Source organism: Nematolebias whitei, chromosome 7 (genome assembly GCF_014905685.2).
Source record: "Nematolebias whitei isolate Nwh7 chromosome 7, NemWhi1, whole genome shotgun sequence".
NCBI lineage: Eukaryota > Metazoa > Chordata > Actinopteri > Cyprinodontiformes > Rivulidae > Nematolebias > Nematolebias whitei.
Genome location: NC_056504.1, coordinates 27,806,422 through 27,908,206, shown reverse-complemented (window position 1 = coordinate 27,908,206; position 101,785 = coordinate 27,806,422). Strand labels below are relative to the sequence as shown.

The following is a 101,785-nucleotide window of genomic DNA, read 5'->3' as shown; positions in this document are numbered from 1 at the left end:
CCTAACTTGCATGTTGAACCAAAATGGCTACTTCACCTAACTTGCATATTGAATCAAAAGGGCTACTTCACCTAACTTGCATGTTGAATCAAAATTGGTACTTCACCTAACTTGCATGTTGAATCAAAATGGCTACTTCACCTAACTTGCATGTTGAACCAAAATGGCTCTGCTGGGACTCACTTGCATTGAAAATTTTTCTCCCATTCAGAATCAGAATAAACTTTATGTCATTGCACCGAGATACAACGAGAATATGTACGTACAGTCGTCCGAAAGATGGGCAGCGTGCACGAAGCTGTAACTATAAAAAGCGCTGCATTCATTATTCTTATTTAGAATAATATTTTGCTTAGATGAGAAAAGGGAAGAAAACATGAGGAGAGACGGTATAAAAAAAGATCTCTCATGCCGTGTCCTAGACAGGGCACGATTTGAAGCATCAAAAAACCTACCACAGCAAAGCAACATAAACAGACGTTATGCATGTACATATAGGCCGGTGAAGACATTGATTTTTTTAAGGGAAATTTGGCATCTTTGTTAACAAAATATGTCACCATGGTAACTCCAATTGCCAGTAAAAGTAATAGCACACATCTTGGAGCCGGGCCATTCATTTTGATATAACTTTTGTGGGGGTTCATGTTGCGGTTCGGGTTGCATTAACGGAGACGGAACAATTATAAGCCTGCATTGCCTTGTGAGGCAAGGCAATGCAGGCTTATTAGCTACCTTAGGACTATCAGGATAATTAGCTACATTATCTGCATTTCGCAAGGCAATGCACTGCCTTTCATGTTGAAACAAAATGGCTACTTTACCTACCTTGCATGTTGTAGAATGAACATATGCTGATATATATTCATAAATTAAACGGATTCTTTCATTTTTCTGGACTGTATAATATACGTGCATTGAATTTAATAAAATGTGGACGGAAACGTTAATTATCTTTGACTCACCAACGACAGTGGGTCATTTATTAACAGAATCAAGTTTAACACATCACACATTTACATTAACTGGCAAAAATTGAAAATAACGGCAGCTTATTTAGCAAGTTTTACAAGGAAGACCATACGGCGATGGTTGAAAACCTTGCTTCCAGCTTCACACAGACATTAACCACACGGCGGTGGTTGAAAAACTTTGCTTCAGACATTTCTAAAAATATCTGGATTAATTTCTTAGCAGATAGAAGAGTTTAAAGATTGAAGTTTAGAGGGAGGGAGATGGTGTGTGTGTGATTGAAAAGTGTTGAACAGAACGGCACCCTCCATTCGACCCAGCTTTCCTCGGTACGCTCGGTAGTGAACTCGACTCATTACCTCTCTGACGATGAATCAGTGGAAGCGGAGCTCCAGTTACGCTACCGGTCCAGCGTCTCCGTAGGATGGCAGAGAACCGTCCGGAGTGGTGGCGGGACTTCGTCAACAACAGTTCACCTCACGAGTGGACTTCACATGAGTGGAGTCCGTCAGAGTGCCACTCAGAGGTGGAAGATGTCATAATCCCCAATACTCGGAAGAGCTCTGGATCATATCGGGATTTTCCTGTTTCCCAAACGACTGGAGCTGCAAACTCTCCACCCGACTCCAACTGGGTTGAACTAGGAAGTACCAACATTTAAAGAGCTCTATTTCCGGTTCATTTGGGAGTTTCTGATTGGTCGATGGACCAAAACAGAGGTGTGTTTTGTGATGTAAGGTGTTATTAAAAAGTCAAGGAAAAAGATTAAGATTGTTTAAGAACAGACAAAAGATATGATGAAGAACTCAGACTTCGTGGAGTCACTTCTCTAGTATCTTGCTGTAAAAGTTAAACATGACATTTCTTTTTCAGTAAACTTGCAGTTGACCGAAACTTGAACTTTGACCAACTTACACAACTTGCTCATTTCAAACAGACGATCAAGAAATTGAATCATTACTCTGTAACATATTCCAACTTGATTTCACTTTGAATGAAGATTAAAAATCGTTATTACTGTTTCACAGTTGATTTAAAATGAGTAGTTCACTTCAACATTTAAACATTGTTTGAACTAACACAATTTGATTATCAAACATTTGTAAAATAGTAATGATAATCGAAAGTAGTCTCTTTCACTTGATTAATTCAAGAAAGAAAGTCTCAGGATGGGTCAACCTGTATTTCTGGATTCAAATCAATGAAATGACAGTTTCTGTCCCATAAGGTCCTTAAGGTCAAGATTAGACCTCAGGCCTAGTTCACTACAATGTTGAAACAAAATGGCTACATTACCTGCCTTGCATGTTGAAACAAAATGGCTGCATTACCTGTGTAGTGAACTAAGCCTCTGGTCAAAACCTGACCCTGAAGACCTTCATGGGACAGAAACTGTTATTTCATTGATTTGAATCCAGAAATACAAATTAGCTCATCCAGAGACTTTCTAATTTGTATCCTGAACTAATCAGTTGAAAGAACACTCTCTTTTTATATTGTCATTACTATTTTTACAAATGTCTTGATAATCAAAAGTGTGCTTAGTTCAAACCATTTTAAATGTTGAAGTGAACTACTCATTTTAAATCAACTGTGAAACAGTATTAATGATTTTTTAATCCTCATTCAAAGTAGAAATCATTTTAAATGTCTATGTTACAAAGTAATTATGCATTTTGATCTTCTCTCTGAAATGAGAAAGGAGTGATGTCGGTCAAAAGTCAGAAAGAAGTTATTAGAACGAACTGTCATGTTTTTAAACCTCTCAGACAGAAATAAGAAGCTAATGGCACCTGCGTTCCCCCACTTCGCCAAAACATTTCTCTGTCTGCTCCTAAACATTTCTCTGTCTGTTCCTAAACATCTCACTGTTTTTCTGACTTGTAGTAACCTCTTACGTCACTAAAACCACACCCCTGTTGGTTCTTTCAACCAATCAGGACTTCCCAAATGGGACCGGAAACAGAACTCTTTAAAAGACGACACTTCCTAGTTCCAAGAAGTTCTGGGAGCACACACGAACAGGAGTTCTGGGAGCACAGGAGAACAGAAGTTCCGAACAGCAGAACAAAAGTTCTGAAGTGCTGGAGTTAGTTGGGAGTTCTTCCGAGTCTAGTTGGGATTATGGAATCTTCCACGTCTGAGTGGAACCTCTGACGGACTTACAGCTCATGTGAGTCCACCCGTGAGGTGAGCGTGTTGTTGAACGGAGTACCGTCACTACTTCGGACGATTCTCAGCCATCCTAAGGAGACGCTGAAAGGTAGCGTTGAAATGGAACTCCGTACCGGAGCTGACCAATCTTCTGCAAAGGTAACGAGTCACTTCACTACCGAGTGCACCGAGGCTGAGCTGGGTTCGGATGGAGGGTGCCGTTCTTCGTCAACACATTTTCCCTCATCCATCTTTTTCCTCTATTTAAACTCCTTCATTTCCCATCTTTAAAACTCTTCTATCTTGCCAGTAAAAGATAAGCTAAGCCTGCAGACATTAATTTGAGACCTAAGGATATGTCTGTTGTTTTTAGTTGCAAGTGAGAAATCATGGCCGTATGATTTCTCATTGTAAAGCTCATTAATTAAGCTGTGTTATTGCGTTCAATCAGAATAATCAAGTGTACAATGTTTGATGTTAAATTTTGATTCTGTTAATAAATGACCACATTCATTTTGATGGGTCAAAGAAAATTAACGTCTCACGTCACTGATTAGACCATCTCCGACGCAGTACTTCTAAGCACAATATCACTTAGTCCAGAAAAATGAAAGAATCCGTTTAAATTAAGTATAATACCATGTACTTGAACTAGTCCAGATATTATAAAATTTAAGAGAGCACCCCTGAGCTAAATCCATCTAACGGCTCTCTCACTACACCTGCATTGCTTTGCTTCGAAGGCAATGCACTGCCTTGCATGTTGAACCAAAATGGTGCCATGTGTTACTCAATTTCTGTGAAAAGTTAACTCCCATTCATTTCTTATGGGAAATTTGGCATTTTGTTAGCAAAATATGCCACTCCAAATGCCAATAAATGTAAAAGCACACTTCCCCGAGCCGGGCCGGTCGTTTTGTTATAACTTTTGTGGGGGTCCCTGTTGCGATTTGGGCAGCATTAACGGAGACAGAAGAATAATAAATAAAGAAACCCATATTGGGTGTAGAATAATAGGTGGCTTCCATGCATTTGCATGGGAGGAAGTGCGCTCTCCCATGCATTGCAATGGCAGCCCCCAATAAACAGAACCTAAAGGAAACAAGACACTGTACTGTCAAAATGAATTATAGTAGGTAGGCAATAATGTCCAGACTGTTAAAATACAAAGTACAGAAATGGCACTGTTTGGTGCAGTGAACTGCTTGAATCTTATCACTTAAAGATGTCTATATGACAGCATAATGACAGCAAAAATCGGGGTTTATTGAAGAGGTGCAGAAAATGGAAATCAGCCGAACAGCATTGTCCAAAAAAAGAACTGCCCTTCACAGATTTTCACAAAACTTTTATATTATTCTTATCCCTTGTGCCATGACGGCATTTACTTATCACTCGTACACTCAATCAGAATGGATTACTGGGTCAGGGCCTCAACCCAGACTTCATGGCATCTTTGTTTCTATCTATGTAGGTTCACTGATAACATGCCATGTCTGCATGATAAACAAAATGCCTTTTAGCTTTTACCTGGCAAGCTAACACATATATGCACTCATTGTTGTATTTATTGCTCTTGCTGCTGCCCAGACTGTTACTGCTACAAGTTCAGCCTTTTATAACTAATTTCCACTATCTCACTAATGTGCTCCGCCCACGTGAGCTTACTCCATCTTTTACTCGATTCATGCTCTCTCTCTCTGTCTTTACACATTCTTAGAATAGCCACACCACTCTTGTATCAGTAGACATACTCTTCATTGCACTGTACCAATTCAATTCAATTCAGTTTATTTATATAGTGTGAAGTCACAACAGAAGTAATCTCAGGGCACTGAACAGATACATTCAAATATATACATAACACTATTTATCTGAGGAGCAGACTGTGTTGAATTTAACTCCATTGCAGACCTCTCATCTTCAATAGAAATCAATTCAAAAGAATTCAATAGAACATGTGAGCTGGGTCCAGACTGAATTGCTGTTTCTTTCTTAATCTTTCTTTTCTTTTTCCAGCCGGAGTGACTGGCGTTCTTCCTACAGAGATCTTCAATCAGACTGCTCGACCAGCTGCTTACATGATCGCTGGCTCCATGATGTGGCTCAACCTGTTTGTTGTTGGGATGCTCTTCCCATTTCTGGTGGTCAGTGCACCGCTGAATCCATTGCAGTGATTAATTCAAACAAGCTTGACCAGTTTTAAAACAGTTTAAAATAAGGTGTATGTTAAGAGACAAAAGACAACATTTAACTAAATGGTTTATAATTGTAGACCATGTTGTGAAAATAAATTAATGGATAGATGAAGGTTAATTGTTTGCCTTGTCCTTGCAGAGTGGATTGAGAGAGTACTGTTTTGTGCCGTTTGGAGCTGTCTGCCTGTCATCAGCGCTGTACATCGGCCTGTTTCTGCCTGAAACGAAGGGAAAGTCTCTGGCAGCCATCACAAGGGAATTCCACAAACTGAACTTTAAAGGCCTGGAAAAATATTCAGAATCACAGGCTCAAACTCAGTATCAGCTGGGTGAAGTGTGTCTTTCAACAGCTTTTTGACAACCTTTTTATGCAAAAATAATCTTTTCACTGTCTGTTTCACACCGTTCTATTTCATCCCTACTGACCGCCAGAGGGCGGTGCTGAAAGCACTGAATGATCCCTTTGCACGTGCCGTAATACCAACAGAGTCACAACTGTGTCATATTAATAATAATAATAATAATAATAATAATAATAATACTTTATTTATAAAGCCCTTTAAAACAACCACAGCTGCCACAAAGTGCTGTACATATAAAATCAAGAACATTTAAACACATAAAAACAGTTGTTAAAACATTAAGATCAATAAAAAATAATAAAAAATATATTGGATGATCAATCAGAGGCTATATAGCCTGACGTCATCCAAGACTCTGTTCTTTTCTTCTCCCGTGCGATTCATTTTGCATGACATCAGCCTTTTTGGATCTTGGATCATTTCACCGTCGTCGGACGCCCAATTGTCTGTTAGCTGGAGTAGCGATGTATCGCCCTCCTAGGGGCTGCGACGGTTTAATCTTCATTCAAGGTATTTCTGCTAGTTGTTGGGGATGACAGCGTTTGCTTCTCCTCTCCCAACTCACAGCGACTGACTGCTGTGTTCTGATACACACTGGTTACTATTGGAGCTTAGCTAACGGGTTAGCCTCTCTAAGTTTGTTGTTTTGCTGTAATTGGTGATTGTAGCGTCTCCCCCCCCCCCTCCCAATTTTAGCCAACCTCTTAATCGATTTAGAATTGAGCTAATGGTGTTAGCCTCTTCTTTTTTGTGTAATGCCTTAATTGGTGACAGTGGCATCTCGCCCCCTCTTCCAGTTTTAGCCAACCTCATGATCGGTTTAGGATTGAGCTAACAGTGTTAGCCAAGTTTGTTGTTTTGTTATAATTGGTGATGGCAGTGTTCGCACCCCCTCTCCCAATCATAGCCCGTTTTCGTCCTGTAATCTGGATGTAGCTGATGGTGTCAGCTCCTTTCTAGCTCTGCTATTTTTTACCTTGATTGGTGATAGTAGTGTTCTCTCCCCCTCTCCCAATCTTAGCCTTTTTTCGTCCTGTAATCTGGATGTAGCTGACCGCGTCAGCCTCTTGTTGTTTCGCAATTTTTTTTCTTTAATTTGTGATGTTAGTGTCTCGCCTCCTCTCCCCATTTAAGCCAAACTTTCTGATCAGAGTTTGGGTTGAGCTAATCGTGCTCTCTTCATTTGTTGTTCTGCTTTAGTTGGTGACGGTAGCATTTTCTCCCCCTCCCAATTTTAGCCAACTTTCTGATCAGAGTTCTGGATTGAGCTAACTGCGTTAGCCTCTCTTTCTTTGTATTGTGCCTTAATTGGTGACGGTAGCATCCTACCCCCTCTCCCAATTTTAGCCAACTTTGAAATTAGAGTTTTGGATTGAACTAACGGTGTTAGCCTCCCACCATTTGGTGCTTCACTTTAATTGGTGGCGGCAGCATTTTCGCCCTCTCTCCTAATTTTACTTGTTTGTCATCCTGTATTCTGGATGTAGCTGATGGTGTGTCAGCCCCTTTTTTGATCCGCTATTTTTTACCTTGATTGGTGACGGTAGCATTCGTGCCCCCTCTCCCAATCTTAGTCTGTCCTTGGCTGCCTCTGCCTCTCACTTTAGAAGTGAGGAGGAGGCGCAGTCACCTCGAGCTTCAGAGACTAGCTCATTCTCTTCATCTCAGAGTGCAGTTAGTGGGTCAGGTGACAGCTCTATGTAGGACATCATGCGTATGGCCTTGAGGCAGCTGCAACTGGGTGTTCCGCAATTTGAGGAGTCCATTCCTGAAAGTGCCTTTTTCAGGCACGGACGGGCCCCTTCTCCCTTTTCTGTCCCTCCATCAGAGGAATACCTGAGGGAGTTGCATGCTTGTTGGTGGAACCCTAGAGCTTTTTTGCACCTCTCCACAGATGGTCGGGTGTTTGCAGCTATGCATGAGCTGGTCAAGGCAGGCTTAGATTGTATGGTGATGGTTGAATCTGCTGTTGCCTTGCTCATTGTGTCATCAGATGAAGCTCTGCGCCATGATGTTCAGTGCCCACGGACTCAATGTCGTGTTACAGATGACTTCCTCTGTATAGCTAATGTCGGAGTGTGTGCTGGCCACCTTGACAACCTTGGCACACCTCATGTTTGCCCTCTCTGCGTCCCTTCAGTACACTAGCAGTGGAATGACAACAGTTGGCTTTAGTGTTGCAGCGCTTCAGGCCTTTTTTCTGGAGCTTGGACATGTAATGTCCTTTTAATTCAATTCAATTCAGTTTATTTATATAGCGCCAAATCACAACAAAGTTGTCTCAGGGCACTTTACAGAAACATTCACATACATAAAAGCCAATTAGTAAAGTTCTCTATCTAAGGAATCCAGCAGACAAGTCAAATCTTGGCTTCATTGCAGTCTCCCATCCTGAGCAAGCACAGTGGCAACAGTGGAAAGGAAAAACTCCCTTTTAAAAGGAAGAAACCTCCAACAGAACCAGGCTCAGGACAAGCGGCCATCTGCTTTGACCGGCTGGTTGAGAGGACAGGAAGGAGAGACAGACGAACATAGAATTTCTAGTTCAGGCTCGTTGACAGGTCTGGCTGGTGCAGTCTACACTGACCGAAACATGCCGTAGGATTCTCCATAGTGTTCCTGTGGTGCCAGGGGATTTGTTCGGTTCGGCTGCCTTAGAAGTGCTGGAACAGACCGTTCAGGCATGGCAAACTAGACTGCAGCTTTCAGGCCTCAGCAGGGGAATGTCCCCTCCACCTCCTCAGCATCCAAGGCGCTTGTCATATGTATGTATGTATATGTATGTATGTATATGTATGTATGTATATCACTTTGATTTATAAGTTTCAAATTTATGCAAAGGGGGCATTTTAACTTTTTGTATTAAGAAAAAGAAAGCATGTTACTCATGTTTGCAGCAGCAGGTTTGTGAAGTAATCAAAATTTTCATGTATATTAGCCTGATAATGTAAAAAGGCAACGCATCAGGCTTGGCACCAACCTTTTACACTTATCAGTCAGAATGTAAAAGTAAAAACACATGCTTGGATTTATTTGTGCTTCTTCATTAGAGGAAAACATTACAACCAATAAAAGCTCATTTTGATAAGAAAAGCATTGCATTACTGTAATTCCATCCACCCATCCATTATCTTTACCAGCTTCTTCCTTTTCTGGTTGCTGGGATCACTGGTGCCCATATCCAGCAGTCACTGTGTGTGAGGTGAGGTACACACTGGACAGGTCTCCAGTCCATCACAGAGACAAACGAGACAAACAACCATTCACTCTCTTTCACACCTAGCTAGGGACAATTTAGTTATCAATAAGCCTAACATGCATGTTTTTGGTCTGTGGGAGGAAATCGGAGTACCGGGGGGAAACCCACGCATGCATGGAGAGAACATGCAAACTCCACCCAGAAAGGTCCCCAGCTGAGATTTGAACTGTGGTGATCTGCTCGCTGAGAGGCGATTAATACATTTTATGCATGTGTACATACAGTAGTCCCTCGCTTATCGTGGGGGATCAGTACCCTGAAGCCCTGCAATCAGTGAAAAACCACAAAGTACATAGGAATAGTAGTACAAGTAGTAAGTAGTAGTTTATTTTAGTATTTATACATATTTATATATTAAGGCATTTTAAACCCTTCCCACACGTGCAATATTCTAAACAATGTTTCTAAACTCTAAACACTCTAAAAGAGCACAGAATGTCATGAGTGGCTGCTCTCAGCCACCTGCAAGCGCTCTTGGCCTTGGCACTTCTCTGCTCTACTGCTCGGAGAACAGCTCAAAGGTGCAGCAGGTGCTAAATAATTTAAAAATATATATATATATTTTTTAAACCCATGACGATCGTGTGGCTCATCTATCAATCAGCCAATTGTATGTTATGTCCAATCTTATTTTGAAAAACTGAGCTAGAGCGAGTCCGCCATAAACAAACTGCGAAGTAGCGAGGGACTACTGTATATACATTTATTCGTAATATTGTAAGGTAATTGTATTTATATGCATATTTCATACTGATACTCTGAATTGGCCAATTTCGACCAGGACGCTTAAAAAAAAATTTAATTGTTGAGTTATTCTTGATGGTGACATAAAGATGTAAAATAATAATTTGCCATGAAACTGTGTCTGTATGTGTTTGTCGTGATTGCAAAACATCTCATGAACCACTGGATACATTTTAATATAAACCCAAATACTTGGCCAATATTGGCCACAATTATGCATATACTTCACCAGCAGCTGTGATAACTTGCTTACTGTAGGCCACATTTAAAATTTTAAAGCCAGAATGCTGTCCTATGTCATTTATAAGTGTAGAAGTTTTTCTAAGGGCTGTTAAATGCATGTTCGAAGTTAACCAATTATTATAATTTGATAAATGAATACATTTTGACCAAAATTAAAATAAACTGTATATAAGTCATCGGCTGTCCTGATTTTTAAAGATTAACATGACATAGAGAAATTCTTAATGGTCGACACCTTAATTTTAATAAAACTTACACAAAGTCAGCAGATACATACATACAAATGATTAACCTTTAGTCAAATTTAAGATGGCTGCCACAGCTAAGTGACTTATCAAACACAAACATGGATAGATCTCAACAAATTTTACAGATATTGACCTAAAATCTGGTGTGGTTGTAGTTAAGTGTTATCCCCAACACATACTCCAAAATTACTACTTAAAACCAAATCTTTGATAGATGTGTGTACTCTTCCCAGAAAATAAAGGTAAATGCACAGGACACTGCATATTCACTAATGGACATGTATCACAGAGAGCTGCTCAAGTGTCACACGGCCATAAGGCTACTACAACACACTGATGCTGCCCAGGGCCAGAATCATGTCATGAATAGCCTTGGCTCTGCATCAGTGGTAGTCCACACATCAGGAATAACCAAGTCTCAAAGAGTGGCTGGATCCTTGGGTAGACATTCATGACATTGACGTGCAAGATATCGCTTACAGGTTTAGATCTTTCCCATGGTGGTGCAGACTTCTTCAATGGTTTCAAGGAGAACCTGCTTAAGGATCTGGTTGGGTCAACTTCTGGACTGCATTGTGTCATGGTTGTGTGCAGCTTTGAGATTCAATTCCTGTCCTGTCTGCTGGATGGTTGTGGTTGGCAAACAACCAAAGGTGCTCATATGTGTTGTGACTGTACCCTTACACCAAGGTAATCTCTGATGATGATTGCACTCCCACCAGATCTTCTTGTAGCTCCTTTTCTTAAAATAAAGGTTTTCGTTCAGGCAAAGTTTAGCACTGCCCTTGTTGCTTTTGATTATCTCCATGCCAAGTGACTGAGTGATTCTTAGATTGGCAACCTTATATACTGACAGCATTATCACTCATCAATGGTAACAACTGTGCAACTTACCTCATTCAGTAACATAGACTAATTATATACAGTGCCTTGCAAAAGTATTCACCCCATTGGCTTTTTATCCATCCATTTTTGTTACATGTATCAAAATGATTTGTAATCTCAATTTTATGTGATGCACAAAATAGTCTAAGTTGGTGAAGTGAAATGAGAACAATATATATATGTTTAAAAAAATTGGGAAAAAAAACTACTAAAAATTGTATTGGTATGTGCGCATGTATTCACCCCTTTCGCTATGAAGCTCCTAAAAAGTTCTGGTGCAACCAAATGCCTTGAAAAGTCACATGCTTTGTGAAATTAAGACACACAATGTGCAAAGTGTCACATGATCTGTCAGTATACACATTTTCTGAAAGGCCCCAGAGTTAGTCTGCCACACCATTAAGCAAGAGGTGCCACTAACCAAACAACACCATGAAGACCAAGGTGGGCCCCAAGCAAGTCAGGAACAAAGTTGTTGAGAGGAACAAGTCAGGGTTGGGTTATAAAAAAAAATCATAATCTCTGATGATCCCCTGGAGCACCATCAAATCAGTATCATCAAATAGAAAGAACATGGTACCACAACAAATCTGCCAAGAGAGGGTCACCAACCAGAACTCTCAGACCGGGCAAGGAGAGCATTAATCAAAGAGGCACCACAGAGACCAAAGGTAACCCTGAAGGAGCTGCAGAGTTTCCAAGCAGAGACTGGAGTATCTGTCCATACGGCTACAAGAAGCTGTACACGCCATAGAGCTGGGCTTTATGGAAGAGTGGTCAGAAAAAAGCCTTTACTTACAGACAAAAATGGGAAGGCTTGTTTGCCAAAAGGCATGTGGCAGGTTCCCCAAATATATGGTGGAATGTGCTCTGCTCAGATGAGACCAAAATTTTGCTTTTTGCCCATCAAGGAAAACGCTATATCAGTTGCAAAACCAACACATCACCCCCAAAACACCATCCCCACATTGAAACATGGTGGTGGCATCATGCTGTGGGGACATTTTGCAAAGGCAGAAACTGGGACACTGGTTGAGTCGAGGGGAAGATGGATGATGATAAAACAGGGATATTCTTGAGCAAAACCTGTTTCTGTCTGTCAGTGATGTGAGACTGTGATGGAGCGTCACCTTCCAAAAGGACAATGACCCAAAGCAGACTGTTAAAGCAACACCTGACTGATTTAAGCCCAAACATGTGAATGTATTGGAATGGCCTAGTCAAAGCCCAGGCCCTAATCCAATTGAGAATCTATTGTCAAATATTTAGATTGCTGTTCACCATCAGGAACCATCTAACATGAGGGAGCTGGAGCAGTTTTGCCTTGAAGAATGGGCAAAAAAAGGTGTGGCGAGCTCAAAGAGACTTATCCAAAGTGACTTGCAGCTGTAATTGTCAGAAAAGGTGGCTCTACAACAGGGCTGTTCAACAAAACTGCTCAGGGGGGCACAGTTTCTGAAAGCCAGCAGCTCAGGGGTCAGATATCTAGCAATTAAAGTCATTATGTAAATAAACCAAGTATTACAATGATCTGTTACCTTTAAAAAAAAATGTTATTGCATTGAATCACAAATGCAATAAACAAAACCCAAACCCCAAATTTGTATTTATTTATTTTGATTTTTTAATGAGTGGGCCGAATAGCAGTCACCCGCGGGCCGCCAGTTGAATAGCTCTGTTCTACAAAGTACTGACTTTAGTGGGGGTGAGTAGTTATGCATCCTAAGTTTCTGTTATTTTGTACTATTTGTTGTTTGCTTCACTAAATATAAAATCAAATGTTCAAAGTTGTAGACATGTTCAGTAAATGAAATGATGCAAACCCTCAAATAATCCATTTTATTTCCAGGTGTGCGGTAACAAAACGGAAAAAAATGCTAAGGGCGTGAATACTTTTACAAGGCACTGTAGGTGGGAAAAGAGGTATGGTAGTTATAAGTGAGACAACTGAAAATGTGTGTGCGGGGTGTCACAAATATTAGACCTTTGGTGTTTTAAGATACTAAAAAGTATACACATTTTTTCATTAAGCTTTTCTTGTGAACTTTGGCCTGCACAGAGAGGGTGGAACACTCAAATGATGGCACATTACGTGCTTTTTGTTCGTTAAAGATTATCCTAATAAAAAGGTGCAGACTACTTTTGTCCTTGTGTTGGTAGACATTCATTTATTTATTTATTTATTTTAAAAACAATCAATGTTATGAAATCCTGCAGTGAATAAAAAGCTACCTTTGCACGTCAGACAAGCTGACTCACTTCCTGCTTTTAAATCTTCTCTGAAAACACTTTTTTTCTCATTGGCTTTTAACTCAGCTTGAAATGTTGGTTTACTTTTTTAATTTAAAAAATCTAACTCACTTTTTTCCAGTTTGTTAATAAATAAAATAAGAAAACTCATAGTTTTATAATTGTTTACGGTTCCAGTAAGTTCTGAGCATTTACATAAGATTGGCTGTGTGTTTGAGTTATGTTTATCGCTTTAGAACAAAATGTTCTCAAACTAGAAACAATGTCTCTTATCAGCTGAAACTAATTTTAATCACTGTCACCCTCAAACTGTTTGTTCAGACGCTTCTCATTTTGCAGAAACACTTTGTTAAATAATAATAATAAATAAATTAAGATGCAGCATTGTAATTTATTATGTCATAAATATAACGAGCTGCAAAAGGCAAATATCTCTGATTTTTGCTAATAACTGACTTGTCGGTGAACATATTGGGGGCTTTTTTAAATGAAAACATTTACAGCATGCATCACCAACAATGGTATTAAATTAATTGAAAAAATTGCCTTGTCTCCAGTCAAGAAAAGAAGAAGCAAAACAAATGTTTCCTTTCTTTATGACTAATCAGAACCAAAGTGGGCATAAGAAATGGAAGATGAGGCTCATCAGACACGCATGTCTCATTTTTTTCTGTTCCACTTTAATGTTTAACATTTGCCATACCATACCATACCATACCATACCATACCATACCATTTTATTTATAGAGCACTTAAAACAGCGACAAGGCCAACCAAAGTGCTGTACAGACAAGTACAGACTGTTTACAAACACATATATTCTTTTGTTCATCTTCTGTCATAGTAATGTCCAACTTGGTATCAGAATAAACTTACTGTTGCAGTTCTAATTTCCACAGAAATTAGCCAAACAGACCAGGTTCTGTCAAGAGCAGTGTTTGGCCATCCCTGTTGTTCACATCAAAATGTGACGAAGTTGTTCTAAAATCATGAATAGTCAACCAAAATTTGTCAATTTGTAACTTCCTGTGACATCCTTCAAATATGCTGGACCTCTGCTCGCATCCACCAAACCCACAGGAAACATGGAGATCACAGCCAAGATGGTAGGAGGGTTTTTCTACATTGCATGTCTTTCTGTCGGTTCAGACGATTTGTTTAAATTATTTCAAATATTTGCAGATTACGGCTTAAAAGAATGTGTCAAAAAATTATTTGAATGTTCAAAAACAGATGCAAGAGAGGAAAATATATACATTTGTCAATACTAAAAGATAATTTATCTTTTTTTCCACTTCTAGCTTCACGTTATTGTAATATTAGAAATGCAGAGATTATTCACGCAGTATGCTTATCTTTTCAAGCTGCTTATTTAAAAACGAGTAAATAGAAGATATGCATTTAACACAAAATCTGGTTTTGTGTTTTATTGTAACAGATATTGTTGTTTTAAGATGTTTTCATTCTTTTCCCTCATTTGACACAATCTGAAAGTGACACAAGGTTCTGCAGAGGGGAAGGCTACTATGTATAAATGCAAATGAATGCACTGTTTGTTTAAAATTTATTTTTTTATTTACTTTGTATTTATTTATGTCCAACTTGACTCCAAATCTCACATTTATCTGATAAAAAATAAAACTATTTAATAATTTCATATTATTTATTCATATTTTTTATATGGACCTACTTGTGTCTTTAATAAAAGTGATGATGATGATGATGAATAAACTATTAGGAGCCAACCAAAAAAATCCATGCTCAATAATCCAGGTATACAATCCAACAATTTTCAGTCTGGTCATCTGGACAGTTTCTTTTCTTTTTTTTTTTTTGGGGTGGGGGTTTGAACCAGTTGACTTGACTGTCGACGAGGAGGCAGGCCGGCAGCAGAGGAGGGGGCGTGCCAGGGACACCATCTTAGCACTAACATAACTGGTTTGTTCCACTTTGGAGTAAACTGTTTGGGGGGAAAATCAGTTTCGTTGTGTGTTTCCTTGACTGATGAAGCCTTCCGAATGGAAGGTGAAACGTTTCAGCAAAAAAAAAAGAAACTGTCCAGATGACCTGACTGAAAATTGTTGTATTAGGAGCCAAAACTATTAACTTAAACTAAAAAAAGTTACAGTAAATCAGGTCATTTGGACAAATTCTTCAGATGACCTGACAACTTTTTTGTGATTTATTTACCTGGATGATTGAGCTTACATCAGGATTAATTTAAACTCTACTGCACTTTTGTTGCTTTAATGCAAATTTCATAGCAAATTAAACATGAAGTTTAACAAACACAAAAAGCCAATCAAACTAAATCCACAAACTATATGAGACGTACACTTCTAAAATTTTAAAATCTTTCACAGCACAATAGAACAACTAGTTCAACACATAAAAACTATTAAAAATAATCTTGTTTAAACTTTGATATAGAACATTTTTTTACAACCTATTGTTTAATGATTCAAAACTTTAAAATGTTTTCCCTACAAGAAAGATCATTATTATGATTATAAAATACTTTTGTGTTACTGCTGAAGTTCATAACTCACAAAAAAAAACTACAAAAAGTACTCATTGTGAATACTGACACTCATTTCTGCAAACAATTTACTCTCTTATATAAAACATTTAGTATAGTGTTAGCGTGACTAAACAGATCAATAGCTCCTGCAGAGCTCTGTACAGTCCAACCTGTTGAAGTCAGAAAACCTTTAGAGTCCATTTTTATCTGACAGCTGCAGTACTGGAGGCTTTACCTGCTGATGCTGGTTCTGGGAATTGGGGGATCATTTCAGTATGGGATCCAACTTTCACTGATTGTTTCACCAGCAGAGGTGAGATCTGATGAAATGTACAGTATCACTTTACACGCTGGCTTCATGTACTCATGTTTATTTACTGGATTTATGTTTTATACTTTCAACAAAACAATGGTCTGTTAATAATGTGTTTAAATGTCTTAGTGGAATAAACAATCTTGATTCTGTCATTAGTCCTAACAAATAGCTTAAAAAAGCTTGAAAATGTCCAAAAAGAAAAATCTCAATTCTTAATATTTCTGACAACGTGGGTCAGGCTCCTACAATCCAAACGATTTAGATTTGACATTCATCAGTGCTGCTTCAGATTATCCTTTGACCTCTGAAACCCTTCCTCAGCACATTCAGAGCTTTGTGAACTTCACATGGATACTGAGGTACGGCACACCGGTGGCCGAGTCCACCAACCAGCTGATCTGGTCCTTCATTGTAGCCTTGATGAGTCTGGGGGCCTGGGCAGGAGCCATTCACAGTGGTAGCCTGCCCGTCACCTATGGACGGTGAGACAACAAAACACACCCCCACACACATAAATTTGTATTTTGATACTTATTTGGATGTTGTATGGACATCCAATCATTTTCTGTAGCCTAACCCTAACACTAAACCTGACAATGACCAGTATACACCATATTAACACCAGAAGTAATTGCATTATTGGGTATTGCTTTTATTTTATTTTATTTTACTAGAATGTTTCCATTGCAATACAGTACAACAACTGTTTCATTCAATGAATTCTGGTCTGAATGATAGTAAAACTACAAATAAAATAAATAAATAAATAAATCCACTATTTCAAATGGTAATACAGTATAAAACAAGGAGCCTTGAATCTCCTACAATTAAACCTTTCCTTGGTGTTGCAGAAAAAAGGCTCTTCTGATCAACAACGTTGTGGCGGTTGTTGCTGCCTTGCTAATGATCTTCAGTCGCATGCTGAAGTCTTGTGAGATGATTCTGCTGGGAAGATTTCTTTATGGGTACAACGTTGGTATGTTAGAAGTATTACGAGTCCCTGTGTGTGGTTCTCTTTGGTCATTTCCTTTATTTCTCCTCTGCTCATCTTGTTTGTCTCCACAGGTCTTGGCCTCAGTGTTCAACTCATGTATCTCACTGAGAGCTCGCCAAAGGAGCTCAGAGGTTTCTTGACTCTCACCAGTGCCATCTTCATTGGCTTGGGGAAAGTGGTGAGCCAGATAATTGGCATCAAGTAAGAAATAACGACTCAAACTTTGAAGCACAGATTGCAAACTAAGGAAGCAGGTGCTAGCCACAAACTCTCTTTATTGGTTCCAGTTTAAAGAACACAGGAAGTTGCCTTGCTTATAACAGTAAATCCTCATGAAAATGTCATTTTATGTTTGACTTTTGTATTTGTTGGCTGTTTCCCATCATACAAATTTAACTGAACTGCCTATTCTTTATGCTGCGTACAGAGAGATGATGGGGACAGAAGAAATGTGGCCGTATCTCTTAGCTATTGGTGGTATTCCAGCCATCCTGCAGTTTGTGATGCTTCTGTTCTTCCCTGAGTCACCTCGACATCTTTACATTGACAGAGGAGACACTGAAGGAAGCAAAACAGGTGAGAGAACAGAATTTGGTTCGTGGTTAACAAGTATGATTATACTGAACTGAGCTCTCACCGGCCACATTTTGATAAGTCAGGATCAGTTTGTTTGGATCATATATTCAAATGCATGCATGTACTGTAATTGGGAACTTCTGATGAAAGGTCTATTGCTGTTAATTGATTTGAACAAAGCAACTATTTAATTTCATTTTTTTAAATTGAATCAAATAACACTGAACCCAAATTAAATTACTTTTTTCCCCTTCAGCCATTGATATTTTATCTTTTCCACACTTTAGAATGAGCCCAAACCATGATTAATCCCTTTAACAGCTGACAAGATTGTTCATAAATCACTGTTTTCCTGCACCTGTTTTTCTGTAATATCTTTAATATTCATTCATTCCTTCAATCTTTATTTAGACAGGTTAATCCCATTGAGCCTCGTGGACTCATTTACAAGAGAGACCTGATTTTTTTTTAACAAAGAGTGATGAAACTGTGGACGACAAATACAATAATAGACAATCATAAAGGATGTGTACAAATTGAGTTTTTTTAACAAGTGAAAATAAAATGGTAATTAAAAGAAAATGTAACAAAAAAACAACTAGAATGTAGGGCGGTGTAGAAATCTAAAAACAAGAACACATCTGCATTGGTTTTCCAGGAACTTATCAGATGTTTGAAGCTACTTATATTACAAGATATTCCATGAAACAGGAGCGGAGTAGGAGAAGGCTCTTTTGCCAAGTTCAGTCCTCACTGAGGGAACACTGCAGGTAATAATGTCCTGAGAGTGCACGCTGTAGCTGCACTCATGCAGAGACATGTAGGAGGAGATGTATGAAGGCAACAGACCAAGAAGTGATTTAAAGATGAAAATGTACCAGTGAGAGAGTCTGCGTGAAGTTAATGATGTCCAGTTAACCAGTGAATACAGGGTGCTTGTAGGAGTGTTCATGTAAATAATGTCACCGTAATCAATGGAGGGAAGGAAAGTCACAGTTACTGTCATAGCTCTGCTCTCTGTCAGCTCCTCTGTCATGCTGCACACTCAGTAATCACTCAACTCATGTCACCTGTCACCGCTCATTATCCCACAGCTCCACCACCTGGTCCAGTCAGTACTTAAGCTCACTCATTCCTCTCAGTCTGGGCCAGATTCTCTATCCTGTCTCATCAGCAGTAGACTTTCCAGCATTCCATTGATTGACTCATCACGTTCATGACCCTTGCCTTGACCACGACCACGCTTTTGCCTCAGCCCTCGTCTGCTTTTGCTCATCTGATCAGGTACCGACTCATGCTCTTGTTTTTTGACTCTCTTTTTGGATCACGTACTGGATACTTCTGCTGAACAACTGACTTCACGGTATGAATTCTGCCTTTCCCTTCTGACTGTTTTTTGGATCACGGATTAAAGGTCAAGCTCATTCTGTATCACGGACTTATCCTTACCCCTGAATCTGATTCCCACAGATTCATTTCCCCAATTAGTCTCTTTCCCCCTGCATCTACTAACCTTTATCTTTTAGTTGCAAGCCTGTTGGACTCCGTTCCAGTGGACCTTAACATCAGTTCTACTTCTACTGGCAGCCCGCCACTACAACACTACCCTATCACGAACTACCAATCAGAAGATCGCAACCAGCCCAGAACCGGACCTACTCCAGAGTTTTACTTTACTTCACAATAAATCTTTTAACCCTCTCAGTGGTTGTTGTTGTTGTTTGCGATCCGGCCTCTGGTTCATGACAGTTACAAGGTGTTTCCTAGCATTCAGAGTTAAACAGGATCTGTTTCTGAAAAATAAACCCAGTTTAACTTTTAGTTTCCTTACTAGGTTTTCCATGTGAAGCTTAAAAGAGAGATGCGAATTGACCAAGATACCCAAATATTTGTAGGAATTGACAAACTCAGTAGGGGCACCATTCAAGGATAAAATCAAAGGAAGAACTGCTGGGACTGACTTCCTGTTTGAAAAAAAGCCTCCCTAATATATCTTTAATATATGGTTCAGCTGGGAGCACATGTTGTGTTTATCATATTGTTTTAGGAGTTATTAGTATTTTAACACCTTACTATTCCAGTTTTGCATTCAGGAAGTCTTCTGTCATTTACAACGAAAATACTGGAAAAAAATGAAGTATAGCTTCTAAAGGTTTTATTAAAACTATTAAAAAGATTATATTGAATTAAATGTACACATTACTGATGAAATCACTGTAGATAATCCTGACAAAATCTGTTCTTAAAGTGTTTCAGGATATTGTAAAAATGATGGACTGTGGTTGTGAGTATTCCTTTGTCTCTTGCTGCAGTTTGCAGAAAGCATCCTAAACAGTCATGATTTGTTTGTTTTAGTCGTTTTAAAGGAACCTTGATCTATTGTCAAACCAGGTCTTGAAGACAAAATTTTTTTCTCAAAAAGATCATCTGTGTTCATATAATAGACGTCAACCCTTTGTACGATCTTCGTTGTTTTGTATTTAATGTTTGGATGCATGTGGCAGCCTTGCTGTGGCTGTGGCAGGATGACAACTTAAAGCTGGAGCTGGACGACATGCAGAGAGAACTGGAGAGCACACATGGAGAGAAGGCCAGGACGGTGAAGGATTTGCTCACCTCTCGCTGCGTGAGGTGGCAGCTGCTGACTCTCACCATCCCATGTGCCGGTTCTCAGTTCTGTGGCATCAATGCTGTATGTTCCTTTCACTCTTGTCATTCTTTAGACAATAACTAAATAAAGACTTGCTTTATTTCTATTTTTACCTGTTTGACGATCTCTCATCTGTCAATATTTTAGCTGTGCTTCTATGCCTTTGACATCTTTCGTGAGTCTGGAGTGCCAGACAGCCAGCTGCAATACTGGGCAATTGGTATTGGAGCAACAGAGCTAATCACCACAACACTGTGTGTAAGTTTATTGTAAAAAGCATGAACAAGATTAACGCTAACTACATGGTTACATTTTACATTTCAAAATGTTAGACTTTTTCAAATTCTGATGTCTTAGATGTTTTAGTAATAAGTTCCCATTAATATAAACCAAAATATTAACAACTAAAATGTTAAACTCAGACTTTAATGTTTAGGTGAGTCAAATGGTGCCATCATTTTAACTTTGTCTTTTTATAACTATTGTAACCAATTTAAAAAAACAAACACTTTGGCTTATGTGAGCAACTTAATGTTACAATTTAGGACTTTTATTTAAAAAAAATATTTTGAGATGTAAAAATAAAGTTTTCTTTATAAAGCACTCTATTTTCTTTTTAATTCATTAATTCAGATTTGTTAATATGTAAAAGGAAATTCTGCTCATTTCCATCGAAAAACACGAGACGTAGATTTTTTTCTTGTCTTTTTTTTGGCACATATTGCATTCCAAATAAATTCTAGAAAGATTAATTAATTCATTCATTCATCCAACCTTTATTTAAACAGATAAGTCACATTGAGCCTCGAAGACTCATTTACAAGTGAGACCTGTTTGGACAGACAATGAAAAGTGGTGAAAAATGACATAGGGTTTGGAGACAAAAAAAATTCCTAACACGCTTTTAATCTTTGGTTGAAGATCAACAGTGTGATAATGAAAAAAAATCTCACACACTAGCACATAATGATGCTGGGGGGAGGAGGATGCAACACACAGAGGCACTGCAGAGTTCGGATAAAATCACTCAGTTCATATAGTTCCCTCTGGAGAGATCCGTACACACTTGGGGAGTGCCGAGGACAACCAAGGACGAATCCAAAGATTCCTGAAATGATGACAGAATGTTTATTCAGTTGGGCTCCTCTGAAAAGTCCATGGAAATTCCTCAGCAGGAGGGGAGGGAGGGGCAGAGCTTCAGTTTTACAAAACTTCCAGGCGGGTTGAGATAAGATGACCTGTCAAGGCCAGTCAGGGAGCCGAACTCAAATAAACACAATTGTTTTGGGGACAGGCAGAACTTTAATGACATCTACCTTGAGTCTGTGGGGGTCCACTCGGTTCCGAAACGTCCACATTACATGGCCACACCAATGGACCATGCCTGAGAATAATCCCCGAGATCTGATCCATCCTGCCAAAAGCATGCAGCCTGAACTGGTCCAAATTTGCTGCCAACGACTTCCTTGATTGTAGATAAGCCAGGAACCAGCTGAATCCAAAAAGCAGGAACCAATTATCATAAATCTGATTATATATGTGTCCTTAAAATCCACAAATGACAGCAGAAATAGACAAATCACCAAGTCTTCCAAGTCGATGAGATATCCAGCTGCTTGCATGTCAACAGGGCAAATAGGCTCATCTAAAGTCTGTCTTCTCTTCAAAGAAATGTTATCAATTGCGTTGAAGACCCAACTGACCAAATCCAAGTCCATAAATTATGATTCAGAAGATTTGTAGAAGAGAGGCTCTAAAGCAGTTTCACAGACAGGACAGAACAAAAGCAAAGCAGAGAGGGAGAGGAGGAGAATACATCCACCCCTGACAAGAGCAAATGTTGACATGGAAACATTTTTAATATTATGCACAGAAAGTATGACTTTTTAAAACATATGTTTAATATTAGATTCCTTTACAGATTCCTGTTGAGAAAATAACTAAACATCATTCTCTCTGTTGTGCCCCAGTCCTTCCTGATAGATCGAGCAGGCAGAAAGAAGCTGATGGGCTATGGCTATCTACTGATGGGTGTAACCATGTGTGTTCTTACTGTCACACTGTCCATGAAGGTAAAACCAGTGACACACTGTGCTTCTTCACCTCACTGCCTCATAGAAAATATGTTTTAAAATTTCTTTCCACAGGATAGGAATCCACAAATTCCATATGTGAACATTGCCCTGATCTTTTTTGTCATCTGCATTTTTGGACTTGGGCCTTGTAAGTCGTTGCTGTTCATATCCTACTGTAGATATTTAAGTCCACTTATTTGTAGATTGATTAAATGTTTAAAACTTTAATGTTTACTTGTAGCTGGAGTATCTTTTGCTCTCCCTGCTGACATTTTACTTCAAGCCTGGCGTCCTTCTGCATATGTTCTCATTGGGACCATCAACTGGCTGAGCGTGTTTGTGATTGGGATGCTGTTTGGATATATTGTGGTGAGACGTCAACTGTGCATTTATCTTCGACCAAAATTTCAGTACTTGTTTATGAAACTCAATGTTTTTTTCTTTTTTTCTTGTACAAACACAGAAGGGACTCGGACAGTTCTGCTTCCTGTTTTTTGTGGCTTACACCTTTTTCAGTGGTGCCTTTGTGATATTTTTTGTCCCAGAGACCAAAGGAAAGACTCCGACAGAGATCACAGAGGAGTTTAATAAACTGAACTACAAGAGTATAGAAAGTGACAGTGAAAACATTGAAATTGCAACAAAATTGTAACATAACTTATATATCACTCACTTGTAATGAAAATGGTGACTTGTCTTTGTCAATGTAAAAAGTGCACGGTATAATTAAAAAAATTAATTACTTAAAAGCAAAACAGAGGGAACAAACTGATTTTTGTACCCATTCTATTTTGTTTCATGAACCATCAGTTTGTTGCCAGAGGGCAGTACAAGGAGTGGTTACCAAAGATGGGTTGGATTGTTGTCTACCTGATTTTTTTTCCATTACCTGGTCGTATAAATCTAAGAGTTGCATTTGCTGATGTCTGGTTATTTTACTGGCCTGTTTGACTACTTGGGTCATTTTGTCAACTAAGACGTTCCCAAGCCAGGAGACCAAGTCAAAGCAAATATCGTGTTCAACACGTGACCTGTACACCCATTGCAGGGTGTGCTTAATGACTCTGAAACTCAGCTTCTTTAGGAGATTGAGATGCTGTCTAGTCTTTTTGTGAACAGTCAGCATTAGGTCAGCTTGCCATCCTTCCTAAATATTTAAAGTCAGGGACACTGCTTCACTTTCTGCCCTTATGATAACTGCACACCTAAAAGCAGGCCAGGTGACAACTGCTCTCAACCTTTCTCCCAGGCATACCTCCCTGGTTTTACTGACTCTGAGGTCCAGGAAGCTGTTATAAAACCAGGTGAAACAGACCACACTACCTGAGAAAAGGCCACATTGTCAAAGAATATAGAGATGGTGGTCTGAAAGTAATTGACTTTGAGTGCCTTAATGGAACCCTTAAGATTAATTGGTTGAAATCTTGGATCAAAAATTCTGAATCACTTTGGTATTGTGTCCCCAATTATATATGTAACAAAATAGATAGTCTAAAACTAATACTTCTACCTGATTTCAATATACATAAATTGCCCATCAAACTATCAGAGTTCCATAAACAAGTGTTATTATACTGGAAAATGCTCTGTGTACATAATTACTCACCGCACTCCACTATCATATGGAATAACAGATTCGTACTATATCACAACAAGTCATTATTTTACAAAGATTGGATGAGTGGAACATTTGGTCTGTTGTACACTTAATGGACGCTAATGGTTACATGTTAACTATGAACAATTCTGTGCAAAGTATAAATTCTATCCCCCCAAAGTTGAATTTACCAGATTACTTAAAGCATTACCAAAACAATTTATTACTCAGATCCAAAATATAATAGCATATCATCCTATAACTTCACAATTACTCACTCTATCTATTAATGGAATATCATTTACTAACAACAAATTCAATAACTACATGATTAGAAGCTGTCTGAATGAAACCTTATTCCCTGGGAAAATAAATAAAAATAACATACTTTACAAATTTGACAAAAAAAAATCAATAGAAATGTTAAGAACTCTATATTTAAAACTCCCCATACAATCAAAGGCTAAAGAAACACACTTTAAAATTTTAAATACAATTTACCCCTCCAAAGAGCTACTAAGAAATTGTTTTCATACTGATGACAATAAATGCTCATTTTGTGAAAAGGATATAGAAACAATAGACCATATCTTCTATGAATGCAACAAAACCAAATTATTTTGGAATCACTTGGAAAGGTGGCTCACACTGAAAATTACACTTCCTTAATCTGTTTCCAGTGATATGGTAACATTTGGAGTATTATTGAAAAAAAAAAAATGGAACTCGGTTTTAATATGATATTTTGTCTGGCAAAATTCTTTATTCATATATATATATATATATATATATATATATATATATATATATATATATATACATAATATAAATATATAAACAGAGAGTGCCAAGATAATCCCGTTTTTATTTTTATTTTTAAATCTGAATTCCAATTATATTTGAAATCTCTGAAATATATTGAAACACATAAAGACCTGTATGAAATGTTAATGGAATTGCCCACTAATGCATGTTAATCCTAATCCTAAATACCGCCTTGTTGTAGTTTATTTTATTTCTTCTTTTTTTTCTTTCTTTTCTTCTATTTTTCCTAATGAAGTCTGCCTCATATGCCCTTTTTAAAGTTACACTATTGTGAATTGCCATATTTGTTTGTACTTGTTTTTGCTAAATAAAGTTTTCTTAAAAAATTAATAAATAAAAAATAAATAAAACCAGGTGAAAAGTTGCACCAAGAGCAGGAGGGCTATCAGTATTGTTCAGGCTAGCTGCTGAGTGGTCCAAAGTTACACTACATAGCCAAAAGTATTTGCTCACCCATCCAGATTATCAGAATCAGGTGTTCCAATCACTTCCATGGCCACAGGTGTATAAAATGAAGCATGTAGGCATGCAGACTGCTTTTACAAACATTTGTGAAAGAATGGGTCGCTCTCGGGAATTCAGTGAATTCCAGCGTGGAACTGATAGGATGCCACCTAAGCAAGAAATCCAGTCGTGAAATTTCCTCACTCTTAAATACTCCACAGTCAACTGTCAGCTGTATTATAAGAAAATGTAAGTGTTTCGGAATGGCAGCAACTCATCCATGAAGTGGTAGGCCATGTAAACTGATGGAGCGGGGTCAGCGGATGATGAAGCACATAGTGCAAAGAGGTCGCCAACTTTCTGCAGAGACCATCACTACAGACCTCCAAACTTCATGTGGCCTTCAGATTAGCTCAAGAACAGTGCACAGAGAGTTTCCATGGTCGAGCAGCTGCATCCAAGCCATACATCACCAAGTGCAATGCAAAGCACAGGACGCAGTGGTGTAAAGCACGCCACCACTGGACTCTAGAGCAGTGGAGGCGCATTCTCTGGAGTGACAAATCGTGCTTCTCCATCTGGCAATCTGATGGATGAGTCTGGGTTTGGCGGTTGCCAGGAGAACGGTACTTGTCTGACTGCATTGTGCCAAATGTAAAGTTTGGTGGAGGGGGATTAAGGATTGGGGTTGTTTTTCAGGAGCTGTGCTTGGCCCCCTAGTTCATTTCAAAGGTGTTCTATTGGGTTGAGGTCAGGACTCTGTGTAGGCCAGTCAAGTTCATCCACACCAGACTCTGCCATCCATGTTTTTATGGACCTTGCTTTGTGCACTGGTGCACAGTCATGTTGGAAGAGGAAGGGGCCAGCTCCAAACAGTTTCCACAAAGTTGGGAGCATGGAATTGTCCAAAATGTCTTGGTATGCTGAAGCAGTCAGAGTTCCTTTCACTGGAATTAGAGCGGAGACTGAGAGCCAGGCCTTCTTGTCCAGTATGTGACCACACAAATGCGCTTCTGGAAGAATGGTCAAAAATCCCCATAAACACACCCCTAAACCTTGTGGACAGCCTTCCCAGAAGAGTTGAAGCTGTTCTAGCTGCAAAGGGTGGACCGACGTCTTCTTGAACCCTATGGATTAGGAATGGGATGTCACTTAAGCTCATATGTGAGTGAAGGCAGATGAGCGAATACTTTTGGCAAGGTAGTGTATGTTCTCTGATTTAAGTAAATTTTGCATTTCCTTTGGAAATCAAAGTCCCAGTCTGGAGGAAGAGAGGAGAGGCACAGAATCCACATCACTTGAGGTCAAGTGTCAAGTTTCCAGTCAATGATGGTTTGGGGTGCCATGTCATATGCTGATGTTGGTCCACTGTTTTCTGAGGTCCAAAGTCAACACAGCCATCTACAGTACCAGGAAGTTTTAAAGCACTTTATGCTTCCTGCTGTTGACCAACTTTATGGAGATGCAGATTTTGTTTTCCAAAAGGACTTGGCACCTGCACACAGTGCCAAAGCTACCAGTACCTGGTTTAAGGACCATGGTATCCTTGTTCTTAATTGGTCAGCAAACTTGCCTGAACTTAACTCCATAGAAAATCCATGTGGTATTGTGAAGACGAAGATGCGATATGTCAGTCCCAACAATTCAGAAGAGCTGAAGACCACTATGAGAGCAACCTGGGCTCTTATAACACCTGAGCAGTGCCACAGACTGATCGACTCCATGCCACGCTGCATTGCTGCAGTAATCCAGGCAAAAAGAGCCCCAACTAAGTATTGAGTGCAGTACATGCTCATACTTTTCATGTTCATACTTTTCAGTTGGCCACCATTTCTTATTGGTCTTAAGTAATATTAAAATTTTCTGAGATACTGAATTTGGAGTTTTCATTAGTTGTCAGTTATAATCATCAACATTAAAAGAAATAAACATTTGAAATATATCAGTCTGTGCGTAATGAATGAATATAATATACAAGTTTCACTTTTTGAATAGAATTACTGAAATAAATCAACATTTTCATGATATTCTATTTTATGACCAGCACCTGTCCATTTGGCAGCCGATTTGAAACAGCTTGGTGTAGCCATGGAGGTGGCAAAGACGTAAAAAAAATCTCTAATCAAACTGTTGCTCACGCTAACCTGCTATCCGAGAACCAGTGGAGTGTTTGGATTGGACTAATCAAACTAATTTGGTAGCTTGTGCTTCCACCTGTTCAGGATGGGTCGACTACACATCCATTCATCACCAAGAACTACAAGACAAACTTTGGCGATTTTTCAGCTGCGATTTATTTGATTCTCATCTCTAAACCAAGAAGAGAAATGAGACTCAACAAGAGTACAAAAACAAATATTTATAGAAAAGTAAGCTTGTAATGAAACGTGTCCAAAGACATCGTAACAAAAACGCGTAGTTCAAGTGTTTAAAGAGCATTCTTGTTGAATACAGTGATAAAATACCAAGTTAGCATTTTGTACATTTTGGGCTTTTTATACAAAAGTGTCAATGCAAGTCCCTCTGTACAGTTCTTACCCTTTAGAAAAAAATGACTTTTTAATCCACTGCTGTGCACAATCAGTACTAGGAAGGCACTTTGCAACAGACCAAAAAGAGAAAGCTAAACAATTAGGCCCAAATAATAATAAAAACAAAAGGTTTTTATCATTTTCTTACAGAGAATTCCACGCGTCCTCAAATTGTAATTTGAACAAAACTCTTGTAGCCTTTAAATGAGCAAATCCAAGTGCAGAGAGGATTGAAAAGAAAACTTGGTCAAAGAGTCGAGCAGCTGGCAGTGTGAGCGACACCACAGCAGTGATAGTTCGGTGAGCAGTGAAACGTTTCCTGCCACCAACGAGGGATCGACATTCAGTCCCGAGCTCAGCCTGCATGCCAGAACATGCACTTTACACTTCAGATGGCCGTAACTTAGCATCCCCCAACAAAAGACTAGACAAACAAAAACAACTCATTATGTACAAGACTCGCCACTGACAAACACTTAGCAAATAGGTTGGTTCATATTTATTTTTATATTTAGATAAAGTGTGTGTATATATAGAAAGTATATACACTTGTTACAATCACAATATAGCCATAAATAATATAGGAATGTAGTAAATTACAAAAACCAATACACTCAAAGCCATTGTCATCACACACACACACACATCTCTTCACTGTGACACTGAGCCTGACTTGCATCATGATACGATTTACAGAAAAAAAAAAAAAAAAATCAACCTAAGAGTAACGTCTATGTGTAAAGTTGGTTCATGAGACACTAAATAATTAGGGGAATTTTTGCGTTTGCAAACCTTAGCGGTACTTTACGTTCCCTTTTAAATATTTACATGCAATTGTGTGTTTTTATTGATTATCAGTCAGGGAAAAAGAAAAAATAGAATAAATAAAAAATTAAAGCCTTTTCAAACACCCTTAAATGATAGAGAATTAGGGAACCGTTTGCTTTAAATGTAATTATATATACCTAAAATTCTATTTCTTGCATAATTTCATCAACTAGTTCAACATCTTATTGAACTATTTAAGACCAAGTTTTTTTTTTTCTTTTTTTTAAGTAGAACAAAATGTCAGGTTAACTTGAAGAAGAGAATGAATCACAGAGAAAATGTAGATGTGATGTTACTGTGTAATGAGTGAAATCAATTATGTTCACAGGAATGTCTAGGAATAAACAGATCACCTAAATGCGTAACGTCCACCATAACAAAGTGACTACTACATAAAAAAAAAGAAAAAGTGAAAAGCAAAAGTTTGCAAAAAATGTATCTTTTAGTTGACTAAAAGCTGTTCTTTTAAGCCACGAATCCCTCTGGATGTCTCATCTGTTGCACAACACACAAAATCACATTTAAGAAAATTTTGACAAAAAAAAAAAAAAAAGTCTACTAAAGCAAGCAAATCACAAGATTTTTGTTTGACAAAAAAATAAAAATAAACCAACACTACACAAAGCTTAGGGCATGAATAAGTTATTAAAATTAATAAAATATTTTTTTCTAAACATATATAAAGAAATTATACCTGATATTGGTCCCCATATTATTCACACGACTGATTTAAACATTAACAAAAAAATTAAAAATTACAGAAAATAAATTCATTTTTCAGTTTTTCACGTCCTCGGCTTCACCTCCGCAGGTAAACGAGCCAAAAACATGAGGATAAATGTAACTTGAGACAAAGATGCGTTACCAGTTCACTGTTACGATTGAGACTACAGTAAAAGAAGAAAGAAAAAAAGAGCCCATTTTTAAATCATTTGACCACATGTCCCAAGTGCTGGGCTTTCAAAAGGAAACTTAACACATCCTCCATAAAACCATGTCCCCTCTCTACTGGATGCATTAAAGTAAGTAATACCTCTTTAAAACTGCTTCCTTTGCTCAAGATATACGGTTTGGAGGTCAAAAGAACCAAGTAAAGAGAAGAACTGGCACAAAATTGACAAATTAGAAGAGCCTTTTCTGCAGGAATATGACCAGTAATTTCAAGTCCAACAAGCTCTATGCACATGTCTGGGAAAAAGAAAACTTACGGTAAGTGCCAGTGATAAATGACTGGACTTTCCTTGCATAATTTTTTTTATCTTATGAACAATTTATTTTTCAAATGATCAAAAAGACCATCGGAGGAATAATAATAATAAAAAAAGGCCAAATCTGCAAACGTGTGTCATGTGACATGGGCCTGTTTTGGATACTGACTTAACCATTTAAAGTAGTCCTGTACAAAACTGTCACTTTCAATCCTTTCCCAAAAGAAAAATAAAATATAAATTTAACTGCCCTGTGTGGCCTTGAGGTAAAGAATAAAATAACCATAATGATAAAAATAGGTTTACTAACTTCACCAGAGCACGTTAAGTAGGCAAACTGACAAAGTGTCTTCTATATAAAGTTAATGGGTTATTTCATGAAAAGAAATCTTTGCGCAGCAGTGAAAGCTCAAACTTGTCAGGAAAAACGCGAGACAAATTCAACACAGACGTCAGTTTAACCAAATGAAACTAGATTTCTTTATAATGAACCAAACACTGAACTTTGTTTACTCTGAAAATGTAAGAAAAATAGGAATTAAATGGCAGTTTTCTTCTTCCTTTTTGACAAAAGTCATCTGATGCACATTTGGCAACAAGACAAACAGGAGATTAAATGAGTCCAAAGTTGAGGCAAACATCTTCCCGAACACAGAGCATCTTCTGTGGGTAACCTGGCTTTGTCCTAAGAGTTAGAGGCTAAACTTAACTGAGGCCTGAAAAAACAAAATGTCACTTCCCTCCGAAGTCGAGTCCACTTTGACCTGCCTCAGGGTCCACAAGTGAAGAGGCGAAAGCAGACTGGACTATCTGAAAGCCAAATGACTCGAGGAGAGACATGTTCTGTTGTGGGGAAAAGGGAGAAGTCAAGGAGGGCACCATCTCATTTAAACTGGACCCCGACGTTCCATGGGCCCTCTGGACTTTGTGAACTCTGTGCTGGTGTTTGTTGAGGTAGGACTTGGTGCGAAAGGCCTGACCACAGATCCCACAGATAAACTTCTTCTCTGGGTCTGTTTTGGCTTTAGAGCTCTCTGGAGACCCAAGGACCCCAGCAGAAGCTCCATTGCAGTCCAAAGAGGGCATCTCGAGCTCCGGTGCGTCAGTTTTGCGCGGAGACTTAAGCTCATCAACGTTGGACAATTCCCTTAAAGAAGTATCTGATTCCTCGGACTCCAGATGAGGACAAGTCCCAGCATTTTCTTGCCCATCTGAGACAAAAGAAAGAAGAAGATGGATTAGAAACAGTGAAACGATACACAAATAATAATAAAAAACAAATAAAAAGAAAAATTTGTTTTGACAAATACAACAGTATTTATACAGTATAAACGGCTCAATAGTGTTTGCAAAAATATCAAGTATAACTGCAGGAGTTATGTCAGACAACACCAAGCGCATGTCATGTTAATAAATTTAAGTCAGAAACCACACGCAGTCGCCTTGATTTTATTACTACTATCATGGATGCTCCTGTGAACAAAGGACAGAGGATGAGTGTACAGTAGTCCCTCGCTACTTCGCGGTTAGACTTTAACGGACTTGCTCTTTCGCGGTTTTTCAAAGTAAGATTGGACATGACACACAATTGGCTGATTGATGGATGACCCACACGATTGACATGGACTGTTTATTTTAAATAAATTATTTTGAATTATTTAGCACCTGTGTGCAGTCCACAGGTGCAGGGAGAACCTCCCTCCTGCAGCGTGTCATGCTCCCCTCAGAATACTGCAAGAGTGTGGGAAGGGTTTGCAATGCCTGAACATACAAACTACTACCAGTACTTACAACTATTACTTGTACTACTATTCCTACTTCGCAGTTTTTCCATTTATCGCGGTGGGGCTGGGAACGGAACCCCCGCAATAAACGAGGGACTACTGTATGGATGACTCCAAGTTGAGAAAGTACCGTACAATAAATCAAGCTGTCAGTGATTTAATTTACTTTTGTAAAATGATTTATATTAAAAAGAAAATTTAAACCCTGATCCAGTCCCGGGATCTTTCTGGGTGGAGTTTGCGTGTTCTCTCCGTGCATGTGTGGGTTTTCTCCGGGTGCTCTGGTTTCCTCCCACAGATCAAAAACATGCATGTTAGGTTGATTGATAACTCTAAATTGTCCCTAGGTGTGAGTGCGGCTGAGTGATTTCGATATTTTAAAAATATCAAGATAACTTCATTTGCGATATGAGACTATATCGATATAGTGTTATACTTGAAAATCTGCCTGCTGTCTTCTTTCTTTCACCATGCGGCCACTCCTCTCCCTCTCAGCCCAGTCTCTCACCCACTCCCCCCGCTTCCTGCTCCAGGTGGAGCGGCAACGCTGGCACATATATTGCAGAGCAGAGCAGGAAAAAATAATGGCTCTGTTATTTGGAGATGGTTCAGATTTAATTTGTCAGATGAGCAGCAGAAAAAAACGTTTTCTGTAGACAATGCCTAAAACAAGTCCTGACGAAAGGTTCGAGCACAACGAACCCAATTCACCATTTAAAACAGCGCCATAAAGTGGCATATGAAGAGTGTTAAACTTTGTGCTGCAGCTCCGGCTGTGAAGTTTTCCCAGCTTCCTTCCCTGAAATAAACTAAGGTATGAAACTCTTACCTGTGCTGTGCATTGTGAGAGGAACAGAGGTAGTGCCACACTAATAAAGCTGCAGCTTATCAAATCGCTAAAGACACAGTTCTTAGCGGCTAAAAAGAGGGCTAAGTTAGCAGTCTTGTTAGCTGCTATTGTTAGCCGCTAAGGACTGTGTCTTTAGCGATTTGATAAGCTGCTGCTTTATTAATGTGGCGCTACCTTTCACTGTAAGACTTGAAATCTGTGTACAGTAGTTCTTTTTCTGCTTGTCTGCCCAGCCAACTTCACGCCTCCTTCTCCCTCGTTGAAAACAGACAAACAGCCCCTCACTGCTGCTTCACACACGCTTACTAACGTAGAGAAAGCGGCGCAGCTGGGGAGGATTATCATTTAATATATGTAAATGGTTTATTTTTTTAGACATTGATTTTGTAAAGGAAGAGGCGGGTAAAGATAATGGATGGATTTTGTACAGTTACAGATGTTTAATAAATGTGCCTGTGTGACAATTGGGACAAAGCTTTCACTCGTATATTTTTTGTTATTACTTTATGGAAAGAAAAAATATCAAGATATATATCGTATATCGTGATTTATCTTAAAAAATATCGAGATATTAATTTTGGTCCATATCGCCCAGCCCTAGGTGTGAGAGAGAGAGAGAGAGTGAGAGTGAATGGTTGTCTCTATGTGGCCCTGTGATGGACTTGCGACCTGTCCAGGGTGTACCCCACTCCTCGCACAGTGACTGCTGGACATGGGCACCAGTGACCCCAGCGACGCAAAAAGGAAGAAGCGAATAAAGATAATGGATGGATAGATTAAACCCTGAGCTACATGCCTAAAATGTAACCACTGGTATAATATAAACAGTGAATATCATTGTGAAAAAAACACCAGATGTTAATTATCTATTGGTTAAAAAACTGATCAATCTCTTTTGGATATACGGTAGTCCCTCAGTTATCGTGGGGATTTCCGTTCTCAGCCCCCCCTTGATCAGTGAAAAACCGCAAAGTAGGACTAGTAGTACACGTAGAAAGTAGTTTATTGTAGTATATATATATATATATATATATATATATATATATATATATATATAATTAGGGCTTTAACAGACTACTCGAGTAATCTACACATCGATTCCTAGGACACCTATCGAGGTTTTTAATTTCACATCAAATATTCGTGGTGACGTCATTACGCCGCCGTTACGTCATTGTGTCACGTGATCCGCACTGGGCGCGGGTTACAAAATGGATTCCTCCAAGCAGACAGATGGAGCAGAGCAGGCTCAGTCTTGACAAACAGGTAGAAATGCATCAATAGTCTGGAAATATTTCACTAAAGGTGAATCTTCTGGTTCAACTACCATAAGGAAAATGAAAATGAAACAACTTCCTGACTGTTTGGAGCTCGTTGCTAACCAGTGTTACACCATATTTTGTGACCACCATATATTGTGACCGTAGGGGCGGTGTTGCATGCACTGTTGCAGGTCACAGCATATGGTGTAACACCTGGTCAAATCGACCGAACCAGAACCAGCTTCCTCTGACCTTGTTTCACAAACAAAAAGCAAAAAATATTAATCTCTAAACCTATAAAAAAAAATATATATATAAACATATTAATCTCTGAAACTAAACTTAATGCACACCACAGGAGGTGGTCAACCCCCTCACTGTTTTTAGTTTCGTTTTTGACGTGCTGCACGTTTTTCACGTTTGCAGCTTAATAGTAATACCTAATAGTTTAGTTTTTCCTGTGACTTATTTGCTGTATGATAAATGGTGGGAGCATAATATATGCTCCCAGTGTTTTATTGGTCTTTTTTTGTAAATAATGACCTTTTTTGCGGTTTTATTTATTTATTTATTTTTCTATCTTTAGAGCCTATGATGTTATCAAGTACTCGAGTTCTACTCGAGTCTTATTATGTTAATGTCGAGTTTAAAAATTATGTAGTCGTTCAACCCCTGATTTTATTTATATATAGATTAGATAGATTAGATAGAGATAGATAGAGAGAGATAAAGAGAGATAGACAGATAGATAGATAGATAGATAGATAGATAGATAGATAGATCATTTTAAATCCTTCCCACTCTTGTAATATTCTAAACAATGTTTCTAAACTCTAAACGCTGTAAAAGAGCACAGCATGTCATGATCTCTGCTCATGCCACGTGCCAGCACTCTCAGCTACACCCACTTCTCTGCTGCAGAGCGGAAATTCTGACATGCTGAAGGAGGAAGCTTCTCTTGCAGCTGTGGGCTGCACACAAAATGATTTAAAATAATTTATTTTAAATTAAAAAAAATCCATGCCAATCGTGCGGCTCATCCATCAATCAGCCAGTTGTGTGTCATGTCCAATCCATCCATCCATTTTCTTCCATTTATCTGGGGTCGGGTCGCGGGGGTAGCAGCTTAAGTAGGGAGGCCCAGACTTCCCTCTCCTCAGCCACTTGGGCCAGCTCCTCTGGGGGAATCCCAAGGCGCTCCCAGGCCAGCTGAGAAACATAGTCCCTCCAGCGTGTCCTGGGTCTTCCTCTGGGTCTCCTCCCAGTGGGACGTGCCCAGAACACCTCACCAGGGAGGCGTCCAGGAGGCATCCAAACCAGATGCCCGAGCCACCTCAACTGGCTCCTCTCGATGTGACAAGCAGCGGCTCTACTCTGAGTCCCTCCTGGATGATCGAGCTTCTCACCTTATCTCTAAGGGAGAGTCCAGACGCCCTGCGGAGAAAACTCATTTCGGCAGCCTGTATCTGTGATGTTGTTCTTTTGGTCACAACCCAAAGCTCATGACCATAGATGAGGGTAGGAACGAAGATCGATCGGTAAATTGAGAGCTTCGCCTTTTTACTCAGCTCTCTCTTCACCATGACCGACTGGTACAGCGCCCGCTTCACAGCAGACGCTGCACCTATCCGCCTATTGATCTCATGCTCCATTTTTCCCTCATTTGTGAACAAGATCCCAAGATACTTAAACACTCCTTCACTTGGGGCAGGACCTCCTCCCCGACCCAGAGAGGGCACTCTACCCTTTTCCGGCTCAAGACCATGGCCTTGGATTAGGAGGAACTGATCCTCATCCTGGCTACATCACACTCGGCTGTGAACCGCTCTAGCGAAAGCTGTAGATCACGACTTGATGAAGCCAACAGGTCCACATTATTTGCAAAAAACAGAGAAGCGATCCTAAGGCCACTAAAACGGATCCCCTCAACACCTTGACTCCGCCTAGAAATTCTGTTCATAAAAGTTATGAACAGAATCGGTGAGAAAGGGCAACCTTGGCGGAGTCCAACTCTCACTGGGATGTCATGTCCAATCTTACCTAGAAAAACCGTGAAAGAGTGAGTCTGTGAAAGTCGAACCGCAAAGTAATGAGGGACTATTGTACGAGTATATTGTTTTTTTGTTGTGTTGATTAGAATCAGGACTGATACTGAATCTATGTGAGAAAAAGCTATTTTCCTAAATTTGTTCTAATTGCTGTCATTTATTAGTGTTAATGTTGTCAGTGTTTCCAAAATGTATTTGACATAATGGTCAATCCAAACTGTAACCTGTTTTTAATTGTTTTTTTTTTTTTTAATAAAAGGGAGTGTTGAAAATAAGAAAAAGGGAGAAAAACAAATGCTAATTTATTACAAACTATGCTAAAAACTCTTTGTAGTGAAAAATGCGTCTTTAGTGGATATTTTAATCATAAATTATACACACAAACAAAAAATCAGGTCAAACCACTGACAAATTGCATTATTTGCCAACTATTATGGCTCTGAAGGAAAAAGAATACCGTAAATATTTTTATGGAAATTAAATGTCTACCATTTGTATTAAGAATTTGTTAAAATTTTATGGGAAACACTGTCAAAGACATGGTGTTTTATTGCACTCCTTATTATCAGATGAACTACTGAGTTATTTATAGGGATGATTTGTTTCTGAACCTCTTTTGCACATCACTTTGAACCACGTGTATGTTTCTGTAGGTCTTACAGGACTAACACCTCTGCAAAGGTTTCGATAAACCAAGGGAAAATGGAGCACGCACTCGAGTGATCATGCATCAGTGTGCACAGCTGAACAACGGCTGATGAACCAGCCAAGCAGAAACAGACACTTTACTCAACAGCCGTAGCCATGCTGGATGGGCACACGTAAAGGCAGAAGTGACACAGCACTCTAAATTAGACATCCTCACAAAAAAGGACGTTACAAAGTGCATCTAAAACAACCTTCACATTCTCAAACTCAGCACTGAACAACCAATGTTAGAGCAAAACAACAACACAGAGATTAATGAAATTCTGCTTCCTCTTGTCAAGTCATAAATACTTCAATTGTCATTATGTACAAATGTATGTCTGCTTGTCAGTTTTTTTTAAGTCTTTAAAATGGATATGTTGCCTTAATACATGGCAGTTTGCAGAAGAGGTTTCTACCATCAGTATGCTAGTGTGTTCAAAGTTGTTTTGTTTTAATTCTGACAATTTACTGCATTAAACTTTATTTTCTCCTCATGGTGCTTAGGCCCATTATTACTGGATATACATGCAATCAGTATTTTATATTAATTCCGCATTCTTCTAAATTAACTTAAAATTAACATTGGATAGCCTTCTTATAAACATGTCCAATTCTTTGCAATTTAAGTTGCAGCAACAAATGTTTTAAGCACAAGCATGAAAGCTGAAACCCACGTCTACATGTATATTAAGTACAGAGATGTGGCAGCAGGTTTCTCTCTAAAAAAAACAAACAAACAAAACCAAAAAAAAAAGCAGCAGAGCAAAATGACAGCCAGAAACATGAATTTTTGGGATGGACCAGACGGCTGCTTGCCTTCCACTGAGCACTGGCGTCCCATATGGTAAGGGGCGCCGTTGTGCATCTGCAGTTCCCCCCTTCGTTCAGGGAAGGTGTGCATTGTGGCAGAGGGGGGTACCGCTGAGCCATGATGTGTCTTTATATGCACCTTAAGGTAGGATGCGGTGGAGAAACCTGGGACCAGAAGAACAAAGAACAGTGCAGTTGCTTGACACACTCAAAGCCTTTGCTGAGAGCGGTGCTCTGAAACCAGCACAGGCTAATTTATGTTTATCTTATTCGTATGTCTTGGAGACGTAACGTAGATCTAACTAGCCCCCTTATGGAACCCAAACAGAAGAGGAAATCTTTAATTGTATTTTCTTGTGTAAATCAAAAAAGTTTACTGACGGAACAAAACAAGATATTACTCCCGGAGAGAAATGCTTGTCTGTGAGGCTGCAAGCACTTTGAGTTTTATGGGCTTTCTAAGAGCTAAAGAGGACAGAAGAGCTCCCTAATGGAGGGAAGATTAATTAACAGTTAGTTGATGAGGAGCCGACTCACGTTATAACCCCTCTCTGTATTTTGGCTCAAATGTCAGACCATTCCACTGGGTTTTGTTTTGGTATTTTGGCATTGTTTATATAGTATTTTTGTGTATATTTGTTTATAATGCTTGCCACCAAAAGGCAAACAACATTGTTGTTTTTGTGTGTGAGCGCAATCCCGCATGTGCATAAACAACATTTTTTATGAACCACTGGACAAATTTTACTGAAATTTGACAAAAGTAATCATAGGATGTACGTCTACAACTGATTAACTTTCAATATCAACCTAAATCAAGGTGGCCACCACAGACAACTATGGCTATAACTAAGTCCATGTTAAAGATATTTACTGTATATTTGTGATTGTAGTAGCTGAAACTGATCTCCAATACCTATTCTGAGTGCTAACAGATTGCACAAGACCTGTTTAAATTTGTGACATTATCTGTATGTAGTCAGCCTGTATGTTTGCAAAATATTTGATGAACCGCAGGAAAATTTTTAAAGACACATTCAGGAAATATTAATTTAATTTACACTTAAATTAACTTTTGGAGCCAACGCAATTCAACATGGCCGTAAGAGCCATCTGACGTTTAAAAACACAAAAATAGCTAAAATATGACCAGTTTTGTAGATTATGAGCTAAAATTTGACACAGACCTGTAGCTGCAAGTCGTTCACCACACATGCTCTGAGCATTTCAGATCTCTCTTGTAAATGAGTCCCCGAGGCTCAATAGGACTAGCCTGTATAGATAATAGTTGAATGAATAATATGTTGCAATATTGCATGAGATTGTGCACGTCAATTTCAAGGTTTGACCAAAACAGCTACAACTGTCATAACGCATAGCAATTTTAGTCTAAAACTCTGGCATGTAACTCAGCAAGCAACATGCATTTGGCCTTCCATTTGTTGTAGTGTTTAAATATGTTTGACAGTGTTTTAATTTTCTTGGTACTGGAGGTTACTGAAGCTGCCTTTTTGTGCTCCAGTGGCTCACTGTTCACCTGCATCACCCGGACCTCTCATTATACAGTTACAATAAAAATTTGTTGGTTTAAACACTGTTTTACACTCAAAGGTAAAAATAATAAAACAATTGCATCCATTTGCAAAATATCTACATAAAAGGATAGACCACCTCCATTAATTGTAATAACTATAAAACAGTTAAAACATACAATTTAAAGTAGTCACCAACTGTATTTGTAAAACAACTGACCTACAGTGCCCAACACAAACACCCAAAAACAGTTTTAAAGAAAAATGATCAACTCTCTTTCTCAGGGGTCTCCAACAAACATTATTACAGATTCAACCAAAGAATAAACTTGGTTTCTTCCACCTACAACAAAGTGTTTCAGTACAAGATGAAATACAGTTTTCATCAGAAAACTTGACAGAACAAAACTGAATCAAGTTCAGCCTTTCATGCAAAGAAAAAACAAACAAACTGTAATTTGGCAGTAGATTTTGAGGACATGCTTATCAGTTTATATCTGGTTAACTTTAGGAATGCTGAAGTGGAGACGCAGCAAAGATAATTTTGGAACAAGTCTCTAAGCATATTTGAACTTTTAACACAGAAGGCTCTGTTCAATAGCAGCCTCAAATGTCAACACAAATTATAGAAACCATTACATTATATCAAAGTATTGGGTAAAGTTTAAATCAGGTCAAATTAAATGCAAGTAGTATGAAACTAAAGGACACAAATGCTAGCAACAATATAATCCCAACTAAAATGCTACACATGCTATTCAATAAGGCCACAGATCAGAAATAACCAAATACCAAAACAAAATAATGCCATATTGGTGCTCACAGGTTCTGAAGCTGCAGGAACATACCACACAAAAGTAATTGGATTAGGAAACACCTGGGTTAAATCACTTGGATAAGAATTACCTTTATTGCAAATGCCACAGTAGTTGTGCGTTCCTTCGCTGTGTTTCTTTAGGTGGTCTGTCATGTAGGCGGCCCGCAGGAACTTGCCACAAACTTTGCAGGGAATTTTGTCCTCATGACATGCGAGATGCGACCGGAGGCGGTCTCTTGTAGCGAAGGAGGCATTACAAATCTGAAACATAGAAAAGCACGCAAGAATACTTTTCTACCATATCACGGTTTAAAACTCTCATCAGAGAAGTTTTTTTCACACCAAGACAAAGTGCTGGATCCTGAGGGTTACCTGGCACTTGTGGGGTCTTTCTGTTGTGTGAACTTGTTTAATGTGTCCATTTAGGTGGTCTGGTCTGCAAAGGACAAAAAAGATTTTCATTATTTGTATTTGGCATCCTCGACAACAGCAGCATAACCATATAAATACTATTTGTTTATTCCTGAGCAATTTTGTGTTGTGTATTTTGTGGCACATCTGAAAGTCATTCACCACAGATGTCTACACTGAATGTTGTTTTATTTGTATGGTGTAGAACAAAAGTCTCTATATAAGAACGTATCATTTGCAAGTCAATCAAATGAAGAAAGGCTGTGCTGCATCTATGCGAGTGTTTTAAAGTTTTACCCTTATTATGGGTTAAAGTCAACAAAGATGTAAAAAGCTTAATGTAGCCCAAAAACTATGACAATGACCTAATTTAGACGTTCTAGGTCAACGTTCAGAGGAGATGGATCTACCCTTTTAGGTCCAAACTGTGAGAAGCAAACACTACAACCTAACCCAATATTTTTCAGTCAGGTCATCTGGACAGTTTCTTTTTTTGTGCTGAAACGTTTCGCCTTCGATCTGGAAGGCTTCATCAGTCAAGGAAGCACACAACAAAACTGATTCTTCCCCCTGTCCAGATGACCTGACTGAAAAATGTTGGATTGTATACCTGGATTATTGAGCATGGACTTTGTTGTTTTCAATTAGTTTGACATGAGTGTCAACAAGGAAGAGGGCCAGCAATGGAGGAGGGGGGGTACCAAAGAGACCATCTTATCACAAGCAAAACTGGTTTGTTCCACTTTGGAGTAAGCTGTTGGACATGTTATGTTGCACATACTAAATTACTACTTAACTTTTAATAAATTCTATGACCGTTGTGTGACTTAACATGAATCTGAGCCAAATGTGTAAACTCACCTGCCCAATCATCGGGACTGTCACATACATTTCTCAGATTTTCACTTGTTTTATCCATTATACACTTGTCCATTTCCACAAATACGGTACCGTTTACCTAAATGGAATATGGTCTATATAAATGTTGGTCAATCTCCAAACTGGAGCATGTAGTTTCCAGCCTAGAACTTTGTTTACATTGAGTGCATACCTGCATTTCAGAATTACACATCAAGATATCCAGAAAACCACTGAAGTAAACTATTTCAAACTGCAGCACCTGGCACAGTTGAGAATTTTTTTATGTTTTGCTTTAGAATTTGCAATATGCATCCCAACAGGCACCTGCTTTAAACCCAAGACACACCAGCTGTTCAGGTGCAACTCACCTTGAAAAGCCTTTACCACAGCTTTGGCACACGTAGGGTTTGCCCACTGACCCATCGTGGGACCGCACATGGTACGACATCCTGTCCTTCCGTTTGAACCGCAGCCCGCACACGGGGCACGCGTACGGCTTCTCCCCGGAGTGGGAGAGCTTGTGCCGGTTCAGGTGGTACACGTCACGAAAAACCTTCCCGCAAATGTCACAACCCACGTGCCGCCTGGTCCGCTCTCGTTTGCGGCTGTTGTCGACGAGCGTCAGCCCTCCGGGCAGCTGTATGCCGTTGTCCAGGAGACCGGACTGTGTCAGTAAAGACAAGCCGCCCGTGGACAGGCTGACACCGAGGCTGTTCACGCCCACGGTGCTGGCTCCGTGCTGCGCTTCGTGATTCTTCAGGCGCGAAGCCTCCGTGAAGGCTTTACCGCAGGACCCGCAAGGAAACAGCCCATTGTCTTTCTGGGTGCCGTGATTGAAGTGGACAGCGTCCACGATGCCCCCAGCTTTCTTTGGTCTCCCCCTTCCCCTTTTCGATCCAGGGGATCCGGCGTCATGATGATGAAAAGTGCTCCCAGTGCTCTCTGTTGGTGGGGAGACAGAAAGTCCTTCCACCGGCTCCAGTATTGGCACCGAAGACTCGTCGCCGTCCTCCAACAACACGGCGGCTGCGTCCTCCCCGCCGTCCATATGCATCTGCGTGCTGTTAGCAAAGCTTTGGCCGTTCAATAGTAAACCCGTTCCGTTTAATAGATCCTGCTGAGCCACGGGGAAGCCCAGCTCCGTGGCCGCTGCGGCCTGGAAGAGGCTGGCGTCCCCTCCTCGGGCGGTCGGGACCAGGATTTGTACATTTGACTGCTTGATAACCTCCTGACAAATCTCAATGACCGACCGCATCAGCAGAAACTTGGCAGCTGTCATCAACTCAGGAAAGCACTCCAGTCGAACCACGATCCTGGAGGTGTAGGCGAAGTCCAAGATGTCTTTGAAAACTTTGGGGCTGATGGTGTGCATCTCCAGCTCCTTGGCGTCGCCCTCCGTCGGGCGGCTGAACACCGACTCGAAGTACTCGCTGCATGCGGCTAGCACCGCTTTGTGAGCGGGGAAGCTCTCCTCGCCGACGCGCAGGATCACGTCGCAGAACCTGCCTCCATCTTTCCTCTGAACGTTGAGGTTGTGTAGCATCTCCGCACTGTGCTTGCTCACCTGGTAGGTGTACGAAGAAGTCCAAGACGGCTCAGCTACCTTCTCCATACCGAATTCATCAAATAATGGTTGTTAGCGACGACGTCGGAGAAATGACAGATTGTGCGCAGCTAAAAAAAAAAAGCCCCCGAACCAGCCGCCCCTCCCGTCGTTTTTAGCTTCTACCGTTAAACGCTAGCAGCAGCAGGGGAAAAAATGGCAGCCCCCCAGCTTCCTGTGAACTTTAACCCTGCTTTCTTGATGGGTGGGGGTCGTCGTTGTTTCGTTGAAACCGGTTTCTCTGTAATTTGACAATAAAAGTACCATTTGTTTTAATATTATACGGCCGTAAATGCTGTCACTTGGGAGAGTAGCGCGACCACGGCGGAGGGATTTCATGTTATTGTGGTTTAACGTGAACACGCAGGTCTCTCTTCCTGCTTGTGTGCTGAAAGCCCCTCCCCCAACACAACAGAAACCCCCTTTTTCCTCTTCAGGCGCTGTCTCTAATCTAACCCAATCCAAATTACATGTGAAACACGCCACTCTACAAATCCGTTCAGGTGAGGTCTGGCATCTCAACGAGGACAAGCATATTAGAATTTATTATGAAATCATTAAAAATAAAATTTGTAGAAATATAAACAGCCCATTTGGATAGAATATTTTAATTAATCTTGCAAATAAATGCATTCATGGCAATGAAATCAGATTAAAGGTTATCATGTACTACATCAAATGGTGGTTTGAAAGAGTTTGTGGCTTTATAATGAATGTGATTCTGAAATGAGGGTCCACAAAGCCGAATCGGCTGAAAACCACTGGTTTGTTACGTGGTAGATCTATTTTAGCTTGGCCATAGTTGTGACTTATTGTCATTTTGTCCCTTTCCATGGGTAAAAATCAAGGTAGTTGGCATCAGAGCACAAATGTAGCTTTTTCTGGGTTTATCCTGAAATTATAGGATCTCCAGTTATACTGCGCCAAGGCCTGAAATTGTACAAATATATTCATCCTGTACTTATACATCATGTGGCCAAATTCTTCGGATTCACTGCAGGAGATCCTTCCTGCCCACAACTATCAGCATCTAGAACAACTCTAGAATGAAACCAGGAGGATGAGCTATAACAACAATTAATTTCCCTTTGGGATTAATAAAGTATTTTTGAATTGAATCATAAAACAGCACAGTAAGTTTATTTCAGCTGCTCCCTTCTTCAGGGGTCATCACAGCAAGCAAACTCGCATGAAAAGATTTGGCAATTTATTTCACGCCAGAAGCACGTCCTAATGCAATTGGGCTCAAACCCACAACCTCAGGATTACAAGACTGCAGCACTGTCTGGCTCCCACAGACTCGGGCGTACTTCAGTCTGCGCATACCAGATTAGAATCAAAGCGGACGGCCGCAAGGCATGTCTGCGCAAAGATCAATTTTTACGACTATGTACGCGTTTTCTGTGCCACACAAACTGCCCGGTGACAGATTGTTTTGTATGCGACACCAATGGTCTGGTTCAACGGCCTTTTTTTTTTTTTTTTTTTTTTTGCCACAAGGCAAACAATCTCTTTCTCCTTGTCCATTGACGCCATGACTTAAATTGTGAGAAATTAAGGAATTCGTCATGAAATATTTAAAATCAGGCCCGACGTGGCTGCGGGAGAGTCTGGAGATTTTGGAGATTTCCCGGTGGGCCAGTCTGATGTGTGGGCTGCAGGGCCAGCGCTCCCAGTTTATTGTTTAGAACTTTTTATTAACATATAAACACAGAACACAGCTTCCACTGGGCTGCCAGCTTTTTTTTTTGCGACCAATTAATCCAGTAGTCGTGTCAGCAAATGACCACTCTGCGACATCAATTTTTCCCGAAGGTAAACGCCCCTTGCCTGTGGAGCTGAGCAGCAGCCCATCAGGGTGTACGCTGGAGTATGAAGCCTGAACAATCTGCGGACAGTGCACACAAGTGTCCGCGCGGCTCGCAGTACGCCCGAGTCTGTGGGAGCCTCAAGTTACTAAAGCCCCTACATCAAAAAACAGTATGTTGACCCAAATACGCTGTAAGCAATGCTCTCAAAACTGAAAATGATCTTAGTATTTAAAAACTATTCTGGTTACAATTGACTGACAATGGGCACTTGTTTAAAGGAACCATACTTGATTTATGAAACTACAAAGTTATGATTTACACTTTAAATAAACCCACATTTTGTACTCCAATTCTACATAAACCAATTGTACCTTTAAGAAATGCTGATTCAATAACTTCATTGGGTTGTTGCAAGTCAAATATGCAAGACACCTTTTAATCTGAAACCAGTGTATATGAAACAATATTGTTGCCAGCCAGTAAGAAGTCACTTAAAAACAGTCTTATATTCATTGTTTTATTTATTAATTTCATTTGTGCTTCTTTTAATTTAACAGCACATCAACTTAATCCCAAGCACCCTCAAATAACAGTGTGAACAGTGCAATCCCTCTGATGATACAGAACTGGAGGAGATACAGTTGGGGAAAGCAAAACAAAAAAGGCACAACCAGCTTGCTGCATCCTTCAGTGGTGTCTTGCTACGCTTAACCTCAAAGAAAAGCCACTAGCCAAAGATGGAGTGTGCACTGAACTAACTCAACCTACCCTACCATTGCTCATTTACAGTGGCTCTTCTTGTCAGGGAGAGAAGCAATTAAGGAATGCTACCAGCTCTTAATGACTTTTACATATTTTCCTCCTGTTTCATCTTCCCACAATAAGATGAAGGTAAAGGGAAGAAGAAAAAAAAAAAACTAAAAAACAAGAAAAACATTGCTATATACAGAGAATAAGATTCTTTCCCATGGTCTGTACAATTAATCCTTTACATTATTTACTGTCTAATACAAAAAAAACTCACTTAGCTGGCAAAATAAATCTCCACTTGCTTCATGAAAACAGAGCACGGCATGGTTAGAATGTCCCATGATGCACCATCTTTCAAATTAAAGTTCACATTTTATGGTAACCAAGAGGAGGAAATGGGCAAACGGGGAAAAAAAAAAAAATTCCAGCAAAGCATTTTAACTTATGGCCTAAACTCCAATTCATCTACACTGATGACTTTGGCTGGCATAGAGGGCAGTGGCTGTTCAAGTACATCTGATCCAAACCACTTGGCGAGGCCTGGAGGTGGGCTTCCCCCATGACGCTGGTTGCCATTTGTTCGATGGGGGCCTTGGATGTGTGACTGAATGCCTGGTGCGTTGGGATGTACTGCAAGAAAAACACATTTTTAATTCAAAGCCAGACTTTGTATAATTTGTGCAAGGTAAAACCTACACTGTAGTCAAGTTTATATTGCACAAACCATCAATGAAGACCACCACATGGTCACACTTGAGCTGCAGCATCCGACTTACTTGGTCTTTGCTGTTGAAGCTGCTGCTGCATAACTGCTATCTGCATTGGAGTATTGGCTCTGGGAGGTAGAAGTGGATGTCCTGTTGCACTCAGTGGGTACAGAGGCTGTCCTAGTAGGGCAGGAGGCAAGCCTTGAAGTTGTGCAAGGTCAACATGTGGTGGAAAGATACCTTGTGAGTACAATTAACAATTCGTCAAGAAATATCCAGGTCAGACGTTTACACAAGGACAAAAAGAACTTTGACAATAATATAGAAAGATCATCAGAAGATCAAAATGTCCGGAAAAAAAAAAAAAAAAAAAAAAAAAAAACAAAATTTCCCGAAAAAAAAAAAAAAAAAAAAAAATCTACAAACCTGCTTGCACAAGAGCTGGTCCGAGCTGCTGGGGCTGGATCCCCTGTGCCAGCATTCGTTGAATAACATTGGGGTGGAGCTGTGGGGGTGGGCGTACCATGGGAACATGAGATAGAAGTGGTACTGGATAGATGGGACGAGGAAAAGATGAAGACGGTCCTGGAGGTACCATATTGGGAATTTGGTTTGCAGTAGAGCTGAGCCTCAGACGCTCTAGATCTTTGCTTTGCGATGTTTGAGAGCTGGGCTTTACTCCTGATTGTGCAATATTTCCATCCATTAATTCCATTAATAGATTTGGAGAGCTGCTACCTGTAAGCACAAAAAACACATTTGTGTGTTAAAGGGCCTTGTATACACAATTTGTGGTTAATATCAAAGTGATGTGCATAAATAAACATTTACCATCTTGTGAGTTAACTGCTGCCCCCTCTTTGGTCTCTGAACGACCCAATGGTTCATCTTTGCCTTTTTCTTTTGTTGCGTACATTTTGCGGATCACAGATGTGGGAGTGAATGATGGGGACAACTATAATTAGAAAAATATAAACCAGTATAAACCGGTATGTTGAGTTGAAACTAAAGTTTCTTCCCTGCAGCATGACTACTCCAGGTGGGGGTTAAAAGTCTGGATAAGAGGAATTTTGCTCACCATGCTGGTGACCGCATTTCCTGGAGAGCTTGTTCCAGCAGACTGAGGTCCAGGTGACCGATTAATATGCTGCGGTCTATTGATCACAGACAGTGAGCTAAACTATACTAAATCATCATCATCAGGCAGCATACACTGACGTTTGCAAATATGCAACACAAATTTATGTAAAACAATTGTTCTTTATCACTTTCACAATTTTCACCACAAACCCAGTTTTAAAAATGTGCACCAACATAAATACATGCAACTAAACCCCCCAAAAATAAAGACTCACCTGTTTCGGAAAGACCTATCCTGCGGGTGTTTGTTGTAGCCTGGCTGAAATGAGGGGTGGGCATGTAGAGAGAGATCCTGCTGAAGTGCCAGGGCTTCTAGATCAGAATGATTTATTGGTAGTGAGAGCACCCTCATCTGGATGAAGAAAATAGGAAAGCTACAGTTAAAAACAAGCCACAAGTTTTGGTAGCACATCTTGGCCACTGTCAGTTTGACCATCTTCTGAAAACCTTAAGGCAGAATCTCACAAGCTATGTTCATATGGACATAAATAAATCGGATTAAACAGCCATTCGGAATAAAAATGTTTCATATAAACATCCCATTCGTATTATTCTGAGCTGATTCAGCTTGATTCAAATGAATATGTAATCTGAATGAGAGGGGTGGTTTATGCAGATTCATAATCCTAACGGTGGGCATGTATCTGATCATTTTATTCCGATCGTGGAAAACTGACTTGACTGCGCATGTGCGACCTACATCAACCTCACGCATTTCCACCTGGCTAGATGCTAATATGTCAGGGAAGCAAAACTCAGTGAGCGACATTTCTACTAGAAACTTTGAAAGAGCTGCATTACCTGTAGCTCAGTCAGAGAGTGCAGTAACGTCTCCAGTCATTAAAACCTGTTGCAGGTCCATTTTGGACGCTCAGTTTTGTTTATGTTCATCACCGAAGTAGAACAGAAGTAGAACCTCTTCTGTGTGTTTTTTTAAGGAAAGTTTACCACTCTGTAGGGCTGAGTACCAAACCGAGGTTCTTTTATGGCACCGACCGAACTGCACCGGTCGGTGTATGTATTGAAACGTCACTCTTCTTTCGGTGTCAAGTTTCGGTATTGGCTGTAACGTGTCACGTGGTTTCAGCATGCAGGCAGGCAAAACACCAGACATATGACAAACAGACTACACCCAGAGCTGTATAGAGCTGCCGTACCTAATCTATGTATAATTATGTCTATGGTGCTGGTGACGCCACAGACAGGTTCACGTGTTTAGCATGTGTTGTCGAACGGCTTCGACAACACGCGCTGCAGAAAGTTGCTCCGTGTTTTTCTGCGAGGAGAGAGGACAGTAGCCGCCCCCCTCCTCCTCCTCCTCTCAGCATTAAAGTCAGCCTGTGAGTAGAGCCTGAACGTCCCGATTCATTATCTCCACGACCTGACTCTTCATCAAAGAACTCCGAAGACATCTCGTGTCTATGCTTCAGCTGGTAAGTTTACGTTTGTAAGCGTAACTGCAGCTTAACGCGTACATCGTGGTGAAATAAATCATCCATGTAACGCTAACTTTAAGATATTAGTGTGTAAATTTATATTATCTACGTAGCTAGCTAAACTCAGAAGCTAACTAAAGATTGACAGCAACATAAATCTTAGATTGTAAAACTGCTAATCCATCCAGTCAGCTGCTTAAACAGTTCACCTAATGTTCACTGTTTATGTTAATGTTCTCCTCACAGGAGGTTCTGACCCTGATGCGAGGACAAAAGAAAAGCGAGGTGGAGGCCACAGGACAGTCAGACTTTGTTAAAAGTTTGCTGCCTTTTTCTACAGTGGAGCTGCATGGTGGAGGCAAGTTAAACTTTAAAGGATTTTTTTGACCAGTTAAGCTTTTATCTCTCAGCCTAGATAATGTTTTTTGAGCAATAATAACACAACCATGATATTGTTGATGTTTTGTTCTCATGCCAATTAGGGAGATGATCAGAGTCCTAAACCCCAGAGAACCACAGAGAAGATTCAGGCACAGAGGTGCAGATGTCTGCATCATCCCTACCTCATTGAATCCAGTGACCTGCTGGTGGAATGTGAGGGACAATATGTCAGTGTTATCGAACTGACAACCAGATATCCGTGTGTGCAACAAGCATCATCTACAGCCTCAGGGTGCATTCACACTAGCCCCGTTTAGTCCACTTTAATCGAACTCTAGCTCGTTTTCCTAGAAAGTCCAGTTCGTTTAGGGAGGTGTGAACGCACCATCGAACTCTGTCACGGAACAAAAAGGCGAACTCTGGCCCGGGCTAAAACCTAGGTCTCGGTCCGGTAGAAGCGAACTCCAGCGTGGTTCGAGTACAGTGTGAATGTAAACAGACCGAGCCCCGCGCCGCAGGACAAACAAACACGCATTTCTCTGACCTTATATGGAGCCGTCAGCTGCCTTGTGTGGAAAAACAATATTCTCCATGGTCTTCTGTCTCATCTTCTGCTCATGCCAAGTCCATTTTTGAAAAATGACAAAATATAACTCCTAAAACTTGATGCCACTTCGTTTTTATTTTTATTTACAGAAGAAGAAGAAGACGCGTCTTCAGAGGTTTTTGTGTCGTTTCTTTCAGTAGTTCTTGGTGCAGCGCCCCCACAGGCGAGCGGGGGAATAGGTTGGTTCAACAGGTTGACTTGACTGCACAGTGCAGTGTGAATGCAAACTCACCAGCTCAAATGTAAACAAAAGCTCATGAATATTGGTCCAGAACAGAACCGAGTCTACCGGACTATCTAGTGTGAAAACGACCTCAGAGTAAACATTTCCTACTGCTGGAGACACCATCAGCCAGGAGTGGGCTTGTTTGTGTCCACAGAAAGCAGACATGTTGATTTTTCTGAAGACAAACTGTTCAGTGAAAAGGTCCTCAATGTGTAGCAGTGAACATTAAACACCGACGTGTCACTGGTTTGAAACTGGTCTTTTGAACTGGAAATTAATTATTTGTTTGTTTTTATGTAAGAAAACTGCTTGGAATAGAAAAATACCCAAGTTAAAAAATAAAACTCACAATTTGTACTGTAATGTGTAACGTAATTTTATTCGTTAGAATCAATAGTAATTACAAAATTGGTACCGAAAAAAGAACTGTCCAGGAACCGATTTTTTTAGAAAGGTACCCAGCCCTACCACTCTGCGCATGTCAGTACTTCTATTTTGAATAAAAGCCTGCTGCATGTAAACGCTCATGAACGGACTGTGCCCATGTAAATGACAAATTTAGATTATTTAATCCAAATACATTTCAGTCCGACCAAAGAATTTTGCGTATGTAAACATCGCTACTGTATTGTGACGAATGGCAATCAACATTCATGAGGGAGTTTCCAAAAAGACCTTGAAACATTCACAGGGGTTTTCAAAATCCTTATGTTATGGCTACATTTACACTGAAGGCAATTGCAGCCAAATTCAAGCTTTTTTTTACCGCTATATGACCCATATTTGAATTTTTATGGCAGTTTGAATGTGACAATTGGGGGGGGGGGGGGGGGATTCTTATCTGACCCAGGTCTTGATATCAAATTCACGTCCATTGTTTTTCAAAGCGACCCCAGTCTGAACCGTCATGTCGCACTTCATTCAACCTTTACATCAGTGAGGTATGAAGATCGATCCCAGTATCGATTACGTCAATAATAATGTCATTCAGAGCCAATTTTGGAACTCTGCACAGCCTCAGCCACAGAACAAAAGTCCAATTTCTTCATCTTTAGTCCTTGAATTTCCCCTGTTCTGGATAACAGATTTGATACCAACATAAGATACATTAGTATCTTATAGGACCATATCAATACCAACGTGATGGGATTGATTTGAGTTTTGCTTCTACCTTCAGTACGCCACCCCCATTCCAAAAATACAATGCTGTGCTGGAGCATATATAAACTGAAATAATTAAGCATGTCAAATAATTGAATCTTTTCTGATTGCACATCAACTTGAGGACTGATTCATACGTTAACATGTTTAGCATTCATATCTACGTCCTTGAACGCCACATGTTGGGTGTGCCGTTAACATTTTCATCTGTGCATGCAGGTCATATCAGTGTAAACAATTCACACTGGAGTAGGCTGGAGTCGAATTTTAATGATAAACAACCATGCAAAAAATAAATATTGGATTTGAGCCTTAAGAGCTGCAACGTGAATGCAGAAGCTCACAAATTAGTTGCCTATTGAACATATTTGTGCGATCAATTCTCTCAAAAATAGAATTGTTGCAGAAGTCTTGAACCCATTTCAGTTTAGTTTCCATAAATTTGACGAGTGCCAGAGTTGAATTTAGACACCTGAATGAGAGCTCTCTTTATGACAATCTGAGCTTCTTTACTGTGCGATAGTCCAGCATGTTTAACGGTGTTACCTGTTGTGCAGGACTGATCGACCGGTGTACATCAGCAAACTGTTCCGACAGGATGGGCTGAGGACCAACAGGAAATCCTTGAAGAAAACAGAAGAACCAACAATTCAGCTTTTAATCTACGCAAACTAAAATGTACAATTCACAAATAGCTGTTATATGAAAACACATTAAGCCCACTTTCAAATTTGTTTAACTTAAAATCTGTCTCTGTGTACCAAAAGGTATTTAATTCTGTTGAAACTTTTTACTGTCATTACCTGCAGAAGGTGGCAACCTGCTTTTAAAGTAGTCAGGTGATGGGGCCCTCGGTGGGAAGAGAGGGGGCGAGGGGCCCTTGTGTAGTAAACCATGTAGAGGAGCAGCAACCACTGGAGGCTCAGAGTTGCCCAACAAACCACCTAAAGGTGTTGGGGAGACGCTACGACCTCCCAATAGCTCCTACAAAACAAAACAGATTTTTGAAAAATTCACTCTTTGCTTTACAATATGAAAGTTAAACTCAAGTGACAAATTGTCCTGTGTAAGGGCTTTTCTTCATAAGACTGAACAAAATTAGTTTGGGCCAGAAGAATTTAAACTGCTGCTTCAAGTGACATAAAAACATCACAGGGTTAGAATGTTCTTAGATTTAGTCATTTTTACTTTGGTCTCATTTGAATTATTTATTTTTAGAAAGGATGTATGAATTTCTGACTGATAAAGCATTGCGTCTACTGTACAATACAATTGTTGTGCCACATTTGTTCTATTTTGTATAAGCTTCGCCCTTTAAGGCTGTCGCTTGGTGGGTTTATCCCGTTATGCGGAGCATTACACTGAAAAATTTAGTCCACGCCCACCTGCTGTGTGGGCCCCACCCGGTCCGTATAAGTTACGTTAAGAGCGGGAAATCCCATTTTTTCTTCAGCGAGCTATAGCACTGTCAGAAGAACGAAGAAGGAAAGTTGTGTAGATGACCAACCTTTGTTAAGGATGCTTGGCCCGGCAGTCGACCTCCGGTCGTCCGGTGAGTTCTCCTCCCCGAGGAAAAGCTGCCGAGCAGTCTTATTTCAAGGTAAGCGCCGAAGAATATTTCTCAGCGACAGGTCACTACACGCTGGACAACGCCATCTTGTAATTTTCCTCTTATCGCAGACCCTCGGAGTGAATCGGATGGTTCCTCCGGGACAGGCGGCGCTCAGCTGCAGCCCCCCGCTGCTCATTCCCTCCTGGAGAGCCTAGTGTCGGAGGGGGGCTGAGTGAATGCTCACCCCATCCCACCTCGTTTCGCATCGGCGATCACACCGCTCACGGCCGACGGCGCCCTCAGGGGTTGCCCGGCGTAACCCAGGAGGCGGCTGACATGAAGGGACCTTTTTTACGTCCCACGCCTTTTCCCGCCAGTTCGGATGATCCGGCGGGAAGGTTGTTTACTGGGTTCCATTCCGGCTCACCGTCTTGATCCATATGGCCTCGTGTTCCAACAGGACGTCCTACGGGCGAGGCCACAGACGGTTCTTTCCTGGTAGATTGGGGAGCCGGTCTCCACAGTCCGCACCCATCTCAAGAGCAGGGGTTCACCAAGCGGAAAGTCCCTCCGTGCCCCCTGGAGCCGAGCCTGATGGAGGCTTCATTGGAGCAAGATGTCGAGGTGGACCAGCGTCCCGTGCCTCCGGTTAGCATAACCGTGACGGTGACACCACTCTCCAACTGAGCTCACCAGCATGCGTTCCACATGGCCGCAGCGAACAACACGTTACGCTGTTGGCGTACACGCTCAGAGGCGGGAAGAGACGTGCCCCTCTGTCCTTCGGCTCGCTCCGCTCTCGTAGCGGCTGCTTGCTAACAACGCTGCCGGCCCCTGCAGTACGCTCCGTCTACAGGGCAGCTGACGTCATCCTCAACCGGTGCGCCTCTTTTGCGGTCTGCCGCCCCGCATCGCAGCTGGAGAACGAGGTCCCAGAGGTTCTCCTGGCTCGTCACTCCACCTTCCTCTCAGGAGAGCTGCAGGAGTTTTTGTTGGAGGTCCTCTTTTCATCAGCGAGAGATCATTTCAAGATGCTCCACGGCTGCACGCCTCCCCAGCTCTGTTACGCCAGCTCCTCCCGTCAAGACGTCCCCGGCATCCGGAAGTTCATTTTTTTTCCCGGACTTCGCCAACAGGGGGCCCTCCACGACAACAACAGAGCTCAACGGAAGGTAACCAGGTGTCGGGTTACTGGAGGTGTGTTGATGACAATGTGAAATAACATCATTTTATGATGAAGTGTCTTTTAGCCAGGCTGTCAGCATGGTTTATCTGACAAGCGGCTCCATCACACACACTCATCACGAATGAGCCTTTTAAGGTTGTTTTTCATTCACTGCCAGCGGCGCCGATACGCGCTCCCGCGGCATGAAAGCGCCCGCCGTTCACGTCAACGTTAACGTGAGACCGCGGTACGAGCTCAGCAACGTACCTCGCTCTCGGCAGGAGCGACACACGTTTTTTCATCGCAGTGGTGTCAAACGCGCGCTCCCGCGGCGTCAGCAGCTTTCACAAGCCTCTTAGCGCTTTGCTCAGGCATCCTCGAAGAAGGTTTTCTGAACTAATACTGCAGCTCGTGGAATCACTCAAAAGTTCACGTGACTTGCAGCCAAGAATGAACGTGTTTCTGCAGACTGAGCAGTGGTAGCCTAGCTCCACCAATGCCGCGCGCTGCTTCCTGACCGCACCAGTGCCAACGCGAGCTCCCGCGGCGTCAGCAGCCGCACAAGACTTCACAACGGCTCGTCTCCGGCATCCGCGAAGAAGACCGGGCCAGTGGTAACTTGCTCCACCGATGCTGTGCGCTGCTTCCTGACCGCACCAGTGCCAACGCACGCCACCGTGGCAATCCTGGCTTAAGGCGTCGCATGAATGAGGACGCGCACACACGACCCTTCAGGGCACGTCGGCTCATACGCGCACCCGCTTCCCAAGCGTTTACATGGAGCAGCTGCACACAACGTGAGCACAACACAGATGAGCTGCTTCCACACAACGTCTTGCATGCTCAGGGAAGCGTGTGTTTTTTCTTTCTCACTCAGCGTGCTCCAGCTCACATCAGCATGCACGAGAGTTTTTCACAGCATAAATGCGTGCCCGCCTTATAACTTATAACGGGTACTTATGAGCGCGCACTCCAGACGGATGGGCGAACTGTTTTCATCCGGGGATTCACGCTGCAGTCCAGCTCAAAACCCGGTGTGGAAGAACTCTGCCGTTTTTTCGGTCATTTATGAACAGACCTCATCCCCTCTTGCAGAAGCTCAGGAAATTCTGTTTTAAATGTTATTTCTGGAGTCGCAAAGGAGAGGAAAACGCAAGGTCCCTCTCTCATCACTTCCTGGTCCCAACAAACTGGAAGATGAGATTTATTCTAGATTGTCAATCTCTGAACTGTGAGAAACAACACCATTATGCGTCCGAGCCGCCTTAACTCTGCTTTATCTGGACACCTGCTGCTGTTGAGCAGTTGTATAGACAGGTGGCAGCAGTGCAACTCACGTGAATCGGTTGAGTGACAGCTGTTTTCCGTCAGCAGACCTACGTCACACATGTCAGTTTTTCACAGAGGCACACACATTTAACAAGCTGTGGGGCCGCTGTAGTTCTCCACACAGCAGCTCATTTAAATGTTTTTGGAGCGTCGCAGGGGCTCCTTGAATGTGACTAAACACTGACCTTAAGCTGCAGAATCATCAGGGTTTTCTGATTTACACAGACAGCAAGTGACTGTTGCATACATACTGGCAGGAGATGCATGCGTTTCAACCATGTGCCACATTGTGAGACAGATGCTGTGTGGGGCACACCCAATCTGCTCTCCATTGGAGTGGGTACATCTCATGTATTCTGAACAGGGGGCGGATGGGATGTCCAAGACAGTCCTTTGTGGCACGGGGACCTGGGACCTTCCTCCCAAAGCTATGGCTCAGACACGGCAGGAATCCTGCCAGCGCCTGTGGACGTGTAGCAACACGAGAGAACGCTCAATGTCAATTATAATTATCGTGGAGCCACGGGACGATCCACCGCTGGGTGGACGTGCCTGCTCACAGCCTGTGGTCGTAATGCTTTTTCACCTTCCTCTTTCCCTCTGATATCACGGTTTTCTGAACAGAGCTCAGGAGGAGGGACTGACAGCTCCTCTGTCCCAAGTGCGTGAACGCATCATGGTTCCCAGGCCTACGACATTTGTTATCAGGACACTCGTGGAACCTGCCGTGGAGGGAAGACGCTCTCCTCCAGGCGGGAGGAACGATCAGGAATTAATCAGAATAGGCCAGCACCTGTGGTTTGGCCGCTGTGCGGATCTTTTTGAGAGGATGGATCTCTCTCAAGATGTAGTGCGTACGATTCAGGATTCACGTGCTGCAACCACCACAGCGCTGTTCACATCAAGTGATCAGTTTTTCAACGCTGCTGTACAGAGAAGGCGTAGAGGCCACTTCATGTCCACTGGACGACATGCTGTCCTTTTTCTGCAGCAGTCGATGGGACAGAAATCTGGTGTCCAGCACAATTATCGTATGCTGCAGCCATGTTTTCTTCTTGTCTCAAAGTTGTCAGAGACAGAACAACCTCTAATCATCCTCTTACGGAACATTTTGACTCAGATTGAAATAGCAGCTGTGGGCCTGTTTGTGACACGAGAAAACGCTCAGTGTCAATTATGGTTTTCTCTGAGCCCACGAGACGAACCACCGCTGGGGGTGGATGCGTTTGCCCACAGCCCATGGCCCAAAATGCTTCTGTACGCGTTTTTTCTCCACCTCCTCTGATTTTACGGTTCTTGAACCAAGTTCAGGAGGAGGGATTGGCAGCTCTTCTGGTGACCCCGAACGCGTGAGCGCACCATGGTTCCCAACCCTGCAATGCCTGCTGTCGGGGTGCCTGTGGAAACTGCCGTGGAAGGAGGACGCTCTCCTCCAGGCAGGAGCGACCAGGAGTTACCCAGAAATAGGCCAGCATCTGTGGGTCTGGCCGTTGGAACAGATCCACTTAGAGAGGATGGGTCGCCCACAGGAGGTAGTGCGCACAATTCAGGTTTCACGTGCTGCATCTACCACAGCGATGTACGCATCAAAGCAGACAACTTTTCAGCGCTGGTGTACAGAGAAGGGTGTAGAGGCCACCTCATGTCCATTAGGCGGCGTGCTATCCTTTCTGCAGCAGCTGATGGACAGAAATTTGTATCCAGCACGTTTAAAACGTATGCTGCAGTCATCTCTTCCTGCCACGAAGGTTTCTGAGACAGAACAGGTTTTAATCATCCGCTGATGAAGCGTTTTCAAAAAGGCCAGGTTCAGAGACGCAGGCCTGTTTCACACCCACTTGTTCCACAGTGGGATTTAATACTGGTCCTGCAGGTCCTGATCAAAGCTCCATTTGAGTCTTTGGATCAGGTTCCACTTAAATTCTTGTCTCTTTAAACAGCCCTGCTGCTGGTTTTAACATCCGCTAAGAGAGTGAGTGTTTTATCTGCCCTCTCTGTCGCTCCATCATGTCTCAGAATTCAGGCTGACGGCAGCTCAGCTGATTTTAGACCAACCCAGCTTTTATGCCTAAAACATCACAAGCTCTTTTTAATCAAGAGCGATATCGTTGGAGGGGTCGTCGCCTCGCCCCCCCCCCCCCTCACACAGACCAGAAGAAGTAGCATCTTTTTATCTCCTCTGTCCTGTGCGGGCGTTGACGGGTTACATAGCGCGCACAGCTGCAATGCGTCAACATTTGTTTGTGCATTATAGAGATGCATCTGCAGGTCGCCCGTTATCCACCCAGCGCTTGTCACACTGGCTGTGTGAGGCCTTTTCTGAATCCTACAGAGCATCAGATTTAGAGCCTCCTGTCAACCTCAGAGCACACTCGACCAGGGGTATCGCATCTTCGACTGCTTTGCATAATGTATGTCAATGCAGGACATTTTGCACTGTGGCCGCGTGGTCAACACCCTGCTCATTTATTCGCTTTTATTTACGTAATGTGACGGCTCGTTCCATGACACATTCTGTCTTTAGTGTTTTACAGAATGAATATTGTTGTTCATGGAACTCCGCTTTACTCATATCTGTCTGCATGCATTACAGTGTGAGATGTTATCAGTCACAAGTTGTGACTGTTATTTTGGTTCTATTGTTACTAATCAGTTTCACAACTATTGTTACCAATCATTTCATTTGATTAATAATCAGCTCTCCTGTTATTAATCTGTTCATACGGTTCAGCCATAAACCGGTTGGTTCATGGTTCTTTCAGCTTTTTCCCTCCCCGTTGAAGTTTTCAAGGGCGTTCATGTATTCAGAATGCAGTTACACAACATGCGACTGTGCATGGCACACATAATTACGCAATGCGCAATTACGCACATGGGGAGCTGAGTGACGAGACGTTTTTGGGCAAGCTTCTGCTTCATACGGTGTTCGAATGGACCCAGTGAGGCGAGGACCACATCTGCTTCGCCCTTAACCCACCAAACGACAGCCTTAAAGGGCGAAGCTTATACGAAATAGAATGTCGGTTACGTACTATAACCCCAGATTCTATGAGTATAAGCGTAGCCCTTTAAGCGTCTGGCCTCACTGGCTCCTAAATGGCTGAAGAAAAAGCTTTTTTGGGAGCCGATTTCTCGCTCTTAACGTAACTTATACGGACCGGGTGGGGCCCACACAGCAGGTGGGCGTGGACTAACTTTTTCAGTGTAATGCTCCGCATAACGGGATAAACCCACCAAGCGACAGCCTTAAAGGGCTACGCTTATACTCACGGAATCTGGGGTTACAGTACGTAACCAACGATTTATTGTGTTGCTATCTGGGGTACAGCTTGTAAAACTGCAACAGTCTATTTTTATTTTACAAAAAAAGAGTTGAGTTATCGCAAAGCATTATCGCAATCCTTCAAGTATTTTGTTTTATCAACTGAAAATGCTTAAGTTTTATGATTTGGTGGATTACAATATTCTATTATTTTTGTACAAGGCTCAGAACCAAAATTTACCATCAAACATACAAGTGTATTTCGTTAAAAGGAATAGTTGTTATAATTTAAAGGGAACAGATATTTTTGTAAAGATGAAATACAGAACAAATTTTAAGGGTAGGTCTACTTCAATCAAGGGAATTAGTTTATGGAATGGTTTGGATAATGATATCAAAAAGGAGAATTCATTAGTTGTATTAAAAAAAAAAGATTAAGAATGTATTGATGATGAAAAATAAGTTGGATAATGATATGGAATTATAATGAATTGTGATAAGTTTTATGGTTGGTTGTATTATGTATTGTTTGATTAGATTGTTTTGAATTGGTATGGTTTAGAAGGGGCAGAAATGATAAGAATTCGTTCTTCTGCTGCCTTTTATTTTATATGTATCTTATTTTATTTGTATGGAATAAGTCTCGTTTTAACTGAAATGAATGAATGAATGAATAAATAAAATAAATAAATAAATGTACACAAGTTCAAACACAAACAGTGCACAGTTTTACATTTTGACAAATATTGAATAACATTTTTAATAAGGGACAGCATGGTGGCGCAACTGGTAGAGCTGCTGCCTCTCAGCGAGCAGGTCCCCGGTTCAAATCCCGATCCGGGGGCCTTTCTGGGTGGAGTTTGCATGTTCCCTCTGTGCATGCGTGGGTTTTCTCCAGGTACTCCGGTTTCCTCCCACAGACCAAAAACATGCATGTTAGGCTGATTGGTTACTCTAAATTGTCCCTAGGTGCGAGTGAGAGTGTGAATGATTGTTTGTCTGAACAAAGTCCATGCTCAATAATCCAGGTATAAAATCCAACATTTTTCAGTCAGGTCATCTGGACAGTAGGGGTTGAACGAGTATATAATTTTTAAACTCGACATTAACATAATAAAACCCATAGTAGAACTAGAGTATTTGATGACATCGTAGATCTCAAGATACAAAAAATAAATAAATCCGCAAAAAAGGTAATTATTTACAAAAAAAAAAAGACCAACAAAACATTGGGAGCGTATATTATGCTCCTACCAGTACCATACTGCAAATAAGTCCTATGAAAAACTAAACTATTAGTTATTATTATTAAACTGCAAACGTTAAGAAACATGCAGCACTCAAAAATGCAACTTAAACCGAAACTGGTTCTGGTTCGGTGGATTGGACCCAGTGTTACACCATACTCTGACCTGCAACAGTGCAACACCGCCCCCTACGGTCATACGGTGGTCACATAATATGACATCACTACGGATACTCGACGTAACATTTTTAACCTCGATAGATGTCCTAGCAATCGATGTGTTACTCGAGTACTCTGTTAATGCCCTACTGGACAGGTTCTTTTTTTGTGCTTAAGTGTTTCTCCTTCGATCCGGAAGGGTTCATCAGTCAAGGGAACACACAACAAAACTGATTCTTCCCCCAACAGCTTACTCTAAAGTGGAACAAACCAGTTCTGCTTGTGATAAGATGGTCTCTTCGGTACGCCCCTCCTCCATTGCCGGCCCTCTGAAGAAACTGTCCAGATGACCTGACTGAAAAATGTTGGATTTTATACCTGGATTATTGAGCATGGACTTTGATGTTTTCAACCAGTTTGACAAGACTGTCAAAAAGGATGAGGGCCAGCAATGGAGGAGGGGCATACCAAAGGGACCATCTTATCACAAGCAGAACTGGTTTGTTCCACTTTGGAATAAGCTGTTGGGGGAAGAATCAGTTTTGTTGTGCGTTTCCTTGACTGATGAAGCCTTCTGGATCGAAGGCGCAACGTTTCAGCACAATAAAAGAAACCGTTCAGATGACCTGACTGAAAAATGTTCGTTTGTCTCGTTTGTCTCTGTGTCCCTGTGATGGGCTTGCGACCTGTCCAGGGTGTACCCCACCCCTCGCACAGTGATTGCTGGACATGGGCACCGGGACCCATGTGACCCAAAATGGAAGAAGCGGGTAAAAGATAATGGATAGATAGATGGATTTTTAATAAGACATTCCTAACCTATACTGGAAACAACAAACTGAGCTTCAAATTGATGAGCATCTGTTGTTGAAACCTAACAGCACACAATTTTCCTGTCATGTTCCGTTTACACTCCATTTGTTACTTAAGAACGTTTGTTCTACATTTTGTCCAAAAGCAGTTTGACCACAATTTGTATTCAGCCCTGATTAACACAAGACATATGAACAAAGATCTCAAGCCTGCCCTGAACATTTGTGATAATTTACCTTAGAACGTCAACATACACACCTGGAATATATTTTTCTGCTGCTGAGCAGGTGCGTCAGGCAGTGTCACACTTTGATCTGAAGGTTGCTGCATTTTACAGAGGGTGGGGGGAAATATAGGTGCAGTTCATAATTAAATTATGAATTAAAATACACATCTCCAAATTTCATCTCAGTAAGCCTTTTTGCTGTCCAAGTATGGGAGACGCAAATAATTGTCAAAAGATATGCGGGTAAAAGATAATGGGATGGATAGATATGCAATTTTGGCATGTTAGAAATAAAATAAGCTAAACCTCCCAAACCATAAACAAGTCAGGCATACTGAGATAAGTGCATACACCTGAACCCAAGTGAACCGTCCCTCATGCAAGCTAGTAATCTTTATCATTATGCTTTCATGATCCTTCATCCAATGACCATTCACATGGTTCTCATTTCCATTTTTGAATTTAACAATTTTGAGCTCACTTGCAAAAAGGACCGTTTTTAAATAGTGAACATGTAAGCGAAAACATATCCATCATGACTGAAATTTATGCCCACCATCATTTAGTTCAGTTTTTCCAATGAGTCGTCTGATTTTAGTATAAAAGCTTGGATGTAGCATCACAGGGCCAGATTGTACCAATTTCTTTGCAGCATGCAGAGTTAGTTATCCAGTGGACAACAGAAACGATAATGGGAGAAATACTTACATTGTTTGTGTTGAGTTTGGGGTGAGTTGGCAGAGTTCCACTTGCCTTCATGGTGCTGACCAGTTTATTAAAGGCTGACATGTCTGTATCACGCGAACGTGGTCGGCTGCTGGGGCCACCAGTTAAAGCCTCCTCTAAATGCTCAGCCATAAAGGGTGTGCCATCTCTTCTCTGTGGAGGGGACACCTTCTTCACACGTGGCTCTGCGTACAACTTCATTCCCTTCATCTCTCCCTCCACTTCCTCCAGTGAGAGCACCACCCCTGAATTAGCTGAGACATTAAAAAAAGGGACTTTGTGAATTATTAAAGTACAAGTTTTATTAATATAATGGGAATTATGGCATTATATAAATAAACAGAATTGAATTTTAACATTATGAAAGATCTGACAAATACTTAAATTTTCAATTTGGTAATCAAAATGTGGAAAATCAACAGTGGAATCCACCACTGCCACCCACCCAGCTGTTTATAGCCTTATTTTATTTAATTCATCACCGTGGATTGGGTGGAATGGAACTGAGGGCAGCGGGGCGGGCGGTGGTGGAGCACCTTATCATAACATCTTTAATAGTCGTCGGCTGAGCAAGTTTGCCGACGCAGCAGTTGGGTCCAGTTAAGCCACAGGTGAGTCGCTGGCAGCCATCCATCTGGACTTTTCAGTAGCCGAGTGAAAAGCTCTTCTGTCCCTCTAAAGCGGCCGGGCTTGGCCGTGCAAGTCTGCTGACGCAGTGGCTGGAAAGCTTCAGGTGGGTCACCGATAGTCATCCATCTGGACTTTATTTGTAGATATTTTAACCGCCTGGTCAGCGCGGTTGGTGGTGATCCAAACAGGATTGTCAGCCGTGTGCATCTGCTGATGCAATCAAAAGCCAGACACCAACCCGCCCGCCCATCCAGCCCATTATTTTGGCTTGGGCTGGACGTGGCCATGTTGGAAATGACAGCTCTACCACCCCACTGTTTTTAGTTTTATTTTATTTAATCCACCAAGTAGATTGGGTGGAATAGGGCTGGGAACAGCAGGGCAGTGGGTGCTGACTGTCAACGTGAAATGTAAAAACTCACGCGATGTAGAATCGACTAGTCGACAAGTCTACTCAACCTCTACCGTCTGCTACTCTCAGGCAGACGATACAGGAGTCTGCCATCGCGTACAAAAAGGACAGGTATTATCTACAAGCTGTCAGATTACTAAACTCCCAATAAATAACTGGAAATAACATTGCACCAAGCCACATCTGTGACAATATGATTGACTAATATTAGCTTGTGACAGCTATTATGTTTATTGTTTATTGCTGCAGCAATATGTGGCTGTATTATGTATGATCATTAACATACCTATTAGCTTCACGTAGACTCTCTCACTGGTATATATTAATCATTAAATCACTTCTTGGTCTGTTGCCTTCATACAGGTTCTAGTCATAAAATTAGAATATCATGAAAAAAAAGTTTATTTCAGTAATTCCATTCAAAAAGTGAAACTTTATATTATATTCATTACACAGACTGATGTATTTCAAATGTTTATTTCTTTTAATGTTGATGATTATAACTGACAAATGAAAACCCCAAATTCAGTATCTCAGAAAATATATAAAAAGGTTCAACATTGAAGACACCTGATGCCATGCTCTAATCAGCTAATTAACTAAAAACACCTGCAAAGGCCTTTAAATGGTCTCTCAGTCTAGTTCTGTAGGCTACACAATCATGGGGAAGACTGCCGACTTGACAGTTGTCCAAAAGAAACATTTGAAATGTATCAGTGTGTGTAATGAATGAACATAATATACAGGCTTCACTTTTTGAATGGAATAACTGAAACAAATCAACTTCTTCATGATATTCCAATTTTATGACCAGCACCTGTATATCATGTGCATTTTAGCTTATATTACTATCTTGAAATACTTTATTCATACAAATTCATCCCGCTTGCACTGTTAAAAATTCTACCATGTTATTGACTACCATTCTCTCTTTAGGACCTTGTAAATATAAATATTACATCTTCACTTTTTGGTACTTTTTTCACCCCCTTCCATTCTCCGGTGAAACCAGACGAGTTTCCCCGTCTTCCCCCCCACCCGCTTCCCTGCTGCGCTCTTTTGTCCTGTGAACCCTTAAAAAGTCCCTTTTTTTCCCTGCATACCTCTTAATTGGAAGGATCAGCTGGTCTCAACAAAATTGATCAACTTCTCCCGACAGGAGTCAGGGTAAGGAGGACCCTCTTACCTCGACGGAAAAAAATTGGATTAATGATGACAACTGGTTATTTTGCTGTTTGGGATGGTGAAATCTTGGATTGTCTACAAATTTGTGTGGATGTGTTGAAGCTCGACAGTGCTCACACTGAATGTGGGAATCTGCAACGGAGTTGGAGCAGCTGTTATCAGGACTGTGATCTTCCTGGCAGCACCCATGAACGGTGGGAATAATCTTGGAGAAGTTGTGAGCTCGACTTTTGGAGTAAAGGAACAATTCGGCTGTTTTGGAGTTTCATCAGAGAATATGTACCAGCGAGACTTTAATAAGGCAGAAACAACAATTCACGAGTTCTGCCTTACCCAAATTGTGGCCTTGACGCCGGACTTCTCAACTCCTCCTGGAATGTTTTGAAAACAACAAAGATACTTTGTTTCTTCATCCCTCCCTTCCCCAAGGCCGTGGACATGTAACAGAACCTCAACTGAGCTGAAGATGAATGTCACCCCTTATCTGGACTATGCTACAACTTTCCCTTAAAAATTCAATGTTTTCACCGGCCTATATGTACAGGTATAATGTCTGTTTATGTTGCTTTGCTGTGGTAGGTTTTTTTGATGCCTCAAATCATGCCCCGTTTAGAACACGGAGTGAGAGATTTTTTATATATCTATATCTATCTATCTATATCTATATATCTATATATATATATATAGTCTCTCATGTTTTCTTTCCTTTTCTCATCCAAGCAAAATATTATTCTGAATAAGAATAAGAGGGCCGCGCTAATTATTTATAGCCGCAGCTTCGTGCACTCCGCCCATCTTTCGGACGACTGTATGTACATATTCTCGTATCTCGGTGCAATGCCAATAAAGTTTATTCTGATTGCGTGCTTTAGTATTTTTTTTTTTTATTTAATTTTTTTAAGCAAGTCAAATCAGTTCTCTTCATCCTGAGCATTTCATTGTGCTGTGGACCTTGTGTTAACCTTGCATATGACAAATAAACGCAACTTGAAAACTGGTCTTTTTAAAATTATGCAAGTTGCTACATGATGGAAGACATCAAATAACTGCACAAGGAAATGATTGACAAAAGCAATAAATGATCGGTGAGGTAAGCATCTTATGCAGATGGTGTATGATTTTAAGCTGTAGTAAGAAATGAGGCCCCACATGCTGGGTGCAGAAACATTTTCCTGAACTAGCACTCACTGCTTTCCTGTAGTCGGGCTTTGTTGGCTGAGAGTGTTGACAGAAGGGGCTTCAGGTCTACTTTGGCTTTGTGCAGCAGGTCCAGGATGTCCACTTTCTCCTTGCACTCTGATGAGAAATTAAGAGAAATGGGTAAGTAGGTATGAAATATGAGGCAGGACCTTGGTTGAAAGAAGTGCAACTTTGCTCAAGACCTTTAGCATAGCAGTTCAACATTTATGACAGTTTAAGCCAAATAGTTCACATGTTGAATAGGGGGCAATTTAATCAAGTGACCAATTGGTACAGAAAATATTAATTCAGTCCAACATGATAGTCAGCAAATTTTATGCTGGATTTGGACATTAGATGTAAGAATATGCGTTTTGAAAAAAATGGTTAGTTATCGATACATTTATGGCTCTGAACACAATAACCACGACTGTATTGTTAAAAATAAATGACAGGGAGGAAAAAAAATAAAAAAAATAAAATCAAAACTACTGTAATTACCGGTGTAAAAGCCACTATTTGTCTCACATTTGTACCCCATGGTTTATATGCAGGAGCGTCTTATTTATGCTTTTTTTTTGGTCCATAATTTAAAAAAAAATTATGTTTTCATATTTTATTTTGAAGGACTTCCTGCTGTCTCTCGGTAGCTTCCTGCCACTGACTAACATTTTCCTTCGACACAGCTGGTTGCTCATGGCTCCCAGCACCCCGCCCCTCATTGGGGCAGGCATTTGTGACACAGAGAGCGCCCTCAGGTAATCAGATGTACAAGGCCTTGCTCACAGTTTCAAATACCCAACCATAACTCCACCCAATGTTCCCTTTAAGCTGCGCACCTGTGCAATTGCGCACTGCTTGCACATTCTCCGCGCACAAGAAAATCTATGATGTGCACAAAATAAAATTCAAACTGTAAATTTTTTAAATAAATAAAATTTTTTCTGTATCATTTTGCAATGTAACTCAGTGAGTGACAGGTGTCCAGCCCAAGAGACTAACCTCTACAGGTTGAATGAAAAATATGACGCAGTCAGTCATAGCATTTACAGTGTTTTTGTTACGCAAATTATGGCCATGTGTGTTGTGATGCCATGCAAGCAAGTAAACAAGGTAGCAACAGCGAGTTGGAGTTCAGAGACAAATTCTAAACCCTCATGGTGAAACGAACGGGGCAGTAATACATCAACTCACCAAGCTAAAATAAAGAAATGCGGTTCTTTTAAGATGGAATGGCTGTTGGGAGTATCTGCAAATGGAAGAACAAAATCGGTGAAACTGGGTGAGATTTTTTCTTTTTCCAGTGAGAAAGGTCTGCTTTGCAAAACATGCAGCAAAGCCAAAGATGCGAGTTTTCAGAGGGAAAATTTTGGACGGCATGGGCGTCAGAAGCATCTGTAATGTGTGTGTGTGCGCGCGCGTGCATGTGCAAAAATTGTACTCTAGTTTACAAAAAAAAAAAAAATAAAACATTTCATCTAGATTTCTTTAATTCCACTTAAAGTACGTTTCTCACCCAAGTTTGTGTAAATTCAGCTGTTTTAAGAACATTTCAACTTTAATACACTTCAGATCTGCACTATTTGAGTTTATAGAAAAATAAAAACTTCACTAGACTTTACTTGTGTTCAACACTACTCAACTAAATTATGTTTCTCACGAAGCTTGACGACAATAAGGTGTGGGGTTTCAAAGACATTTTAATTTTAATGCATTTTAACAGTGTCTTACACCTGTAGCGTCTTACAGCGTCACAGTTACTGCGAAGCCAAGATGCTACAGACGTAGCGCTCCTCTCAAGCATCCTCCTAACATGAATATATGTTTATGATCAACCCCTGGTCAACAACTGCCAGCACTAAGCTCGCTAAACTGGCAAGCGATCAACACAGAGGTGTCTCCACCTCCTCCACCTGTGTGCATTTTCTGCCAAGGTAGGATGAGATGCAGAAGCACTGCAGGTAAGAGGAGGTAACCAGGAAAACCTGGAGTGGATTTTTAGTGGTTTGAGTATTCTCCTATTAATCAAGTGGAATGGATTTGTTCACGAAGAAAGAAACAGCGCCGACTGAACTAATGTTTTATAGTAAAAGTGTGTGTGTGTGTGTGTGGGGGGGGGGGGTCCACATGAACTTTTTTTTATGTGAGGAGGACACGTCCCCTTCACATATAATGGTTGCAACGCCTATGGTGGACGGTACGAATGCGCGATATAAACGGTATACGGTAGAAATTTAGCCTACGATAGAGACCGTCTTCGACCGGCTAACAGCAGTAATGCTGTGTCTGAAGTAAAATCAGAGTTTTCAGTTTAATAGTTACTTTTTTTTTAGTTGAAAACTGTGCATAAGTGGTGTTCAAGTGTAAAATCAGAGCTGTCAGATTTAATCATTGCTTTTTTTTAATTGAAAACTGTGCGCAAGTGGCGTTAAAGTCTTTTCTTCGAGAGCTAATTAGTGAAGCTACAAGCTAACTACAGCCGGCTTGCCGTAGCGTTGCCGTATTCCGACGCATGCGCAAAATGCCGTGTTCCGTCAAAAGGTTTTTTTTTCCCCCATTGAAAGTTAAAGTAAGCATTGGTCAGCTTTAGAGAAACCTGCTCTGATCTGTGAAAAGAACACTGTTGTATGAAGGTCTCTGTTGCAATTTACTGAAAGACCCTCTGGTCAAAGCCACAGACTCATTTTGTGTCAGCTCTCCATTAAAGCAGAAGGAGTCGCCCACTAGAGGGTTAGAGGGTGAAGTGTTTCAGTGTAAAATGCTGCTCTGTTGCTGTTCATTTATTCAGTGACAAGACTGGAAACTGTTAAGAGTTAACATATTTTTTCGTTTACAACATATGGCTAAAACTACATTTGATATATTTTGCACTGTTTTGCACTACAAGAGGGAAGCCTAATACTTTGTTTATTATTTAAAAACTCTGGACCTAGTAGTGGAATTTTAATTCAAAATATATGATGGCAAAAGGACACCCTATGCTTTTAAAACAATTTTTTTTAGCAAGTTTTATACCAAAAACATATTGCAATATATATCGTTATCGCCACCCTTCACAATACATATTGTGATATGAATTTTATGCCATTTTGCACATTCCTAGTGGATGGAATGGAAATTGGACTACCTCAAGTGTCACATTCAGCAGAAAAGTAATTTGAAAGCTGTTGGAATTGTACGAAGACTCAAGATGGGACAGGGGACTGGTACATTATTACAAGAGGTTGCAAAAGACAGAAAAGGAACGAGCTGTCGCACAAAACTAAATCTGACCTTGAGCAAGTTAAAAGTTCTCAATGTTAACATTTTAGGCCTGTCACGATAAATTTTGCTGGGCGATTAATAGTCTCAGAAATTATTGCGATAAACAATATCGTTTGAAATTTAACAAGAATTGTCAAATTTTAGAAGAAAAAGTTAATTTGCTTGGTGTGTAATACCTTTTGACCACCTGATGGCAGTATTAGATGGTTTGAACCAAAGGATGGATAGCCGAGTAGAGTGTCTCTAAGAAAAAGGGAGGGGACCTTGACGTGACATGGGCTGACATGGTGATATGGCGGACGCTCGGTGATTTGAGCTCTTTTGTATAGCATTTTTCACACAAAGCTTTTAATTAAAATAAATGAATAATTCCGTAAACAAGTTCTCAACTTATTTTTGAGGAGAAAATTAACTTTACACACCAAGGCACGGGTTTCAACTGAATTTTGGAGCTTGACAAGACTAAGGTTATACATATAACAGTACACAAAAAATTAGTCTTGCATATTAAATACAAGGAGGAAATGATGTTGACTATTAAACTGTGCCAGGGTATGCCAGGGTGCATTTTTAACACAGCACATACTGCATTTTCCGGCCTACAAGTCGCCGTTTTTTTTGCATAATTTGTATGCCCTGCGACTTGTACATCAAAGCGATTTATTTATATTTTCCCTTATTTATAAACCAATTTTTTTTTATACCCTCACCCAGACCAGAGGAGGACTCTTCCCATCTCAAGAACAAGATTTTTGACACTTCTAGATGCAGAGAGGACCACCTGCATCATGAAGGACCCCACTTACTCAGCACACACACTTTTTGCCTCGCTCTCCTCAGGGAGAAGGTTGCGGAGCATTAAGTGTAGAACCACTAGATTGAAGAACAGCTTCTATTCTGAAGATGTTGAGACTCAAATCCTTAATCAGAATAATCACTGTAAGAAAAAATAAATAAAAATCACTGTAATGCCACTTTAATTGGTGATATGAGACATCTGTGCTGCCGATTATCCATGCTGCTGTATTAATTCATACCCATCTACTCACCACAGACTCATGTTCGTGCTGTTTAATATACTATTATTTTACATCAGTATTTAGTGTACATCTTAGATCTTTTAATGAATTTTTAGCATTCGTTTAGCGTATATTTTAAGTGTATATCTTAAGATTCTTATATACAGTTTTTTTTTATACTTTGTCCAAACAAGATTAAAAGCAAAAACAACTGGGCTTCTGTTCTGTAGCCATTTCGTTTCTCATACGAGTAGCTTTAGAAAACAAACAAACAAAACAAGGAGTGCGGGATTCAAGTTATAAAACTTGATGTGGTCTGTAAATGCGTTCATAATTCAGACTGATATGCTGATTAGTTCCACCCACATAAGAGTCGCTCTGCTCACATTGTTGAAATTCCTGATAGGTGTGAAAATGGCTGTGTTTCAGTCCTAAAGCGGCATTATAAAGTTTTTTAAAAGTTGAAATCCGAGACCACCTCCTCTGTTTAAAAGATGGTTTCTCTTTATACATAAATTGCTTCCTTGAATCACGAAGGAACCCACTCACCCAGCACATACACTTTTTGCCCCGCTCCTCTCAGGCAGGTTGAGGAGCATTGTGCAGAACCACTAGATTGAGCTTCTTCCCTGAAGCTGTTAAGACTCAAATTCCTAACCAGGAGGGGGAAAAACAAACAAACCAAAAAAAAAAAAAAAAAAACATCGTAATGCTACTTGATTGCCAATATGTGCTGCTGACTATCCATGCTGCGGATTTATTTCACGCTGCCGTGTTCATTTGTACTCACCTGCTCAGATTCATGTTGGCGTTGCTGTTGTCCGGCGTATTGTTTTTGCACTATTAGTGTTTAGCGTATTCTTAGTTCATATTTTAGATTTTTATTACAGTCTTTCTTTTAAATGTATATTTTCGTTGGAACAACTGGGACCCTATGTACACAGTTTCGTTCCACCTCATACACCACATGTGATGTTTAGGACCGTAAAGAAACTTGAATTTTGTCTTTCATTTGAAGTGGGCCATATCACTTATATTAAAAGTAAACTAATGGAAATTGCTGCTGTAATTTGATTATTTTAATAAGCCACGTAACTTGATATGATCCCAGGTTTTGAACAAGTGTGATACTGGTGTGTGGCTGCAGCGTGCACTCTTGATGTTGCTCACAGTGGTCATCAGTGCGCTCAAGGAGCTTTGTGTGTTCGCACAGACAGATGCAAATTAGAGGGAACGTTGATTCACCCACTCTGTCATGTGACCAGATCCACTCTGTCATCATGTGATCAGAAGTCTAACCTCAATGACCAACAAGGTACTCTTGAGGACAATCCCCCAAGATAGTTGAGAATTTCTTAAAATCATTCCCGTTGTAACCAGACTTTGCGCTTCATGCACAAACCTGTTAATTTGTTCAGCGATAATGGAAAACACATGGAGAATTTCTTATGATGTAGCTTTCATGGTAAAAGCAATGGATCAGCTGTCTAGGAGGAAACAGCTGCAGCCTGTAAGCTGCATCACGTTGAGGGTCAGGGATTGGAGAAGAACAAGCAGTCAAGTCTGGTACGTTTTAATAAAAGTTTTTTTAATTCTTTCCATGTGACATCTTTCTGTGTCTGTAAATATGCATCTAAATACCGGGATTTCATTTTAAAGTCGCATCCAAACACGAAGCAGAGAACAAGAAGAGGGGTCTTCCCTGGGTTACATTAGTACATGTACTGAAACAGTCTCCACTATCAGAAATGTTAAAAGCTACCCAAACAGAAAACCTTGGCTGAATGTAGAGGTGCGCACCCTGCTGGAAGCCGGGAACACTGCCTTCAGGTCTGGAAACTCAGAGGAGCTGAGTAGGACAAGAAAAGAGCTGGTTGTTGGTATTAAGGAGGCCAAGGCCACATATGCAGAGGATCGAGGGTCAATTCATCTCACAAGACCCTCGGAGCATGTGGAGGGGCATTAAGTGCATAACAGATTATAAAGGAAGAAGCGAACAATGCCCCAAAGACCCATCTCTACCTGATGCCCTCAAGTTCTATGCACGCTTTGAAGACCCGAACAGACCACCCAGCACCAGACTCACCTCACCACCGGATGAAGAGCATCTCAGCGTGACCTCAGCCGAAGTAAGGAGTACTTTCAAGAGGATTAATCTGCACAAAGCAACTGGCCCAGACAACATCCCCGGAAAAGTGCTGAAGGAATATGCCGATCAGCTCTGCGAGGTGCTGGCAGACATCTTTAACACCCCACTTACCCTGGAGACAGTTCCCACCTGCCTGAAGACTGCCACCATCATCCCAGTCCCAAAAAGCTCTACAGTGACTGGTCTGAATGACTATCGGCCAGTGGCCCTCACCCCGATAGTTGCTAAATGCTTTGAAAAACTGGTCAGGACTCGCATCAAAACAACCATCAACATCAACGAGGACCCTAATCAGTACGCATACCGTGAGAAACGATCAACAGAGGATGCCATCTCCTCTGTGGTCCACACTGCGCTCGACCACCTGGAGCAGAAAAACTCTTACGTCCATATGGTCTTTGTGGACTTCACATCCGCCTTCAACACCATGATCCCCCAAACCCTGATGGACAAACTATTCACACTAGGACTAAGCCCCTCCATTTGCAACTGGGTACTAGACTTCTTAAACAGACCACAATTAGTGAGGATCCACAACTTCTCCTCCACCATAACCCTGAGCACTGGCTCTCCTCAGGGATGTGTGTTGAGCCCCCTCCTGTTTACTCTGCTCACATTGATTGTGCAGCTACCCATCCAGGCTGTCACATTGTAAAGTTTGCAGATGATACAGCGGTGGTGGGATGCATCAAACAATGATGAGTCCAGCTACAAGCAAGAGGTGGAACACCTGGAGAGCTGGTGCAAAGAGAATACCTTTCACATGAATGTGAAGAAGACAGAAGGAAATTATTGTGGACTTCAGAAGGAACAAAAACATCTACACCCCCCTGGACATTAGAGGATCTGCGGTGGAAGTCGTCTCCAGCTACAAGTACTTGGGTGTACACATGAATGACAACAACACCACCAGCCTGATCAAGAAAGCTCAGAGACTCTACTTCCTCAGGCGGCTGAGACGAGCTGGTCTGGGAAGCTCAGTCCTCACCTCCTTCTACAGGTGTGCAGTGGAGAGCATCCTGTGCTCCAGCATCAACGTGTGGCATGGAGGCTGCACAGCTGCAGAAAGAAAAGCTTTGCAGAGAGTGGTGAAGGCTGTACAGAAGACTGAGTCAGCCTCCCCACCATCACAGACATCTACACCTCCAGATGCAGGAAAAGGGCCACCTGCATCATGAAGGACCTCACTCACCCAGCACACACACTTTTTGCACCACTCCCCTCAGGAAGGAGGTTGAGAAGCATTAAGTGTAGAACCACTAGACTGAGGAACAGCTTCTACCCTGAGGCTGTTAAGACTCATGAATCTCTTAACTAGAATAATCACTGTGAAAACTCACATCATGTTGCTGCTGATCCGTTTCATGTTGCTGCTGATCTGTTTCAATGTTCATGTGTTCATGCGTGCACATCCGCTCACACAGACTCATGTTCATGTTTGTGCTGATGTTCAATGTTATGTTATGAGTGCTTAGTGTATATTTATCACTCCCAGATTAGTGACTCTTTGTTTTTCTGACAGGGTTAGAGCAGAGAGGTCGATGCAGTGGTTTGTGATCGTGTCATTGGGAGGGAACAACATGACTTCAGACTTCTTTTCATTGAAACTTAAGTTTAAAGCCATCCAGTCCCTGATGTTAGCCAGGCAGTCGAGCAGAGGTTGAATAGAGCATGTGCCATTGTGTCTTAGGGGGAAGTAAATTTGACAGTCATCGGCGTAGAAGTGGAAAGGCATGTTGCGTTTCCAGAAAATAGCACCAAGCGGCAGCAGGTATAAAGAGAATAGGAGTGGACCCAGGAGGGGACCCAGGATGGACCCCTGCGGAATGCCCCATTTAAGCTCTGCCGCTGCAGAACTAAAATCCTTGATGGAGACACAAAAGGATCCGTCAGTGAGGTAAGATCTGAACCAATTGAGGGCTGACCCTGTGATGCCCACCCACTGCTCCAACCTAGCAATGAGGATCTCATGGTCGATGGTGTCAAAAGGCGGCTGTGAGGTCCAACAGGACAAGCAGCACAGAATCACCGGTATCTGTGGTTAAGAAGATGTCATTAAAGACATTCAGCAGGGCAGTTTCAGTGCTGTGGAGAGGTTTAAAGCGAGACTGGAATAGCTCTAAGATGGCGTGACCCTCCAGGAAGCACTTCAACTGGGACTTGACTATTTTCTCCAGTAGTTTAGAAACAAAATGGGAGTTTGGAGACAGGCCGGAAGTTGGACACGAAAGGTCAAGGTTCGATTTTTTTCAGGAGAGGCTGGACAGCAGCATGTTTAAAGGTTTTTGGCACCATGCCAGTGGATAAACTGCTATTTATAATAGCAAGAATGGACGGACCTAGAATAGGAAAAACCTCCTTTCGTAGTCGAGCGGGGACCACATCAAAGGGGGAACCAGAAGGTTTCAAGCTGCACATGACCTGCTCTAGAGAAGATAAGAGTGATGGGTTCAAAATGGTCAAATAGAGCTACAGATTGAGGTGGGATGGATGGGTCATGAGTTGGAAGAGAAATGAGAGCCCGGGTGGTCGCAATTTTCCCCCCCAAAAAATTTAAGAAGTTCTCGCACAGCTCAGTCGAGGCTTCCAGAGGTGATGGTTCAGTGAGGTGGAGAACAGAGTTTAGGGTGGAGAAGAGGACACATGGGTTGCAAGAGTTTGAGGTAATTAGATCAGAGAAGTATTTGGATTTAGCAGCTTTCACAGCCATATTGGAAATAAGACAGAATTCATGGAAGATGAAAGTGAAGCAGCCGACCAGCAAACTCTGCAACAAACTTCCAGGCTTCTCAAAAGGCTGTGAAGAGTTCCCCTCTCCATCTACAGCAATATCACAAAGGATTTATGAGCAGACTGCTCAGTGGAAGGTGAGGGGTTTAGGTTTATTATATGCTGGATTTAATGTACGTTATCCCTTCATGTAGATTTTATTTTTTTTTGCAATAAAGCAGCACCGCAACTTCACCATGAAACTACAAATGGGAGAAGCTCTGATGCAGCTGCAAGGTACATTAACTGTTTTTTCTCATATTATACTAAAACTTATAAACAAGTTATACAACAAACTTAATGCAATTTTGAAGAGACCAGATGAAACGCATCTCCTGGAGCCAGTTCTAAATGATATAGTTTAGATGGTATATAAATCATTACAGTTCAGAAGAGGTTTTTGTGTAAACTTGCACAGGTTTTGAAATTTTGTTAAAAGATTTACTAAATATGAATCAATATGGTTAAGATTGTGAAGTCTGTATATTTCATATTAGGTTAAGTTTTGAAAATATAACAAATGTTAGAGCAACATGGTTAAAAAAAAAAAAACGGTCAAGTCTGTATTTTACTATGAGTTAAAGGTTAATATACTATGGTAGGCTGAAGTTTGTTTACTTTTGTATTTAGATATTTTGAATTATTTGTCTGTGATTGACTGGAGACCTGTCCAGGTGTCCCCCGCCTCTCACACACTGATGGCTTGATATGGGCACCAGTGACCCCAGTGACTCGAAAAGGAAGAAGTGGATAAAGATGATCGATGAATTATTTGTTCCTAGATTTTCATTTTATTAATTTATTTTTAGAACAAAAAAAATAAATAAAATAAAAAATCAGGCAACTAAGCTAACCTAATACTGGTCCATCCATCCATCCATTTTCTTCCGCTTATCCGGGGTCGGGTCGCGGGGGTAGCAGCCTAAGTAGGGAGGCCCAGACTTCCCTCTCCCCAGCCACTTGGGCCAGCTCTTCCGGGGGAATCCCGAGGCGTTCCCAGGCCAGCCGAGAAACGTAGTCCCTCCAGCGTGTCCTGGGTCTTCCCCTGGGCCTCCTTCCGGTGGGACGTGTCCGGAACACCTCACCAGGGAGGCGTCCAGAAGGCATCCTAAACAGATGCCCAAGCCACCTCAACTGGCTCCTCTCGATGTGGAGAAGCAGCGGCTCTACTCCGAGTCCCTCCCGGATGATCGAGCTTCTCACCCTGTCTCTAAGGGAGAGCCCAGACACCCTGCGGAGAAAACTCATTTCGGCCGCTTGTATCCGAGATCTCATTCTTTCGGTCACAACCCAAAGCTCGTGACCATAGATGAGGGTGGGAACGTAGATCGATCGGTAAATTGAGAGCTTCGCCTTTTGACTCAGCTCTCTCTTCACCACGACAGACCTGTACAGCGCCCGCTTCACTGCAGACGCTGCACCTATCCGCCTATCGATCTCACGCTCCATTTTTCCCTCATTCGTGAACAAGACCCCAAGATACTTGAACTCCTCCACTTGGGGTAGGACCTCCTCCCTGACCCAGAGAGGGCACTCTACCCTTTTCCGGCTCAAGACCATGGCCTCGGATTTGGAGGAACTGATCTTCATCCCTGCCGCATCGCATTCGGCTGCGAACCACTCCAGCGAAAGCTGTAGATCACGATCTGATGAAGCCAATAAGACCACATCATCTGCAAAAAGCAGAGACGCAATTCTGAGGCCACCAAAACGGATCCCCTCAACACCTTGGCTGCGCCTAGAAATTCTGTCCATAAAAGTTATGAACAGAATCGGTGACAAAGGGCAACCTTGGCGGAGTCCAACTCTCACTGGGAACAAGCCCGACTTACTGCCGGCGATGCGGACCAGGCTCTGACACCGGTTATACAGGGACCTAACAGCCCGTATCAAAGGGCCTGGTACCCCATACTCCCAGAGTACCCCCCACAGGGCCCCCCGAGGGACGCGGTCGAACGCCTTCTCCAAGTCCACAAAGCACATGTAGACTGGTTGGGCAAACTCCCACGCACCCTCCAGGACCCTGCTGAGAGTGTAGAGCTGGTCCAGTGTTCCACGGCCAGGACGAAAACCGCACTGTTCCTCCTGAATCCGAGGTTCGACTATCCGACGGACCCTCCTCTCCAGAACCCCCGAATAGACCTTACCAGGGAGGCTTAAGAGCGTGATTCCCCTGTAGTTGGAACACACTCTACGGTCCCCCTTTTTGAATAGGGGGACCACCACCCCGGTCTGCCAATCCAGGGGAACTTCCCCCGATGTCCACGCAACATTGCAGAGTCGCGTAAGCCAACACAACCCTACAACATCCAGAGCCTTAAGGAACTCCGGGCGGATCTCATCCACCCCTGGGGCCCTGCCACCGAGGAGCTTTTTAACAACCTCTGCGACCTCAGCACCAGAGATTGGAGGGCCCAACCCAGAGTCCCCAGGCTCCGCTTCCTCAGTGGAAGACGTGCCGGTGGGATTGAGGAGGTCTTCAAAGTATTCCGCCCACCGACCCACAACATCCCGAGTTGAGGTCAGCAGCACACCACTCCCACTATAAACAGTGTTGGTGGCATACCGCTTCCCCCCCCTGAGACGCCGGATGGTGGACCAGAAACGTCTCGAAGCCGTGCGGAAGTCGTTCTCCATGGCCTCTCCGAACTCCTCCCATGCCCGAGTTTTTGCCTCAGCAACCACCCGAGCCGCATGTCGCTTGGACTGCCGGTACCCATCAGCTGCTTCCGGGGTCCCACAGGCCAAAAAGGCCCGATAGGACTCCTTCTTCAGCCTGACAGCATCCCTCACCGACGGTGTCCACCATCGGGTTCGAGGGTTGCCGCCGCGACAGGCACCGACAACCTTGCGGCCGCAGCTCTGGTAAGCCGCCTCGACAATAGAGGCACGAAACATGGTCCACTCAGACTCAATGTCCCCCACCTCCCTTGGAACATGTTCAAAGTTCTCCCGGAGGTTGGAGTTGAAACTCCGTCTCACAGGAGACTCTGCCAGACGTTCCCAGCAAACCCTCACAATACGTTTGGGCCTACCAGGTCTGACCGGCATCCTCCCCCACCATCGGAGCCAACTCACCACCAGGTAGTGATCAGTTGACAGCTCCGCCCCTCTCTTCACCCGAGTGTCCAAGACATGTGGCCGCAGATCAGATGAGACGATGACAAAGTCGATCATCGAACTGCGGCCTAGGGTGTCCTGGTGCCAAGAGCACATATGGACACCCTTATGCCTGAACAAGGTGTTCGTTATTGACAATCCATGACGAGCACAGAAGTCCAACAACAGAACACCACTCTGGTTCAGATCAGGGGGGCCGTTCCTCCCAACCACACCCCTCCAGGTCTCACTGTCATTGCCCACATGAGCATTGAAGTCCCCCAGCAGAACAAGGGAGTCCCCAGAAGGTGCACTTTCCAGTACCCCCTCTAAGGACTCCAGAAAGGGTGGATAATCTGAACTGCCGTTTGGTGCATAAGCACAAACGACAGTCAGAACCCGTCCCCCCACACGTAGGCGGAGAGAGGCCACCCTCTCATTCACCGGGGTGAACCCCAATACACAGGCACCAAGTTGGGGGGCAATTAGTACGCCCACACCTGCTCGGCGCCTCTCACCAGGGGCAACTCCAGAGTGGAAGAGTGTCCAGCCCCTCTCAAGGAAACTGGTTCCAGAGCCCGAGCCATGCGTAGAGGTGAGTCCGACTATTTCTAGCCGGAACCTCTCAGCCTCACACACCAGCTCAGGCTCCTTCCCCACCAGTGAGGTGACATTCCACGTCCCAATAGCCAGCTTCTGTAGCCGAGGATCAGACCGCCAGGGTCCCCGCCCTCGGCCACCACCCATCCCACATTGCACCTGACCCCTTTGGCCCCTCCCACAGGTGGTGAGCCCATGGGAAGGGGGACCCACGTCTCCTCTTCGGGCTGTGCCCGGCCGAGCTCCATGGGTAAAAGCCCGGCCACCAGGCGCTCGCCCACGTGCCCCACCTCCAGGCCTGGCTCCAGAGTGGGGCCCCGGTGACCCACGTCCGGGCAAGGGAACACTAGGTCCATTTGTGTTTTCCACCTAATACTGGTAATTTAAGTTAAAGAATTTTATGCACTCCTATATTTTACCCATTTTTGGTATAAATATAAAATTAATCAAAAAGATGTGATTCAGTAAGGAACCTAAAATGATTGTTTTAAATAAATGTTCTATTTGTTTACATTGTTGTTTAATCTTTTCAGCTTGTCAGTTACATATACATTATAATTGAAACTAAATTTATGACCATGTCAATAGAAAAATAGTTTCCGAATCGAAAAAAAAAAAAAAATCGATTTTGAATCGTACCCCGACATCAAAAATCGGAATCGAATGGGATCACCAGATAGAGATTCGCACCCCTACTGCTCAGCCAGCCACGGAAAGATCCCCATTGCACCAGTACTTTTTAGCTGATTTGAGGCCGATTCTGGACCTTTTTTTGTCCCCGCTTCTCTGGTGGGACCGTTGGAGCTGAGTCGAGCTGACTCCGGACCGAAATGTGAATGCAGGACACCAATTGGTCAGGGGGAGGTGCCACTGGATCTCAAACTTTTCACCAATCCGCCATTTGCAGTTTCTAGGAACTCGGAGCAGCAGTTGGATCTATTTTTAATATTTTGAAAACAATGATGACACCGTTTAATGCTGAAGTCCAGGACTTTTTTGTGTTTGGTGACAGACAATAAAATTTGAGCGAGCTGAGTCACAGCGGAGGATCATACGAGCTGCCGACCCGTTGAAGCACATGAGGCCCGCGGCTTAATAACTGTAGAGTCTTATTTATGTACAAAATTATGATTTATCTTTTATTTAATAAGTGCGGCTTAGAGACCGGTGCATTCTAAAGCCAGACAATTACGGCACTTGCCTCCAAGTTTTTCCAGCTCTTCATGAGGAGTGGACCTCAAACTGCTAGACTGGCTGCCTGAAGGACTGATGTTCCTGGTAAAAAATTGGCTGAAGCGGCTTGCGGATACTGGACCCTCTCCCAAAACATCCTCTATCATCTGAGAAGAAAAATAAATGCACGTGAGACACTGTAAAACAAGCAACTTTATGCTGAGGAGTGCAAGAACAGAAGTTAACACTTACGTTTAGATTGTTTTCCATAAATTTAGCACAAAATGTGCCAGAGGATTGCAGGCAGTGTCTCTGACGGCACTGCTATTTGACAATGTACTGATTCATCATCGCAAACCAGCTTTAGTTTGGAGCCTGGTTCACTTGATTCTCCAGACAGTACTAGGGACTAACGTGTGTATGATGGGCATAAATTTTGAGTACCAATACACATTCAACCTTTACAAAACCCCGTGCATGAGCCCACAAAACAAAATTGTAAGTGCACCATTAGTGACTATTCACCACTCAAGATCAAAATCAGAGATCAAGCCAGTGCAGCAGATGAAATCTGGTGTTGAAACCATATCTGTACCTCAAATATTTAAAAATCAAAATGGCTTCTTTAGTTTTATGTTGCGTCTATGGTAGTACACAATGCAATTAAAATAAAAAGGTTACCACTGCCGTAATTAATAATTAATTAAATAAAAAGGTTTGAACTAAACTCCTGCAAGTGTGGCTTGGGAACAGAATATGAAAACTTCAACAGATTACAATACTGCATACAAGAAAATACATTAAAAATTGTCGGAGGTAGAAGATTGCACCCATTCTGTGATGTTAAAACCTTAAAATAAATGTGTGCACCCCAGTACTTACAGAAACCAGTCCTGGCATAGTTTGCTCTAGATTGAAGAATTCGTTGAAGTCAAAGTCCCCAGTTGACTGGTCTGGAAGAACATCAGGATGGGGAACTTCTTGGTCTGCTGTAGACTGCAAGCCCACACCTTGCTCCTCAGCTAGTCCACCATTGCATTCAACTGCTGCACAATATAGAAGGAGCATTAATACAACTTTAATGTTGTTTTAGTCAGAAAAGGCTAAATTACAATACAAGTTTTGACATGCCTTCTTTCACAGAGTCCGTCCGCTTTCTTGATCGCTTAGATTTGCGTTTATCTTCCTCCAAGATTTTGTCATCAAAACCAATGAGCTCTATTGTCTCTGACTGGCTGGTGGGACCACCTGAGAACCACTCTGGCTCCTCCTCTGCATAAGAGTCATTTCTTCTTCTCTCACTAAACACACGTTTATCACCAAAATCTCTCTGCAAATGAAAACACAAAACTGAGTAACTCCAGGAGTAAAAATGTAATAAAAGTTTTTAAACAAATGAGTAATGCGCCCCCCCCAATAAAAAATTTAATAAAATAAATCATGTCCAACTGTGAAAACAACTCGGAAACTTCCAAGTAAGACCTTTGACTTGCGGTAGTCCTATTTATAATAATGCCATTAAAAAATAATAACAAAAGCAATCATAATTAAATGTTACCCTCCACATCATACCACTATTGGAAATGCTGTTTGAATGGACCGAAGGGAGAAAACACCAACCCTGAATCTTTTATCTTTAAAGTCTCTTTCTCGTTCCCTTTCTTTCTCTACACGGGCTTCTCTCTCAAAGGCACGGGAAGCAATAATTCGTCCACTGCCGATTCTGCGAGCTCCTCCAAGACGGAGAGACTCATTTTCCTTATTTTCCAGAGGACTGATTGGTCGACGGATGTGGACCACAGGTGCTGCATTGCCTTGACAGCCACCTCCAAAGCTACGCCGTTGTGGGCTCAGTACGACATCCATGTCATCCTCCTTTAACCGCTCACGAGGATCTGAATATATTTAATTAAGAATACTATTATGATGTTCCAGGAAAAAAATACAAATGTACATACATATACAGTGGAGAAAATAAGTATTTGATACAATGGCAATTTTGCAAGTTTTCACACCTACAAAGAATGGAGGTCTGTAATTTTTATCGTAGGTACATTTCAAGTATGAGAGACAGAATATAAGAAAAAAAAATGCAGAAAATCACATTGTATGTTTTTTTTTTAAATAATTTGCATTTTTATTGCATGAAATATGTATTTGATCACCTACCAACCAGCAAGAATTCTATTTCTCACCGACACGTTTTTCCTTTAAGAAGCCCTCCCTCCTATTCTGCACTCATTACCTGTATTATTTGCACCTGTTTGAACTTGTTACCTGTATAAGACACCTGTCCACTCACACCATCACACTCCAACCTCTCCACCATAGCCAAGACCACAGAGCTGTTTAAGGACACCAGGGACAAAATTGTAGACCTGCACAAGGCTGGGATGGGCTACAGGACAATAGGCAAGTAGCTTGGTGAGAAGGCAACAACTGTTGGCGCAATCATTACAAAATAGAAGAAACACAAGATGACGCAATCTTCCTCTGTCTGGGGCTCCATGCAAGATCTCACCTCGTGGGGTAAGGAGGATTCTGAGAAAGGTCAGGAATCAAGCCAGAACTACACAGGAGGACTTTGTCAATGACCTGAAGAGAGCTGGGACCAGTCTCAAAGAGGACTATTAGTAACACACTACGCTGTCAAGGTTTAAGATCCTGCAGGGCATGCAAGATCCCCCTGCTCACACCAGCACATGTCCAGGCCTGCTTGAAGTTCACCAGTGACTATCTGGATGATCCAGAGGAGGCATGGGAGAAGCTCATGTGGACAGATGAGACCAAAATAGAGCTTTTTGGTAGCAACTCCACTCGGTGTTTGGAGGAAGAAGAAGGATGAGTACAACCCCAAGAACACCATCTCAACCGTGAAGCATGGGGGTGGAAACATCATACTTTGGGGATGCTTTTCTGCAAAGGGGACAAGATGAATGCACTATATTGAAGGGAGGATGGATGGGGTCATGTATCGTGAGATTTTGACAACAACCTCTTTCCCTCAGTAGGAGCATTGAAGATGGGTGGTGGCTGGGTCTTCAGCATGACAATGACCCCAAACACACAGCCAGGGCAGCTAAGGTGTGGCTCCGTACAAAGCATTTCAAAGTTCTGGAGTGGCCCAGACAGTCTCCAGACCTGAACCCATTAGAAAATCTTTGGAGCAAGCTGAAACTCAATGTTGCCCAACGACAGCCCCGAAACCTGAAAGATCTGGAGAAGATCTGTATGGAGGAGTGGGCCACATCCCTGCTGCAGTGTGTCCAAACCCGGTAAAGAACTATAGGAACCGTCTGACATCTGAAACTGCAAACAAAGGTTTCTGTACCAGATATTAAGTTCTGTTTTACCATTTATCAAATACTTATTTCATGCAATAAAATGCAAATTATTTAAAAATCATACAAATGTGATTTTTTGTGGACTTTTTCTTAGATTCTGTCTCTCACAGTTGAAGTGTACCTACAATAAAAATTACAGACTTCTCCATTCTTTGTAGGTAGGAAAACGTGCAAAATCGGCAGCATATCAAAAACTTATTTCCCCCACTGTACACACACGTTAAAATATGGAGAAACCAAGTTTCAACACAGACAATACATCTTAACTCTTTTTCCAAATTGACAGGATTTTGTGCACAGAAAAAGCAAACAGACAATTTTTCTTAAGAGCTCTTAAAATGCCATAATTCATTTACCTGGGATTCTTCGTTTCGGAGGAACTCTGTCGTCTCCGTAGTCCTTTTTAAAACCTTCTACAGGAGAGTTTCGCTCTGAAGTTGGGTACAGGGACGCATGCCATTTTTCTGGGTCCCACACACCATCACTGGGAATTTTTTTTAAAAATCAAAACACATTCCAACTTAGTGTAGTAAATCACAGACTATAGAAGCTACAGAAAATAAACCATTGTAAACCATTTAAAGATCAATTTGTGAGTGGAAGCTATGTCAAATCTTAATATTAATTAAAAAAAAAAAATTTAGACTATTGCAAGAGCAATGGATGTTTTTCTGATAACATACTGTAAACACATTGTTCAGGAAGAACTTTTTCTCCTTGAAGAAATATGATGGCAAAAATAAAACGTGATTAAACTTTCATGCTCCACATTGACTAAGAGGATCATTAGCTAAAACACAATCAGTCACACTTTCTCAGTGAAGTAGGCATACACATTTGTAAACTGGATGTTCTGCTCTTCACAAAAGGACCAGCAACACGTGTACAACCACCTAGACTATCTGGCTAAAGAGATGTTCTGACAAAGATTGAAATTTGGTCTGAATAATGTCTTTAGTTCTACAGAATATAATAAAGTGAAGATTGTGCATAATTCGGTTTTTAATCTCTATTCCATGTCAATGTTAATGACAAACTGTTCAGACACAATGTCACTCCAGCAAATGCTTTTCCCTCATCTTTGTCACCACCTTCAGCCTAGTCATATACAAAGAAACCATTAAGGAGCAGACCATACTTCAACTGCAGTCAATTATTTCCTCAGTCACTGTGTTTTTAAAAATCATGTTACAACTATTTATGTAATCCTAAAGCAAAAATTAAAAGGAAATTTGAGTTTACAGACCTCTTAAAATTACCAAGTCACCCCAATTCTAAAGATTGCAAAAAATACATTTGATTTAAAGACTAAAGGTTTAATAGGACAAGTTTCACAAAAGCAATGTAGTCAATATTTACATTTGATATTAAAAGATTTTATAATTTGAAACCTGATAAATGAACATGAACTTGTGTATGCAGTCAGTTTAAGTAGATTTATTCAGCTTAGTAACTTAATGCTGGTCGTTTATGATGTAGAATGTTTCTGTACTTTGCTTACTAGTCGCTCAAGACAATCTGCAGATGACCTTCTGGAACAATGATTTTTTTTTTTTTTTTTTTAACATTTGCTTTAGACTCCAAACAATAGTCCCAAATCTCTTGAATACATGGCAACGGGGCATGAAAAGACATGCCATATTGTCTCGACTCAATGAGACTAACCTGTATTTATAAAAAAAAAAAAGTTGAATGAATGCTGCTGGGGAATCGTATTCTTGTAAAACCCCAAAATAAAAATTCAATAGTATAATATAAAAAAAGGTTAGGTTGTGTCAAATAAAGCTTCATATGACTACATGAAATAATTAGATTCATGTTGTCGTGTAGATTGCAATAAAGTGATAAGACTAAATTTATTGTCAGTAGACAGATTTGGGGAACAATGATGCCTTGCCACGTTTTCAATGCTAGGTCTATAAGTTTCCAAATCAACTGACAAGACATGGATATTACACATTTTGCTTAATTTCTTTCCATGTTAACGTACATAAAAATCACTAAAAAGAGAGGAAAAAGAAAGAACCTGTCATATTTGTCTGAGAGACATTCTGGCCTTTCATTGGAGATTGGCAGTTCTTTTATCTCCAGAAGCTCCTCCTGGAAAAGATGTTATGTTGCATTAAAAAGAAGAATGTGTATGGCTTCCCATTAAAATTTCTACGGATTCTTCTCGTCACCTTTGTGTATCTGTACGGCAGTTTCTTGGGTTGGTTCACAATGGCATCATTATTCTCCTGTTGACCAACATCTTTTTCCATGACTGAGCACAGAAAGAATTGTATCCTCTTGCTCACTAATAAACTTTATCTGCAAACGAACAAAGTAAGCATCTGTATTAAATTTTCACTTTTCAGGAAAATAAATAAATAAAATCCAAACTTTAGTTCAAAGTTGTTACAAGTTTAAAAGCAATGTAAGCGTATGCATGTGTGTATTTAAAAATATACAAGCACCAAAGAATAGTATTTCCAAATCATGACTTTGGGGAGAGGGACAAGCACTCACACACCTCGTTTTAATTAGCATGAACAAAAACTGAATTTACCATACTGATATAAAAAGTACGGATGTTAAATGCAGAAAAACGGAAAAAGTTTAAAAGTATTAACCTTCACGTGACACTAGTCGAACATTCAAGGCAGCTCTAATCTTGCCGCTGGGTAATTGACAAGTTAATTGATCACAGCTTGAGACAATTGGCACGTCAATTAAAGTACAAGTGTAGGCAATAACTAAAAAGAAATGTAACGCCTAAACATTGAAAAAAAAAAAAAGATTGCTTAAATAAGTATACCTTGCATAAAACAGTCCTTAAACAAGAAGTTTTTATTGATTGTTTAAAAAAAAAGTATACACATGCTAACAATTAGCATAAAGATTAAAGGTAGCGAAAAGAATGAAGTAACTCAGTTGCTTGTAAAACAATTTTACCAACTTGTAAAAACAGAGTATTAAAAGTATTTACAAACTTACTGTGTATAAATGTTGGGTAGTGCGACTGCTCACGTCTGAGCAGCAGAGTTCACGTTAGTTAGCCAGCTAGCCTATTAGCAGCTTTCGCCAGCTAACTTAACTAGCTGGGGAATGAGGGATAAATCCCACCCAGCGAGTACAAACTCTTAAACCGGTTAAGATGTTGTAATGAGTTTAGTAAAAACACACTATCGTGAGATAAACCTTTAACACAATAACACAGGTTCAAACTACAAATAAAGCTACACAGAGCCTGTGCTATCTCGAATTATTGTCTGCTCTTTCTCTGTTTTCTAAGTCGTAGCAACAATTTTCCTACAATCACCGCTTTAAGAAGGTCCTGGGAGGGATTACATTCTATACGCCTGTGTAGAATGTCAAAATTTGAGTCTGGCGTATATTGTTTCTCGAGTATTTCAAACACAATATGAAATTAACATATTTTTGGCAGGGTATATAGTTTTCTAAAGTACAACATGAAACGAACTGACTTTATTAGGGATGTAATTCATTTTAAATTTAACATTTCAAACGGGCAATCTTGGGGACGTTTAAGGCTTCAATTTAGGGTTTGCTCGATTTGTGTTACTTCAAAGCGATTTCCTGGAGACATTTTTTTTAAATAAAAGACTGCCTTTTCGGGCGGTCAGGGTATAACTCTGGTCTTTTTGTTCGATTCCTGTATGATTTTTGAGTACAGTACTTCTTTAAATAAAATAGGTTTGTTTAGTGTCAAACAACAATGTAGTTCTAAATAAATTGATTAATTAATCAACCCATTGTATATGTTGCAATCCAATTTGTGAACAAACGAGCAGACGTAACTGAGCAACAAATTTTTGGTATTTGTTTCTCCTATGTAGACATTTACTTTGCCAGTGAGTGGAGACAATTAACCTCTCCGTTTCCGAAACGTAGTTCCCACTTGTCAACATTTCAAGCGGCCTGGTGCGCCGGCGATTAGAAAAACAAGCATAGCTGCGGTCCGTGGTCACGTGACAAGAAAAACAAACAGACGGCGCTTTGTAACAGGACTTTTTACATGAAAGGTTGAAGTTTTCTTTTCCTCGAATATTAACTACATAAAAGTCTGCTAAGTTGGTGCTATTGATGTATGGCATGTTTTTGTCGTGGTGTGTAGCAATGGTATGAGTTGTTATTATTACAACAATGCAGAGTAATTTTGTCAGAAAGTCAGACTCAGCATCGAAACCACGGATCAGATCGTCTGACAGTGAATCAAAACAGCTGAAAGTTCAAACTAGAAAGATTCCTTACAGAGTTGGATACAACTGGAACAAAGGAGGGAGGCTCAAGGAGCTGAGGATAAGGTGCGAACACCTTTTTATAAACCAGTTTTTCCATATCTAATGCAAATATTTTAAGATACATTTCGGCGTTTTTAAATTTCAGGCACCTGGCTAGAAAATTTCTGAAGCTATGGATGCACAGGACATTTGGACGAGTCCTTCCCCAGGAAGCAAGGTAACTAGAACCATTATTAGAGTCTGTTTAGCTCTCCTGCTTAAACCTCAGGTGACCTCTAATAGTAAAGAAATGTGGTGTGTCACAGGGTCCACTATACTTGGACAGTCCTGAGAAGAGCTTTTGAAGGATGGAGGGACGAGTGGTGGACATCCAGGAGGGAGTGGAGTCTTACAATGAGGGCAGACTGCCATTATAGGTCACTGCATGACATTGTTAATTCTAATGTAATGTCTTACACCTGCATGAACTCATTGTTGTTTGTGTTTTAGATATTACTTGTGTACAAGAACTTTACACAGATGGAGAGCTTTTATATCTTTGCAAAGGGAGAAAAACACTAAACTGCAGGAAGCTCAGTTATTAGGTATGTTTATAATAAAGAAGGAGAGTCTCTTCACAAGCCTCAGGTGCATCTTTAACTGCGCTGTTTGTGTGATTAGCTGACAGGCGACTGATGCGTTTGGTTTGGGATAAATGGAAGGTTTTTATTGAGATGAAGAGAATGCACAGACGAATGCTTGGATCAGCTCTTGAGCACAAGAGACTTTCGATGATAAAGTGAGTTTTTGTTGCATTTATTAATCAAATATTGACACGTTTTTTTTTTTGTTTTACTGGTTTTAACACTTATGTGTTTTACAGCTCAGCATGGAATCTGTGGCAGACGAGGCTGCAGCAACAACAACAACTTCACATTTTTGAGGACCAAGCACTGAAGCAGAGGGCTCTGAAGTTACAGAGCAAGGTAAAGACACCTTATTCATGTCTAATGATAACGTATCTTGCTTCCCCCCCCTAAATCTGTGTTACTTCTGTTCTTTTGTCAAAGGCTTGGCTAGTGTGGAAAGAGATGTATAGAACTGCTTGTCATGAGAGGGAGAACGAATCTAAAGCGGCTCTTCATTTTATTGTAAGGCAGAAAAAACAACTGTTCTGTCAATGGATATGTTATGTGTCCCATCGTAAGACCAAGAAAACAGCACAAGGTCTTTGTGGTTTTATTTCTTGAATTTTCACCTGTTAGTTTACACATGTAGAACTTTGTTATAGTTGCTGTATTGTTTGCAAACCTTTTAGCTGCAGCTCAGCATGCCTGTAGTCTGCACCTGGGGAGGAACTGTTGGAGTAAATGGAGAAACGCTCTGAATCAGAGACTGACTGAAGAGATCTGTTTGCAAGCTGCCAGTCATTTGGCTGTTCGGAGCACCCAGCGCAGAGCTCTGGAGCGCTGGAAAGCTTGTATCCTCACGTTTACATGGAACTAACATGGCTTTGTTATTTGCTGATGGAAGATGGGGTGTTTTTACTTTCATTCATACAGCTGATTGGTTCTTAACTCTTCAGTAGATGTGAAACTGTGCAGAGAAAATGCTGAACGAAATCAGACGGCATGTCAGCATTTCCATAATCGATTATTGGTAAGAAAATAAGCAATTAAAAAACAAAAAGAAATTGAGAAGCATAAAATTTTTATTCGCCTTATGTTCCTGTTTCAGCATGCTGGGTTGCAGGGATTTTCACTTAATGTCGTGCAGAACAGAGCCCGCAGACTAAACAACAACATGGCTGTCCAACACCATCAGCAAACTGTAAGTGATGAGTATTAGATGATATGCATGCTAAACTGTCTGCTAGTTATTTTAATGAAGGTGTGGAAACATCTAATGGTTTGTTGTAGATGATGAGTAAGTACTGGAAACAATGGAAGGAGCGCCTGGAGGAAGCTGAAGATCAGAGCTTTCAACCTTTAAGTGGGATGGCTCAGACAAACTACAGGTGTTTTTTTTTCTTCACAGGTTTAATTTATAATGATTTTTAGCTAGATTCAAAGTTTGAGCTAGTTAAAAAAAACACAATAAACCTTTTATTCAGACGTAAATGTCTTTTCTCTTTGCAGGATTTCTTTATTGAGGAGCTGTTTTCACCTCTGGAGAGAGAAACTTGCTCAACAAAGATGTATGCAGGTATTTTTATTTACTAGCCATGCGCTGCTTGCAACTCTGTTTTGAAACAAACTGGGATGCTGGTAAAGTGGAATTGGAAACAGAACACAATGACTTGCACTTTGTTAAAATTTGTATTTATTTTACATTTGTACAATTACAACACATCTTGTCAAGATAATTTAGATAAAGAACTTTACTAATTGGCTTTTATGTATGTGAATGTTTCTGTAAAGTGCCCTGAGACAACTTTGTTGTGATTTGGCGCTATATAAATAAACTGAATTGAATTGAATAATTTTATCTTTACACAACTGAAGATGGTTTTATGATGTTAATAGCATGAACAAAACAAATGTTTATCACCTGATAAAATTCTTATCAGCAAAGTGGAAACACCGGCTTTGGCAGAACCAAGTCGAGGGGCTTTGGAGCTGCTAGAAGTTTCAAAGCAAATTCCTCTTTTTAGTTGAGGTTTAACATGATGGTTATGGAAGGAGACCTCAAGACAGACCAAGAACATGCTGTATAGTAGAGCTGTGATTTCTAAACTAGGCCCAGCCAAAATTATGTGCTTGATGGGCGGGCCAGGTTGGTCTCGGGCTTTTGATTTGGTTTTATGGATCATACAGCACAAGGAAAACTAAATAAGAATGCACAATATAAAATAGTGTTAATCTACTTGTAGAGGAAGAGGCAGGTCCAACCGGCCGGTTGAAAGAGGGGGGAAAAAAAAGTCCAGTTAAGCTTCAGATGGATCACCGGATCATCGCCTGTGCGTGTCTCAGCAGCTGCTGTCATCTGCGGTGAAGGAGGTTGCAGCATCTGAAGCGTCAAAAGCCGAAGCGAGCAGCGCATTCAATTAAAATAGCCTTGTTCGATTAAAATTGCTGTGTTCTATATTATTCCAAATAATTTTGCTCTAAAAATATTTTTGTTTATCTGATAGCCTATCTTTAGAGTAGATTTTTTTTAGGCTTTTCATTTTGTTAATATCCATTTGGTGAAACAAGAAATCTTATATCTTCCTTTCTTTGAAATACATTTTTCAAACTGCATGTCAAACTGATATGTTTACAAAAGCAGTTAAAGCTTAATTACAACAACAACAACAACAAAAAACAACATTTTTTGGGGGGTTCGGGCCTCTTATTACAGTTAATTGTTGGGTCCGGTTCGGAAAAAATGGCTACGGGCTGGGGTCGGGTAGGATTTTTTAGGCCAGAATGCTACTGTGGAGGGATTTTGTATCCTCTCTGGCCTGGAAACACCCCTGGATCCTTCAGGATGGGCTCTAGAGAGGGTTGTCTGGGTTTCCCCCTGGACCTGTTGCCTCCGTGACCCAATAAACAGAAGAAAATGAATGGATGGTTAAAATAACAACACAGCCAGATTAAAAGCACAAGTTCTCATAAAATAATGTAGTTTTGTTCCACTGATGACCTTTTTCTGTAGAGCATTCTTTTTATGTGCATCTAAATGAAAACAAACAGCCCTAAACAACCAACAGATTTATATTTCTATAATTTAAAAAAAAGAGAGCTGATGTTTCAGCACCTACACAGACTGTTCGTAAGCACCAAGATAACATATATTGTATGGAAATAAAGTGAATATTCTTTAAACTGGAAAAATCCAAATAAATTTGAGATATGTCACTAAACTTGTGATTCCACTGCTTTTCAACAGGATATGGAGCTCCGAGCAGACGTGTGGTTTGCTGATTGTAAATTACCTCAATATTTCAAGTCGTGGCTGGAGTTCACTCTGCAGAGACAACTGCAAGAACAGAGAAGACGCAAAGCTGAAGCCTTCAACTGGTGAGCTGCTAATTAAGATCCAAACCAGGCAGGAGGATTTAGGTATTCTAATCACGTGTTTGTTTTGCTGTGTTTTCAGTCAGCGTCAGTACTCCTGGGTGTTTTACACCTGGTGGGGACAGTCAGAGAAGCACAAGGAGGAGATGCTGTCTGAGCAGATGGTATGCCAGCTGCAGAAGGAAACTAGCTTGTTGTTGATTCAGACCAGTGCTGTGCTCCAGGCTCATTGCATCGTGTTTCAGGCAGTCCTCCACGAGGAGCGACGTCACCTACGGAGAGCTTGGATTCAGTGGAGGCAGCACACACGACAACGGATCGAGGAGGCACAGAAACAGGAGGCGTCACGCTGTCTTTACGTTCACAGGCTTCTCCACAAAACGGTGACACAGTGGAAGAAGAACACCACAGAGATACAGGACCGGTGAGGACAAATGGGTGCTGTCAAAGCTTTTGATTCGTCTGAACTGGTCTCTAAGGTTGCTGTTGTGTTTGACTGCAGGAGACGCAGAGAGCTGCAGGCTTGTCATCGGGGGGACTTGTGCTGCATGAGATCAGCTGTAGATAAATGGAAAAAGGTAATTTTGGTCTCATCATGTCTTTATGCAGTCAGTGCACAGTGAGGCATCAGTGATCAAACAAGAAGCTGCAAATATCAACCTCTGCTCATGGATCTTTGTCTTCATCGCTGCAATTTTAAATAATCTAGTTTTGAGATGTCAGCGTTAGAGATGTTGGATGTTTCTAATCCCAATTTATTAATTTTTACAATCCTAAACTTAGAAGAGCAGCTGTTGTTGCTGTGTGTTTGTGTGTGTTAATCGCTTCAGTGACTGTGTGATTAGTTTGTTCAGGAGCAGAGAGAAAAGAAAATCAGGCTGACAAAGATTCAAAGTTGCCATGAAGTTAAACTCCTCAAACTCTCCTTCACGGCTTGGAAGGTGAATAATCATTAGCTTCAGGAGAGCAAACCATATGATTTGATCGGATGCTAGTGATAAAAATAAGGTAAAGCTTTTGTTGTATGAATTACTGTTTTCACAGGTACAACATATACAGATGACTCAGATGAATGAACAAGCAGAAGAATGTTACAGGCAGAAAACACAGCGGTTTCTCAGGTAATAAAAACAAACGTATACAATATGGGCTTTTATCCCTGCACTTTAAAAACCACAAGAGTATTCCAGCATTATCACTTTACGTCGTATATCCTCAGGAAAGTTTTTACTCGGTGGAGACAAAAGGCGGCGCTGCTGGTCGAGGTTCAGATGGCAGAGCAACAAGCCCAGAACCACTTTCAGAGATTTCTTCAACTTAAGGTTTTAAGGAATCACATGCCTTCATTCTCAAAAGTAACAAGGGAGAATCGTTTTTAAGCTTTTTTTAAATTAAATTTACTGCTGTCTTGTTAAAGGTGTTTGTTGGTTGGAGAGAAGCAACAACACGTGCAGTGTCAAAGCGCCACCAGCAGGGGGCAGCACTCAGCCGACTTCAGCGGACAATAAATCAAAGTAAAAAGACTTAACTACATAAAACAGTAGAAACATTACACGAATACCATTTGAAAGACTAAACCTTCCTGCTTATATATGGGTTGGAATAGCAGATCTCTATGTAAATGTTTTTTGTTGTGTTCTCTGAATTGTTTGGTTTTATTGTTGATTTTTGTCCAGTGTTGTTGTGTTGAACACTGTGGGCAGTTAAAGAATCTTATTAATACATTTTTAATATTTTTAACTCTTCAATAGTGTGAATGTTTATGACGCATTCACACTGTTGGGACCCATTTTTCTTCCGTACGTTTTTCTGCATCTTTCTCTTTCCACACTTTTGGGGTATTTCAACAAATCATATATCAAAATATCCTGATGCATGCTCAATAATCCAGGTAGAAAAATCTAAAAAAGTTAAATCTGGTCCTCTGGACATTCAAAAAAACAAACAAAGCAAAACAAAAAAAAAATGTAGAAACGTTTTGTCTTTCATCCGAGAGACTTCCTCAGTCTGAGGTGCTGTATTCAGCTCAGTCTTATAAATAGCACCTTCTCAGAGTGGATCAACCAGTTTGCTGCTGACAACCAAAACCAGCTGCTCACATGGTCAAGAAGGACCATCAGCCTAACGATGGATCATTAGCACACTGATGGCTGTTTACTATTCACAGGGGGTTGAGTGATACTAGCAATCACAGCATTGTAAGAGGGGGACAATTGAACACGTAGGCCTCCACCCCTGTTTAATGATGGACGATTTCTTTTCACAAAGATGGCCTCCTTTACTCCTCTCTCAAACCATCGTTCCTCTCTATCCAGGATGTGAACATCTTCATTCCTGAATGAGTGACCGCTGGCCTGGAGATGAGTGTAGACCGCAGAGTCCTGGCCTGATGAGGTTGATCTTCTGTGCTGGGCCATCCTTTTGGCCAGTGGCTGTTTAGTTTCCCCGATGTAAGACTGATCACAGCCCTCCTGACACTGAACAGCATACACAACATTACTCTGTTTGTGCCGGGGGACTGGATCTTTGGGATGAACCAGTCTTTGCCGTAATGTATTTTGGGGTTTAAAAGCCACTGGGACGTTATGTTTAGAAAATAAACGTCTCAGTTTCTCTGATACTCCCTCAACATATGGAATGACCACTGGTCTGGGTCTGGGTTCCTCCTTTTCACCTGTTGGCTGACTGGAGTCCTGTTTGGGTTTCTTCTCTGCTTTCAGGAAGGCCCAGTTAGGATATCCACATTGCTCTAGAGCCTGTCTTGTGTGGGATTTCTCCTTCTGCCTGGCTCCTGAGTTAGTGGGGATGCTGTCTGCTCTGTGATACAGAGTCCTGATGACTCCTAACTTGTGCTCCAAAGGGTGATGGGAGTCAAACTGCAAATACTGGTCTGTGTGGGTGGGTTTGCGGTACACCTCGGTTTGCAAAAGTCCTCTATCAGAGACTGAGACCTCACAGTCCAAGAAAGCTAGCTTGCCATTTATTTTACATCTTCTTGTGTGAACTTGATGTATTTATCCACAGAGTTGATGTGGTCAGTAAAATGTTGGACTTCCAGAGATTTGATTTTAACCCAGGTGTCGTCAACATACCTGAACCAATGACTTGGTGGTGTCCCTGAAAAGGACGTCAAGGCTCTCTTTTCTACCTCCTCCATGTACAGGTTGGCAATAATAGGAGAAACTGGAGACCCCATAGCACACCCATGTTTCTGCCTATAATATTGCTCCCCATATGTGAAGTAGGTTGACTGCAGGCACAGTTTCAAGAGTTGGCACAGTTGTTCTGTGGAAAGCGTGGTCCTGCTGCTCAGAGTGGTGTCTGATTTTAATTTTAAACTGACCACCTCTACTGCATCATCAACAGGAATGCACGTAAAGAGTGATGTGACATCAAAAGAGACCATTGACCATCTTTAAGCCTAATTGGACACATATGTGTTCTTTCTGCTGTCTTCTGCTAATTTAAGCGTATTCTATGTGTTCAGCTAACTTGATAGCATTTTTTGGGCAAATTTCAGCTGTTAGATAAATTCAAGTTTTTTGTGGTAATCTCTGCAACATTCAGCCTAATTAACTTTTTTCTGCTACTTTCAGCTTTTTATGCTATTTGGTATGGTATAAAGTTTATTCATTTTAAAAAAGTACAAAACAATTCCATAACAATATAAAAAAAGATACAAAAGATTTAAAATGAAAGGCAGCAGAAAGAAGAAAAAATCTTATTATATCTGCCCCTTTTTTCAAACAATTATTTCAATCATAATAATTTTCAAGTAACAGAACAAAATGAATAACTTTCTAATTTTTCTAATTCTAATACAAAACACACACTAAGCTACTTCATATATACTTTTTTAACAATTCAGTTTTGATCTTTTTCTTAAACGTATACATTGACTTGGCATTTTTAACATCACTCTCTAGACCATTCCACAATCCAACTCCTTGGATTGAGGTAGACCTTCCCTTCAGACTAGTTCTGAATTTTGGTTTGACAAATATTTCTATCCCCTTAAGATTATAACAACTTTGTCTTTTAACAAAATTTCTTTGGATATTTAATGGTAATGTGTTATTTTGAGCCCTATACATAACTGATAAAATACTGTAATCTACTAAATCATGGAATTTCAATAACTTCAGTTGATAAAATAATGTACTTGATGGGTGACTGTAATGCTTTCTGGTGATAATTCTTATAGCTCTTTTCTGTAAAATAAAAATAGGTTTTGTAAATGTTTTACATGCTTTCCCCCAAACATCAATGCAATAGATTAAATGTGGAACAATGATTGTGTTATACAACATGTACAGAGCTTTATCATTTAATAATTCCCTGACTTTGTATAGTACTGCAATAGATTTAGCTATTTTTGTTCTTACAGAATTTATGTGATTTTTCCATGTTAGCTGTTCATCAATGATTACACCCAAAAATTTCATCTCATTAACTCTACAAATCTCAACACCCGTTTTCTTTTTGTTACTAAATATCATGTATTTAGTTTTGTCTAAATTTAATGATAATTTATTAAGTTTAAACCAAGTTTGTATTTTATCAAATTCTGTCTTGATCAATTCCAACATCCGTTTTGCATCTTTACCCAAACAAAAAAATGTGGTGTCATCTGCAAAAAGGACACATTTGAGGAGTTCTGATACATTCACTAAGTCATTCACATATAAAATAAATAACTTTGGTCCAAGTACAGAGCCTTGAGGAACTCCACAAGTGATATTGCACAGGTCAGATCTTACACCATTTATTTGTACAAACTGTTTCCTATCTTTTAAATAGCTAGATACCCAGTGTAATGCTGGTCCTCTTACATCATATTTATTTATTTTTCAAGGAGAATAGTGTGGTCAATAGTATCGAATGCTTTTTTTAAATCAACAAAAATACTAACACAATACTGTTTTTGATCGACAGCAGTAGTTATTTGTTCTATTATTTCCATGAGAGCCATTGATGTAGAGTTTTTTGCTCTAAACCCATACTGACTGCTACTTAGAATGTTTTGTTTAGTAATAAATGTATCTAATCTGGTCACAAACAGTTTTTCTAGAATTTTTGAGAATTGTGGTAATAAGGATATTGGTCTATAATTATCGAACACACATTTATCACCATTTTTAAAGAGAGGAACTACCTTAGCTACTTTCATATTGTCTGGAAATGGAACTGAATGGTTCACATTATTGTCCACTTTTGGTATTTTAGCTGCAAGGCTTGATCCAACGTTCACAAAATGATGATTAAATCCATTTACAATTTCATTTTCATCATGGATTTCATTGTCATCCTTCAAAAAATATTGTGAAATACCTGTTTTTGCTTTATGACTTTTCAGAACACTAGTTATTACTCGCCATGTAGCTTTCATATCACCATTACTTTTATTTAATAAATCACTATAATATTCCTTCTTGTGTTTCCTTATAATCGCTACTAATTTATTTTTATACTTTTTATATTTCTCTTCAGCCTCTTGTGTTCTCAATTTCAAGAAACATGTATACAAATAATTCTTTTTTTTACAAGCATTTCTCAACCCTTTCGTCATCCATGGTTGGTCAACAACATTTCTCTTTGTACAATTATTTTGCACACAATTCTTTTCATACAGAGCTCCCAAAATATTCATAAACTCATCATATGATCTGTTCACATCATCAACATACACGTCTTTCCAGCTTTGTTTATGCAAATCATCTTTTAATTTGTCCATTGCTTTTTTTGATGTGTTTATTGTTTTTTCCTTAATTGTAATTTCTTTTGTAATGCTTTGATCATTTTTATAAATCATGAAAACTGGTAAATGATCACTTAAATCACTATTTCAGCTACTATTTACCGGTAGCTGTTTGCTAAGTTAATCTGTTTCAGCTATTTCTGCAGTTTTTGGGCTCACTTCAGTCCTTTTTGCTTCCTTCTGAAAGTTTAAGCATTTTTTCTGCCTTTTCAGCTACTTTTCAGCTACTTCGTGCTAATTTAAGCTTCTTTTTTTTTTTTTTTTTGCAAAGTCCCTAATTTTTACACTAATTTCTTCTTATTTAAACCTAATTCAGCAAATATGTGTTTTTTTTCTGCTTTCTTCAGCTAATTTAGGCTTGTTCTTCCATTTCAACTCATTTCAGCATGTTTTTAGCTAATTTCAGCTGTTTTTCAACAAGTTCGTCTGCAATAAGCATTCACACTGTATTTTTGCAGGAAATGCAATTTTTCTAGTTTGGTTTTGTTTTGCTCTCATACTCTGTTTACTGAGCAGTTTTAAAGACGAGCAGTAAAATAAAAAAACTAAAAACAACGAGCAGAGAAAATGATAGCAGCACATTTTTTATCCAGACAACAATCTTTAAAGTATTTATCATTTCTGCTGGTTGTAAAATCTGTTGATCTCAAATCATTCTGCACTTTTGTTTTTGTCTTTATATTTTCTGAATTTAGTTTGCCTGCTGCGATCATTCAGATGCTGGAGGAAACACACCAGAGAGGCTCGGAGGCAAAGGATAAACATGGAGAAAGCCAGGCGACATCACTGCTGCACACTTGTCTCTAAAACTCTGAAAGTGTGGCGCAAATATCACCACCAGCACCAGAGAAAAAGAGTTACATCATTATGCCTTTACAGTTATGGAAAGCTACTCTTCTGGCTTGTGCTGCAACATTAAACCATACATGTCATTCTTCAGGTAATGAAGCGGCAAGGAGTTGTTTTGCTGAGACTAAAGATGTACCAGAAGTACTTTGAGCTGTGGAAACTGAAGGTTTGTTCAAGTTTTCAAATCTGTTGATCAGTTCAGATGAATGTAGATAACCAAAGGAAAAAAAAGTGCAAATTCTTTTAAAACTGTAAAATGAGAGCAAGTTAATTTTGAGATCAGAGACTGAGACTCGTTGAGGAGATGGATCTGTGGGGGCTTTAAGAGCCGTTGTTCTTCTGTAGACAAAGATAGTTCCTTCTTACTGAAACTATTTGAGTTATGAGTTGTTTCCAGTATGACCTTGGATGAAACAAGGATCTGAAGTTTCCTACAGTACTGTATGTGGTTTAAGTTAGTGCAGTCAAACTGGCAGGGGCTGTGCTCTTTTTCCTGCAAACAGCTGCAGCACAGGCGGAGAGAGGCCCACCAGACGGAACGAGCTCTCTGGCTCTGGTCGCTCACCCTTCAGGCCAAGGTAACACCTGCCTTCACGTTTTTACCTCCAATCAAAGCTAAGCACAGAGTGCTTTGCAGAAATTAGCCTCCCATAGTTGATCGTGTCTCGATTCTGCTCTGTAAACTCTGCAGGTGTTGTCTGGGTGGAGGCTGTGGGCTGCAGAGCAACGCAGCAAGCGAGAGCAGGCATCCAGAGCGGCTCAGGTCTACAGAGACCGGCTGCTGAGGGAGGGCGTGTCGTGCATCCTCACATATGCAGCACACATGAGTGATCTCACAACGAGCCTAACACAGTTCAGCCAGGAACAAGTGGGTGGTGTGTGTGTTTGTTTTGATCTTTATATCTGCGTCTCTTCAGCCAGTCTGCTTGTGTCCTGCAGAGATCGCAGCGTCTCCAGAGAGTCGTTAAACGTTGCGCCTTGAGGTGGAAGCAGCGGGCGCTGTGCAGACGACGAAAAGAGCAGGAAGTCGGACAGCTTAAGAAAAGCGTGACCTTCTGTTTGACCGAGCCTGCTCTTGGCAGCATCTCCTCGTCTGGCTCAGAGGAGCAGAGAGATGATGCTCCAAGCAGGCAGTGAGTGTGTTTGTTCAAACTTTCAGGCTGTGAAACTGAAACACACCAACTACAGAGATAATTCTGTGGGCTTCGAACATAAATGTTGTAATGTTATCTAAATGTGTATTCATGAGCATTTATTGTGCAAGAACGTGCAACTCTGACCTAAATGCTTTTCTGTTTCATTCTAGTACCAAATATGAACCGGACCCCGCCTGCTCTGAAGCAGCTCTGAACCCCTTTGAGTTTAGCTGTCCTTCACACCAAGACCCTGCCCCATCCAGTTTACTCATATCTACTGTGATACTTTCTGGACCTCAAAGATCCATTGCTGTCTCACCTCTAGAGCTTGAAAACCAGGATGTTCTACTGCCTCCAGCTGCTTTTATGACACCAAAGACTCAGAGAACAGTCTCAACTTTGATACAACCTCCATCAGCTTTTACAGGTTTTTTTTTCCCTTCTCGGTTAGATTTTAAAAAAAATATAAGAACTTTATTTATTAAGCTTGTGTTACTTAACCCAAACTCAAATAATCCAGTCAATATATCTGTTGTGATGCCTTTTTAAGACTCCAACCTGAGAGCCATCAGAAGACCATCTAAGGATCCTCGTGAAGAAAACGAATCATATTCTGCAGAATCAGCTCTGACACAAGAGCTTCTCAGCATTCAGCGAGATATGAAGAGCTTCCAGCAGAGCAGAAAGCAGCTCCGGTAAAAACAACAACAAAAAAACTAAACATTGTTTCTACAGTGGTCGATGTTTGATGGTGTGTATTTGCTCAGGGCATGGCGAAAGCTGAGAGAGGTGTTGCAGAGTTGGCTGCAGACGAGTGCAGAGGAAGAACAAATGGAAAAAACTGCAGTTTGTGAAGAGCTGAAGGAGGTAAAGACACAAGTGATAACGTCTGCTTATGTTACAGTAAAAATTGCTAAAATATTGCAAACAGTAGAGCCAAACATCACCAAAAGTCTCTATCTGAGTCCTTTCTCTCAGACTTTTACCTGTGTGGTCATTAAATCTCACATCTCCATTATTTAACACTGAGGTGCTGAAGTTCAATGTTTTTGTTTTAAATTAAAAAAATATATATTTAAGCAAACAGTCAAATATTAAAGGAAGTATCCTGATGCATGCTCAATAATCCAGGTAGAAAAATCCAAAAAAGTTCAATCTGGTCCTCTGGACATTCAAAAAACCAAAAAACAACTTCACAATTTTTTTGCTTTGTGTTGTTTTTTTGAATGTCCAGAGGACCATATTGAACTTTTTTGGATTAAAGGAGGTAAATCCATCCTTCCTAAAACTACCTGCATCTAAGTGAACTAGAGAAATAGCATTTCCTGCGAAAATGCAGTGTGAATGCTTATTGCGGAAGAATTAGCTGAAAAACAGCTGAAATTAGCTAAAAACATGCTGAAATGTAGCTGAAATGGAAGAACAAGCCTAAATTTGCAGGAAAAAACCCCAGAAAGAAAACATATTTGCTGTATTAGGTTTAAATAAGCAGAAGTGAGCACAAAAATATGAAATTAGCTAAAAAAAAAGGGCTTAAATTTGTAAAAAGTAGCTGAAAAGACAAAAAGAAGCTTAAACTACCAGAATGAAGCAGAAAGAGCTGAAATGAGCTCCAAAAAATGTGGAATTAGCTGAAAAAGCTAAAATTTGCATAAAAACAGCTAAATACTAGCTGAAACGCATAAATAAGCTGAAAGGAGCAGAACAAGTTGAAAGTAGCAAAAAGAAATTAGAAGAAGCACAAAAATGCTGAAGGTAGCAGAAAGTATCTAAAAGGATCACAAAACAGCTGAAAAACATCTGAAAGTAGATGATAAAAAGTTTAAATTTGCACAAGAAAGCTGAAAGACGCTGAACCAGAACAAAACGTGAAAGGAGCAGTAAAAGGTTGTAAACAGATCTAAAGATTTGAAGGAGGTAAAATGAGCACAATTCATTTTCTGTGAGAAAAAAGTGGCAGAAAAGGCTAAATATTTCAAAAAGCTAAAGCTGCACCAATACTAAAAGTCATAGCAGGACTGTTCCGAAAGAGCTGAACATTTTGATTTATGATTTGTTGAAATAGCACAAAAATTTGTGGAACAAGAAAGATGCCAAAAAAAACGTATGTAAGAAAAATCACAATAGTGTGAATGCTTCATAAACGTTCACACTATTATGAATTTTATTAAAGTTTTAATAAGATATACAAACTTCTTAAACTGTGATGAATCATTTTATTTAGCAGCAGCTCCCAACGATGCACACATGTGACAAAACGAGCATTAAATCAGATCTTTTGAACAACCTCCATTTGGAGAAATGGAGTTTAATTCTGACCAAACCAATGAGCTTTTATTTCTCCAAACTGGGATGGTTCAAAGAGCTCACTATAAGTTATCTGAGCAGTATCTGACTGAGGTGAATATCATCATGTGTTACTGTTATTAATAAACCTAATCCTGTGTCCCTGCTGATGTTTTTAACAGCTGGAGGAGCGCATTAACAGATTGTCCGCTGAGCTGGAAAAACTGAAACCAACCATGCTGCTTCACACCGAGAGAATCCAACATTTACAGTCTGTCCTCCACACCTCAGACGTTCATCCTCCCTGCTCAAAATCAACAGACAAGGAAACCAGCAGCTGTGTGTTTGCAATATGACCGGAAACGACTTTTATCTCACTCACCTGCTTGTTGTTAGGACCGTTACACCTCTGTCACGATTTCTGGAAAGAACAAACTGAAGTATAAACAAAACAACCAATATTTTAAAATAAATATTAATCCAAAAATCTTTTCAAAAGGTTCATCACATCAAAAACCATTAAAGCCAACTATTTCAAAGCACCTAATTTGTAAAACGATGGATAGGAGTCCTCCTTGTGGCAGATGGTGCTAAATATTTTCCATATGTGTGTAAAAAGTGACTTGGCTGTTTTCAAAGGAGTTGCCCTTACGCAACAAGTTTTCTCCTTCATATGCACCAGAGCTTCAGATAATTTGGTGAATCTCGCAAGAAAATCAGACGTTTCCGACTCAAAGAGAAGACATTTGCGTTTTGACTTAACAGGACAAATTTATCTAAATGTTTGTGATCCACAGCAGCTTAAAATGAGAGGATTCAGTCAGGTTTTACTGTTTGTCATCTGTGTCTGCTGCATTAGGGGTGAGTTTATTTCTGAAGTCTTTTTATTGTTTCTGTTGGGATTTAGTTGCATTGAGATGTAAAATACTTTTTTTTACTGTTGATGCTGACATTTTTATAGCCCATTTTCAGGCCCTTATTAAAACAGATGTTAATGAATATCATTGATTGCTAAATCATTTAAAAGTTGGCTGAAGATGTGGATTTCTTTGCAAACACCAACGTTTCTTAAAGCCATCTTTCTGACACACAAACATGCTTTAAATTAGTCAATGTGGAAAAGGACTACATGCACCTAACTCCTCTGACTGCCTTGTGTGGATTATTAAAACTACCAGCCAAGAAGATGCGGTGGTGCACAGTTTCAGATCCTGAGCAGAGGAAGTGTGCAGAGCTCGCTAAAGCTCTGGTGGCAGTGCTGCCGCCTGCTGCTGTCGCCGCTTTTGCCAGACTCTCATGCGTACGAGCTTCCAGCACGGTGGACTGCATCGATAAAATCAAGGTGAGCAAACTGTAAAATTCTGAAGTTGTTAACACTGAAATGACTAATGCATGAGATCATGTATTTCTGTGAAATAAATATATATATATATATATACTTATATATATATATATATATATATA

General features: G+C 40.8%; 5 protein-coding genes across 6 annotated transcripts in view; 3 read left to right on the top strand and 2 right to left on the bottom strand.

Annotated features, from left to right (window-relative positions):
- The window catches only part of LOC119412347 (solute carrier family 2, facilitated glucose transporter member 11-like), a 17,753-nt gene extending 12,071 nt beyond the window's left edge, over positions 1-5,682 (top strand). The window contains exons 11-12 of the mRNA XM_037679337.1: positions 5,146-5,273; positions 5,464-5,682. Of these exons, the coding sequence (XP_037535265.1) occupies positions 5,146-5,273; positions 5,464-5,682 (347 nt within the window). The remainder of the gene's footprint in view (positions 1-5,145; positions 5,274-5,463) is intronic.
- An 8,718-nt stretch (positions 5,683-14,400) lies between these two features.
- On the top strand, positions 14,401-23,099 carry LOC119412748 (solute carrier family 2, facilitated glucose transporter member 11-like). The gene is made up of 12 exons (XM_037679784.1): positions 14,401-14,421; positions 16,051-16,149; positions 16,474-16,634; positions 17,004-17,128; positions 17,218-17,347; positions 17,574-17,722; positions 20,227-20,414; positions 20,520-20,630; positions 22,343-22,444; positions 22,520-22,595; positions 22,689-22,816; positions 22,911-23,099. Exons 1-12 carry the CDS (start codon positions 14,401-14,403, stop codon positions 23,097-23,099), a joined length of 1,479 nt encoding a protein of 492 aa, XP_037535712.1.
- A 7,430-nt stretch (positions 23,100-30,529) lies between these two features.
- patz1 (POZ/BTB and AT hook containing zinc finger 1) lies at positions 30,530-42,676 on the bottom strand. 2 transcript variants are annotated; one of them, XM_037679335.1, is made up of 5 exons: positions 41,314-42,676; positions 40,046-40,109; positions 39,763-39,934; positions 37,331-37,489; positions 30,530-31,091 (listed from the first exon to the last, which is right to left on the bottom strand). In XM_037679335.1, the coding sequence occupies exons 1-5, from the start codon at positions 42,555-42,557 to the stop codon at positions 30,613-30,615; spliced, it is 2,118 nt and encodes a 705-aa protein (XP_037535263.1). In that variant the 5' UTR covers positions 42,558-42,676; the 3' UTR covers positions 30,530-30,612. The 2 variants fall into 2 exon arrangements, with proteins under 2 accessions (XP_037535263.1, XP_037535264.1); XM_037679336.1 differs by lacking the exon at positions 37,331-37,489.
- A 2,256-nt stretch (positions 42,677-44,932) lies between these two features.
- On the bottom strand, positions 44,933-85,375 carry eif4enif1 (eukaryotic translation initiation factor 4E nuclear import factor 1). The gene is made up of 19 exons (XM_037678703.1): positions 85,045-85,375; positions 84,249-84,378; positions 84,095-84,168; positions 82,425-82,552; positions 80,345-80,619; positions 79,856-80,054; positions 79,607-79,770; positions 78,753-78,891; positions 64,661-64,768; positions 61,228-61,499; positions 60,552-60,617; positions 51,571-51,751; positions 51,314-51,390; positions 47,172-47,308; positions 46,895-46,970; positions 46,648-46,771; positions 46,243-46,554; positions 45,886-46,056; positions 44,933-45,739 (listed from the first exon to the last, which is right to left on the bottom strand). Exons 2-19 carry the CDS (start codon positions 84,327-84,329, stop codon positions 45,552-45,554), a joined length of 2,772 nt encoding a protein of 923 aa, XP_037534631.1. The 5' UTR covers positions 84,330-84,378; positions 85,045-85,375; the 3' UTR covers positions 44,933-45,551.
- Positions 85,376-86,102: 727 nt separating this feature from the next.
- Positions 86,103-100,742, top strand: sfi1 (SFI1 centrin binding protein). The gene is made up of 29 exons (XM_037679783.1): positions 86,103-86,375; positions 86,458-86,529; positions 86,618-86,728; positions 86,802-86,896; positions 86,973-87,090; positions 87,175-87,277; positions 87,362-87,518; positions 87,610-87,771; positions 87,880-87,950; positions 88,029-88,121; positions 88,211-88,308; positions 88,430-88,496; positions 90,165-90,295; positions 90,375-90,456; positions 90,538-90,716; positions 90,795-90,870; positions 91,138-91,233; positions 91,337-91,413; positions 91,512-91,614; positions 91,710-91,806; positions 96,746-96,906; positions 96,991-97,065; positions 97,403-97,477; positions 97,591-97,767; positions 97,839-98,032; positions 98,206-98,462; positions 98,586-98,730; positions 98,803-98,902; positions 100,504-100,742. The coding sequence occupies exons 1-29, from the start codon at positions 86,215-86,217 to the stop codon at positions 100,675-100,677; spliced, it is 3,507 nt and encodes a 1,168-aa protein (XP_037535711.1). The 5' UTR covers positions 86,103-86,214; the 3' UTR covers positions 100,678-100,742.
- Positions 100,743-101,785: the final 1,043 nt, after the last annotated feature.

Bases quoted from the DNA above. Each gene is read 5' to 3' on its own strand.
- eif4enif1 (XM_037678703.1), bottom strand. From the start codon at position 84,329: ATGGAAAAAGATGTTGGTCAACAGGAGAATAATGATGCCATTGTGAAC. The intron at 78,892-79,606 runs GTAAGTACTGGG...TTTTCTTCTCAG, and splicing joins CTATGCCAGGACTGGTTTCT to ATGATAGAGGATGTTTTGGG. The intron at 51,391-51,570 runs GTAATGACAGTA...GTTTTCTTCAAG, and splicing joins CAGGTTGCCACCTTCTGCAG to GATTTCCTGTTGGTCCTCAG.
- sfi1 (XM_037679783.1), top strand. From the start codon at position 86,215: ATGCAGAGTAATTTTGTCAGAAAGTCAGACTCAGCATCGAAACCACGG. The intron at 90,717-90,794 runs GTGAGGACAAAT...GTTTGACTGCAG, and splicing joins ACCACAGAGATACAGGACCG to GAGACGCAGAGAGCTGCAGG. The intron at 96,907-96,990 runs GTTACATCATTA...GTCATTCTTCAG, and splicing joins ACCAGCACCAGAGAAAAAGA to GTAATGAAGCGGCAAGGAGT.
- LOC119412748 (XM_037679784.1), top strand. From the start codon at position 14,401: ATGGAGATCACAGCCAAGATG. The intron at 17,723-20,226 runs GTGAGAGAACAG...TGCATGTGGCAG, and splicing joins CACTGAAGGAAGCAAAACAG to CCTTGCTGTGGCTGTGGCAG. The intron at 20,415-20,519 runs GTATGTTCCTTT...TCAATATTTTAG, and splicing joins AGTTCTGTGGCATCAATGCT to CTGTGCTTCTATGCCTTTGA.
- patz1 (XM_037679335.1), bottom strand. From the start codon at position 42,557: ATGGAGAAGGTAGCTGAGCCGTCTTGGACTTCTTCGTACACCTACCAG. The intron at 40,110-41,313 runs GTGAGTTGCACC...TGTCCTTTGCAG, and splicing joins TGTGGTAAAGGCTTTTCAAG to ACCAGACCACCTAAATGGAC. The intron at 39,935-40,045 runs GTAACCCTCAGG...TCTATGTTTCAG, and splicing joins AAAGACCCCACAAGTGCCAG to ATTTGTAATGCCTCCTTCGC.